Raw genomic sequence first — 144,179 nt, forward strand, 5'->3', positions numbered from 1 at the left:
CTACTTCTACCCCTGCCCCTGCCGCTGCCAACCCCTTCCCATGTCCCTACCCCTACCCCTGCCCCTGCCTACCCCTTCCCCTGTCCCTACCCCAACCCCTGCCCCTGCCTACCCCTTCCCCTGTCCCTACTTCTACTCCTGCCCCTGCCCCTGCCTACCCCTTCCCCTGTCCCTACTTCTACCCCTGTCAATGCCCCTGCCTACCCCTTCCCCTGTCCCTAGCCCTACCCCTGCTCCTGCCCCTATTGTAAAGAAAGGATAGGTTTAATGCCTATCAATCACAGGGGAATCGTTAAAGCAAATAATCAGCTTCAATCAAGTCCCAGTCTTCTCCTGGAATGTCCTCTGCAACAGTCTAGTTACAGCCTTGTCTGAATAATTGTACTGATGGGCGAGCAGAGGCAAGGGGAAAAACTGAATCCACCTGTCTGACCTGCAAGTGTGTGTGTGTGTGTGTGTGTGTGTGTGTGTGTGTGTGTGTGTGTGTGTGTGTGTGTGTAACTGACATGGAAATCTCTTAACAACCATTTCCTGAGACTACAACACACAAGCATCGATTTTCACATTCAGGTCACTATTTTAGCTGTAGGTGGTAACAGACTGCGTTAGACGCTGCCCGAAGTCACGATCAGCCCGAGAAAACGACCTGCCAGAGCACCGAAATACATTTTACGCTTTGTAACTATGTCTAGCTACAGTAATTAAGGAACTAAATGAACCTCCCACCCCTCTTCCACACACACACACACACACACACACACACACACACACACACACACACACATACATGGCCAGTGGCTTAATCTATTCGCTGCAACGGACCACCTTAAAGTACAGTATATATTCAAACCATAACCAGACGATTGTATATGGCGGAGAAAAGTCCTAGCATCAAAAAGGATATATTGGTAGATTATAGAAAGCTACTGACAGAAATTTCATATATATATAATCTCTGCTTGATAAGTGCGGCTCCCAGTTCGCAAACATAGTGGGATGTGTGCTGATTAGTTTACAAGGCTCCCTTAAACGTATCAATCGTCAAATTTTTCTGCATACTACGCGTTAAAATTCTCTTTTATTATGGTTTTACAAATTATACTAATATTATGAAGGCGCTTAAAACATACAAGGAAACACTAGGGTGTAATCTAGCACGGCATAACACGGTTTTATTCTGCTTTGTTACTCATGCAAACTGATATCGATATTATAAAGGCTGAAATAATATACAAGTGAATAACGTGTACTGTGCAAAATACATCTCTAAGGCCACGAGAACACAATGGACAGACGCTCTAGGTAACGAATAAAGCAGTCACCACCTGCGGGTGTGACTGGTAAGGTGAAGTGTGCAAAAAGTTGAACGACCAGTATGTTTATCTGCTCTTGTTCTTCGTGTTCCTGTCGTTTGGTGTTTACAGATTGCATATGTTTTAAAAAATAAATTCATACAGATGAGAAATTAAGTTACTAGCGAGGAAAAATGAAAATGAAGTATCGAGTTTCTGTAAATTTCGTTGGAAAATGCACTAAACTCTGCTACAATAGGTACTTCCGCAAATGAGGCTGGAGGAGGTTATGTATTTACCTGTTTGTCTGCTAGATTGTCTGTCCACACGATATATCCAAAAGTTCTCTATGAATTTCAATTAAATTTTGTGGAAGTGTGGGCCATGGGCCAAGGAAGAATTTATTAAATTCTGGGGCAGATCCGAATCCGGATCCTACCGCACAATATCTCCAAAAGTTCTCAGTGAATTTCAATAAAACTTTGTGGAAGGGTGGACCATGGGCCAAGAAAGAACTGATTAAATTTGGGGCGGAAACTTATGAATCCCGCACAATATCCCCAAAAGTTCGCAATGAATTTCGATAAAACATTGTGGAAGAGTGAACCATGGGTCAAGGAACAACTCATTAAATTTAGGGACGGATCTGGACCCTACGTATTCCACACAATATTTGCACGGATCCGGATCCGGATCCTTTTTAATGGCAATGGCATTGGAGGAGGTATGCGCTCTCCGAATGCTTTCTTGTTAGATTTATGTTTCCGAGCGAATATATACATTTTACATATCACGTGCACTAATGATAGTTTTCCAGATATGATAGTACATGATGTTAAGCATGAACGCAGTTAGAGTGGGCGTCAAGCAAGCATAGTGACTGGCATATATATATATATATATATATATATATATATATATATATATATATATATATATATATATATATATCAGCCATTTGAGTATCCACTACAGGACCGGCCTATCCCGACCGAAGTCGGGACGATACAGCCAATGTATCTCTACCTAGTGGCTTAGGCTGTCTGGTAGAGATTGTATGTACGGTGAGAAGTGCTTGTAAGTGTACTGGTAGTGTTGTAGTGGCTTTGGATGTGTGTGTAGTCTGTGAACCTGGTGTAGTCGGTCCGCGCAAGCCGACTGGGTGCAAGCATACTTTATAGTAAAGCGACACTGGTTCAACCACAGCACCCCTTGTGTCCGCCAAAGTAGTACGTGGCTGGGTGAACACTCCCAAAGTTTATTACCCTGGCGGGGCGCGAACCCTGGCTCACCCGTGTACGAAACGCACACTCTACCACTGTACCACAGAGGCTCTGTGTGTGTGTGTGTGTGTGTGTGTGTGTGTGTGTGTGTGTGTGTGTGTGTGTGAGCTAGCAGAGCAACACACTAATACTTTAAAAAGTTATATTTGCAAGTGAATTTGAATATACAAAATGTGTTTTCAGTATACATTTGAGCCATATTTTCGCTGTCATAGGAGACTTCACCTCTCTAATCGATTTATTCAGCATATTATTCAGTAATACAATCTTGTATGTTATCTGTATTTTTTTCCTCTACATGGTCGGCATCATTATCATACAAGACGATTTTAAAGTGCAATATTATATTAGCAAAATAATTCGCCGAGCAAGACGTAGCCTACTGCGATTCCGTAAAATCTTTTCAGCCATCAAGAATTCGGCCTTATGAGATTAGCGAGAGTGACCGTGAGACATGTATACTGACCTGATATATAGGTAGCAACTAAAAGACAAGCATCTTAATTAATGTATAGAGCAGTGGTTCCCAAACGCCCTTATACTTTTCACGAAATATTCATCGGACTACATGAACATTTATTTTAGAATTTTGTATTATATACTTTAGTTCTGCTGTGGCTTACCTAGGAATGTATTTATTCGTGTGTCTGCAAAGTAGACTGGATAAAACATTATAATCTTATTTATCAAGTCAAGAGTAGTTACTGGCACATTACGTACTAGCTAGGTAATAACAAAAAAAAAAATAGTAAAATACTATAGAAGTATATAAATATAAATAAAAAAAAGACTCTTACAATGTGTTTAAATCGCAAAACTGCCTTACGATAAATGACTGTGATGGAAGATTGGTGTATGGTAATGTTCTGGGATGGGAGCTCTGAGTCAGTGTGTTATCAGCGACAAGTAGCTACAACGTACGTAAGGAGAGGAATGGTGGACAGAGAATGGCTGTGATAATTGTTTTATTTCGGTTTTGCAAGGATGTGTGGTAAGCTTTTTCATATAAGGTTTCTCTTGTGCTACATAAACTCGGATTTTCTTTCTTACTTTCTTTTTTTTGTTTATCTTGATTTTTGCACATGACTTCACGCCCCTCCTTCCCCTGATTTTACTTCACAGCCTCAAGGGGGGCGCACTCTCCAGTTTGGAAACCACTGATCCTCAAGCCGAAGAACTGTGAGAAACAGTGCCAAATTTTAAGGCCATTAGATAGGAGTAGTGGAGTGCAATGACACCTTTATGTATATTTATTGCTACTATCAGACAAGTATATTTGTTTTAGGGGAATGTGTTGCGTAGTGAAGTTAGACTGGGGAATCGAAGAGGTGGTCGTGCGGTTATAGGCAAAATTGATGCACTTTTTGTTGTGTTGGGTGGAGGGCGTGTGGTGTGATGTGGGCGTCGGTGAAGACGTGTGGGCGTGCATGACCTTGTGTCCCCCTTGTCCTCTACTGTGTTAGCCTTTCCTGCTGCACCCCATCCTCCCTGCCCCTCTGCCTCCCACCCTTGCCACACCCCACCCACCAACCCTGTCTCACTGCCTGCCACCCTTATCTCATCCCACCCACCCTGCTCCAACCGCCTGCCATCCTTGTCTCACCCCACCCACCCCGCCTCACTGTCTGCCACCTTTGTCTTACTCCACCCACCTTGTCCCCCTCTCATTCACCATCCTTCACCTTGCCTCATTCACATTCATCAACATCCACCTTATCCACTTTCTTTCATCTTGTTTCTTTCTCTCCCACTCGATCCCACCCCACCTCATTCTCTCATTCCCTCTCATTCTGTTCCTCCCTTACTTCAGTATCTTCCACTCAGCCTCACCTTGCCTCATTCCCTGCCGTCTTTGTCTCCCTACTGTGCCTCTCACTCACGTAAATTCACTGTCTCTGCTTCACTCCCGCCTTATCCCACTCTCTCCCACCTCACCTCGCATCCATTCACTATCTCCCATACTGCCTCTCTCTCTCTCTCTCTCTCTCTCTCTCTCTCTCTCTCTCTCTCTTCCACCCTGTCGTATTCCTTTCCATTCTGCCTTGGTCGAGTTCCAAACTGCCTCACCCTCCCTCACCCTGCAGGACCAGGGGGAAATAACCGAAGGGAAGGAAAAAGTGCCACAGGAAAATTGGAAATGAGGTTAGTGGAAGAAGCAGCAGAAAGGAAATCAGCCTAAAATACAGTAACACAGAAAAGGAACATGAAGATAAAATGATACAGAACAATGTGGAGCAATTAGAGAGCCAAACATTTTCTTTGCCCTGTGACCCTGACTCTCGACCACTAGCGCTCAATATCGAACTACTTTATTCTTGTCTGATCCTTAATACTTCCACTCACTTTAATCCACATATGTTCAAAACTGTTTAAGCTGACCTTGCAATGTGACCTTGACGTTTGACTTTTCTTTTGACCTTGACCTTTGGCTCACTGATCTCAAAATCGTCCCCCTACCCCTGCCTTTCCCTGAACCCTTCCACCAAATCTGACTGAAATCGGACAGAAAATGTTTAAGTTGACCTTGCAACGTGACACTGACCTTTGACCTATTTTTCAAATAAATTTAAAAAAAAAGCTCAATCCCTTGTCTAACCATCAACTCTTCCGCCAAGTTTGGTCCAGACTACATGAAAACTGTTTTAGTTACTGTATATTGTTCACACACAGACGCTAAGGTTTAGCTTTAACCTTTAACTGTGATCTTGACCCTTGACTGGTTGTTCTGAAAACTGAGCTGCTGCATTTTTTAAATTTATCCTCAACCCTTCCACCACGTTTGGTCTAAACTGGATAAGAACTACTTAAGCTGATATTGCTAAGCCAAGCTTTGACCTAGTCCTGTAACCTTGACCGATGACATATTGTTTCTAAACAAAACTTGGTCCGCTCATGGGAAGACCTTCAACCCTTCCACCGAGTTTGGTTGAAATCCATTAAAAAAAAAAAAATGAGTTATTTTGTTCACCCTGGCCCACGCATGCAAAAAAAAAGACACAAGTCTATAAAAATGTAACACCCTCTCTCGCTTCGCATGCGCTGGTGTAAATTACACATGAAAAGGCTATAAAAAGAGACAAATTAATCCTTCAGTATATGAACATGCCGTACATAGGATATTGTTGTGAAGGCGTCAAGCGTATCGCACGTCACCTACCAGCCCGTCTCATGGGTCCATACTTGGTCTAACAAATGACTTAATGTTGTGTTTGCTTCACCTTTGGCATAAAAGGGCTTAAAGCTGTGCGATAAAAAGAAAAAAAATAAATAAAGGAGAGAAAAGGACAAGTGGCAAGGCTAATGCATGAGGACCTATGTCGAGTTTTCCACACACACACACCGCTTTTGATTCCTTTACCGTCACACAATCTGGCGTAGTTCCAATCGCCCATCCTCTATACCGAATGTCTGAGAATGACACCTACCAAGATAATACCGTACGTATTATCTCTCGTGAAATTTATCAGCTGAGTTGCTACAATTCCGCACCTTCATTAACCGCCTGGTATGGTGATGCGTTTTTTTTTTTCTTTATCCTTGCCCTATCTAGAAATATGTATTCAGCTCAGGAGAGACTTTTCGAACTAAACAAATTAAATGGAGTCATTATTAATCCGTTTTCTGTTCGGGTGCTTTCTTAATATGAGTAAAATCGTTGGGGGTAGTAAAGTCGAACTAAAAATGACGTCCTCGGGCTGAAGGAGAGACGCTGTCCTTCATGGTGACAGCTACTCAAAAACTAGCCAATTAACTCGTCACTGGTAGGTCAGTATTTACCGCCAGTATTTACATCACACACGTATATTATAGTATTTGATTTACAATTTTTTTTCTCCGACAAGGAGGATATGTTTTCACACCTGTTTGTTTGTTATCAGGATTACTCAAAAGCTGAAGGAGAGACTTGGACCAAATTTGGTGAGTAGATAGCCCATGTCCCAGGGAACAATCGATTAACTTTTGGGACCGATCCAGATCGTATTACAGAATCTGGATCCGGAAAACGCTTTTTGCGAAACCCTAATCGATGATGAGAAACCCTAACCCATTAAGATGCGCTCCACTGAGTGTCCCTCTAGCTTATAAATGCAGATGCTAAAGTTAAAACTATACAGATGGATATGTTTGATATTTACAGGATCCTGTTCATTTATCAATATGTTATTTGTAAATCGTGTTCACCACATGAGAGAATTATTATATTTATATCGAATTTCTGAATCTCTCTCTCTCTCTCTCTCTCTCTCTCTCTCTCTCTCTCTCTCCCGTTTTCAACAGCCCCACCATATAAATATAAATATATGTAGAGAGAGAGAGAGAGAGAGAAATTATCATCCCCGAATCATATATCACTACTGGAGCGCTGAGTTACCACTTTGGGATGTAAGAATGATAATTTGTGCTTAAAGGGAATTGTCATAAATCACTTGCTCGTTGGTGAAAGCAACTGAACGTCTTTACTGTACACATCTTCCATTAAATAATAATAATAATAATAATAATAATAATAATGATGATGATGATGATGATGATGATGATGATAACAATAATAATCTATCTATCTATCTATATACCTAGGCTGCTTCCCCCAAGGAAAGGGAGGTAGCCGAGACAGGACGACTCACTCTCCATTTACTCATCCATTCAAACACATTCATTTGCATCTTAGCCCCAAAGGGGAGAACGGACAGATCCTCACCGCATCACACCGCACAAGGGTCAACTGCGCAATGCAATCAGTGACATCCGCAGCAGGGCCCGACAGTAGAACTGGTTTACCCCTGCCACATCATAACAGACCCATCCCCTTACCCGCACCTGACCTGACTAGCTGATCAGACCAAATGCGGGAGAATATCCCCTCAGGGCTGCGTCATCACTTATTCATTCACAATTTCTCTCCATTTATTTCTGTCACGCACAGCCACTCTTCCTTGCTCAACAGACATCCCTCTCGCATCCAGCGCTCTCTTCACACTGTCCATCCATCCTATTCGTGGTCTTCCTCTCAGCCTTACACCTCTCACATCAGATCTAGTTATCTTTTTCACCAATCGTTCATTATCCATTCTCTCCATATGCCCAAACCATTGCAACACCCTCTGCTCAACTCTACCAGCCATCTCCCGAACAACTCCAGTTCTCCTTCGCACTTCATCATTTCGCACTCGATCCATACGCGTCACTCCACACATACTCCTCAGACATCTCATCTCCATTACATTCAAACTTTTCCTCTCTGCTACACCCACATTCCATGTTTCAGCCCCATATAATGCAGTCGGTACCACAACACCCTCATACAGCCTTCTCTTTACATCCATTCTAAGCGAACGACATTTAAACACTTTTTTCATTCCTCCCAGCACCTTTCCTACTTCATTTATTCTAAACTTCACTTCTGCATCTATTCTTCCATCCACAGCAACATGTGACCCTAGATATTTAAAACAATCTACCTCCTCAAGCAACTCACCATTCAAAACTATATTCATCCCCCTACCATCTATCAACCTCGTACACTTCATCACTTTACTCTTATTTTCATTTACTTTCAATTTCCTCCTTTCACACACCCTTCCAAACTCCTCTACCAACTGTCTCAATCTCTCCTCTGAATCAGTCACCAGTGCAGTATCATCTGCAAACAGCAGCTGCTTCAGATTCCACTCTCCTCCATCAACATTTACCAGACTCAGACCACCTAAAACTCTTGCATTCACCTCCCTTACAACACCATCCATGTAAATATTAAACAACCAAGGCGACATCACACATCCCTGTCGCAGCCCCACTCTCACGGGAAACCAATCACTCACAGCATTTCCCACTCTTACACACGCTCTACTTTTTACATAAAAGCTTTTCACCCCTTTTAGTAACCTACCATCAAGTCCATACAATCTTAAAACAGTCCACAAAGCCTCCCTATCAATTCTATCATACGCTTTCTCTAAATCCATAAATGCCCAAAACACATCCTTGCCTTTCGCTAAATACTTTTCACACACTTGTCTCACAGCAAACACCTGATCAATGCATCCCCTCCCTCTCCTAAAGCCACACTGCTCATCACTAATCACTCCCTCTGTACCCTCTCTAACTCTCATAATTAACACTCTACCATACACTTTACCTACAACACTCAACAGACTTATACCCCTAAAGCTAGTACATTCATACTTATCACCCTTGCCTTTATACAACGGGACCACACAAGCACTTGCCCAGTCAATTGGCACCATACCTTTCTCAAAGCACACATTCAACAATCTTACTAACCAGTCAACAATAGTCACTCCACCACCCTTCAGGCATTCCACAGCACACCCATCCATACCTGCAGCTTTCCCTGTTTTCATATCCTTTACTGCCTTCTCCACTTCTTCCTTCGTGATCAAAGAATCATTCAACTCTCCCAACACATTTATTCCTTGCACCCTTCCATCCGCCACAATCTCAGCCATCCTTTCCTCCTCTACATTTAACAATCTTTCAAAATACTCTGCCCATCTCTTCCTTACTGCATCCATCTCAATTAACATCCTTCCATCCTCTGCTTTTACTCGTTCTTCCTTCCCAGACTCTCCCTTTCGCACCCTTTTCACCTCCTTCCAAAACATTTTCTTATTCTGTTGAAAATTCTCTGTCAGCCGCCTACCCCACCTCTCATCTGCTGCCACTTTAGCATCACGCACAACCCTTCTCGCTCTATTCCTCTTTTCCTTATACCTTTCATATGACATCTCATCCTTCCTCTGCAGCCACACTTCATATGCCCGTCTCTTCTCAGCCACAGCCATACTTACTTCCTCGCACCACCATTCACTTCCTTTTCTTACACCACCACCCACACGTCTCACACCACACACCTCTTCTGCATGCCCCACCACAGCACTCTTAAACAACTGCCATTCCTCCTCCACGCTGCCATTTTCCCGATCTTTCACTGCGTTCCACTCATCTTTCAATTTCTCCTGATACTCTATCTTTTTCTCTCTTTTATCCAACTCACTCACTTTCAAAACCTCCCTGCCACACCTAACCCTCCTAGCTCTCACCCATCTCTTACCTACTCTTAACTTTCCCTCCACCAGGTAGTGGTCAGACATACCTCCACCCTCCCCTCTCAGAACTCTCACATCCAACAATCTTCCTATTACATTCCTAGACACAACCACATAGTCCATCAAGGCTCTATCAACAACCCTTCCACCCTCCTGTCTCACCCACGTATACTTATAAATATCTTTCTTCTCAAACAGCGTATTCCCAATCACCATCTCTCGCTCAACACACATCGCTATCATTCGTTCCCCATTTTCATTTCTTCCAGGCACACCATGCATATCAACTACGCCTTCAACTGCTACATTTCCCACTCTAGCATTCAGATCTCCCATCATTACCACATTCACATTCGCTCCAAAACTCTGCAGACACTCACCAATAATAATAATAATAATAATAATAATAATAAAGCATCATCATCATCATCATCTAATCCTACGTTGCCCCATGAGTAGCGTAGGAACCAGGGGCTGGGCAAGTTGGTCCTGACATTTAAGATGGGAGTGACCAGCTTCACTCATCCATGAGTGGCATTACGTATATGGTTACCACCCAGCGTAGTAAATGATTTCCTGGTGTACAGGAAACCATTTGACTTGTCACTCAGTGTAGGGCCACCCACAGGCAGAAAGAAGAGGAAAGAATGAAGGAAAAAACGACAGAAGAGGGAGTGTAAAGTCACCCGTAGGTAGAAGGACGAGGAAAGAATGAAGGAAAGAAAGACAGAAGAGGATGGAAGGAAGGAAGGATGGAGGAGAGGAAAGGGCTGAAACCCGAGGGCAGCACTACTATAATAATAATAATAAAGCTGCAACTATTAAATCCTTTACTATCTATCTATCTATCTGTCTATTGCCAGACGCCCCAATCCCGTTTGGGGTGGCCACAAACAAATCGCCTCCAAGTCGCCCTGTCCCCCGCCATTTCACTGCCCTGCTCCCAACTCACACCCCCTCTCTCATATACCTCTCCACCCCATCCCTCCATCTCATCCTCGGCCTCCCCCTCCCTCTTCCCCCCTCCACCTCACTCACATACACTCTCTTCGTCAGTCTTTCACCCTCCATCCTCTCCACATGGCCAAACCACCTCAGTGTGTTCCTCATAACGCTTCCTATCACATCCACATCCACACCACAACGCTCCTTTATATCCTCATTCGTCAGCCTGTCTCTCCACGTGACTCCACAGGCTCCTCTTAAATAACTCATTTCCACTGCTCTCACTCTTGACTTGTGTCCTTCCAACAATGTCCAAGCTTCACTTCCGTACGTTAGAGTTGGTATCACAATACTGTCATGTAGTAACTTTTTCACTTCCATGCTCACTTCCCTGTTTCTTATCACTGCTTTCAAGGAACCAGCAACCTTTCTTCCCTGCTGTACCCTTTCAAGCACTTCACCCTCCAAACCTCCATCCTTACTCATCACACTACCCAAATACTTAAACGTACTCACATTTTCCAATTCTTCACCATCCAACCTCACTGTACATTCACTAATTTCACCTCTCTCAAAGACCATTACTTTACTCTTCCCTACATTCACATTTAGGTTCCGTTTCTTACACACTCTCTCAAACTCATCCACCAAGCCTTGCAGCTCCCCTTCGTCTTCACTCAACAACACAGTATCATCTGCAAACAATAGTACAGGGAGTTTCCAAACACTATCCTCTCTCACCAGGGCCACTCCAACATCCACTACCCTACCTTGTACCTCTTTTATTACCCCATCCATGTACAGATTGAACAACCATGGAGACATGACACATCCCTGTTTCAAACCAACTCTCAAAGAGAAAAATTCACTTAGTTCACCATCCACACGCACTGCAGCCTTCGCACCATCGTACATACTCTTCACAGCATTCAACAACTTCCCATCTACTCCATATATTCTTAACACTTTCCACAATCCTTGTCTATCCACCCTGTCATATCCTTTACTACGACGACGTAGTTCTTTACTATATTCCTGCCACCACCAACCATGTTCCTCAGCTTTGGAGAATCTTTTCGAACTTCAGATATTAGATATGGCGTTCATTATCCACCTCACTAAATCTCATATACGGAAATCGTCTGGAGGCAGCAATAACTTAATACAAAGAGACGCCGCAGCAGTGATATGATTAATTCACTGGTAGAATTCTAGTCATTACATGTTTTGACCTGATAAAAGAATTTCCATCCTCAAATTTGCTGCTTTGAGTTTGATATAGACCAGAAAGCTGTTCTTTATACTATTTGCTAACTGATTCTCTACGATGATCTCCATTCTGTCTCATTCTTACCGCCTTCAGTTGATTCCATTCGTTCAAGGGAAGTTCTCTTGTAATGAGGGGGTAAACAAAGGTTGCTTCTGACCCATCCACTGCGAGAGTCACATAAATTTATTAAACTATTAGGTGGTAGCAAGAATTATTGCTTTACCGTTTCAGTGCATTAACGCCTTTCATTTTTCTTTTTTATTTAATTTATGCTACGGCCAGACGATTTAAGTTGTTTCTGGGAGGTCGCTTGTAATGTAATGGTTATATCTGCATAAATACCCGAGCCCTCCTGTTCCAAAAATCTATCCTAAGCTCAATATAGTCCTATGGAGATAGCAAGAAGTGGTCAAGAGGCTGTCACTGTACTGCTGGACCTCAGGAGACGGGATGTTAAGCCTATGCCCATAGTCAGACACACTGGGAGAGAGAGAGAGAGAGAAAGGGAGAGAGAGAAAGAGAGAGAGAGAGAGAGAGAGGGAGAGAGAGAAAGAGAGAGAGAGAGACTGATCTTTACTGTCAAAAGTATAAAGACAACGTTTTATTAGGTTCCCAGTTGGAACGTTCGTCAGCCGAGCTGGGTTCTCTGGCTGGCAATATATGATTACAATTATAAAGGACAAATTTTAAAATAATATACAACTAGTCGTTGTTGAACACAATGTATGTAGAACACAGAATGAATAATAAAAGTGTATGAATGTTTTATACCAGATGACTGGCTGAAGAGAGTGATTGTACTGTATATGTGTGCAAGGGAAAGGGTGATGCCCTGGAAAGAAGTTATAGAGGCATAAAACTTTTGGACCAGATAGGCTAATGAGGGTAATGGAAAGAGTCCTAGGTGTGATTAAGGTAACAGTGAATATTGACTAAATGCAGTTTTGGATCATGCCAGGCAGAGGGACCACTGATGCCATGTTCATTGTCTGACAGCTTCAGGAAAAATAGGAAAGAAAAGGCAGCTGTACTTTGTTTTTGTTGATTTGGAAAAGGTCTTTCACAGATTCCCTAGGGAGGTGATGAAGTGAACTATGAGAAAGTTTGGGATCAAGGAGTGGCTGGTTAGAGTATGTATATAGGTGCTCGCCCCCATGTGAGAGTGAATGGAGATTTGCGCAATGAGTTCTTCGCGAATGTTGGCGTGCATCAGGGTCCAGTCATGAACCCTTCATTATTTGCCATGGTACTTGCAGCTCTCTCCCATGGGAGATGTTGTATGCTGATGTCTTGGTGTTGATTGCAGAGTATAAAAAGGAGGCGGAGGCAAGATTTAGGAAGCGGAGAGGCGGAATGGGGCATAAATGTTTGAGAGTAAATGTGGATAAATCAAAAGTGATGATATCTAGGGTTGATGACGGTACTGTCAAAGCCACGAGGGTATGGGAAGTAACTTCATTTTGCACACCGTTCGTGATAAGCGGGTGCATAAGAGATGTACAGGTAGTAGTTAGAGGCAGACTGCGATATAATGTTGATATTGTCTGGTTCGAAGAAGTTTAGGGAGCTGTTGCCTTTCTTGACACTGAGAGGAATCTCACTCCGTGCTTAGGGATCTTTGAATGCGGAATGTGTTAGGAGCGTAATGCTGTATGGTAGTGAGACCTGGGCAGTAAAGTAGGAGGATATTCTTAGGCTCAAACTTGCAAAAATGACTATGATCAGATGGAAGTGTAGTATGTCCATGAGTGCGAGGCCGAGGGAGGGGGGACAGGATGACAACTGAGGAGCTGAGAGGAAAGATAGGACTGGAATGTAGTGGCGTTGTGATGAGACGCGGGAGAGATTGAGACAGTTTGGGCATGTTGAGAGAATGGAGGATGACAGTTGGGTGCGGAAGTTCAGAAGTGTGAACGTTGGGGGTTGAGTTACGACAGGCACCGAAAAAGACCTAGGACGAGGTCGAAGAGCGTGACCTCTGGGATAAGTGATTGGAGATGGAGGCTGCCAGAGATTGAGCAGCATGGAAAGTCGCCCTCAGGTGACCAAGGCCGACGCAGGCAAGCATGTTGGCGCCTTTATAAACGGTATATATATATATATATATATATATATATATATACAGAGAGAGAGAGAGAGAGAGAGAGAGAGAGAGAGAGAGAGAGATGAACACAATAAAGTGAAGTACCGGTATCACAACTTCCGTGGAAGGACCTGATGTACCCTTTATCATTATCGGCGTCATCATCCCAAACATTCCCACCTATCCTTGCCAACCAGGTTAGGTGATATTTTTGTTTATTCTCCCTACCTAAACCCAAGTTTACTTATTTAAATGAGATTTGTTGTTATGGAGGGATTGATGAAAACTCTAGCTCCTATAATTCGTAAATATTTCCTGATTGGAATAAAAAGCCTCTGGAGAATGCAAGAATAATTTGGTACTAACACATGAATCAATCTCGAGATATACCCCCTACGTGTCAACTCCCACCTTCCTATTTTCCCCAAGGATCTATTCCTGCATGGACAAATAACCCCACACAGAATTATTTTTCTGCATCACTGAGATAGTTCGGCCATGCTGAAAGGATGGTAGATGACAACTGAATGCGGAAGGTGAGAGACTTGAACGCTGAGGGTAGGGTTGAGAGAAGCAGACCTAAGAAGACCTGGGACGAGGTCATAGAGTATGACCTCAGGGATTAAGGACTGAATAGGGAGGCTGCCAGGGATCCAGCAGCATGGGAAGCCGCTATTAGGTGACCAAGGCCGACATATGTAAGCATCCTGGAACCGTTATAAACGAAGCGAAGCGAAATTAACCTAGTTTCACCAAGAACCAATATTCGTATATGAACCCATTTTCAAATGTGGCCCTATCTTTCCCATGGACTTACTTTTACCTATTGGACCTATTTTCCTACTTTGGTTCATTTCTCTTATATATATTCCCATAAACCTATTTTCCCATATGGACGTATTCCTAACAAAAACCTATTCATGAACCCCATGCAATAATCGTTGTGGACCTGCTTGTATTTTTCCATTACCCACTCACCTACCCACCCACCACTCTCCTCCCCACCAACCCACATGCCAGCGCTGCCCACACGCCCCATGCACCTCACCCTACCCACTCACTCTGCTCGTCTTGCCAACCCACTTCTGATCACCCTGCCTACCCACCCACTCTGCTCACCTTGCCTGCCCCATCCACTCACCCTCCTACCTATCCATCTGCTCAACAACCTAACCACCGGCCACCAAACTCAACCAACATGACAATCTGCAAGTTTGAACACACACACACACACACACACACACACACACACACACACACACACACACACACACACACACACACACACACAACACAGAAGCACAGCTACTTTTATAACAGACATCTGAGTGAAGGGTTAAACAGAGTGGGTGAAGTATACTCTAGAGAAAGGCAGAGAATGCACTAAAGTAGGAGAACTAGTAAACAGCACACACCACACAACCATTCACTGACCACTGAACCCTTCTAACTCCCAATTAGACCTCTTCGCAAAGCTGTCTGTGTAAAATGTATCTTGCACGAGTCGTGAGACTCCTAATGTATGAAAACGGTGTGTGCGTAGGATGCTATTGCTGGCGTTGCTATTTTTAACTTTCTTTCTATTATGTGTGCATACAGTTTTGAAGTAAATTATCGTTATATTCATACAAGCCACCATAAAGTTCCATCTTCAGCAGGTGTTTTACACAAGTCATGCCACATCACCGTCCCACCCAACTATTTTCATACCTTCCCCATTATTCTAACTTTCATGGTCCCACCCGACACCAGTTTCTTTTTGTCTACATATTCCTACTGGAGAAAATGTTCTTCATACAACACCAATCCTCACAAGGTGTACTCTCCATCCCCCCATGTCCCACCTTCCACCATCTTGGCCCATCTCATTCTTCCTGCCCCTTCCTATCCTCCCTCTATTCCGTTTATTTATTTTTTACTCTCTCTGCTCTAACTTGCACTTTAACAATCTACTTGCAACACTCATCTACACAACATAAAACTTGTATATCCCTCAACTTCCCCACGACCTGCTCACACTTCTTTACCAACTCTGTCCATCCACTCTCCCACCCCTCTAACTCAGTAAATATCACAAAACATGGTTAACTTCACCATCAGCTGACCTACAGTGTCCATGTACAGAGAATGCTTAATCCGTCATGGTATATCTGTTACTACCATCTCAGTCCATCCAGCTCATTTGTCTACACCCACCCCACCAAAATGTAAATCACCATTCCAGAGCACATTTCACGAACAGTCTGAATTTTGGTAAACATCTTCAAAGACATGGCCCGAAACGAAAACACCCCATCCTAACCACTCCTTTCCACTCATCTCACTTATCTTGTTCTGTGGTAGCTATCACAGCAGTGACTTCCTCATCTTGCAGAAGATTTACAGTACACTGCTTATGCTGACAGCATTGCATATGCTTTCCCATTGTGACCTGCCACCCATGACCATCCGCCTCATCCTGCTAACCACACCCATTGCTGATGGATCTGAATCAACAATTCTCATATTCTACTGCACTGTGCACCAAAGCACAGGCCTCTCTCTGGAAGCCTTTTGAATCAGGCCAGAGCAATGAGTATCTGTAAACAAAAAGGGGGGGTGGACATTTAATGCAACACAGGGCTGATCCTTGGACCACGCATTGTAACCTTGACCTCTGACCGAAGTCTCAATATCAAATAATTTCATCCTAGCATGAGTTTCGACTCTTCCACTAAGTTTGGTCCAAACTGGATCAGAAATGTCTAAGACGACATTGCCCTTGGACTATCGTTAGGAAAATCGGTTCACTTCATCTTTGCCTGACTTTAAACCCAGCCACCTAATTAGTCCAGACCCAATCGTGTCTGAACTGAATAATGAATTGAATAATGGATTCCTAGCGCCAGGTATCAAATACCATATGGCACTAATTCAAAGCAAAGACATATGACTAGCAAGGGATCAGAAATGAGATGGGTGATGTAGAAGTGGTCTTGGCGTAGAAGTGGTCTTGGCGTAGAAGTGGTCTTGGCATAAAAGTGGTCTAGGCGTATAAGTGGTCTTGGCACAGAAGTGGTCTTCGCATAGAAGTGGTCTTGGCGTAGAAGTGGTCTTGGCATAGAAGTGGTCTAGGTGTATAAGTAGTCTAGGTGTATAAGTGGTCTTGGCACAGAAGTGGTCTTTGCATAGAAGTGGTCTTGGAGTAGAAGTGGTCTTGGCATAGTGGTGGTCTTGGCATATTGGCATAGAAGTGGTCTTGGCGTACTGGCAAAGAAGTGGTCTTGGCATATTGGCATAGAAGTGGTTTTGGCGTATTGGCGTAGAATGGGTCTTTGCGTAATGGCGTAGAAGTGGTCTTGGCGTACTGGTGAAGAAGTGGTCTTGGCATATTGGCATAGAAGTGGTTTTGGCGTATTGGCGTAGAATGGGTCTTTGCGTAATGGCGTAGAAGTGGTCTTGGCGTACTGGCGTAGAAGTGGTTTTGGTGTATTGGCGTAGAAGTGGTCTTGGCGTATTGGCGTAGAAGTGGTCTTGGTGTAGAAATGGTCTTGGCATAGAAGTGGTCTTGGTGTAGAAGTGGTCTTGGCATAGAAGTGGTCTTGACATAGAAGCGGTCATGGTGTAGAAGTGGTCTTGACATAGAAGTGGTCTCGGCGTTGGGGTGGTCTTGGCATTGAAGTGGTCATGACACTGAAGTGGTTTTGACATTGAAGTGCCTTAGCAATGAAGTGACTTAGCGATGAAGCAACTTGGTGTGGAAATGGTTTGGCGATGAAGTGGCTTGGCAATGAAGGGGATTGGTGATTAAGTGCCTCAAGTAGTCGGTTGGTTGAAAGGCTTGATCCATACGGGAGGAAGGGTCGACGTGAGTGCGAGGTCCTTAAACTATTTATGCCATGACACCAAATATCTAACAACAGAAATAGAGGAAAATAAGGGCCGGAAGAAACACGGAAATATCAAGAAGAGGTGGGACAAAAGAGGTGATGGCAATAAAAAGTGAAAGATTGGAGACAGCGAGGACCCTCTTAGTCGCCTCTTAAGACAAGCAGACATACTGGGGAAGTACTCTTTACCCTCCTCTCCTGGGTGTTAATCGTCTGCCCCCCTCCCTCATCTCTCTCTCTCTTTCTCTCTCTCTCTCTCTCTCTCTCTCTCTCTCTCTCTCTCTCTCTCTCTCTCTCGCTCTCTCTCTCTCTCTCTCACACACACACACACACACACACAGGAGCGAAATTAATACGTCCTCGCGTTGTGCGGGTGGGCGTATGAAGTCGAGCTGCAACCACTCGATTTCTGGAGGAGGCGAGGCACCTGTTTCAAGGGAGAATTCTGCAGTCGTCAATAAAGACTACCACTACCCAAGACTCACTATGCGGTCACATGTAATGTCCACCTGTGGAACTTGAACGGCAGTCTCACCCTATAAATCATCCCTGAGAACCAAAAGGACAGAGAGGATACCTGTGCAAAGTACTCTTGAGGTCATTGTTGATAGCATACCTGCCTGTTACCTTTGCATGTGGTTTCGCCTTACTAACAAGAAGTCTCAGATGGTGAACAGAGGAAAGAAGAGTAATGGGAAATATGGGAAGAGGCGGATGGATACGTTGAGGACGAGAGGTGGGCAGAGGTGGAGTGGAAAGGGAAAGTAGGGTCAAGGACGGGAATACCATGTAGAGTGAAGACGATGATTAGGTGGCCGATAATGCCTCAGCAGATACAAAAAATTTTAACTTTAAGTTAGAGTACCTCATTCGGGAAAGTACTGATTTTGAAAGACTATGAACCTGATATTTCAATAGTGCTTGGCATCTGGAAGATGGCATTAAATAAAATATTCCTAAGTGACTGTGGCATTAAACTTCTTATCGCAGATCGCACTTATTTGCTTACAACTCTTCACATAGTGCGGTCGGTATGTCTGTTTGTGTGGGCTGTTGGTTTTGGAGGAAGGGGATGATCACAGATACAGATACGGTTATTAGAGTCGTAGGGATACAAGAATTGAGGTGATATTGTGCCCTATCCCTTGCCCTCTCGTTTTTTATTCAAATCCTTACTATGATCCTCTAGCCGCGTTCCGACTACCGTTTACGCATTGCGAATCATATATAACTTCGAATAATGCTGAGAGGCCGTGTTGCTGTGACTATGAGGCGGATTAGAAAAGAAATTTTCTGTGGGATTATGGGAAAAAAAATGAAATGGAATGCATTAGGAAAAAGTAATACATATAAAGTTCATCATTCATTGCCAGACGCCATGTATGCCAAACGGGGTGGCCAACGGCTTAGAGTTAATTGTTTTACAGGGAGGGGCACGAATCCTCCACCAACCCCACTTGACACATAGGGATGCCAACAGCATCTGGTGTTCCCAGGCAGTCACCCATCCAAGTACTAGCCAGACCCAACGTATTTTATAATATCATTAAAATAGTGTTATTGCGTAGAGAAAAAAAAAAACATATAATAAGCACTGGTGTGCAGTTTCCCTGTTATTGCATACCGAGATCAAATGCCCAAGCGAGTGTCTGGATTAAAGTCGGAACCCTCTGAGAAAACAACTACTGAGATTTAAAATAGTACCTTATTTAACTCTAACATCATAATTATAAAACTAAGCTGAAAACTCTGTGGTATTTTGGGTTGTAGCAAATAGCAGAAAAAGAAAAAAAAAAAACTCCCCATACTATGATAAGGCAAGCTCTCAACACCACAGCTCGTCCCTGCTACAGATCAGAGTCCTGTGCTTGACAGCCATCAAGCTGAACAATATTGCTCTGCATTAGTACTTGGATGGGTGACCGCCTGGGAACACCAGATGCTGTTGGCATCCCTACGTGTCAAGTGGGGTTGGTGGAGGATTAGTGCCCCTCCCTGTAAAACAATTAACTCTAAGCCCTTGGCCACCCCGTCTGGGATACATGGCGTCTGGCAATGAATGAAAAAAATGAATTAATGCCAACTTTTCACCCCATCATCTTTCTCGACCAAAACCGCGGAGATTAGCTTTGCACCAGCACGGGACTGACCGACAGATTACAGTAACTTTTTATTTGCCTTTCAATAATAATGTTATATATGTTTTTCAGCAAATCATACTAGTTTCACTAACAATTTCTCTTAGAAAGGTTTTCTGGGGGCCAAAGAAGGGACTGTATTGGATGAAACTGACGACATTATGCAAGATAGTGGAGAGTATTCCATTACCTGCATCAGTGCTGGAGACAATGACATTGGTAGACGCAGGAGTAAGGCACTGTTACAACAGAATAAAGAAATGTTAGACAAAGTTAGCGGAAAGATGGGAGCCCTGTTGTTCACCGAGTTCTGCCGAGTGCCGAGAAGAGGCGTCAGTAGGGAGTGGATGTCCAGAGCACTGAGACTTTAAATGTCGCCTGGACAAACAGTGCAAGGATTATGCAATACCATTCGCTGAAAACTGGGACAGGTTCTTCGGTCGCATTGCCAAGTACAGAAGAGATGGAATACATTGTAGTAGGCAAGGGTTTCTCATTTAGGTTGGTCAGTAGATAGGGAATTGTAGGAGTCTTTTCGGAGTTAGTGTTAGGTGTACACTAAGATGTAGCAAATTTTATTAGTGATCTTTAATATCAGGCTTAGATAAATACAACGCAATGTGCAAAAACAAGAAGAAAAATAAAGTTAGAGGTAGGTGGTGGCGACCATCAACCACTCACTTGATGTAGTGCTGCCTGCTTCTTCCTTATCCTTTATCATTCTATTTCTGTGCCTGCCCTCCTCTCTTCCTATTTCTCCCATCTGTCCTGTCACTTTTTGTTGCTTTTCTTTCCTTTATAAGTGGCTTTACATTGGGTGACAAGCCAAATGGTTTCCTGTAAGCCAAGAAACCATTTACAACGCTGGGTGGTAACCATATAACCAAACCATACGTGCTCCCTACGTGTCAGCAAGTGGGCTGGTGGAGGGTTAGTGCCCCTCCCCGTAAAACAAATATCTCAAAGTCAAATGGCCACCCCTTACGGGATTATGGCGTCTGGCAACAGATAGATAGATAAAGTACACCCACTTTTGCACCTCAAATACAAACAGACGATGATGGCATAGAAAACTGTTTTACTAGTAAAGAAAATAATTTTCCACGTAGAATAAAAACTAACTAAAGAAGTACTTACCAGTGCAATAACTTACTGTAAGTGATAGTAATTTCCAAGAGTATTATATAAACAGAAGGAGCTTACGTAGCAAAATGAACGAATTGAAAGCTAAAATAATAAGAGAAAATAGATATTGCCAATCCAAGTGAAACGTGGATAAATACAGAATCGCAAATTTTTGGCGAAGTATTATATCCAGAGGTACAGGACAACCAATGAGCTTTATAACAGGGCTCAATGGGTATAGCCTAACACTTTTCGGTCTAACCGTCTCGGAAGAAAGGGGGACAGGGTAGCCATTTACGTACAATATTAATTAAATTGTTACAATAAAAAAATATATATATATTGTTAAAGAGCGGGATTTGCCAGTCAGGTAGTCGAGAAGTTTCTCACTGATTCCTGATGTTACAGTGGTTCCGATGCGAGTCAGAGTTGCCAGTTTGCCCGCTGTTTGTGAGCGTAGTTGTTTCGTAAGTTATACATTAATTTTTGTGCCCTTTTTCTCGACAACGTTTTATTAATGTGATTGTTTGTTAAATTATGTAATTTAATTTAACTCTGTATGTTAAATAATATACAGTGTTATGTAAGGTAAGAAAACTCTGGCATGTTTTGATGTCTCCTAGTTGGTAACTGTTTTAACTGTTGCCCTGTCGAGTGTGTGCTAGAAGTTTCTCGAGTAATGTAAGGCTATATAAGGATGGGGAAGAGGACACACACACCACAAAGCCAGTCAGGAGGCAGGACGTGTGTGCTGGGCAATCCCCAGTTCCTGTCCTCCCCACTTACTGTTTTTAATCAGCCCATACACCACTGACCGGGCTAATGTATGGCCCGGCCTGCACTATATGTGCAGGGAATCTTTCAACAACAACACACACACCACAAAGCCAGTCAGGAGACAGGACGTGTGTGCTGGGCAATCCCCAGGTCCTGTCCTCCCCACTTACTATTTTTTAATCGGCCCATACCCCACTGACCGGGCTAATGTATGGCCCGGCCTGCACTATATGTGCAGGAAATCTACGAACGAACGAACTAGAACAAGTTCAGTCAGTTTTCAGTTCAGTTTCAGTGTGGTGCAATGTCAGTGAAGTTTGTATATTTTCTGTACTTGTGAAAACAGTGAAGTGTTATTGGCAATCAGTGGAGTGTTATTGAAGTTTGTATATTATCAGTAGCCTGCTTTTGTGAAAATAATGAAGGGTTCTCAAGCATTAAGTGTAATTGCAGTTAGTAAAGTTTGTATAGCTGCAGTGCTTGTGAAAACAACAAAGTGAAGTTGGAGAGCATTCAGTTAAAATTATTTGGAAAATAAAGACACTGAACTAAAGAAGCCAGTGTTTATTTACAACGCCTGAGCTGATCCTGTGTACTGTACACCTAAAGGCTGACCTTAGGAAGAACAACCCACTGGGCAACGTCCTTTCCATACTGAACTACCGCTATTGGAGCCTGTGGCAGTGTGGGACGGGGTCGTAACACTGGTGTCAGGAGTGGGATTATTAAGGGACAGACACAAGGGCAAGCAAGGCAAGAGGAGGCATCGCTGGCTGCAATTATGAAGCTATTGCAAGCACAAAGTCTACAACTACAAGCACAGAATGAAGGACAGAAAGAACTCAAAGAACAATTACAAACACAAAGTGTACAATTACAGGCACAGAATGAAGGACAGAAAGAACTCAAAGAACAATTACAAGCAGTAAGTGTACAATTACAGGCACAGAATGAAGGACAGAAAGAACTCAAAGGACAATTGCAAGCAGAGAGTGAACAACTAGAGGCACACCGTGAAGAACAAAAAGAATGATGTGAACAACTTCATGAGGCATTACAGGAGCAACAGAGAGAAGTACACCTGAGGGTGCAAGGAAAGCTAGATGCATTCATGGGGGAAATGAAGGAAGAACAGCAACAGCTTAAGGAAGAAGTAGATGCCAAGCTAGAGCAGCAGAAGTATCGTTTTCGTTTTCGTTTTTCTAGGCTCCAACATGCTTGCATGCGTCGGCCTTGGTCACCTAATGGCGGCTCTCCATGCTGTTCGATCTATGGCAGCCTCCCTGTTCATCCTCTTAACCCTGAGGTCACACTTAATGACCTCGTTCCACGTCTTTCTCGGTCTACCCCTCGCAACTCCACCCCCAGTTTTAACACTTCTCACCTTCTGCACCCAATTATCATCCCCCATTCTCTCCACATGCCCAAAACATCTCAATCTACTTCTCCTCATCACAACACTAATACATTCCAGTCCCATCCTACCTCTCAACTCTTCCATCGTAAACCCAGCCCCCCCAGGCCTTGCACGAAGGGACACACTGAACATCCACCTAATCATTGTCATATCTGTACGTTTGAGCCTGTGAATATCCTCCTCCTTTACTGCCCAGGTCTCACTACCATACAGCATCACATTCCTAACATATGCTGCATACAAAGACCCCTTAGCACGTAGGGAGAGTCCTCTCAATGTAAGGCGAGGCAACAGCTACCTGTACTTCTTCCATCCACTTCTCACCCTAGCCAGAGCTAGCTCCAGCCCCACCTCCAGAACATAACATGTCTCCTAAACAACAAAACTCTTCCACACACTCGAGAGACTCGCCAGCAAGTTCAATCCTTTCACGCCTGACAATCTCCACCTGCTCTCCCCGACACGCCGCACACACAAAACCAGCATTATCTCACAGTCTACCTCTAATACCACTACATCTCTTGTGCACCCATTTATCACAAACAATGCACAAGATGGAATTACTTCCCACGCCCTTGTGGCAAATTGCACATGGCCACTCTCCCTCTTCCTTGACTGTACTTCCACCAACCCTAGATATCATCACTCTTGTTTTATCTGCATTTACCCTTAAGCCCTTGTGCCCCATACCATCTCTCCACTTCCTAAATCTTTCCTCCGCTTCCCTTTCATTCTCTGCAATAAACACCAAATCATCAGCATACAACATCTCCCACGGGAGTCCATTTCTGAAGTCACGTGGGAGGGCTTGATAAACATAATAAACAACATGGGACTCAAAACTGACCCCCTGATGCACATCAACATTCAAGGAAAACTCATCACTCAAATCTCCGTTCACTCTTACCTGGGTGCAAGCACCCACATACATGGCCATAACCACCCTAACCAGCCACTCCTCCAACCCAAGCTTTCTCATTGCCCACTTCACTACCTCTCCAGGGACTCTGTCAAAGGCCTTTTCCAAATCAACAAAAACAAAATACATATCCCTTTTCTTTCCAATATATTTTTCCTGAAGCTGTCGAACAATGAATATGGCATCAGTGGTCCCCCTGCCTGGCATAAACCCAAACTGCATCTCATCAATATTCACTCTTTCTTTAATCATACCTCCTAGAACTCTCTCTCCATTACCTTCATTATCTGATCTAAAAGCTTTATACCTCTATAATTTCCTCTTTCCAGGGCATCAACTTTTCTCTTTGAGCACATTTACAATCACACTCTTCAGCCAATCACCTGGGACAACACACTCATATTTATCAGGTCAGTGACTAACCTCACCCCTGTATCTCCTGAGGCCTTCAACATTTCAGCAGTCAACCCAGACACACCTGCTGCCTTCCCCACCTGCATCCTGCCTATTGTCTCACTTACAGTAGCAGCGTCAATCAAGGGCCAAGGGCCAAACACTGGATCTGCTGGCCCAAACCTTCCCAGTCCCAGTCAAACTCCTCATTCAGCAACCGGCTATAATGCTCACTCCATGCATCTTTAATATACCCACTGTTCACCACTACCCTTCCTTCATTATTCTTCACACACTGCTCACCTATAATAGCCCGATTATCCCTCTTCATCTGATTTGCCACCTCAAATATCATATTTTTCCTTTCCACATGATTTAGGTTATCAAGTAAAGGTCTCTGTGACTCAGACTTCGCCCTGTATACCTCTCTTCTAGCCCTACGCTTGGCAACCAAGTATTCCTCCTTGTTACCACCCTTCTTTCATTCTCGGAAAAGCCTTCTTTTCTCCTTAACTGAAGCTTCTACACCCTCATCCCACCAGCAAGTTACTTTATGTCTTGGTGGGCCTCTTGTCCAACCACATATTTCATCAGTAACTCTCAAGAGGTTGTTCTTGAGGGCTCTGTACTGTTCATTAACGCCTCTGTCTACGGTTCCCTGTTCAGCTACCACTCTCCTTATCTGGCTATAGAAGGCATCCCTTACTGCTTGGTTTTCCAGCTTCCATAGTTTCCTCCTAGGTACATAAGTCCTCCTTTTCGTCACTTGTTCTTAAAGCACGATGTCACAAATCAATAGTTTGTGCTGCTGCACACACACCTCGCTTCCTATAACTTTAACATCCCTCACTAACCTCCTATCAGCCCTCCTGACCAGAATATAATCTATCTGACTGCTATTTCCCCCAGCATGTAGACAACCAGTTGAAGACAGTGACGAAATAGTGACGAAGTGCAAACAGCATGTGGACAACCAGCTGAAGATTAGTGAGGAAATAGTTATGGGGTGCAGACAGCATGTAGATAACCAGCTGAAGCATACAGTCGACCATGTAAAGATAAATTATTGAGAAAATTGAGGTTGTAGAGAAATATTGCACTGCTGAGCCTCAGGTTAGTGTACAGGGAGCATATGAAAGGAATGGGCAGTGTATGGTGAATCTTGACGGATCCCAGGCATCTAACGGTAGCAATGCAGGGTTGAATAATCAGAATGCAGAAGTTTTAAGTCCTGGCCTTAATTATGATGCTCCAGTTTTTAGGCCTCAAACCAGTGAAGTGCATGGCTGTAATGGGCGTCCAATTAAAAAGAAACCTCAGGAATTTGGTGGTAAAGTATCCTGGGAAGCTTACCGTGCACAGTTTGAGTTACTTGCTGATCAGAATGGTTGGGATGATAGGCAGAGGGCAGTGCAGCTTGCTTCTAGCCTTAAGAGTGCCACAATGGAAATTCTGTGCCAAATGTCAGTGATAGAGAGCAGTTATCAGTCTCTAGTATAAGTGCTGAAGTGCAGATATGGAACCATGTACCAGACTGAGGTTTACAGAGAAAGATTCCGGAGCCATTTACGGGCTCGAGGAGAATCCCTACACCAGTTTGCTCATGACCTGGGGAGTATGGCATACAAGGCGTACCCTGGAGCAGCACCTAACCTGTTGGCTATTCTTTTGAGGGATCAGTTCATCGATGCTCTTGATAGTGCAGAGTTGAAAATGCAAGTGAAACAGGCACAACCCAGAAGCATGCAAGAAGCACTAGTCAAGGCTCTAGTATTTGAGTCCAACGTCAGGTCCAGTATATCAACTTTTCAGGCAGGTCGTAGTGCAAGATTCAAGGCAAGAAGGGCACAGGTATGGGAAGTGGAAAATTTTGAAGAATGGTGCTGGTACTGTGAAAAGCCAGGACACTGGAAAGTGGATTGCAACAAGTGGAAGAGAGAACAGAAGATCAGAGGAGTTGCTGGTTCTGTGGGAAGCTGGGACACAAGAAGGTGTATTGTTATAAATGGAAGAAAGCACAAGAACTGAACAGTGCAGTGCAAGGAAATCCCCGACTGTGACAAAAGGGTGTTGGACATGTGGTGAGGTGGGACATTTCAGCTATGAGTGTCCAAATAAGGATGAGGGTAAAGTGAAGGCTGGTGACGACAGGCAACAACCAGCCAGTTGTTTCCAAGAAGCCCCACCACTGAGGAAATGTAGGAGAACCTTGATGAATAGGGTGCGAGAAGACGGAAGAACAGTTGGCAAGCAGTTCAGTTGCAATGGGACTCTTAACATGAAATGCTGCCATACTGTAGTGACAGGGCCAGTGTCGGATGCAGAAGACCTGAAGAAGATGCAGATGGAGGATGCAGATTTACAACCAGTGCTAGAGTGGCTGCAGCAGAGTACAGTGTGACCATCCTGGGAAGAAGTTTCCAGGTTAAGCCCTGCTACCAAGAGCTATTGGAGTCAGTGGAGCCTTTTTCGTTTTTTTTTTTTTTTTTTTTTACGTCTGACTCTGGGCAAAGGCTTCAGTGCCTATTCCCAAGTCCCAGTAGGTACTTTTATGACATGTCGGCGGGTCATCTGGTAGATCAGAAAAGTCTGCATTTTAACAAATTCAAATCCTTAAACGGTTCCCTGCCCCAGCCGGGATTTGAACCTAGGTTGGTAGGACTGCATGCAACCTCTCTACCAATTGCGCCACCCAATGGCCTCAGCAAGTATTGGCAACTGGTGGTTCTGAAGAAAATAAGGTCTGGTATCTTGGATGAGTCCCATAACCATATCACTAGTGGGCACCTGGAAGTGAAGAAAATTCAGTTTTTAGCAACAAAGGTTCTACTGGACTGCCATGTGTCAGGATGTTGAGGAGTGGTGTCGGGTCTGTGACGTAAGCTGTGCCAAGAAGGGACCCAAGAAACGTGGTTGCATCTCCTTTCAGCTGTGCCAAGTGGGTACACTGATGGAGTCGCAGTGAACATTGCTGGACCTCTGCAACTCACTGAATGAGGAAACTGGTATATATGTGTCATCATGGACTACTTTACAAAGTGGCCAGAAGCCTATGTTATCCCTGACCAAGAGGCTGCGACTGTTGCTCCAGTATTGGTTGACCAGTTCTTCTGTCATTTTGGGATGCCACAGGAGCTACATTCAGACCGGGGTAGAAACTTCGAGTCTGCTCTGTTCCATGTGCGCTGCAAGTTATTGGGGATCAAGAAGACCAAGACGACCCCATTAAGGCCACAGTCAGATGGGATGGTGGAGAAATTCAATTGTACCCTGGGACAAGAACTGGCCAAGTACTGCATAGAGGGACAAACAGAATGGGACCAAAAATTACCTGCATTGCTGACGGCATAACGGTCTGCATCCCATGAGTCTACTGGCTACACCCCGGCAAAACTGATGCTGGGCCACGAGTTACGCTTACATGTTGACTTGTTAATGGGAAGACCACCTGGTGAAGAGCTGCCTACAGACACCTCCAGCTATGCGAAGCATGATCAGGAAAGGGTGGCTGAGGTACATCATCAGATGCAAGGAGCCCTCATGTTTTCAGGAGAGATGATGAAGTGCAAGTATGATGCCAAGACAAAGGAGGTGAGCTTCAAGGATGGTGACCAAGTTTGGTTATACAATCCTCAGCGAAAGAAGGGACAGTCACCAAAGTTGCAGAGCCCATGGGACGGGCCTTACGCTTTGTTGGACCACCTATCACACGTAAGATATCGGATTCGGGGAGGCAGGAAGTCTCGCCCAAAGGTGGTACACGTGAATCGTCTGTGGCAGTATCATGGGCCAGGACAGTACAGCTGGGACATCTCCGAGGAATCGTGCTCTCCCGCAGCCGAGGATGTTGAGGAGGACCAAGGAGCTGAAGTGCAAGAGGATGGTGAGAGTTTCCCGAGGAAAGAAGTGGATAAGGAAAAGGACCAAGACCTTCCAGGAGGAGTGGACTGTGTGGAGAAGCAAGGATGTCGTCGGAAGCAGCATAGAAGACCTGATAAGTTGACGGATTAGTTTGTGTATAGTTAGATGTTTCATTAGGATTACTGTTTGTGTTTGTATATATTGTGTAGTTTTGTCGGGACGACAAAAAACGAGGGAGGGGGTAGTGTTACGAAGCAGGATTTGCCAGTTAGGTAGTCGAGAAGTTTCTCACTGATTCCCGATATTTACCGTGGTTCCGGTGCAAGTCAGAGCTGCCAGTTTGCCTGCTGTTTGTGAGCGTAGTTGTTTCGTAAGTTAGACATTAATTTTTGTGCTCTTTTTCTCCATCCATCCATCCATCATCCAATCCTACGTTGCTCCATGAATAGCGTGCTCTTTTTCTCAATAATATTTTATGATTGTTTGTTAAATTATGTAATTCAATGTAAATTTGTATGCTAAATAATTTGCAGTGTTATATATAAAATACACACCTCCGCCGCCGCCAGACCAACCACCCCGCCACCCCCAACTCCACTGCCGACTCCCAGCCCCACCACCACCCCAGGAGGACACAATGGCAGGCCAGGGCGGGGTAAGACTGACCAGGAGCGAGAAGGGCGCCGGGGCGCCCCTACCTTGAATCCCTCTTCCATGGAACCGACCCAACAACAACCATGCAGGAAGAAGAGACGACCCTTCGAGCAGGGCAGCCTTCACCAGGTTCGGGGTGGAACTGCTCCAGAAACAGTCCCAAACAACACCGCGGATACGGCCATCGTACGTACTGGGGAGGGATTGGCCATCGTACGCCCCTCAGTTGTTTCCCCTTGTAACACCGTCACAACGGCCATTGTACGTGTGGAGGAAGGAGTGGCCATCGTACGCCCTTCAGTTACAGACCCATCTGGAGACAGCCTTGGTGCAGCAGCTATTGAGCGCACACCAACAGGCAAAGGAAGAAGCGAAACCGCAAACACGGCCATCGTATGTGTCGGGGAGGGAGCGGCCACCATTCGCCCCTCATCCACTTTCTCCTCCTCCTACGGGAGTAACATCGCCACAACGGCCATCATACGTGTGGGGGAAGGAGCAGCCACCATACGCCCTTCAGTTACTTCCTGTCGGGCAGGCAGAGCCGCGGTAACGGCCATCGTACGTACCGGGGGGGGAAAGCAGCCATCGTACACCCCTCATCTGCCTCATCCTCCTTCGGGAGCAGCACTGCCACAACGGCCATCGTACGTGTGGGGGAAGGAGCGGCCACCATACGCACTTCAGCTGCTGCCCTTAGGAGCTGTGGAACCACCAACACGGCCATCATACGTGTGGGGGAAGGAGCGGCCATCGTACACCCTTCATCCATAGTTCCTAGGGTTCTTCCAGAGGGGAAGGTCCCTTGTGTGGGCAGCCCACTGCCTCTCAGGTGCGCGGGACGCCCTTCTCTCTCTCCCTCCAGGTGTGGTTCCCCGGAGGTGCTGCCGTTCCTAGAGTGGTGGTGTGGGCCTGTCCCAGTCCTGCAGCCAACCCCTGGACGACCCCGGCCCCTGACGGATGCCCCGCGGAAGAGGTGCCACAGTTCACTCCTGATGGCGCCCTGCCCTGCAGGCAACCTCAGCACCCGGACCCCCAGGGCCAGTCAGCAGAACCCGGAGCAGGGCCGTCCGGGCCCCACTCCCCCACGGACCTCCGTCAGGAGTAGGAGGTGGCAGGCCCAACTCCTGGAGTTGTTTGGCCCCAGCCCCAAGGGCCACCTATCAGGTCGAGGCCCACAGACATGAGGGCCTCCCTGCACCCCACCGACGAGGCCCCAACACGAGGGCCACCTATCAGGTCAAGGCACCCAGACGGAAGGGCCTCCCTGCACCCCCCCTGTTGAAGCAGGCCTGGGCGACGACGCCCCTGCGGATGGTCCATTGCCTCCTACAGGAGGGCTCCCCAGTAGGGCCCCCTCCCACGCCCGGGCGCCACCTCTGTTAGCCCAGGGACCCGGGCTTTAGTGGCAACTTCAACGCATCTCGTACGTCGCGCATAAATATAAACCCCAGAGACAGTGATAAAAGTGACAGTGAAACAGTGAAGGAAATAATATAAAGTAACACACTATATAAGTGAACACCAAGGCAGAAAACAAGGGTCAGTGAACGTGTATAGTAAGGTGTCTGGATGTAAGGAAACTCCAATAGTGGCAAAAGAACGAGAAATCCAGTACAACAGTGTCGCCGCGGCTAAGTGACAATTCCTGGTGCTGTGCCGCGCGCTATAACAAGTGTATGGAAATAAAAGCCAACCTGACCCTTTGTTCCAACCATATTTGTGCATCCGGTCCAGAACACTAAATAACAATTATACACTGCTCATAATACCGATGCCATGTTCTAGTAATTATCAACACACACACACACACACACACACACACACACACACATATATATATATATATATATATATATATATATATTATATATGAATTCTGCCTTTGACATCCCCAGTATCCCTGCTTGTCGTAAAAGGCGACTAAAAGGGTTGGCGGAGGGTTAGTGCCCCTCCCCGGAAAACAACTAACTAAAAAAACAAACAAGAAGCCTCGGACAAGGACTGACCAAACGATGACGACCCAGGACCGGACAAAGGACTTGGTAATGAGTACATGGAATGTAAGAGGAGCGAATGATGAGGTGAAGGAGAGAGAGATTGTCCAGGTGCTTGAGGGTGCGAAAGTGGATGTATGTGGAATAACTGAAACAAAATGGAGAGGAGAAAGTGTGAGAGAATGGGAGTATGGATGGGGTATATGTGCAGGAGTAGATGAGAATGAGAGGGCAAAGGAAGGAGTGTGTATAGTTGTGAGTAAAAGATGGAAGAAGAGCATAAGACAGTATGGATCAGTTGGGTCAAGGATTGTGTGGGTAAAGTTGAAAGTTGGAATACAAATGTGGGCGATTGTGTGTGTGTATGCGCCAACGCAAGATCGTGCTAGAAGAGTGAGAGAAGAGTTCTGGACAAATGTGGAAATGTGCATGGAAAAGTTTGGAAGGAATGAGAGAGTGTTTTTGATTGGTGATATGAATGGTAAAGTTGGGAATGTGAAGGTGGATGGAATAGTTGGTGAGTGGGGTGTGCCTGCCGAGATAGATGAGAATGGGAGTGCGTTAGTGGACATTTGTGCTGGGAGGGGGTTGGTGATAGCCAATACCCTCTTCAGGCATAAAATGATCCACAGGTATACATGGCGAGTGATGAGAAGGGTGGGTGGTGAACTGAATGAAAGGAAGGCAATGATTGATTATGTGTGTGGATGAAAGGATGCGAAGATGTGTAAAGGATGCAAGAGTGTATAGAGGTTGGGGGAGTGGACTTTCTGACCACTACTTGGTGGTGGCCAGAATTAGGATGCAAGTGAGATGGAGGAATAGAAGAAGGGAAAGACGAGAGGAAGGAGTAGTTGCAAGGAGAGTGGAAAGGTTACAAGAGGATGAGAAAAAGGCAGAGTATAAGAGAGAAGTGGAGGAAGGATTGGGCAAATATGAATTGGAGCAGATGGGAGACGTGGAAGGTGTGTGTAAGTTATTTACAGATAGAAATATGTGCAGCATGTGATGTGGTGTGTGGAAGGAAGAGAAGGCGGAGGGGGGTACAAGGAACAGCGTGGTGGACTGAAGAGGTGAAACAGGCTGTGGCACAAAAGAAGAAAGCATACAATGAATGGGTGAGAAATAGGGGCGTGGAAGAAGTTGAGAGGCGGAAGAGAGAGTTATATGTGGAAAGGAAGAGAGAAGTGAAAAGATTAGTAAGAGAGAGTAAGAAGAGAGTGGATGAGGAATTTGGAAGGAATTTGAGTGTAAAGTGGAGGGACTGTAAGAAAATGTTCTGGAGAGAAGTGAAAAGAGTAAGACAGGGTGGAAGTGAAGTTAGCAGGGGAGTGAAAGATAAAAATGGTAGATTACTAGTGGAGAAGGGAGAAAAAGTGAGCAGATGGAGAGAACACTTTAAGGAATTGTTGAACGTAGAGGATGGAAGTAATGCAAGTATAAGTGGCTGGGGAATGGCTGGGAGAAGGAGGGAGGTGAGAAGACAGGAAGAAATCAGTAGGATAGAAGTTGTGGAAGCAATGAAGAAAGTTAAATCGGGGAAAGCCCCAGGAATTGATGGAGTGTGTGGTGAAATGCTGAAGCATGGGGGAGAGATAGTAGTAGAATGGATGTGGAAGATGTGCAGATTGGCCTGGGAGGAAGGTAGAGTCCCGGAGGATTGGAAGTCAGGTATAATTATTCCCTTGTACAAAGGAAAAGGGGAAAAAGAAGTGTGTGGTAATCATAGGGGCATTTGTCTTCTTAGTATAATAGGAAAAGTGTATGGTAGGATACTTATAGACAGAGTTAGAGAAAGAACAGAGAAATTAGTTGGAGAAGAACAGGGAGGCTTTAGGAAGGGAAGAGGTTGTGTAGATCAGATATTCATTCTTAGATCTTTAGTGGAAAAGTTTCTAGAGAAGGGAAAGAAGTTGTATGCGGCTTTCATGGATTTGGAGAAAGCATATGACAGGGTGGATAGACAAGGATTGTGGAAAGTGTTAAGAATATATGGAGTAGATGGGAAGTTGTTGAATGCTGTGAAGAGTATGTACGATGGTGCGAAGGCTGCAGTGCGTGTGGATGGTGAACTAAGTGAATTTTTCTCTTTGAAAGTTGGTTTGAAACAAGGATGTGTCATGTCTCCATGGTTGTTCAATCTGTACATGGATGGGGTAATAAAAGAGGTACAAGGTAGGGTAGTGGATGTTGGAGTGGCCATGGTGAGAGAGGATAGAGTTTGGAAACTCCCTGTACTGTTGTTTGCAGATGATACTGTGTTGTTGAGTGAAGACGAAGGGGAGCTGCAAGGCTTGGTGGATGAGTTTGAGAGAGTGTGTAAGAAACGGAACCTAAAGGTGAATGTAGGGAAGAGTAAAGTGATGGTCTTTGAGAGAGGTGAAGTTAGTGAATGTACAGCAAGGTTAGATGGTGAGGAATTGGAAAATGTGAGTACGTTTAAGTATTTGGGTAGTGTGATGAGTAAGGATGGAGGTTTGGAGTGTGAAGTGCTTGAAAGGGTACAGCAGGGAAGAAAGGTTGCTGGTTCCTTGAAAGCAGTGATAAGAAACAGGGAAGTGAGCATGGAAGTGAAAAAGTTACTACATGACAGTATTGTGATACCAACTCTAACGTACGGAAGTGAAGCTTGGACATTGTTGGAAGGACACAAGTCAAGAGTGAGAGCAGTGGAAATGAGTTATTTAAGAGGAGCCTGTGGAGTCACGTGGAGAGACAGGCTGACGAATGAGGATATAAAGGAGCGTTGTGGTGTGGATGTGGATGTGATAGGAAGCGTTATGAGGAACACACTGAGGTGGTTTGGCCATGTGGAGAGGATGGAGGGCGAAAGACTGACGAAGAGAGTGTATGTGAGTGAGGTGGAGGGGGGAAGAGGGAGGGGGAGGCCGAGGATGAGATGGAGGGATGGGGTGGAGAGGTATATGAGAGAGGGGGGTGTGAGTTGGGAGCAGGGCAGTGAAATGGCGGGGGACAGGGCGACTTGGAGGCGATTTGTTTGTGGCCACCCCAAACGGGATTGAGGCGTCTGGCAATAGATAGATAGATAGACATCCTTGTGTGTATTTGTGTACATTGTGTGTTAGCAAACCGACTCTGTCTTCCTGTCCATGCCATATCCAGTGTCTCTGTTTTTATATTGTAAGGTGTATTGAACTAGTATAATAGATGTGTTAAGGTATACTGCCGAGTTTTTATGCCCTGTTCCTCTGTTGGTGCTTTACTGCCGGTCCGGAAAGAGGACCTCGCTCAGTCGCGGGCGTTTTTAGGACGAGAGGTCGGACTAAAAACACCCCGCATAACAATATAAGGTAAGAAAACTCTGGCATGTTTTGATGTCTCCTTGTTGGTAACTTATTTAACTGCTGCCCCGTCAAGTGTGTGCTAGAAGTTGCTCGAGTAATGTAAGGCTATATAACGATGGGGAAGAGACTAAGACGAGTTCAGTCAGTTTTCAGTTCAGTTGGAGTGTAGTGGGGTGTCAGTGAAGTTTGTATATTTTCGGTACTTGTGAAAATAGTGAAGTGTTATTGGCAAACAGTGAAGTGTTACTGATGTTTGTATATCACCAGTACTTGTGAAAATAGTTAAGTGTCTTCAAGCATTAAGTGCAACTGCAATTGGTAAAGTTTGTATAGCTCCAGTGCTTGTGAGAATAGTGAAGCGAAGTTGGAAAGCATTCAGTGAAATTATTTGGAAAACAAAGACAATGAACTTAAGAAGCCAGTGTATATTTACGACGCCTGAGCTGATCCTGTGTACTGTACACCTCAAGGCTGACCCTACGAAGAACAACTCACTGGGCAACGTCCTTCCTGTACTGAACTACCGCTGTTGGAACATGTGGTAGTGTGGGACGGGGACGTAACAATATTGAAGTCAGTACGGCTACTGAAAGTGTTTGGGTTGAAATTAGTAATAAGTATAACAAGGTGAAATTAGTCTAAAAAGTTACATACACACAGACCTCCGAAATTAAGAAGAGAAGATATCAAATACCTTTAGTAGGAGATTAGAAAGCAGCACCATCCAGCTTGGGGTACTTTAGCCTGAAGTGACAAGGACAGATTGGCAGAATCGGACAGGGGATGACACAACGCGGGTACGCGACGCGGATATAATATGTAAACATAGGAAGGTATCGGGCGAAGGGATGATGCTTTCTAAGGCCCAACGTTGAGTTGGAGTATTCGTGGTTCCTGTGAAGGCCTATTGGATAGTAGTTCATCAGTGTTTTAGTAATGGCAGAACCAACTGTAAAGTTCATATTCAAGAAGAGAACTGCTCGACCCGCAGGAGGGATTAGAAAAAGACCTGGGAGTGACAACAGTAAGTATTCTCTAAGTTATCCCATTTAGTATCATAGGACGAATAGTCTAGTATTAGTGGTAAAGGTAAAAGTGGGAGTAGATTTTGTGAGATGTTTAGCTGTAATGCGTATCTCTGTAACATAGGTTGTTGAGCCTGTGATGGGTTAATTACCCATTATCTTGGGATAGAAGGTCAGGTTACCAGAGTTACCCCCAACAAGGTATTGCCTTTGGAACGCTACTTACCAACCCACAAGGGTTTGATTGACAGTTTAGTCAAAAGTTGACTACTGCCCCCCCCAGGATTTGAACCCAAATGCAAATAGGTCAGCAGCTTCAGTCACTAGTGCTAACCACTTAGCCACTGTAGGTAGCTACTGGAATCATATTAGGAAAAAATAACTCAAAGCCTCGGACAAGGACTGACCAAACGATGACGACCAAGGACCGGACAAAGGACATTGCAATTGGAACCTGGAATGTAAGGGGAGCGAATGATGAGGTGAAAGAGAGAGAGATTGTCCAGGTGCTTGAGGATGCAAAAGTGGATGTATGTGGAATAACTGAAACAAAATGGAGAGGAGAAAGTGTGAGAGAATGGGAGTATGGATGGGGTATATGTGCAGTAGGTGAGAATGAGAGGGCAAAGGAAGGAGTATGTATAGTTGTGAGTAAAAGATGGAAGAGGAGCATAAGACAGTATGGATCAGTTGGGTCAAGGATTGTGTGGATAAAGTTGAAAGTTGGAATACAAATGTGGGCGATTGTGTGTGTGTATGCGCCAACGCAAGATCATGCTAGGAGAGTGAGAGAAGAGTTCTGGACAAATGTAGAAGTGTGCATGGAAAAGTTTGGAAGCAATGAGAGAGTGTTTTTGATTGGTGATATGAATGGTAAAGTTGGGAATGTGAAGGTGGATGGAATAGTTGGTGAGTGGGGTGTGCCTGCTGAGATAGATGAGAATGGGAGTGCGTTAGTGGACATTTGTGCTGGGAGGGGGTTGGTGATAGCCAATACCCTCTTCAGGCATAAAATGATTCACAGGTATACATGGCGAGTGATGAGAAGGGTGGGTGGTGAACTGAATGAAAGGAAGGCAATGATTGATTATGTGTGTGTGGATGAAAGGATGCGAAGATGTGTAATGGATGCAAGAATGTATAGAGGTTGGGGGAGTGGACTTTCTGACCACTACTTGGTGATGGCCAGAATTAAAGTTCAAATAAGTTGGAGGAATAGAAGAAGGGAAAGACGAGAGGAAGGAGTAGTTGCAAGGAGAGTGGAAAGGTTACAAGAGGATGAGAAAAAGGCAGAGTATAAGAGAGAAGTGGAGGAAGGATTGGGCAAATATGAATTGGAGCAGATGGGAGATGTGGAAGGTGTGTGTAGAATATTTACAGAAGAAATATGTGCAGCATGTGATGTGGTGTGTGGAAGGAAGAGAAGACGGAGGGGGGTGCAAGGAACAGCGTGGTGGACTGAAGAGGTGAAACAGGCTGTGGCACAAAAGAAGAAAGCATACAATGAATGGATGAGAAATAGGGGAGTGGAAGAGGTTGAGAGGCGGAAGAGAGAGTTATATGTAGAAAGGAAGAGAGAGGTGAAAAGATTAGTAAGAGAGAGTAAGAAGAGAGTGGATGAGGAATTTGGAAGAAATTTGAGTGTAAATTGGAGGGACTGTAAGAAAATGTTCTGGAGAGAGGTGAAAAGAGTAAGACAGGGTGGAAGTGAAGTTAGCAGGGGATTGAAAGATAAAAATGGTAGATTACTAGTGGAGAAGGGAGAAAAAGTGAGCAGATGGAGAGAACACTTTAAGGAATTGTTGAACGTAGAGGATGGAAGTAATGCGAGTATAAGTGGCTGGGGAATGGCTAGGAGAAGGAGGGAGGTGAGAAGACAGGAAGAAATCAGTAGGATAGAAGTTGTGGAAGCAATGAAGAAAGTTAAATCAGGGAAAGCCCCAGGAATTGATGGAGTGTGTGGTGAAATGCTGAAGCATGGGGGAGAGATAGTAGTAGAATGGATGTGGAAGATGTGCAGATTGGCCTGGGAGGAAGGTAGAGTCCCGGAGGATTGGAAGTCAGGTATAATTATTCCCTTGTACAAAGGAAAAGGGGAAAAAGAATTGTGTGGTAACCATAGGGGCATTTGTCTTCTTAGTATAATAGGAAAAGTGTATGGTAGGATACTTATTGACAGAGTTAGAGAAAGAACAGAGAAATTAGTTGGAGAAGAACAGGGAGGCTTTAGGAAGGGAAGAGGTTGTGTAGATCAGATATTCATTCTCAGATCTTTAGTGGAAAAGTTTCTAGAGAAGGGAAAGAAGTTGTATGCGGCATTCATGGATTTGGAGAAAGCATATGACAGGGTGGATAGACAAGGATTGTGGAAAGTGTTAAGAATATATGGAGTAGATGGAAAGTGTTGAATGCTGTGAAGAGTATGTACGATGGTGCGAAGGCTGCAGTGCGTGTGGATGGTGAACTAAGTGAATTTTTCTCTTTGAAGGTTGGGTTAAAACAGGGATGTGTCATGTCTCCATGGTTGTTCAATCTGTACATGGATGGGGTAATAAAAGAGGTTCAAGGTAGGGTAGTGGATGTTGGAGTGGCCATGGTGAGAGAGGATAGTGTTTGGAAACTCCCTGTACTGTTGTTTGCAGATGATACTGTGTTGTTGAGTGAAGACGAAGAGGAGCTGCAAGGCTTGGTTGATGAGTTTGAGAGAGTGTGTAAGAAACGGAATCTAAAGGTGAATGTAGGGAAGAGTAAAGTGATGGTCTTTGAGAGAGGTGAAGTCAGTGAATGTACAGCGAGGTTGGATGGTGAGGAATTGGAAAATGTGAGTACGTTTAAGTACTTGGGCAGTGTGATGAGTAAGGATGGAGGTTTGGAGGGTGAAGTGCTTGAAAGGGTACAGCAGGGAAGAAAGGTTGCTGGTTCCTTGAAAGCAGTGATAAGAAACAGGGAAGTGAGCATGGAAGTGAAAAAGTTACTACATGACAGTATTGTGATACCAACTCTAACGTATGGAAGTGAAGCTTGGACGTTGTTGGAAGGACACAAGTCAAGAGTGAGAGCAGTGGAAATGAGTTATTTAAGAGGAGCCTGTGGAGTCACATGGAGAGACAGGCTGACGAATGAGGATATAAAGGAGCGTTGTGGTGTTGATGTGGATGTGATAGGAAGCGTTATGAGGAACACACTGAGGTGGTTTGGCCATGTGGAGAGGATGGAGGGTGAAAGACTTACGAAGAGAGTGTATGTGAGTGAGGTGGAGGGGGAAAGAGGGAGGGGGAGGCCGAGGATGAGATGGAGGGATGGGGTGGAGAGGTATATGAGAGAGGGGGGTGTGAGCTGGGAGCAGGGGAGTGAAATGGCGGGGGACAGGGCAACTTGGAGGCGATTTGTTTGTGGCCACCCCAAACGGGATTGAGGCGTCTGGCAATAGATAGATAGATAGATAGAACTAAAATTTAGGCACAGAGGCAGGTGAAACAAATGGCAGACATTAAGTTTCAGCCAGAACATTACACACAAAAAAGATAATTCTTTACCAGTTGGGCATGCCAGTTCCACCTGTATTAAAAATTCATTACCTCAACTAATTTTGGTAAATATGCAACACAGCTAGTTAACTGCAAAATTGTGACTGCAGGAAGTGATTGGGAAAAGACAAAGTCTACCTGTTTTTTTGTATTTAAGGAAGTGACCTGGTCGCTCACATCATGTGCTTATCAACAATCTTTCCGACTGCCCACGTTGTTTACCAACCATCGCTCCGACTGGGTGCGTCAGTGTATCAAACATACTCAAAGGCAAAAGAAAACTATTAAGTGTCAAGGATGTGGAAAACTTAGTGATTTAGCCTAACAACTTAACCTAATCTAACTTGGCCTAAGCTCACCAGGAGGCTTTGCCCCCCCATACTTTTAACCTGCCCTAACCTGATCTAATCCATTCTAACCAAACCTAACTCCCCCCAAAATTAGGATTGCCACGAAATATTACGTTGAAGATCCAAAACCCATCAGGGCAAAATTCAACTCAGTAAGAACCTGAACTTCAAAAAAAAAAAAAAAAAAAAAAAAAGAAGGAAGCTACCTTGATATGCAGGAGGATAAAGAGCAGCTGCAGCCAGAAGGAACTCAAGGAATGTCACTTCTTGCAGTTTGTTATGTCCTTGATAAGCAATTGGCCATGTATTAAAGGAAGCAGTTGATGTAAACTACTGCAAATAACACAGTTCCACCAAAGTAATCGTATATCATGGACGCACCATTTGAAAATTGCGCCAAAAGTAAAACATGCATTCACAGCGTTTGACATCCAGTGATGGATATGGCAATGTCAGCAGAATATTTACAAAATCAAAATCCTAAATAACAGCCATTAGAGGTAAGTTTTAGAAAATACCCTATAGGTATAGCAATCCAGGAGGTTTGCCAGTTACCCTGTGAAAGACTCATTTCAATAGAAAATATGTAAAGGCCATGCCCATTTAGTAAAAAATTAATAAAACATTTATGTATTATTAGTATTATTTTGTTTACATTTTTAGGCAAATTTAGAGAGATTTGTCACTACTTTTCCAGTACCGGTAATCTTTAAGGATACAGTACCATCTTATTTTGAAGTTTTCTTCTGTTTTTTCGTTACCTTAGCTCTTCATAGGAATATTTTCTGATTGCATTTTCAAGTTGTGGGGTAGATGTGGATGTGGTTGAGAAGATTAGGAGAAATACACTGAGGTGGTTTGGACATGTGGAGAGAATGGAGAATGAAAGACTGACTAAGAGGGTGTATGTAGGTGAGGTGGAGGGAGGGAGAGGGAGGGGTAGACCGAGGATGAGGTGGAGGGATGGAGTTGAGAGGTATATGAGGGAGGGGGGGTGAGTTGGGGGGAGGGTAGTCAAATGGTGGGTGACAGAGTGACTTGGAGGCGTTTTGTCTGCGGCCACCCTTTGCGGGATTAGGGCGTCGGGCTATAGATAGATAGATAGATTTTCAAGTTTCTGGGCTGTTTTATTTGTTTTGAAATTGGTGAAGTGTTTAAAAAAGCATTGTTTGTTTACAGACAGATGCCATCTTGTGGTGTGGAAAGACAGATAGACGCCATCTTAGAATGCCATTTTTGAATTACCCTTATCAGTGCCTGTTTATCCAAACCTAACCTGAATTTTCGTAACACCCTCACCTAGTCTAGTTTATACCAACCTAACCAAACTTATCCTAATCTAGCCTCTCCCATATGTACAGTAATCATATTTTCCTTGTTTATTGATGGACCGTCTTCATACTCAGAAATGCACATCTGTACACCTTTATATAGTCAATCACTTCAAAGGTAGCCTAGGTAAAAAATTTTATTAGTTTTTAAGAGGTGGTCCTTTGTCTCCTTCAGGATTACCTTTTCACTGCAGAGCAATAGAATCCCTCTCCTCTCTTCTTATTTAGTAAGTATTTAACCCGCCGCGTGCCGGCTATTTTTAGCCCTATGGGTCACCCCAGTGCCGGCCATTTTTCAACTTTTTTTTTTTTTTTTTTTCTAAAATGATAGATTTTGATGTGGAAACAACGAATTTTGCCATTAAAATGCTCACCAAGGCTCGGAAATGAGTTTTATTGAGTCCTGCCTACTCATGTACAGGTATAGCCACTCCCTCATGCTCACCACGTACGTGAGAGAAAGCCGTTTTCTATGTAAGGTATACGCAGGTATTTATGCCGGGAAGGTATAGCAATGTTCAGTACACTTTTCTGATTACTTATTACTTCAGCATCTATCACAATTTGCATGTCTTTCTCACATGAATGCATTATCTTACACTTACTTGAAGATAGGTACAACCTGACTTCATTACGTACAGTCCTGGCACTTACAAGAAGGTATTTACAACTTGACCACTATATAGCCCTTACACTTACAAGAAAATATTTACAACTTACACTTATGGTACATGAAAATATTTACAAAATGCCTTCACTATGTACAGCACTGGGTGAAGCATACAGGCAGAATGAGGCAGAGCGAGTGAGTGTATGGCCTTGACAGCCTGGGGGATGGTAGAGGAACAGTTACCTTACATGCCTGCCAATTTTTACCTGCGAATCTTGAAAAATGTGGTCACAGTGAAGTTTCTTATTTTAAACCGTTTTAAAACGGCACTGGCACTGGCCACGGAATTATGTCAGACCGTTTTAAAATGGCACTGGCACACGGCGGGTTAATGAAGCATTTGCACCAGAAAGGTCACAGAGAAGACCGCCTCTATGTCAGTGTTTACTTTATGGGCTCCTCTGTTTCAGCATTTTACTCTTTTTCCTTCTGCTTGTTTTTGTCCAGTGTGGATTGATTTCATGTTGCATAGTATTTTGAGAAAGCGACAGCTAAATTTTATACATACTAAAACTTTAAAATTAGTATTCAAAGTATGTTAGTGCTAAAAGATAGAAAACTGTAAAACTAAAAAGACAAGATTATACAGTATTTAAAACTTTTGAGATGGTATTGGCTACAGTTATTTTTCAGAAATCTAACCTGAAAAGATATCGTATAGCCTATATGAGAAAGCTGTATACTTTTGTCCTTTGGACCAGACCTTGGCATTCTTTTAAAACCTTCAGTTCAGTTATTATTATTATTATTACTATTAATTATTATTATTATTAGCAATAGCATTAGCATTATTATTATCATTATTAATATTTCTAATTCATGCCTTCTTCATGTGTAAAGAATGGGAATCACTTGGCAAGGCCAGAAAAATCCTAGACCACCACTGGCTGGACTCAAACCCTCGCCTTTGCCTTTTCAGGGTGGCGCACAAACTGTTTCACCATGGTAACAGCTGGATCTCTTGTCTTGCCAGTTGGAAGGGCTACAGTCTCTGAGCATTGCTGCATCTCTGCTACACATAAGATTTTGTTTGGAGAAATTTTTTAATGTTACGGGGTTAGGTGTTGCCTTTGTTACCCCTTCGCAACAAAACATCTTTCCTAAGCCGAAGAAAATCATTTAGAGGTACCGGTAGCATTAGTAAACCAGCAGAGTACAGTATATACATCACCCATTTGAAGGGATTAATGATAATTTATGTTCTCTTTGTAGGCAGCAGTGAAGATGAGACCAGGGTTGTGAAAAAAGATAAGAAAGTAGACCTAAGCAACCCTCTGGTGCAACGTAGCAAGAATAGGGGCCGGGCGAGAGAGGAAGATCACAGCTCCAGCGATGACAGTGATGAAGGACTCAGGTTGGTAGACTGTAGGGTTCAGTTTGGTGTTCAATACTGCACATAGTCACCAGTTTGCCAGCATTTGCTGATGACTGGTGTTGTATGTGATATATTTGTATATGATAGGAATACTGTATAATGAGAAGGAATAATGCTCTCTGATGTTTGGAGAGATTAAGAAGTATAGGTGACAGGATGCAGTGCTGACAGAGCATTGTCAGTGAATTTCTCCTCTTGTTAGTACATACCAGTATATACATACCATAGTTATAATACCTGTGCTGTATATATATATATATATATATATATATATATATATATATATATATATATATATATATATATAAATAGGTGGGGGCACTCACCATCCACTCACTTGATGTAGTGCTGCTCTCTGGTGTCTGCCCTTTCCTCTCCTCCATCCTTCTTTCCATCCATCCTCTTCTGTCTTTCCTTCATTCTTTCCTCTTTCTTCTGCCTGCAGCTGACTTTACACTCCCTCTTGTGTCTTTCTTTCCTTCATTCTTTCCTCTTCCTTCTGCCTCTGGGTGACTCTACACTGAATGACAAGCCAAATGGTTTCCCGTACACCAGGAAACCATTTACTTCGCTGGGTGGTAACCATAGAACCAAATTTTGGCGCCTGGTGGTTTGTGGGTAATGACGGTGCTCCAATCGGATTGAGCCGGTGAAGGCTTATATCCAAGGGGTGGTTGGGATTTATTGCTCACGTAATGCCACCCAGGGATGAGTGAGGCTGGTCACTCTCATCTTAAATGCCAGGACCAACTTGCCTAGCCCCTGGTTCCTACGCTCCTGATGGGGCAACGTAGGATTAGAAGATGGATATATATATATATATATATATATATATATATATATATATATATATATATATATATTTTATATATATATATATATATATATATATATATATATATATATATATACTGTATCTATCCATCTATCTATCTGTTTGTCTATCTATATCTATCTATCTATAGCCTGACACCCTAATCCCGCAAAGGGTGGTCGCAGACAAAACACGTCCAAGTCGCTCTGTCACCCACCATTTGACTATCCTCCCCCCAACTCACTCCCCCCTCCCTCATATACCTCTCAACTCCATCCCTCCACCTCATCCTCGGTCTTCCCCTCCCTCTCCCTCCCTCCACCTCACCTACAGACACCCTTTTAATCAGCCTTTTATTCTCCATTCTCTCCACGTCCAAACCACCTCAGTGTATTCTCCTAATCTTCTCCACCACATCCACATCCACCCCACAACATTCCTTCACTTCTTCATTCGTCAACCTGTCCCTCCATGTCACTCCACATGCTCCTCTCAAGCAACTCATTTCCACTGCTCTCACTCTTGACTTGTTCCCCTCCTGCAAGGTCTCTGCCTCACTTCCATACATCAGGGTAGGGATCACAATACTATCATGCAGTGACTTCTTAACTTCCATACTCACCTCCCTGTTTCTCATCACTGCTTTCAGTGAACCAACAACCTTCCTTTCCTGCTGTACCCTTTCAAGCACTTCATCCCCCAAAGTTCCATCCTTACTCATCACACAACCCAAGTACTTGAATGCACTCACATTCTCCATATCCTCACCATCCAACCTCACTGTACATTCTGTGACTTCATTCTTCTCAAACACCATAACTTTACTCTTGTTTACATTAACTTTCAGATTCCTCTTCCTACACACTGTCCCAAATTCATTCACCAAACCTTGCAACTCCCATTCATCTTCACTCAACAATACTGTATCATCAGCAAACAGCAGCACTGGAATCTTCCATATCTCACCCTCATTCATTAGAGCCACCTCCACATCCACTGCCCTACCTTGCACCTCCTTTACAACCCCATCCATGTATATATTAAACAGCCATGGAGACATCACACAACCCTGTTTCAGTCCCACATTGAGATCAAAGAACTCACTCAGCTCACCATCCACTCGCATCATACATACTCTTCACAGCACTCAACAGTTTCCCCTCCACTCCATATATTCATAATACCTTCCACATACCATGCCTATCTATTCTGTCATCAGCTTTCCCCAAGTCCATGAAGGCAGCATACACTTTCTTTCCCTTCTCTAGATACTTCTCCACTAAACATCTTAGAACAAATATCTGATCTACACACCCTTTTCCCTTCCTAAATCCCCCTTGTTCTTCTCCAACTAGCTCCTCTGTCATATGCCTAACCCTATCAGTGAGTATTCTGCCATATATTTTTCCAGTCACACTAAGAAGGCAAATACCCCTATGGTTACCACATACTTCTCTCTCCTTTTTTTCTTTGTATAAAGGAACAATTATACCTGATTTCCAGTCCTCTGGAACCCTTCCCTCTTCCCAAGCCAATCACACACTCCATCAATTCCTGGGGCCTTTCCCATCTTGAACTTCATTGCTTCCATTACTTCCTCCCCACTGATCTCTTCCTCCCTCCTCTCATCTCTTCTTCTCCTAGCCATTCCCCAACCACTTATACTCGCACTGCTCTCACTCTCTACATTCAACAAATCCTCAAAGTGCTTCTTCCATCTCCTCAATTTCTCTCTCTTCTCCACCAACAATCTATTATTCCTATCTTTCACTCCCCTACTATTTCCCCTTTCACACTGCCTCACTTTCTTTACCTCCTTCCAGAACAATTTCTTACTCTCCCTCAATTTCACACTCAGATTCCTCCCAAACTCTTCATCCACTTTCTTCTTACTCTCCGTCACCAGTCTCTTCACCTCCCTTCTCCTTCTCACATATACCTCTCTCTCTCATCTTCTTCCGTACCTCTACTCGCTAGCCATTCACTATATGCCTTCTTCTTTTGTTCCACAGCTCGTTTCACCTCATCATTCCACCATGCTGTCCCTTGCACACCCCTGAATCTACTCCATACTCCACAGACCACCTCACGCGCTGCGCCTCTCTCTTCCGTGAATATCTTACATACGTCTTCCACCCCTTCCATCTGCTCTAACTCATACCTTCCCAATCTTTCTTCCACTGTGCTCTTTTACTCTGCCATTTTCTCACTATCTTGCAACTTCTCCACTCTTCTCACAGGAGCTGTTTCCTCCTGTCTTCCCCCTCATCTCTTCAACCATTTTCTTTGCAGCTTTACCTTGGCCATCACTAAGTGATGGTCCGAGATTCCATTCCCCCATCCTTTCCACGCTCTTGCATCCAACACTTGTCTTCTCATTTGCTCATCCACACACACAAAATCTATCATTGCCTTTCGCTCAACAAGTTCACCGTCCATCCCCCTCATTACTCTCCATGTATACCTGTGGATCATCTTATGCCAAAAGTTTGTGTTAGCTATTGCCAACCCCTTACCAGCACACATGTCCACCAAAGCACTACCATTCCCATCTACTTCAGCTGGCACACCCCACTGACCAACCACTCCATCCACTCGTACATTCCCAACTTTGCCATTCATGTCTCTAATCAAAAACACTCTCTCGCTGCTCTCAGATTTGTCCATACATGCTTCTGCACTTGCCTAGAACTCATCTTTCACTCTTGCCATTTGGTCCTCTGTCGGCACATATGCACATACAGTCACCCATGCTTGTATACCTACTTTTCATCCTCACCCATACAATCCTCACACCAACTGTTCCCTACTCTCTTATATTCTCCTTCCACTTCTTGCTTATCATCAGACATACTCCCTTTCTTGCCCTCTCATTTTCATTAACTCCCGCATATATTCCTAAACCGTATTCTCATTCTCTCACCATTTCACCTTACCATTTAGTTTCAGTCAATCCACATATATCCACTTTTGCGTCCTCAAGCACCTTACAATCTCTCTCTCTTTCATTTCATCATTCATTCCTCTCACATTCCATGTCCCCATCCTGAGAATGTCCTTTGTCTGTTCCTTAGTTGTCAACATATGGTCCGTTTTGGTCTGAGGTGCTTTATTTGCTTGTTTAGTTAGTTCTTTTTATGGGGTGGGGCACTAACCCACCACCAACCCTTTTAGTCGCCTCTTACGAGAAGCAGGGATACTGAGGGAGTATTCTCGAAACCCCCCTACCCCCAGGAGGAGGCTGTATAATGTATATATACATATATATATCTATCTATCTATCTATTGCCAGACACCATATATACATATATATATATATATATATATATATATATATATATATCTATCTATCTGCTGCCAGACGCCATAATCCCGTGCAGGGTGGCCATTTGACTCTGAGTTATTTGTTTTACAGGGAAGGGCACTAACCCTCCACCAACCCACTTGACACGTAGGGAGCACGTATGGTTTGGTTATATGGTTACCACCCAGTGTTGTACTGTAAATGGTTTCTTGGCTTGCAGGAAACCATTTGGCTTGTCACTCAATGTATAGCCACCTATAACAGAAAGAAAAGCATTAAGTAGTGACAGGAAAGATGGGAGAAATAGGAAGAGAGGAGGGCAGGCACAGAAAAAGAATTATATATATATATATATATATATAATTTCCACTCTACTATGTCTTACACAAATATCAGGTACTATTGTGAACACTAATTTTGATTCGCTTCCTCAGATGAATAAAAAGAAAATGTACAGTGACTTTCAAAACATGGTGACACAGTCACTGGAACCAACTAACAGTTCAGAATATTGTGTAAGAGTTTCATTATTGTTCAGTTGAAAGTGGGATGATATTCTTGACCGCAGTAGTACATGATCCAGTTTGATTTGCATTATTTTATGCATCTTTCATCTTTGATCTGTTAGAGCACCATGCTTGAGAATTGATCATTTTCTTTATTATGTGTTGACCTGTGTTTGATAAAAGTATATGAAAAGGTATGTACTGGTACTGTACTATATAGTGCTTTTCTGCAAAAACTACTGTATATACTGTATTTTATGTGGTACACCATATGGTATTTGTTAATCTATGTGTACTGGTATTCCTGTAAGGTGAAGGAACCAGCTGTGACTTATACAGTATATACATTATAAACATTAACATTCTCTGCCAGAATCTCCTTAACCCCTACACCGCGGGCTTGTTTACCAATTACTTGCGTGTGCCGCGGGGTTATTTGGGCTCCGACAGACTCTCAAAAAATATTTGCCAAAAATCAGTTATTAGTCCTAGAATAATAAAATTACATATGCTTATGGCACATACCTTCAGCTTTCTCCTGGAATGATTGTTGAGCCTTCGTCGGTTACCGTAGGACTTGTGGAGACCTCTGAAGTAGGGTAACGAAGTCTCCACTTTACACTTCCCAACAACCCGTAATATGATTACCACAGCCAGATACAAACACTATAAACACTATTCTACAATTTTCAAGTAGTTTGGGATCCATACTCAAAAAAAAAAACACTGTGAAAGCAATGGAAATTACGAGCGCGTCTGATCGTCGCACTGGCACTAGTTCGCTCATGGTAGTCTGTCATTTATTATTCATAAAACCCCTCACACTTTATATTTCTATTACTATATAACACTTATATATATCTACAGTCTTTATCCATAAGTTTCCTTCAGTAGTATTAGTTTATTGTCACTGTAGGGATTCAATTTCTTTCAGTAAAATACGTAGCATTCACTTTCTCGTCCTGTACAGTATACTGGCATTGAGAGTGAATGTCACTTTCATCTTCACTCTCATAACTCATAGCATTCAGACATGCTAGAGTGAAACTCACTTTCATTACTCCTAGGGTATATACTCATATTCTTATAATACTACTCATTTACATTTCTATTTACGATCTCTATTTTATTTACGTTATTTACATTTCTATTTTATTTACAGTGTTATGCACTGTCACTTGAAATAACTTATAAAACTGTTTTCCATTGTTCACGTATATTTACATTCATTACTTTCACTTGCTGTTTACACATTATTTACACATTATTTACAATTCCACTTGCACTGTTTTACTCAATAGAAAGATCGTAGTCACTCTTATCAATTGTCAGCCCTTTACCTCTTTCCACACGAGGTTTAGTAGGGGGTAAAGGTCACAGAGCCATTTGCATGGGGGTGAAAAAAGGCCTTGAAGTCAGCAAGATGAAACATACTTCCTCTCACTTCGGAAGATGACAGTACACTGATAACACAGGGGCAGCCTAGAGGCCTGCTTTAGGGGTTATTCAGAGTTACCAATATTACTTCTTGAAACAGCTAAATCTAGCACTGATATGATTGGCAGGAAATCTAGACAATACATTATAAATTTGGTAGTTCCAGGTGAATGTAAATATCATTTAGGGTTCTCCCTTCCCTTCTTACAGGTATATTTATTACGAAAATAGATTAGAGGCCTACTTAGGAGATATATAATCAGAGCTACCAATGTTAAATCTTGAAACAGCTTTGTGTAGCACTGATATGATTGGCAGGAAATCTAGACAATACATTATAAATTAGGTAGTTCCAGGTGAATGTAAATATCACTTAGGCCTCTCCCTTCTCTCCTTACATGTATATTTATTACTTAAAATAGATTATACGGCATATTTCAAGTGGAAAAAAACAGCGAAAATTAGCGAACGAGTGCACGTGAGGTGTTGTCAGGTGATAATTAGCCAATTCCAGGTGTATGGCACTCTCACTTACCTGATTTCTTTCTTGTATATATTATTTGGTATAAGAATACGACATAGGGCTTATTTCAATGGATGAAATCAGTGAAAAATTCCAGGGAAGATTTACTTAGCGTAGCATGGCCGGGCAGGCGAGAGGATAGGGTAATGGAGGGGGGGTAGGGAGGGGAGTCAAGAACAGGGAGAAATGGCTAAATTGTCAACAATGGATGGGAGTACAGATGAGATTAGGAGTGCTGACTAGTGTTGGACATTGTCAGTACTGATAGATGATACAAGCCCCCACTTGAATGCCCGGGTGAATTCAAAATAACACAGAATCACAAAAGCGACGCCCCGCGGTATGATCCCTTGCTCCCAAGCGTCACGAAAGTGACGCCCCGCGGTTAAGGGGTTAAATTGCTTTATGACGGGCACTATTCCCATATCAATGCTTTTAAGTAATAGTATTACTGAGCTACCCACTGAATTCCACATCCTAAATTACAGTATATTAACTACCAAATACTTTTCCTGGGTTGCTAATAATTTGAACAAACTATGAAACAGGAAACTAGCTAGCAAGCAAGTGCACCAAATTTCTGACATTTATGGCGAAGGAAAGCAACGACATTGGCCTCTGAGTTGCATGTGAGCAATAAACTCCAACTGTGCCTCAGATAGAAACCCTAACAGGCTCAGTCTTGTTGGAGCACCTTAACCCTTGGTATGAGACTTACCCGATATCAGTCAACTCTGGGGGCATATGTCCTGCCTTAGTTGACCGGAGTTTTTAAAAATGCACAACAAAGTTCCTCGAAGGAGCAGCATCACACAGCTTTTATGGGATATTAGGCTTTCTGTCCTCTTTCATCTGTACCCCCTAGGTTGGCCCCAGAACAGTAATTACAGCTACTGCAAATTGACTTAGGACCTCCCCCCACAAGGTATTAAAAAACACAGAAATAATAGTATATCACAATGTTTGTTCATGAAATGCCATTCATTAATATGAAATCGTGTTTCCCTTGTTTTTCAGGACCAGTCGGATGCATTTTGGCATGGAATCACTTAGATCTCTAAAGTAATCTAAGGACATTTCTTTGCACCAAACATTGTCAGTTCAGTCTTGAGGTTGTCCAGCTTGGGTGTCTTCTTCTCTGCCATGATTTTCTTCATCTTTGCCCAGCAGTTTTCTATCGGATTTAGATCCGGACTGTTGCCAGGCCAGTCAAAGACTTCATTCCGCATATCCTGAAGCCATTTTGTCACCTTTCTTGACTTGTGACATGGAGCTGAATTATGCATGAAAAAGTCGCGCCCGTGAATAACAAAAAAGTTTAACAAATGATCTTTTAGAACTTTAATGTACCAGCCACCATTCATCATCAAGTTCTTAGGAAGAAAGTAGAGGCCTCCCCTTCCCATTTCACCCGAGAAACATCCCCATACCATTACTGGTTGTGGGTGCTTAACAGTCAGCACCACGTAAGCAGGGTCATATCGACTACGGGATGCAGGGCGACGAACCTTGGCAGAACGCACCTGGAACACTTGAAATGTGCTTTTAACGGAAAAATAACTTTTCTCCACTCATCCGATGTCCAGTTTGCATACTTCTTGGCAAATTGAATGCACTGCTTCTTCATGTGCTCTGTGAGAAGCAGTTTCTTGGCTGCTGTGTGGCTTGGCAAACCCAGCTCCTTCTGCAAGAAGTGTTGGATAGTTTGAATTGAGATGTCTTGTGACAGCTGGGGATGCATTGTCTTCAATTCTGATGCTGTCAGTTGAGGATTCTTGATTACTTCCCTCTTCAGAAGTTTATTTTGTACCTCTAGAAGTCATCCTCTTCTTTCCACCGGCATGCTTATGCTCTGGTATGACATCAGGTGGCAGGCCAGTGCTGCAGCAAGAATCTTCATGACTTTCACCTTTGCGTGTCCAGTACGTTCACAAATCGTGTTGATAGGGACATTATCCTGCCTCCATGCAATAATATGGACCCTCTCATCCCCTGAGCAGTACTCTCCAGGCATGACAACTCGACTCTAGGAAAATAACAGGGCAAACAGTAATGCGTACGAAAAAAGAGGGAGGTGCAAACTCGGAGCGACGGGAACATATATTCCCAGTCTCGCTTCTGGGCAAGCACTGACGTGCTGAGTGTTTCATCATCTCCTGCCAACACCAGAGGAGTTGCCAGTTACTTCTTGCCCTAAAAATTCACTTGGTAGAGGTGGAAACACAAAGCAAAGACAGACAACTCTCCCATAGCAATTCTGTGTGTAGGTCCTAAGTCAGTTTGCGGTGGGTGTACAGTGAACAGAATTCATGTACTTCCTGATCCATTTACTATGGCATTAGCATGCAAGGAACACTCAAACCTGTCTCAAAAAAATATTTCTTGATAATAAAGTGCTTGGGTGACTGTCCTTTCCCGTCTTCCTTCCTCTTCTGTCTTTCTTTCCTTCATTCTTTCCTCTTTCTTCTGTCTATGGGTGATTCTGCACTGAGTGACAAGCCAAATGGTTTCCTGTACACCCATTTACTGCACTATGTGCTAACCATATAATCACATTATGGCACCTGGTGGTTTAGTGGATAATAAAGCTCTCCAGTTGGATTGAACCTATGCAGGTTTTTATCCAAGGGGTGGTTGGGGTCTATTGCTTATGTTATGCCAGCCATGGATGAGTGAGGCTGGTCACTCTTATCTTAAATGTCAGGACCAACTTGCCTAGCCTTGGGCTGCTGTGCTTCTCATGGGACAACACAGGATTAGATGATGATGATAAAATCAAACTGATTGAAGTTTTGCAGGAGTGAGTCTTGCTCATCTTTTTTTTTTTTTTTGGAAAAAAAAGGAATCACAGGCCATGAGCCTGCAAAATTGTTCACTCCGTGACAGAAAACAAAAGCAAGATAACAGAGAGCCAAATTCAAGATCCATTCATTTCGGGATGCCTGGACACACTGCCTTTGAAAGACTGGAGATCATAATCAGTTGGAAATACAGACAGAGGAAGACAGTTCCAGAGTTGACCTGTTGCATACATGAAGGACTGGGAGTAACGGTGAACTCATGCATTAGAGAGTTGGACAGAAAAGGGAAGAGAGTTTGTTGCTAGACGGGTGCTACACACCTTCCGTAGTGATGGACGCATGCAACCAGACAGTTTTGAGGAGTCAGTGACCATTGGAGTATTGATAAAAAGAAATAAAAATGTGACAGTGCGGTGAAGAGACAGAGGTTGAAGGCAGCCAGTAAGAGGGGGAGAGTTAATGAGACAAAACATCTTTGACTCCACGTTGTTGAGAAGAGCTGTATGTGAGGAGCCTCTCCACACATGAAAGTTGTATACTACACAGGGGCAAATAAAACCCATGTATAAAGTCAGTAACTGGGCAGAGGTAAAGAAGGTATGGAGTTGGCTTAGCACACCAGTTTCCGGCCAACTGAGAAATTTCCGACCACAATAACTCCATAACAATGATGAGCAAAAATATATCATGGGTAGGTACATAATACCAATTCCAAGACAGTGATGTACATTTCAAGTCATTTTGCAATGGTCATTAAATTGGTCATATTGCTGCAGCACAGAGCCTGTTTTCAACCCTATGCCACAATCCATGGGTTAACCCACTAGACCACTAGGCATCATTTGGCTGCAGTGTATGGTTACCACCTAGTATAGCTAATAGTTTCTTGGTTTGTGAGATTGGCTTGTTACTCACTGTAGTCCTCCCCCAAAGACAGCACAACATTAATTTAGAGGGTGGTGGGCACCCCAACTTTCCACACAGTTGGTGATATTTATTTACTAGTTACAGGCCAACAGCATTTGAGCCAACAGTTTGAGCCCTACACTGTGTTAACATTCCTGTAATACCCATAGCCCATGATTTTAGGTAACAGAATGATGGTTATTATTGATGCTGGGAGGTACTACCATGAGAATGAAGTGCAACTACAAACTTGGCAACTAGCCACATAGTTATTATCCTTAGGGAGGGAACATCCAGCCACATATACAGCCACTTGAGGATCTTTCTTTTGAGTGTTTGTACAAAGGGTCAGAGTCCAAGCTGAGACTCTCACATTGTTAGAAGACTATTGGGGAATAAATTGCTGTTTTGGTACGTGGTTTAGTTTTCGGTCCATAGAAAACATCAGCTGTGCTGTGGTCATCCCCTACATGGGGATTTCTTAAGAGGAAGCATGGCATCATTTTTATGTTATGTTGAGGTTTTATTATGTGAATGAGACAGTACTTGCTACTAAATCTCATATCTGTCTGACAGTAAACTGAGTTTGGTAGAAAGTAAAAAGGTGCTCAGTCATGCATGGCTAACTTTTCAAAGACATGCACCTTACGGGCATCATTATGTGTCTGACAAGCTTTACGACCATATTACCATTATTGTTTAGTTTGGTGCTAGTGCTGTAACCGATATGATTCACCAAACCGATATATCTCCAATATTTGCATTTTCTCCGATACAGAATCTGTCTATCTATCTATCTATTGCCAGATGCCTCAATCCCGTTCGGGGTGGCCACAAACAAATCGCCCCCACGTCGCCCTGTCGCCTGCCATTTCACTGCCCCGCTCCCAATTCACTCCCCCCTCTCTCATATACCTCTCCACCCCATCCCTCCATCTCATCCTCGGCCTCCCCCTCCCTCTTCCTCCCTCCACCTCACTCACATACACTCTCTTCGTTAGTCTTTCACCCTCCATCCTCTCCACATGGCCAAACCACCTCAGTGTATTCCTCCTATCGCTTCCTATCACATCCACACCACAACGCTCCTTTTTATCCTCATTTGTCAACCTGTCTCTCCATGTGACTCCACAGGCTCCTCTTAAATAACTCATTTTCACTGCACTCACTCTTGACTTGTGTCCTTCCAGCAACGTCCAAGCTTCACTTCCATACGTTAAAGTTGGTATCACAATACTGTCATGTACTGTATTAACTTTTTCACTTCCATGCTCACTTCTCTGTTTCTTATCACTGCTTTCAAGGAACCAGCAACCTTTCTTCCCTGCTGTACCCTTTCAAGGACTTCACCCTCCAAACCTCCATCCTTACTCATCACACTACCCAAGTACTTAAACGTACTCACATTTTCCAATTCCTTACCATCCAACCTCGCTGTACATTCACTGACTTCACCTCTCTCAAAGACCATCATTTTACTCTTCCCTACATTCAACTTTAGATTCCGTTCCTTACACACACTCCCAAACTCATCCACCAAGCCTTGCAGCTCTCCTTGGTCTTCACTCAACAACACAGCATCATCTGCAAACAACAGTACAGGGAGTTTCCAAACACTACCCTCTCTCACCAGGGCCACTCCAACATCCACTACCCTATCTTGTACCTCTTTTATTACCCCATCCATGTACAGATTGAACAACCATGGAGACATGACATCCCTGTTTCAACCCAACCTTCAAAGAGAAAAATTCACTCAGTTCACCATCCACATGCACTGCAGCCTTAGCACCATCATACATACTCTTTGCAGCATTCAACAACTTCCCATCTACTCCATATATAATACTTTCCACAATCCATCTCTATCCACCCTGTCATACGCTTTCTCGAAATCCATGAAAGCCGCATACAACTTCTTCCCCTTCTCTAGAAACTTTTCCACTAATAATCTAAGGATGAATGTCTGATCTACACAACCTCTTCCCTTCCTAAAGCCTCCCTGTTCTTCTCCAAATAATTCTTCTGTTCTTTCTCTAACTCTGTCAGTAAGTATCCTACCATACACTTTTCCTATTATACTAAGAAGACAATTGCCCCTATGATTACCACACACATCTTTTTCCCCCTTTCCTTTGTACAAGGGAATAATTATACCTGACTTCCAATCCTCCGGAACTCTACCTTCCTCCCAGGCCAATCTGCACATTTTCCACATCCATTCTACTACTATCTCTCCCCCATACTTCAGCATTTCACCACACACTCCATCAATTCCTGGGGCTTTCCCCATTTTAACTTTCTTCATTGCTTCCACAACTTCTATCCTACTGATTTCTTCCTGTCTTCTCACCTCCCTCCTCCTCCCAGCCATTCCCCAGCCACTTATACTTGCATTACTTCCATCCTCTATGTTAAACAATTCCTTAAAGTGTTCTCTCCATCTGCTAACTTCACTTCCACCCTGTCTTACTCTTTTCACCTCTTTCCAGAACATTTTCTTACAGTCCCTCCACTTTACACTCAAGTTCCTTCCAAATTCCTCATCCGCTCTTTCTCTTAATAATCTTTTCACCTCTCTCTTTCTATTTACATATAACTCTCTCTTCCATCTCTCAACTTCTTCCATGCCCCTATTTCTCATCCATTCATTGTATGCTTTCTTCTTTTGTGCCACAGCCTGTCTCACCTCTTCATTCCACCACGCTGTTCCTTGCACACCCTTCCGTCTTCTCTTCATCTCACACACCACATCACTTGCTGCACATATTTCTTCTGTAAATATCCTGCACACACCTTCCACGTCCCCCATCTGCTCCAATTCATATTTGCCCAAATGTTCCTCCACTTCTCTCTTATACTCTGCCTTTTTCCCATCCTTTTGTAACCTTTCCACTCCCCTTACAAATACTCCTTCTTCCCGTCCTTCCCTTCTTCTATTTCTCCATCCTAATTGGACCTTGCTTCTGGCCACCACCAAGTAGTGGTCAGAAAGTCCACTCCCCCAACCTCTATAAGCTCTTGCATCCATTACACATTTTTGCATCCTTTCATCCACACACACATAATCAATCATTGCCTTCCTTTCATTCAATTCACCACCCACCCATCTCATGACTCACCATGTATACCTGTGGATCATTTTGTGCTTGAAGAGGGTATTGGCTATCACCAACCCCCTGCCAGCACAAATGTCTGCTAACGCACTGCCATTCTCGCCTATCTCAGCAGGCACACCCCACTCACCAACTATTCCATCCACCTTCACATTCCCTGCTTTACCATTCGTATCACCGATCAAAAACACTCTCTCATTCCTTCCAAACTTTTCCATGTACACTTCCACATTTGTCCAGAACTCTTCTCTCACTCTGATTGCACGATCTTGCGTTGGCACATACACACACAAAATCGCCCACATTTGTATTCCAACTTTCAGTCTTACCCACACAATCCTTGACCCAACTGATCCATTCTCTCTTATGCTCTTCTTCCATCTTTTACTCACAACTATACATACTCCTTCTTTTGCCCTCTCATTCTCACGTACTCCTGCACATATACCCCATCCATACTCCCATTCTCTCACACTCTCACCACTCCATTTCGTTTCAGTTATTCCGCTTACATCAACTTTCGCACCCTCAAGCACCTGGACAATCTCTCTCTCTTTCACCTCATCATTTGCTCCCCTTACATTCCATGTTTCGATTACCCGGTACCATGTCCTTTGTCCGGTCCTTGGTCATCATCTTTTAGTCAGTCCTTGTCCGAGGCTTATTGTTTGTCTTTTTAGTTGTTTTCCGGGGAGGGGCACTAACCCTCCGCCAACCCTTTTAGTCGCCTTTTACGACAAGCAGGGATACTGGGGGAGTATTCTTGAAACCCCCTCCCCTACCCCCAGAATCGATACTGATATTTACTGTTAATATCGGGGTATCAGATATGGGCAGAAGAAACTTTAAAATCACTTTTATTGAGGATTTCATCCATTGGTTTGCCAGATTCTCTTTGAAAGTATGTTGTTACCCTGACACTGTTTAGCAGCTTAATAGTCATACTCAGAATCATTAAAGCTTCATAATAAAAAGTGGGCAACTGGGAAAGGAGAGGGGGGAAGAAAAAAAAAAAAAAATGAAGGCCAAAAGCAGCAAGTTGAAAGTGAGGTATACTGTTTACTGGTGGTGTCAGTGTCATGGCCATGTGGGTTTATGTACTTATTTAGTGTACTGTACATACACTGTTGAAATACGTGCGAGATGCTTGCACATGTTTGTTATTGTATTCTTTATTTAGTCATAATATTTAGTCACTTTTCTCACTTTAGTCTAATGAGACGAGAGGATAAATGAGATCTATCAACTACTTTGAAGCTCAGCATATACAGTGGAGCAATCCATTAGTTTATGGAAAAACGCTACATATAGATCTTGCCTAGGCTTCTTTATTAGTATGCAATTTTTACAAGGTTTGCAGTTTGGTACTTTTGTGTGCAGTGTGTCTGGAGAGTGATGAGGATAGGGAACTGACAGTGGATTGAGCTGGTTGGTAGAGTTTTGTATGGAAGAGTGTATGACAAGGGTTTGGCACCCTTGTTCTTTCAGATTGATGTGAGTGTTGTCAGACTGATTCTAGCTACTAGGTGATGTGAGGAGCTCCATGGAATAACTATGAATGTGCCAAAATCAGAAGAAAGAAAACAGGACAGAATATGCAAGCTCGGACACATGGTGCCTTCAGAGTTCCTCCATGGAGTGCCTCGTTAATTTTATGTCACTGCTTTGTGAAGGAGCTTTGAAGGTGCCATATTAAAAAAAAAAAAAAAATACAATATTGTTGTCAAACCTCCAGTTTCTCAATTTATAGAGTTTGACACATTTTGTATTCCTGTGAGGTGGAGTCAGGATTCTGAGAGCATGTATGGTAAGTGAGTTGGGTAGACTTTAGTTAGTTCCCCCCCCCCCCTTTTTTTTTTTTTTTTTTTTTTTTTTTTTTAAGACTACCTCACCTCATCCAAGGATGGGAATGCGGTATGGATGATAATAATAGTTAATAGTAATCATCATCCAATCCTGTGTTGCCCCACGAGGAGCACAGCCTCACTCATCCCTGAGTGGCATTACATGAATAAATCCCAACCACCCCCTGGATATAATAATAATAGTCATAATAATAATAATAATAATAATAATAATGATGATAATGATATTAATAATTATAATAATAATGCAGGCAACCCCTGGTATCTAAATGATAGATATCTGAATTTTTGCATATCTTGCTTGACTTTTTTTTTTTTTTTTTTTTTTTTTTTTAACCTAAACTCTTTATCCCAATCAGCATTCCCATTTATCCAAATTCCCAGTACAAAAAATATCAGTACAGAATATTTTTTTAAACTATACAAACTGCAACATGCAAATAAATACCCAGCCAACCCTAGAAAGTGTGCTTGTACTATATTTTTACACCAAATCATTTAACCAAGTCAGTATTCTTGTGTGTGTGGAAATAACCCTCTGTGACCACCAGACATAACCCCCATGTAATCCATCTGTCATCGAGTGTTATCTTAATTCTGTTGCTGCTGTTAGTTCATAGTTATGACTGGATATGTAATGTACATGGTGACTAAAGTCACAAGAGAGAGAGAGTTTTGACCACTTGACAACCCCATATAACCCATGTGCTATTGAGTTTTATTCAAACTTCCTTGGAGGTGTTGTAATGTTGCAAGTTCATAATTTTGACAGAGTACATACTTGGGGACGACTAAAATCACAGATGATAACCCCGCATAATATGGCCACTTGACATAACCCCGTATAACTCATTTGTTATTTAGTACTTTATTATCTGAATTCACTTACAGGTGTTGTGCTTCTTTAAGTGTGTAATTATGATAGGTTATGCACTGGGGAGTGACTTCAGTCATACATGATATTCCTGTATTATATGGCCACTGGATATAACCTCATATAATCCAGGTTTTATTGACTGTTTTCAGAATTCTGTTGTTGGTGTTGAGCAGCTGTCTTTGAACCTGCTTCCATTCATCCCTGCTGTGCCAACCCCTGCACTTCATCCTCAAAAGTTCCATCTTTGCTCATCACACCATCTGAAAATTTAAAGGCACCCACATGCTCCTTTTCCTCACCATTCAGCCTTACTATCCACTCCATGACTTCCTTCCTGTCAGTGACCATAACATTACTGTTTACTACATACATTCCATTTGATACTCCAACTTCTTCCCAAACACATTAACCAAGCCTCACAACTACTATGGTACTGTACTTGCCTGGGTGACCGAAGCCACTCCCGGGTTCTCAGGCCCTGTGGGGAGGGTGACATCCACTGTGTCATCTGACGTAAGAGACACTTCCCCACAGACCCAGATTTCGCACCATTCACTTACAACCAGCCGAAGCACATCATTAGCAACCTTAAGCACTCATCTGCCTGTGGACCAGACAACATAAGCAACATACACCTTAAACACCTTGGACCACAAGACATACAAGCACTCACCAACATATCAAACTACAGCTACTCACACAACATAATACCTAACATCTGGAAGCATGGCACTATCATCACTATCCCCAAACCCAACAAAGACTCCACGTTACCTTCCTCACACCGCCCCATCACACTCCGCTGCACTCCCTCCAGAGTCACTGAACGACTGGTACTACAACTAGTTACCCATCACACCCCCCTAGCCCCATCCCAACATGGTTTTAGGCTTCTACACTCCACAAACACTCTTGTTACAGACCTTACACAGAGAGTTTTTGATGGCATGAATTCAGCTAGGCCACCACACAGAACACTCCTAGTCACATTAGACATAAGCGAAGCTTTTGATGCCATCCCCTGCCACAACCTCACAAACAAAATATTCAACACAAACGTGCATAGTAACAAAAAGATTGCTGGCAAACTACTTAGCAGGCAGATGTGCATATGTAACATTTGCCAGTCAGTCTTCGCACATCAGAAACTTCACAAATGGCGTCCCCCAAAGGATCTGTTTTGTTCCCTACGCTCTTTAACCCATACATGCATGACATACCCACACCCCAGATACACATAGCTTCATATGCAGACGACATAATACTTAAATGTACACATCCAAACGCAAACACAGCCACACACCTCGTCCAACCTTACCACATTACACTACACGAATGGTTCACCACAAACAGGCTCAAAATAGCCCCAGCCAAATCTACAGTGAGACTTCTCACAAACTGGACAGCAGAACATAGTCACATTCCACAGCTCACCATAAACAACTCTCCTCTACCACACACACACACACACACACACACACACACACACACACACACACACACACACACACACACACACACACACACACACACACACACACACACACACACACACACACACACACACACACACACACAAAATCCTTGGTGTAACATGCAATACATCAATGTCTTTTTTTTTATGCGAGGAAGAAGGAACCAAAGGCTGAGCCTGCATTAACGTTCCTTCCAAGAAAGAAACAAAAATAATACAAAAGAGAGCCAAATTCAAGATCCATTCATTTCGAGATGCCTGGACACACTGCGTTTGAAAGACGGGAGATCATAGGAAGTAGGAAATACAGACAGAGGGAAACAGTTCCAGAGTTGCCCTGTTGCATAAATGAAGGACTGAGAGTAACTGTTAACTCTTGCATTAGAGAGTTGGACAGCAGAGGGATGAGAGGTTGTTGCTAGAAGGGTGCTACGCGCCCGTTGTAGAGGTGGAGGGATGCAAGCAGACAGTTCAGAGGAGCAGTGACCATTGAAGTAGCAATAGAAAAGAGATAAAGAGGCAACAGTGCGGTGAAGAGACAAAGGTTAAAGGGAGTCAGTAAGAGAAGGAGAGTTGATTAGATGAATAACCTTTGACTCCACCTTATTGAGAAGAGCTGTATGTGGGGAGCCTCCCCACACATGAGAGTTGTACTCTAAACAGGGGCGAATAAAACCCCTGTATAAAGTCAACAACTGTGCAGGAGTAAAGAAGGCACAGAGTCGGCTTAGCACACCCAATCTTTTGGAAGCAGACTTCACAAGAGATGCAATATGATCTTTCCAAGATAAGTCCCGTGTGAATGAAACACCAAGCATGTTCAAGGATGATGCAGGATTGAGCTGGATATTATTAAACATTAGTTGGTATTCCTGTAGATGATTTTGATAGGTGTAAAAGCTGAGTCTTTGATGTATTAAAAACAACAAGATTATTTTTACCCCAGTCAGAGATACGAGCCAAGTCAGACATTAGGTGTGCCATAGCCTCATCCCTTGTTTGTTGAAGTAACTGCTGAGATGGACGTTGCGGGAACCGAATGGAAAGGTGAAGGATGGAATCATCAGCGTACGAGTGGATAGGGTTAGATGAACAGCTTAGAGGATCATTGATGAATAAAAGGAAGAGAGTTGGTGATAGGATAGAGCCATAAGGAACACCACTGTTAATAAATCTAGGAGAAGAACGATGGCCGTCTACAACAGCAGCTATAGAACGACCAGAAAGGAAGCTATAGATGAAGGCACAGATAGAAGGATAGAAACCGTAGGAGGGCAGTTTGGAAATTAAAGATTTATGCCAGACTCGATCGAAAGCCTTTGAGATGTCAAGTGCAATGGCAAAGCTTTCTCCAAAGTCCTGAAGGGAGGACGACCAGGAGTCTGAAAGGTAAGCGAGAAGTTCGCCAGTGGAGCGTCCCTGACGGAACCCATACTGACGATCAGAAAGAAGGTTGTAATAGGAAAGATGCTTTAAAATTTTTCTGTTAAGAATGGACTCAAAAACTTTAGAAACACAGGATGTTAAAGCAATTGGGCGATAGTTAGAGGGTTGGGAATGGTCACCCGTCTTTGGGACTGGCTGAATGAGAGCAAACTTCCAGCAAGAAGGAAAGGTACAAGTAGAAAGACAAAGGTGAAAGAGTTCACCTAGGCAGGGTTTAAGCACAGAAGCATAGTTCTTGAGGACAACAGGAGGGACCCCATCAGGCCCATTAAACAACACATCACAAACATTAAAGATAGCACCAAAACTCAATGCTTTGAGGTCACTTGCCCATACAGCATTTGGACACGGCAAAGAAACCACCACCACAGTATACAAACAATATATACATTCAGTGATGCATTATGCAAGTCCTGCTTGGGCTATTAAACTCACTAAAACACACTACAACACTCTACAGACAATGCATAACAAGGCCCTAAAAATAATTACAGGCTGCACAGCTACTACACCCACAGACCACCTACACCAAGAAACCAAAGTCCTCAAAGTCAAGGATCATCTAGACATGAGAGGCACCCAGATTCCCACCACAGCCTCCACAAACCCACGCCATCCACTACACTACACGGCAGCACATCCACACACACACCAAAGAACATCAAAACAACACCCGGCACGCAATGTTATACACATATACTTTCATCTCTCCCCCCTCGCCTGCCTCAGATCAACTTCGAGAAGCATATCCATACTCAAATCACTCGCCGCTCCATTCAGTCACTTAAAGACAACACATGCTGCATGCATGGCCTCGTGATATCCACCCTTTTGAATCCTATCTCCCTCGTGAGGACAGGGTCCACCTGGCCAGGCTGAGATGTGGCCATCATCCAGCCCTCTTATCAGAAGAGGCTGGATGACTCCATCGCTGATGCCTGTCCAGGATGCAACGTGGCACCCCCATACTATTAAGCACATTATGGAAGACTGCATTGCACACAATCAGCTACACCAACAACACAACATACACTTCTTGAGAGCTCTGTGGGAAAGCCCGGTCTCAACTGTGTCCTTCCCTAGGGACTCAGGGCTGTTCGGCCAGACTGCCCATGGAACTACTACTACTACTACTACTACTACTACTACTACTACTGCTGCTACTGCTGCTACTACTACTACTACTGCTACTACTACTACTACTACTACTACTACTACTACCACCACTACTGTTACTACTACTACTACCACTACTGTTACTACTACTTCTACTACTACTACTACTACTACTGTACTCATCTTCACTTAACAATACAGTATCATCAGTATATAGCACAGACAATATCTGAACCCTACCCTCTCACCAAAGACACTCAATTGGCCACTGTTGTTCTTTGTTTTCCTTTCCTGTATTTCATCACCCATTGGGACATGAAACAATATTTCAGTCCAACAGTCAAACAAAAAAAAAAGCTTAGTTTTTCCCCCACATGCACTGCTGTCGTTGCATAAGATACCTGTACTTAGTTTTCCATCTTTTCAAATCTCATTTCATCAGGACTTCACACTGTGAGTCACCTCTTTCAGCAGCTGTGGTTTTACTGTTATGAATACCATTTTGCCTTCTATGGATGCCATTAAGTTACTTTTCTTACCAGAAGACAGTTTTGTTCATTTGAGCAGTTGAGGGAAATTCTGGTAGTTATTGGATTTAAAAAACGAAAAATAGAAATGATCAAATTATCTTCACTTGAATAAAGCAATCATGGTTTTGGCTAAAATAAAATGTGCAAGTGCTTCTTTGGGGACAAATTTGTTTACTAGAGGACAAGAGTGCAAATATTCTTGTTGATGAGCACAGTAGACCCTTCATTAATGTGGTTTATTTTGACAATAAAAATCACTGACTGTGTAAACAGAAACATTGCTATAAGAACCATTATTGTATGGCTGGTGCAAGGGAATGAAATCCCCTCTTTTTCCCAGCACCCCTGTTTCCACCCACATGTGCACAAAAAAAAGTGATCATCATTAGACTTAAGAAATAGTGCATGAACAAGAATATAATGGTAACAAGGGGCCAGCAAGTTGAATTTTAATTCACTGTTAGATGGTAAAGTGGTGGTTGCTTTGGGAAGGGATGTATCCGAGGCTGAGGGGCCAGAACAGGGGGACAGAGCGTGTCTCTAACCCCTCGAAGGCCGACACTAGGCCTAAAAGCCCTCAGACTCACTCCCCCCAAGATTGTCAGAGGCTTGTCTTGTTAATTGTTTCGAATTTAGGTTGAGAGGTATATGAGGGAGGGGGGGGTGAGTTGGGGGGAGGGGAGTCAAATGGTGGGTGACAGAGTGACTTGGAGGCGTTTTGTCTGCGGCCACCCTTTGCGGGATTAGGGCGTCGGGCTATAGATAGATATAGATAGATAGAATAATGGAATGCCAGTCAGTAACCTTTCCATGTAAATGGAATCAGAACTGTAACCAGGATTGGGATAGAGATTGATATTGGCATGTAAAGTTTTGTATTTCATGCAGTTGAAGGGTGTGTAAGCAGAGGGTGTACTTCACAGTACAGCAGGGGTGTCATTTGGAGGGGGCAGGGAGGGGCGCTCACCCCCCCCCCAAGCTTTCTGAGGTGGCCTCCAAATCAAGTAAATTAATGAAAAAATTACTGTATATAAGGTTAACACCGAGAAATTAAAAGTAATTTGTATTTAGCCTCAATACGATTTGAGTGAAATATATCGTGTGTGTGTGTGTGTGTGTAATAATCACAATAATTTATTAGGTATATTAAAGGATGTCTGTAAATATGTTCCTAGCCTGCTGTTCAGTTACAGTAACTTCAGCATCAAGCTGCCCTTTTTATTGTATTCTGGCTATCATTAAAAGCTTTTATTCATCTTAGGAAGTAGGTACCTGTCTTTTTGTGGACATAATGAGGGTGATGAGCCATTGAATTCAGGAAATTTTGTTGCAATTCTTCACCTGATTGCTGAATCAAATCCCTCTCTAAAACAAAAGTTACATCGACAATATGGCCATTACACAAGTCTTCAGTACCAGAATGAGTTGATATCAGTTGTTGGAAGGTATATATAAGACACAACTTGTGCTGAATCTCAAGAATCCAAGTACTTTTCAGTTATGGTTGATGAAACAAAAGACTTGTCAAAAAAAGAACGGATGGCTATTCTTGTGCGGTACTTTAATGAGGGTATTGTGAAGGAACATGTCATTGGAACCTATCACATGGAAAAGGTTGATGCTGCAAGTTTAGCTGATTTCACATATAAGGAGATAGGACAATCTGTTTCAGTGTGGTCTAACTGTATGGCTCAGTGTTATGATGATGCTAGTGTAATGAGTGAATGCTTGAGTGGGGTTCAAGCAAGACTAAGGGATAAAATTCACTAAGCAGTATACATACATTGCCATGCACACAGGCTGAATTTAGTACTGGGCGACTGCATAAAGAATACCAGTGGCCCCTCTTCATTTTTTTTTCAGTTATTAACACACCTTACACATTTATTACTAACAGTAACACAAGGAACCAACTTTTCATAGAGGCACAGAAAGCAGAAGATCTTCAGGTTTTGACACTAGAAAGACCTGCTGTAGTTGGATGGTCTTACTATTGTAAGTCAGTATCAGAGGTTAAGCTTCGCTATGGAAGTTTGCTATCAGTGCTTCATACAGTTTCAGAGGGTTCTGATTCAGAAGCTGCAAAAGAAGCAATTGGACTGTACAAAAAGTTAGAGTCTTTCAGGTTCATAATGGATCAGCCTATTATTGAACAAGGCCTTAGAGTTATCAATAGTTTGTCAGATCAGCTTCAAGTGAAGGAAGCCTTACTATCTGAAGCTTGCTCTCTCATACAGTAAACTATTAAAGAATTGCAGGTCTTGAGAATTGACGAGGCTTTCTCTGATGTTTTTGACAAAGCTAAAGATTTTGCTTTAACATATGTGATTGATACGAACTTGGAAGATTCAGATCAGTTGGGCATACCTAAGAGAATTCAGAAGATATCATCAAGACTAAAGAGCTTCTTAACTGATTCAGCGCTTGGGAGAAGTGATGTGAATACTTGTATTACTCCAAAGACTGAAATCAAAAGAACCTATTTAGATAGACAGATTTCTCCCAGGGCTTGATATTTGCATCACCCAAAAATGTCCTTAATAGAAGCAATGAATGCATTTGATTGCAATTCCAGAGACTTCCTAGAATATGAGAAGCTTTCTATTATAGTACAGTCTTACAAATTCTTATAGTTTCCCAAATATCTGTTGCAAAAAGACATTTTCTAAGTAAGAATGACTAGCCAAAGCATCTGTTTGAATTATATGATGAACTCAAACCATTAGATTGTGCATATTCAGAAATTGTGAAAATTATCAAAATTCTTATCGCTATTCTAGTAACTACTGCAGGCAATGAACGACTTTTTTCAGTACTTGGCTTGGTCAAGACATATCTAAGAACCTCAGTGAGAATTGATTGCTAAGTGACTTGCTACTTATGGCCTCAGAAAAAGTAACTTGTTAAAAATCTTAACTTTAACACCCTGGTTGATAACTTTGCAAGCAGAGATCATGGAGATATCCACTGTTGCAGTAGTTTATTCATTTTTCAGTGCAATAAATATACGTAATTTAGTTTTCAATTTCCTCTGATGAATTCTGAAATTAATATACTATTCTTACCTGAGCCTCTTCCAAATTTAAAAACCATCATTTTATTTCTCCCACCTCGTAGTGTAGAGCTTACTTTTTCACATTACTTTATACGGTTCATAGTATTTTAGGGGCTAGTAAGCTAAATGCTTTCCATTTTTAAGTCATTTACAAGTTTATAACTTTTCATTCTCAGTTTTATATTCATTATCTTTTCATTAGGCAATAAGAATGAAGTCAGTTTAAGCTTTCACCGGTACAAATATTTTAATTGCTATTTGGTCTATTATCCAAGGTCATTAGCATATAATGCAGTGATACGTACTGTTATGAAGGGTGATTTGCCAGTTAGGTAGTCTCGTACCTTCGAGACGTTTCTCATACCTTAAGTTCCGGTACGAGTCATCAGAGTTGCCAGTTTGCCTGTTGTTTGTGAGCGTAGTTATTTCGTAAGTTAAACGTTCATTTATTTTTATGCTCTTTTTCTTTATAATGTTTTATTTAAGTGATTGCTTATTAATTATGTAATTTAAGTTCGTATAGTAGATGATTTAGTGTTACGTAATGTGAGACAACTCCGCATGTTTTGATGTGTCTGAGTTGGCAACTGTTGCCCATCAAGAGTATACTCGTAAAATGAAGACGTTTCTCGAACAATGCAAGTTTATATAAGGCTGGGGGAGAGATTAGTTAGTCAGTCAGTCAGTTTGGAGTTGAGTCGGATGTCAAGTCAGTTTCAGTGAAGTGCAGTCGGTTTTGGTGTCAGTGAAGATTGTATATTTTTGGTACTTGTGAAAACAGTGGCAAACAGTGATGGGTTATTGAAGTTTGTATATCATTGAAACTTGAGAAAACAGTGAAGTGTCAAGCATTAATTGCAATAACTGTGAAGTGTTGTTAAGCATTAAGTGTAATAGCAGTTAGTAAAGTGTGTATAGCTCCAGTGCTTGTGAGAACAGTGAAGTTGGAAAACATTAAGTGGAATTATTTGGCAAATAAAGACAGTGAACTTTAAGGAGCCAGTGTTTATTTTCACGTCAGCTGCCTGTGTGTACTGCACACCTAAAGGCTGACCATAAGAAGAACAACTCACTGGGCAACATCCTTCCTGTACTGTACTACTACTGTTGGAGCCTGTGGCAGTGTGGGGTGGGGACGTAACACTGGTGTCAGGAGTGTGGGCTCGTTATTTAGGGCTGCAGTGAGTCTAATCTTCGACATGAAGCAAGTAGGTGTCCAGACAAGAGGCCAAGCTAGGCAGGAAGAGGCATCGCTGGGTGGAATTATGAAACTGTTACAAGCACGTTTGCAGACACAGAACGAAGGACAGAAACAACACCAAGCACAGTTACAGGCCCAAAGTGAAGAGCTCAGGAACGAATTTAAAGAACAGTTACAAGCACAAAGTGCCCAACTGCAGGCACAGAATGAAGGACTGAAAGAACAACTACAAGCACAGAGTGAACTAGAGGCACAACATGAAGAACAAAAAGAACAATTACTGGCACAAAAGCAAGAAATCAAAGAACAATTGCAGGCACAGAACGAAGAACAGAAAGAACGATATGAACAGCTTCAGGAGGCATTACAGGAGCAACAGAGGGAACTACAACTGAGGATACAAGGACAGCTAGATGAATTCATGGGGGAAGTGAAGGAAAAACAGGAACAATTGAAGGAGGAGGTATACGCTGAGCTACGGCAGCAGAAGTATGAGGTAAGCAATAATGTGACTGAGTGCAAACAGCATGTAGACGACCAGTTGAAGTCAATTAGTGATGAAATAGTGACAGAGTGCAAACAGCATGTGGACAACCAGCTGAAGATTAGTGAGGGAATAATGATGGAGTGTAGGCAGCGTGTAGATAACCAGTTGAAGCATGTAGTCGACCATGTGAAAATAATTAGTGAGAAAATTGAGGCTGTAGAGAAATATTGCACTGCTGAGCCTCAGGTTAGTGTACAGGGAGCATAGGAAAGGAATGGACAGCATATGGTGAATCTTGATGGATCCCAAGCATCTAAAGGTAGCATTACAGGGTTGAATAATCAGAATGTAGGAGATTTAAGTCCTGGCCTTAATTATGATGCCCCTGTTTTTAGGCCCCAAACCAGTGAAGTGCATGGCTATAATGGGGGTCCAATTAAAACAAAACCTCAAGAATTTGATGATAGAGTATCTTGGGTAGCTTTCCATGCACAGTTTGAGTTACTTGCGGATCAGAGTGTTTGGGATGATAAGAAGAAGGCTGCAGAAGACCCACCACTGAAGAAATGCAAGAGAACCTTGATGAATAGTGTGCAAGAAGACAGAAGGACAGATGACATGCAGCATAGTAGGAATGGGAATTGTAGGAAGAAATGCTGCTGTACTGTAGTGACGGGGCCTGTGTCGGACGGAGAAGACCTGGGGAGGATGCAGATGGAGGGTGCAGATTTGCAACCAGCGCTGGAGTGGCTGCAGCGGAGCGCAGTGCGACCATCATGGGGAGGAGTTTCCAGGTTGGACCCTGCGACCAAGAGCTGCTGGAGTCAGTGGGACCTTCTTCGTTGCAACGGACTACTGGAGCGTCAGTGGGAGACGCCCAATGGCCTCAGCGAGTGTTGGCAACTGGTGGTTCTGAAGAAGATGAGGTCTGAGATCTTGGATGAGTCCCATAACCAGATCACTAGTGGGCACCTGGGAGTGGAGACTATTCTATGCCGGCTGCAACACAAGTTCTACTGGATTGGCATGTGTCAGGATGTTGAAGAGTGGTGTCGGACCTGTGATGTGTGTTGTGTCAAGAAGAGGACCAAGACCTTCCAGGAGGAGTGGACTGTGTGGAGGAGCAAGGACATCGTCAGAAGCGGCATAGAAGAAGACCTGATAAGTTGAAGGATTATTTTGTTTATAGTTAGATATTTCATTAGAATTAACCCCTAGGGTACGCAATTCTCCAGCTTCGACTGCCCCCCAGGATGCAAAAACAGGCCTATTTTTCAACTTTCTCAAAGGTTAAAAGTTTTATGCCCGATTTATAGAGCTTTAATTTACACACCTGAAAACACAAACCCCACCCTCCTAAACCCAATAGTTACCGAGCTATAACCTGTCAAAGTTGATAATAGTTACCTGTCACGGCCCCGGCGAGAAAGAAAATGCACCGCCCGCACCTGTTCTCTTCACAAAAATACGTACAATAATCACCAAAATCAATTTTTTTTGGTGTGTACAGATGTTATAAACCATTGCAATGTGCTTAGAAAAAAAATAAAATGGTGACAAACCCCCCCCCAATAAATATGATAAATAGTGAAAATTATCCTCCCCTCCTCTCCCCTCCCCATACCTCCAATCTCCTCCCTCCCCTTCTCTTCCCTCCCCTCCTCTTTCCTCCCTTCCCCTCACCTAACTTCCCCTCCCCACTGAGCTGTCAAATCTAGCTAGGGAAAGTGGTCATGAACCCCCTAATAAAGATATGATAAATAGTAAAAATTATCCTCCCCTCCTCTCCCCTCCCCATACCTCCAATCCCCTCCCTCCCCTTCCCTTCCTTCCCCTCCCCTCCTCTTTCCTCCCTTCCCTTCACTCCCCTCGCCTAGTCTCCCCTCCCACCTTTTCCCTCCCTCCTCCACTCCCCTCCAAGCTGTCAAATCTAGCTAGTTTTTGTTTTGTTTCTTTTCGTTTTTGAAGGCTCCAACATGTTTGCATGCATTGTCATAAAATAAAATTTCTTTTTCGAGTGGGTTTCGAATAAAGACAGCTAAAATAATTGTAGTGTGCATATCTGTATGTAAAGACACGAATAATTTACAGGTAATGATTCAAGAACACGCGCCATAAGAGCTTAAAAAGTACGCAATATTCGAGGCTGGGGAGGTAAAGATACTGCATGCTAGGGGTGGGGGTGAGGGTAGGGGATTGGAGTGGGGGGTTGGGGTGGTGGTGGGAGATGGTGAGGCCAGGAGGGGGAGTATGGGGATAGAGGGACGGGAGGAGACCACCACAAGACACAAAGGAAGGGCCCCAGTGGAGTACAGGGACATGGAGGGAGAGTAGGGATGAAATACCCTCCCCCGGTCATGGAGGGATCCACATGGGAGGGGGGGAATGCATGAGGAGGGTGTGGGAGTGGTGGTGGTGGTGGTGGTGGTGGTAAGAGCGGTGGGAGGTAGGGTAGCAACAAGATAGTGGGGTACAGGGATGTGGCGAGAGGGAGGTGGGGGTACACCCCCCACCGAATGGGTACGGGCCTGGGTCCCCCTTCTGGTGTGTCCAACACTTAGTTCTGATTGGTTAGAAGCTATCTACATAACAGTTGGTTAGAAGCCATCTGCGTCACAGTTGGGGTGGAGCCAGCTGCCGCCAGTTTTTTGTGGATGTTGCATGATCGGTGTTGCTCGTCCTTTTAAGAATTTGTGCAAAAAGCCCGATCAATGAGATTAGTACTTTAGAGATTAAGGTTTATGTTTGTATAGGATATATTGGATAGTTTTGTCGGGACAACAAAGAACTAGGGAGGGGGTAGTGTTATGAAGGGTGATTTGCCAGTTAGGTAGTCTCGTACCTTCGAGACGTTTCTTGTACCGTAAGTTCCGGTATGAGTCATCAGAGTTGCCAGTTTGCCTGTTGTTTGTGAGCGTAGTTATTTCGTAAGTTAAACATTCATTTATTTTTATGCTCTTTTTCTTTATAATGTTTTATTTAAGTGATTGCTTGTTAAATTATGTAATTTAAGTTCGTATGGTAGGTGATTTAGAGTGTTATGTAATGTGAGACAACTCCGCATGTTTTGATAGGGGGCACGGTAGCACAGTGGTAGCGCGCTGGACTTGTAATCGGGGGATTGCAAGTTCGAGCCTCGCCCGGGCTGCCGTGCCGGGAGGGGTAGCTCCCTCCTGTAACCCTAGCGGGGCTATGTAGTCCAATACAGGGCTTAGCTCGGGGGAACTCCATTTCTCCCATTTTTTCCACATGTTTTGATGTGTCTGAGTTGGCAACTGTTGCCCGTAAAGAGTATACTCATAAAATGTAGACGTTTCTCGAACAGTACAAGTTTATATAAGGCTGGGGAAGAGATTAGTTAGTCAGTCAATCAGTTTGGAGTTCAGTCGGGTGTCATCAGTTTGAGTGAAGTGCAGTCGGTTTTGGTGTCAGTAAAGATTGTATATTTTTGGTACTTGTGAAAACAGTGGCAAACAGTGACAGGTTATTGAAGTTTGTATATCATTGGAACTTGAGAAAACAGTGAAGTGTCAAGCATTAAGTGCAATAACTGTGAAGTGTTGTTAAGCATTAAGTGTAATAGCAGTTAGTAAAGTGTGTATAGCTCCAGTGCTTGTGAGAACAGTGAAGTTGGAAAACATTAAGTGGAATTATTTGGCAAATAAAGACAGTGAACTTTAAGGAGCCAGTGTTTATTTTCACGTCAGCTTCCTGTGTGTACTGCACACCTAAAGGCTGACCATAAGAAGAACAACTCACTGGGCAACATCCTTCCTGTACTGTACTACTACTGTTGGAGCCTGTGGCAGTGTGGGGTGAGGATGTAACAGTACTTTACCATGCACTTTAAATTACGTATTCAATTTCACACAGAAATACTGCTAATACTAGAATATCCGTTAGTGTGTGTGTGTCAGGAAGTAATTGGTTTAATAAATAATTATATACAGTACTATATATATATATATATATATATATATATATATATACCGTAAAACACCGTAACTTCGGACATTTTGCGAAAAAATGTAAATAATTCAAGTTTATTCGAAGAGAGTGCGATATTTGCAAAAAAATAATGATATGGGTAGGTAGGGTAATCTCTAAGATTATTATGTGTAAGTCATATTAAACTAGCTTGAATATGAGTGGATGAAAAAAATTTATGACTCAAATGGAAAAAAAAATCGACAGTTTCTAACCTTGCAAAACTTTGTTCACACAGAACAAACAGTTTCATTTGTAAGAACGTGATTAGTACGATTATATGTGGAAAAGTGTTGTAAGTACTGGGCAGTAAACTATTTTAAAATATATACATGCATAATCTTGCTATGACTGTTTTAATGAATATCTCTATTTTTCAGAAAAAAATTTCTAAATTCGGACAGGCATATTACTGGAAAAATACAGACTATAGGTGTTTGTTTGCATGCCTGTGTGTGTGTGTGTGTGTGTGTGTATGTATGTGTGTTTGTTTAAGACCAAAGTGTGTAGCTCATTAATACATTCCATAGTGCCTTCATAACATGTGCCTGTGTGTGCGTGTGTCTGTTGATTTGTGTGCGTGTTAGTGGGCTTGTGGGTGTCATCAGAACCAGTAAGAAGTGTTTAACATCATATTATGTTATTTCAGTATGCATTTGTTGAGTCAGTGAGGTAGCTACTTGATAATTAAGTGAAGTTTTGTTTAGGAAAAAAAGATCAGTTCCCCTTACAGTTTGGAATGTATGCAATGCATTTTTATATATTTTTTTCGTCTGAAAAAGTTTCTGAAGAGTTCTTTGTTTTATTTATGGCCAGAATACCTCATTACAATGTGATATGATGCACCTTAATGTGATCTCAAATTATGAGCTCAAGAAAGAAGACATTTTTGGATACAGTGGGGCACCAATTTTCGCGCCTAATTGGGTCCAAAAATAATGCGCGAAAGTGGAATTAGCGAAAGTTGGGGCATTGTCTTTATGGCAAAAAGGCTAATTGGTTCCCGGTTATCCTAAAGTAACATCAGATTTTCATTTTCACTTGCAATACAGTACATCAAATCACTATTGTACATTGCATTGTGAGATACAAACAATAAAAACTGTACAGTACACATTATATGAGGAGAAACATACCACAGAGACCAGGTTGAGGTGTTTAATGGATGTTGGGGGTAAGTATCCGAGGCGCGTGGCGGGCTTATTTAGCCACGCCAGACGTATTGGCGCCACCTCTTGCTGCCTCGCTACCACTCTCTCTCTCTGCCTTCTCAGATGCAAATTGATGCAACACTTCCACTCTGTGCTGAATTTCCCTTTGTGCTAGGTTCTCTTGAACAAATCCATCGAAATCTTCATCCAGGTTAAGCTCCTCTATGGCACTGTCAGTAGGGATAGCACCGACTTTGAATGTCCCGGCCACTTTTTATCACCACCACTGCCTCCCGGCCCTCCCCCCACACCACCAGGCTCTCCCCCCACACCACCAGGCCCTTTCCCCACACTACCAGGTATAGTAGAGGCCATTGAACCGTGAGAATCCAACACAATGGAGCTAGCACGCTCGTACACAATGGCGGGAATGGGTGGACAGAGTGTTGACATGACGTCATTCAAGATGGCGGTGGGTTGCGGGCGGGCGGTGCAGGAAATTCAAAGTTCAAAATATTGTCCCAAACCCAAAATTTGTGCGCGAAAATCGATTTTTTTCAAGCGAAAGTGGAAGTTAGGGAATATTTGGTGCATGCCGCGAAAGTGGATTCCGCGAATCCTGCTGTGGCGAAAGTTGGTGCACTACTGTATTTCTCTTTATATTTGTATAACTTGGGCATGAGTGCACAATATTTTTTTTTTTAACATTTTTAAAAACTTCTAAAGTGTCTAAAGTTTGGCCAGTGTGTCCAGATTCAGGTGCTATTAACCTTTCTCATGTTTAAAGGGCAAATACCTGGATGTCCGAAGTTTGGAAGAGCTGTCCGAAGTTAGGAAATTTGTTCCTAACTTCGGACACTTGAAAATGAAGAAAATACACACAAGTTTAGCTTGGCTTTTTTTTTTTTTTATTATATGGATTCAGTAGGTACTGTCCCTGGCTACTACATGACACCAACAGGGATAAAATTGCACCATTTTACACAGAGTTATACATTAAAACACATGAATAGTGTCCGAAGTTAGGGTGTTTTACGGTATATATATATACAGTATATATATATATATATATATATATATATATATATATATATATATATACGCAATCCTCGTTAACCGCGGCAATGTGGGTCTGGACCACTGCCGTGGATTACAAATTCCGCGGTTTATAAATAATAACTCTTATGTGAAAAATTAATTAGGGTCTGGACTTTGGCCAACCACCCCCCAAAGCACCCTCCCCACACCTATCTAGGCACCATCAAACACAAACATACAAATTTAGGAATATTCAGTGCATGTATTTAATAGAAATAAGCAAGGTTAAGGGATCTCACCTTAATCCTATGACGATATTGCTTAAGTGAATGAAGTGGGGTGGTGTTGGGAAGAACTTAGAACCTCTCAGCATGAGGTGGGGGTGCTCCCTCATGCTGTTCTCCCTTCTCCAGCTCCTCAGCCTTGCTCAAGAAGCCCTCAAAGTCTGCCTGGTTTTGTTTTGGTTTCTCCCTGGTTTTGTAGATCTTCTTTATGGTCACCTCATTCCTCCCATATTCTTTCGCCAGGCTTGCAAACTTTTTTCCCTTCTCAACACGACAAATGAGCTCCAAACGTTGACTGTACGACAATGGCGGCTGCTTCTTGATGTCACAGGGCTTAGAGTGCTTCTTTGGGGGTTTGGGAGGGGCCATGGAAGGTAGGAGGTGGGAGGAAGGTGCACAAAAATAGGCAGGTAGCCCTCGTACCGCACGGTGATGCTCTGTACTGTGCGGGTTGGCAGGCAGAACAACAACAACATGGCGGCATTAGTATGCACACTTGCCACCAGGGACAGGTGGTGATTGGTTGTTGGGTCGCGGTTATCAAACTGAATGCCGCGGTTTACGATTCTCCTTGGAAAAGGCCCACTTCGGTGCCTAGATCCGCGATTTTCGTGACTTAACAGCGGTTTAAGGGTGCTGGCAGTCTGACAGCCACTTTGCCGCAGATTACGAATCCGTGGTTTATAAACACGCGATTTACGAGGATTGAGTGTATATGTATTTATATATATATGTATATATATAAACAGTAATCCCTCCAATATCCGACGTAATAGAGCCATAGGCAGGTCCGGATAGTGGTCCTGTCCGGATATTGGGCCCCAGCTTATGGACTTGTACTTATGGACCCTAACTCAGAGAAACACCTATACAACTCCCTCTGGACATGCATTGCACCTATTTAAGACCCAAATCACACCAATAAGGGACATAAAAGACTGAAATAAATGCAAAAGAACCATAAAATGAGGTGTAAGAGGTGAGTTTATACAATATTAAACATTCTGGGTACTTACAAGTCCCTGGCTCCTGGACTGGTTTGAACCACCAGTATGCAGTCCACAGTTAATCTTCTGCAGTCTAAATTCTAATTTCTTAACACTGCACAACACTGTAAATTCCTGTGTGTTCTAGTGGCGAGGTATTGCAGTTTATTCACTGTTTATTCACAAAAAACAAGCACCTGTGGCTTGCACTGCTATGAGCATCTGCTCTCAATCGGAGTTAGATTGTGACTGTTGATGATGGCGGGGTAACAGAGTTGCCAAATCTCAATGGCCACATTACCAATCTCCTCAACTTTCATTACCAAATTCATAAAGCCAACATTTATTCTTCACTAATTATATATACTGTACAAGTGGAAATACATGTAATAACTCTCCTTATAATTAACACCATGTTGATTATTTTCACGCTATGTAGGGTAGCAGATTAATCAGAGAAAGCAAACAATCCACCATCTCCATCCTGTGTATCCTCATACATGTGAAAAATCCATTTGGTAATGCATTATTCTGATTCGTTTTCGTTTTCGTTTTTCGTTTTCGTTTTTCGTTTTCGTTTTCGTTTTTAAAGGCTCCAACATGCTTGCATGTGTCGGCCATGGTCACCTAATGGCGGCTCTCCATGCTGCACGATCCATTGCAGCCTCCCTGTTCAGTCCCTTAACCCTAAGGTCACACTTAATGACCTCGTCCCATGTCTTTCTCGGTCTACCCCTCATAACCCCACCCCCAATATTAACACTTCTCACCTTCCTCACCCAACTATCATCCCCCATCCTCTCCACATGTCCAAACCACCTCAATCTACCTCTCCTCATCACAACCCCAATACACTCCAGTCCCATCCTACCTCTCAACTCTTCCATTGTAAACCCAGCCCCTCCAGGCCTTGGACGCAGGGACGCACTGCACATCCACCTAATCATTGTCATTTCTGTACGTCTGAGCCGGCGAATGTCTTCCTCCTTCACTGCCCAGGTCTCACTGCCATACAGCATTACACTCCTAACACACGCTGCATACAAAGACCCCTTAGCACGTAGGGAGAGCCCCCTCAGTGTCAGGAGAGGCAAGAGCTCCCTGAACTTCTTCCAACCACTTCTCACCCTAGCCACAGAGCTAGCTCCAGCCCCACCTCCAGCACACAACATGTCTCCTAAATAACAAAACTCTTCCACACACTCAAGAGATTCACCAGCAAGTTCAATTCTTTCACGTCTGACGATCTCCACCTGCTCACCCCGGCACGCCGTACACATAAAATCAGCATTATCTCGCAGTCTACCTCTGATACCACTACATCTCTTATGCACCCATTTATCACACACACCGCACATGATGGAATTACTTCCCACGCCCTTGTGGCAAACTGCACATGGCCACTCTCCCTCGTCTTTGACAGTACCGCCACCAACCCTAGATATCATCACTTTTGTTTTATCTGCATTTACCCTTAAACCCTTTTGCCCCATACCATCTCTCCACTTCCTAAACCTTTCCTCCGCCTCCCTTTCATTCTCTGCAATCAACACCAAATCATCAGCATACAACAAATCCACGGGAGTCCGTTTCTAAAGTCACGTGAAAGGGCTTCAAGTACCATGATAAACAACATGGGACTCAAGACTGACCCCTGATGCACACCAACATCATGGAAAACTCATCACTCAAATCTCCATTCACTCTCACCTAGGTGTGAGCACCCACATACATGGCCATAACCACCTAACCAGCCACTCCTCCAAGCCAAGCTTTCTCATTGCCCACTTCACCACCTCTCTAGGGACTCTGTCAAAGGCCTTTTCCAAATCAACAAAAACAAAATAAAGATCCCTTCTCCTACCAATATGTTTTTCCTGAAGCTGTCGAACAATGAATATGGCATCAGTGGTCCCCCTACCTGGCATAAACCCAAACTGCATCTCATCAATATTCACTCTTTCTCTAATCATACCTTCTAAAACTCTCTCCATTACCTTCATTATCTGATCTAAAAGCTTTATACCTCTATAATTCCCTCTTTCCAGGGCATCACCCTTCCCTTTATACACATTTACAATTACACTCTTCAGCCAATCATCTGGGACAACACACTCATAAATAATCCTATTTATCAGGTCAGTGACTAAACTCACCCCTATATCGCCTGAGGCCTTCAACATTTCGGCAGTCAACCCAGACACACCTGCTGCCTTCCCCACCCTCATCCTGCCTATTGCCTCACTCACAGTAGCAGTATCAATCAAAGGCCAAGGGCCAGACACTGGATCTGCTGGCTCCAAACCTTCCCTGTCCCAGTCAAACTCCTCATTCAGCAACTGGTTATAATGCTCTCTCCATGCATCTTTAATATCCTCACTGTTCACCACTACCCTTCCTTCATCATTCTTCACACACTGCTCACCTATGATATCCCGATTATCCCTCTTCACCTGACCTGCCACCCTAAATATATTTTTCCTTTCCCCATGATTTAGGTTATCAAGTAATTGTCTCTGTGACTCAGACTTTGCCCTGTATTCCTCTCTCCTAGCCCTACGCTTGGCAGCCAAATATTCCTCTTTGCTACCACCCTTCTTCCATTCCCGGAAAAGCCTTCTTTTCTCCTTAATTGCAGCTTCTACACCCTCATCCCACCACCAAGTTACTTTATGTCTTGGTGGTCCTCTTGTCCAGCCGCAAGTTACATCAGTAACTCTCAAGAAATTGTTCTTGAGGGCTCTGTACTGTTCATTAACGCCTCTGTCTACAGCTCCCTGTTCAGCCACCACTCTCCTCAACTCGCTATAGAAGGCATCCCTTACTACTTGGTTTTTCAGCTTCCATATTTTCCTCCTAGGTACATAAGTCCTCTTTTTCATCATTTGTTCTTTAAGCACCATATCACAAATCAATAGTTTGTGCTGCTGCACACACTCCTCACTTCCTATAACTTTAACATCCCTTGCTAACCTCCTATCGGCCCTCCTAACCAGAAAATAATCTATCTGACGATTACCAAACGAATTTTTCATTGCCAAATTGGCCCACATTTGGTAATGAAAAATACCAAATGGCAACCCTGACAGGGGAGGGGGGAGGGGGGAGGAAGGAAGGGGTGAAGGGACCATGGTGTAACAGCTGTTCGGCGCCAGGCGGCAATTTCAAATTACGGGTGGGAAAAAAGTCAGATTTTTCTCGAATTTTTTGTGGTTTTTGGCCCATTTTGGGAATATTGGATCCCAGGACGATTATATCCGGTTAGTGGGGATGTTCGGATATTGGGCGTTTGGATATTAGAGGGATTACTATATATATATATATATATATATATTTGTCGTAGGTGGGGGCACTCACCATCCACTCACTCGATGTAGTGCTGCTCTCGAGTGTTGGCCCTTTCCTCTCCATCCTTATTTCCTTCCATTCTCTTCTGTCTTTCTTTCCTTCATTCTTTCCTTCATTCTTTCCTTGTCCTTTTGCCTACGGGTGACTTTACACTCCCTCTTCTGTCTTTCCTTCCTTCATTCTTTCCACTTCCTTCAGCCTGTGGATGACTCTACACTGAGTGACAAGCCAGATGGTTTCCTGTGCACCAGGAAACCATTTACTACGCTGGGTGGTAACCATATAACCAAATTTTGGCACCTGGTGGTGTAGTGGGTAATTATTGCACTCCAGTCAGATTGAGCCGGTGAAGGTTTATATCCAAGGGGTGGTTGGGGTTGATTGCTCATATAATGCCACGCAGGGATGAGTGAGGTTGGTCACTCTCATCTTAAATGTCAGGACCAGCTGCCTAGCCCCGGGCTCCTACACTTCTCATGGGGCAATGTAGGATTGGATGATGGATGGATTTATATATATATATATATATATATATATATATACATATATATATATATATATAATATCATATATATATATTTGTCTACTGCTTTAATTCCCTGACCATAGCTTTGCATGTGGCTTCAAAATGCTCGCTTGCCACCCCACCCACGTGGGGAGGTGGGAGTAGGAGGGGCCTCCTAAATGGCCTATGCCCCCCTCAAGGAAAATTGAAATGACGCCCCTGCAGTGCAGTACTTTACTCTTCATTCATTCAGACAACTAAATCTTATTCCATTCATCAATCAGCAACAGTTTTTTTCTTGCAGTATTGATTTTACCCTTCAGATAAAGAGATCATTATTTCTATCTATCTGTCTATTGCCAGACGCCTCAATCCCGTTTGGGGTGGCCACAAACAAATCGCCTCATTATTTGAACATTGTTATTTCAGAGTTATTCACTGAATGGCATTAAAACTTGTATGAAGATTCTGATTGTCTCTCTGTTATATAGAGTAGATATTTTTGTAATTAGCCAGTCAGTCATTTTAGGCAGGCATTGTAGTATTGCTGTATTTACTCTTTTTGTATATTACCAGGTCATCTTACAAATCAAGACGTACAGGAGATAGAGAAGGACCAAGAGATATGGGTGCTACCTCCACCATTCAGTTTGAGACAGAGAAAGATAGAGATGCTCAGGCTATTTTTGAGAGATCACTTCAAGTCAACAAGGTATGGGCATCAGTAGTCTCATACAAGCTTATTAAAACTTATTATTATGAATTTATAATATACTGTACCTTACAGTCACTTAGCTTATGTCTGTTGTTGGTGGTAGGTAGGGACATCCACCATCCACTCATTTGAAATAGTGCTACCTTTAGGTGACTTCATGTTGAGGCTTCTTGTAACACAGGGAAACTTCTGGTATTTATTATGTTGGTTGGCAACTACATACTGTAACCAAAGGACACTAGCAGTCTAGTCATTGATGGAGCTCTAACTGGATGAGATCCATAATGATATACATCTAAGTAATGTCTGTCTGTCTATCTATCTATTGCCAGATGCCTTAATCCCATATGGGGTGGCCACAAACAAAGCACCTCCACGTTGCCATCCCCTGCCATTTCACTGTCCTGCTCCCAGCTCACACCCCCCTCTCCCATATACCTCTCCACTCTATCCCTCCATCTCATCCTTGGCCTCCCCCTCCCTCTCTCCCCCTCCACCTCACTCGCATACACATTCCTCATCAGTCTTTCACTCTCCATCCTCTCCACATGGCCAAACCACCTCAGTGTGTTTTTAAGTAATGGTTGAGGTTTATTGCTCACATAATGGCACTTAGGGGAAAGTGAGACTGGTCACCCTTACCTTAAATGTCAGAACCGAGCACCGATATTTCAGACCCTGATGCTGCTGGTGGAGCAAAATGAATTGGATGATGGCTGGAACTTTTATCATTCTAGGTGTTCTCTACAGTTTGAATCCTGGTACTAGATTTGCTCCTCATAAATGTATCTAATATACTATAACAGTAGCTGTGTGTGTTTGTGTGTGTGTGTGTGTGTGTGTGTGTGTGTGTGTTTGTGTGTGTGTGTGTGTGTTTGTGTGTGTGTGTGTGTGTGTGTGTGTGTGTGTTTGTATTTTGGGCAGCCAAAACTACACATTCACATCCTACCAAAATTGGCACAAAAACTGCAAAAAGTTCGGTAATGTGAAAAAACTTGGTCCCATCACAATTGAAAAACTTTTACTATATTTAACCCCCAGGCACTGGTCCACGTCATATGACGTGTTGGTAGAGGCCTACGGTCCATGTCATATGACGTTTTAATTTTTCACGAGCGTGTTTGAACTTCGTATCGTGCCATATGGACACAGAGTATTGTCCCGGAATGGCCGGTGCGCGGGGTCATGCTGGCTGGCCAGGGTAGGGGGCAGGGTGGGGGTGGGGGAGGGGTGGGAGGGCAGCCCAGCAAGGAGGAGGGCTGTGGTGGAGGGTGGTGGGAGGCCTGCATAGGGAGAGTGTGGCCTTGGAACCAGTTGATACTGGTTTGGGGTAGGGGTATGGGTCGGGAGGGGTGGGGTCGGGTGAGTTTGTCGGGATTGCAACTAGGGGGCCATGAGGGGTGTGGGGGAGAGTGTATGGGTGCTTGAGTACACTTGTACTGACCATAGCCAGCCTTTAGGGAGTATCACATTGTCAAGAAGTACTAAAAAACAGTGAAATAGTGTGTAAATAATTGTGAATACCTAAACAGACATAAGTTTGTTAGAAAATAAATATCATGGAAAACATAGAATAAGCCAATTTTTACCAGTTACTTTCTTGTGTTTTTTTGCTATTTTAGTTGTAATATTGTATTGATATGGGATTGTGAATTAGTGAAAGAGAGGCACACTCAACACTTATTTTGGCACGAGATATCATCCCTTCTTTCTCCACTACCACACCACCACGACCTTGAAAATGCTCAACCCAGCCGCCACGCACCTCCTCTCTCACACCACACAACCACCTCCAAATCGCCAACAGAGAGTAAGTATGTGCTTTTTAATGTGTTTTTTGTCATTTGTGATTGATTTGTAATTAGAAAATATATATTTTGGGGAAAATCGATTTTCCTGAAAATAATCCGGTTCTGGAACGTGGATAGGGAAACCCATGCCCGGCGCCTAAGGGTTAATGAGCGATCACATTTTGACCAAAAAACGCCGCTCCTGGCGCCCGGCATAGGATCTCCGTAGAATTTCTTGCCCATGGGTACAACTAAAATAATTATACTATAGCAGTAGCCGTGTGTCTGTGTGTGTATTTCGGACTTGCGTTCAAACAACTTGGGTTCCATTCCTGAAGCTGCAAATAACACGATCAGTTGGTTAGCTGCAGAAAATCCAAGTGACAGCATTACACTAGAACAGCACATAAACACAAAAGCCCTCCACAGGAGCAAGTGCGAGGGGCCTGAAGGGCCCACGATCATTTGTTGATCAGCTATAGAGAACCTAGTATCAAGATGAGAGAGAATCAGCAGCTGGTTCGGCATACATATTGGGACAGCAGAATCTCATGCAATACAAAGCATCTCTCTCCAAACAATAGAGGGAAATAGTATGCAGCCACCAGTAATGTACATATTAGGATGTATTGGCTGAAAGAGTTGAAGGTATAATGTATGATGTTGTGGGCTGAAAGATGAGAAACATACAGTACTAAGGTGACTGGTGATACAGTACATCCCCCTAGTACGCAAAATCCTAGTACACAAAACCCCTAGTGCATGAGGATCTATTTTTAATATTTTCCTAACCAGAGTACGTGAGTCACACCCACATGACGTGAGGCGGCAGGAGAAAACGCCCAAAACAGGTGTTTTCCAATGTGAACCCCGAGAGCAACACCTGCCTCTCCACTAAGTGCCACCTCTCCACCCGTTGAATTCAGTGGCCACCACAAATTCAGGAACCTGAGGAAGCAGTGTCTTCTTCTGCAGAGCCAATTCCTGTGGAGGAACTAGAGGATAAGATGATGTCAGTGGTGTCATCAATAGACTTTGAAGGATTCATGGAGGAAGTGAGTGAGGTGGCTCGTGAAAGTGTTGATGAGGTTGGTGAGGCAGGTGGTGCGGCTGACAGTGCATCGGGTGGTGTGGCGGGTGGTGCAGGGGGTGCACACTAAGTGCCTCACCCTGCCTCAGAACCCCTTCTTACATTCATCAAGCCTTTTGTCTTCTTTGATTAAGGTGAGCAGCCATATTCGTGTTATTTCAGTTATATCTTAGGTACAGTACTGTACTGTATATGTCTTAGATATTTTCCCTCAAACAGATAAAAAAGGTCACTGATAGAGGGGGGGTGCCGCCCATATGTTAATTTTCCCATTAGTTTATGTATTCTTAGTACGCGAAATCCTATTATGCGAGCACGACTGCTGCCCATATAGGCGTGTACGAGGGGGGTGTACTGTATTGTAAGATAAAAGTCTTCAGCTACAAGGGAGAGAAGAACAGAATAATCTATATTTGAAAGTGTTGGCAGTTTAAGAAGAGTGATTGAGAAAGCAAGAGATGTGTACTTACAGAGCAACCGGGAAACATTAGTCATGGCCACCTCTTGTGGGCGAGTTTCTGGGAGGGACTAAAATATTGGTAAGGTAGATTGATAGACAGTCTTCAGATATAAATTTTGTCAATACTAAAGCTTTTGTACACATAATGATACACTTTCACATTCATGAACCATGTTCATGAATAGCCATCAAAAGCAAAAGTTAGAATTATTTATGATTTTTCTTAAGTAATTAATAACAAATTAGTCCAGTGATTAGTGCAGGCCATATCAGGTACTGTTACTGTCACTGCTTTGCACAGTGGCAGTGACATAGCCTGTGAGGTGAGTCCTAGGTTTGCTGTTAACCCTTTAAACGCGGATCGTCGCGTTTGCGACGCTCGGCAAATAGGACATAACGGCGGAGCGTCGCGTTTGCGATTCTAGTAAATTTTGAATAACCGCGGGCAGGCAGGCTCCAGCTGGTATTGTCTATCAGTACCACCACCCTTTAGCTACTTTTAGCACACCTGACCTTTGTACCACTGACCTCCGTTGTTGCCAAGTATCGCGTTTTTCCCCCGTCCCCCCCCCCACCACGGCCCCTGCCAGCCTGGCTGTGATACATGGCAGCGCTCTGAGTGCTCAGAACTGTAAATCTACGCTCTCCTCTCACAAGCAGTTTATGCTAATAGGAAACGCTTGTTTCCCCAGTTGTAACACTAGCTTTTTTTCTCACGGTTTGCCCCTGTTTAGCGTCAGTTTACCGCAGGCTTTCAAAGTGACATTATGGCGAGTTCTAGCTCTTCCGAGTCAGTGCAAGCGGCCGACAGGAACGAGAATAAAGTGACGGGCGTAAGGCAGAATAAAAAGCACGCCGTGGTGATCTTTTGGGAAGTAATATGATTGAAAATAATGTAGTATACATGTTTTTAGCTGTGAAAATGGAAATGTTTGTTGAGTGACGGGAAGACCGCCGCCGCACTGCATGTCGGCCGTACGCTCCGTTGATTTTAGCCTTATTTTCAGTGCTTATTGTACAAATACGGATTCCTAACTACCTTTACGTTGTAGTATAAAGTTTACTGTGACAGAATGAGGCTGTGGTAGAGGGGAAACCGGGTTGCTGGAGGTGTGGAAGTGAAGATTTTGTTACCCAACTTTGCAAGTCTCCACAAGTCCTTGGGTAGTCCACGAAGGCTCAACACCTGTCTCTGGAGAAAGCTGAATGTAAGTACTATCTGCCATACCAAGTATAATGTTCTAGGGTTAATCACTGATTTTTGGCGAATATTTTCCTACAGGTACGCAGACCGCGATACAACCCCGCCACTCGGGGGGGGCGCGACTGTACACGGCCGCGTTTAAGGGGTTAAGCAAAGCACAACTGTCTGTTTCGTCATTTGTAATTGGAAAAGTTACTGTAATTGCAAGTACCCCTGCCCCTTTCTGTAAGAGGTAGGGTAGCCTGTCCTCACCTTCAATTGGTGCTCACCATTAGTACATTGAGTATCTGTTCAAGTGGAACCAATGGGTAGGGTGATACATAACATCTAGCAGTTATGCTTCATTTACTTTTGTTCATTTTTTCTTTTTATGTATATCCTTTCTTTCTGGTGTCTTAATTTTAACATTATTGCTGCCTGGGATTACCCAAGTAACCCATTGAGCTAGATCTGGCTGATGAGATTCAATGCCTGTGATGCAGAAATTTTGTTGCAAAATCAGCCAGTGCTCTGAACTGTTGGCATTGTGGTAATTGGCATCATATCTGTAATCCTCCTGAGGAGGAGGATTACAGATACAGTACATCCCCACAGTACACAAGTTCCAAGTACGTGATCCCCCTTTTACACAAGGACTTATTTTTTTTTTAAATTTTAGTGTATTTTTTATTACTACATGGATTGAACTCCTTGTAAGCAGGATGGGCAGCGAAGAGTGGCCCAAATCTGGGGTTACCCTGAGTACACGACATTGCCCCCCAAAAAAGTGATAACAGTTGCCTACGCTTCGCCCACCTTGAGCAGGAGATAGCAGCAGAAAAGGCAGCAGCACCAGTGATGGAGAGTGAAGATTTGACCATGATGGAGATCAGTGGGGTACTGTGTGCCCTTGATAAATTCAAGGAAGAATTCAAGGACATTGAACGCTCTTAGTTGTGAGTGGAGGAGGTGATGTCTTCACTGGACAGAACCATCCGCTACTACGCCGACAAGCACAGCCAGGAAGTAAACAGATGGAAGCAAACACTCATCACCCGTTTCCTTCGGCTTGAACAAAGTGAGGGATCGCTCCCTTCAGCATCAGAAGAGCGATATCCTGAGGAGGATCAAGAGGCTGATTTGATGTCTGAGGTGTCAGAAATAGACTTTGAAGGGTTTATGAATGAAGTAAGTGCATTAGGTAGTGAAAGTGTTGAAAGTGCAGGTGACGAAAGTAGTGAGGAAAGTGGTGTGTCAGGTGGTGTGGTGGGTGATGCAGGAGATGCACGCTAGGTGCCTCATCCTGCCTCGGATCCTCTTCTTACCTCCATCACGCCTGTTGTCCTCTTGGGTAAAGGTGAGCAGCCATATTCTTGTTGGTTTAGTTAAGCCATATCCTTGATGACTTACCTAGTAAAACCATAATCTTGTTGGTTTACATTATCTTAGGCAATATGTCTTAGATAGTTTCCCTGTATAGTACAATAGTTAGGTTTGAAAGGCATCTCAAGGGTTGCCCAAGAAGGGGGGTGCCTCCCATATGTAATTTCTCCCATAACTTTATGTATTCACTACACTAATTCCTAGAATGCGACGTCCTCTGCCGCCCATATTGGTGCTACTAGGGGGATGTACTGTATACCATATGTCAAAAAGGTGACCTGGAATCTGGTGGTTCTGTGTTAGTTGTGATGTGGGCACTGCCGGAGCAGGTATGGAGACTGAGATTACGGACAAGATCGAGTTGCTTTTCAGAGGTGCCCTTGACAGTTTTATAGGGGAAATATTGCTCTCCATCTACTCAGTCGATGTAACACTGCTCTCAGGTGACTTCCCTTTCCTCTCTTCCATCTTTCTTTCCTTCCTTCCTCTTCTGTCTTTTTACCTTAATTCTTTGCTCTTCCCTATGCCTACGAGCAACTCTTCACTCCCTCCTCTGTCTTGTTTCCTTCATTCTTTTTTCCTTCTGCCTATCAGTGACTCTACACTGAGTGACAAGCCAAATGGTTTCCTGTACACCAGGAAACCATTTACTATGCTGGTTGGTAACCATATACCCAAGTTAAGGAGCCTGGTGGTTAGTGAGTAATTAAGGCACTCCAGTTGGATTGAGCCTGTGCAGGTTTATATCCAAGGGGTGGTTAGGGTTTATTGCTCACATGGTACCACTTGGGGATGAGTGAAGTTGGCCACTCTCATCTTAACCCTTTAAACGCGGAGCGTCGCTTTTGCGACGATCGCCAAAAAGGACATAACGGCGGATCGTCGCGTTTGCGATTCGAGTTAATTTTGAATAAACGCGGGCAAGGATGTTCCAGCTGGTATTGTCTATCAGTACCGCCACCCTTTAGCTACAATTAGCATACTTGACCTTTGTACTACTGACCTCCGTTGTTGCCAAGTATCGCGTTTTTCCACCCTCCCCACCCACCATGGCCCGGCCAGCCTGGCTGTGATATATGGCAGTGCTCTGACTGTTCAGAACTGTAAATCTGCACTCTCCTCTCACAAGCAGTTTATGCTAATAGGAAACGCTTGTTTCCACAGTTGTCACACTAGCTTTTTTTCGCGCGGTTTGCCCCTGTTTAGCGTCAGTTTACCGCAGGCTTTCAAAGTGACATTATGGCGAGTTCTAGCTCTTCCGAGTCAGTGCGAGCGGCTGACAGGAACAAGAATAAAGTGACGGGCATAAGGCAGAATAAAAGCGCGCCGCGGTGGTCTTTTGGGAAGTACTATGATTGAAAATAATGTAGTATACGTGTTTTTAGCTGTGAAAATGGAAATGTTTGTTGAGTGACGGGAAGACTGCTGCCGCGCTGCATGTCTGCCGTACACTCCGTTGATTTTAGCCTTATTTTCAGTGCTTATTGTACAAATACGGATTCCAAACTACCTGTACGTTGTAGTATAAAGTTTACTGTGACAGAATGAGGCTGTGGTAGAGGGGAAACCGGGTTGCTGGAGGTGTGAAAGTGAAGATTTTGTTACCCAACTTTGCAAGTCTCCACAAGTCCTTGGGTAGTCCACGAAGGCTCAAAACCTGTCTCTGGAGAAAGCTGAATGTAAGTACTATCTGCCCTACCAAGTATAATGTTCTAGGGTTAATCTCTGATTTTTGGCTAATATTTTCCTACAGGTACTCAGACCACGATCCTACCCCGCCACCCGGGGGGGGGTCGGCTGTCCATGGCCGCGTTTTTGGGGTTAAATGTCAGGACCAACTGGCCTAGTCCCAGGTTCCTACATCCTCATGGGGCAACACGGGATTAGATGATGATGATGATGATGATAATAAATATCTTTGAGACTGAAAGCTTTGGAAGATAGGATCAGTGTTACTTAGGCAACTCCCCATGAACCCTTGAAATCATTTGCTGACATCTTGAAACGCTAATTAAAAGAGCTGCTGAAGGAAAGGGATGATCCCATTAGCAGTTTGGGTTATGACAGGACAGAACATAACCAACAAGTACTGATGCTGAAACCAAAGGATGGCACCGAGAATGATAAGGCTAGGTTGTCTGCAGCTACTGGAGATGTGGAGAGGGCACTTAAGTCATTTCAAGTTAATAGCTATAAGGAGACAAGATTATGGGCCCTTCATGTTAAGCTAACCACAGAAGGAGCTAAGGCAGATGTTTATGCAGCAGAGAAGTCATATTTCAGTTCTGATATTATTTGCTGAGTTTCTGAGCCAAAGAAAATTCTGTCAAAGATGACCGTGACAGGCCCTTTTCCTTCCCTGGAAGTCATTGGCATCATTTCAAGCACTTGAGGTAAGAACAGCAAAATTAAAATGCTCGTGGAAAGTGGTTCTACCCTCAACCTTCTCTTTATAAGAACTAAGAGTGATACTAAAAGTGCCATCTTACAGATTTCTCCTGAAGTGCACTTTTCCATTGTAGAACAGGGAAATTATATCTGTTTAGGTTTTACAAGATGCCATACTTCAACAGATTTTGGGTTATGCAGTGTCACCATTGTCAGGGTCTTGGTCACACCTCAGAGAAGTGTACTAGAAAGAACGATGAACCCAAATATGTTTTTTGTGCTGGACCCCATAAATCTAAAGACTGAGGTAACAAAGACTCTCCCAGATTCGAGAGAGAGAGAGAGAGAGGGGGGGGGGGACAAAAATAACATTTTCGTTTGACACATAGGATATTTTTGAGTGGGTATGCTTATGTAAGTATGTATTGACCAACTGATCAGCAGAATGAAGGGAAGCAGTTTCATCTGATTCCTTTATTTAGTGGAATTTCCTCAAATTCCATTCTTTCATTGCTTTATTTTATATTTATAACCTTTGGATAAAACAACAAACTCAAAGACAAACAACCACCCCTTATGGGATCATGGTGTCTGGCTGTAGGTAAATAGATATGACAAGTAATGGCATAAGAGAGGGGGATAAAAGTAACAGAAGGAGGAAAGGAAAGAGAGAGGAAAAATGACAAAGAGAAATGTACAGGAGGAAAGTAGGAAAATGGTTGAGAGAAGAAGAGAATAGAGACAGGTAACAGGTTGTGGTCTGTTATGGTGAGATTTTCCCACTTATGCCTTTCACAAACATCAGAGTATTGTATTATGTTCTATATACAGTGAACAGTACTACTGTATAATATATTCCAGTGATATCATCATCATCATCATCATCATCATCAAATCCAGTGTTACCCCATGAGGAGCGTAGGAGTCTAGGGCTAGGCAAGTTGGTCCTAACATTTAAGATGAGAGTGACCAGCCTCACTCATCCCTGAGTGGCATTCCGTGAGCAACAAACCCCAGTCAACTCTTGGATATAAACCTGCACCGGCGCAATCCAATTGGAGCGCTTTAATTGCCCACTAAACCACCAGATGCTCTACTTTGGTTATATGGTTACCACCCAGTGTAGTAAATGGTTTCTTGGTGTACAGGAAATCACTTGGCTTGTCACTCAATGTAGAGTCATCGGTAGACAGAAGGAAGAGGAAAAAATGAAGGAAAGAAAGACAGAACGGAAAGGATGGAAAGACAGAAGGAAGAGAGGAAAGGGCAGGCACCTGAGAGCAGCACTACATAGAGTGAGTGGATGGTGAGTGCCCCTACCAACCACTATAGTGATATAATCATATAAATTATTTCAAAATAAACATATTTCAATATAAAAATATTGATGAGATGCAGTTTGGATTTATGCCAGGTAGGGGGACCACTGATGTCATATTCATTGTTCGACAGCTTCAGGAAAAATATATTGGTAAGAAAAGGGATCTGTATTTTGTTTTTGTTGATTTGGAAAAGGCCTTTGACAGAGTCCTTAGAGAGGTGGTGAAGTGGGCAGTGAGAAAGCTTGGCTTGGAGGAGTGGCTGGTTAGGGTTGTTATGGCTATGTATGTGGATGCTCGCACCCAGATAAGAGTGAATGGAGATTTGAGTGATGAGTTTTCCGTGAATGCTGGTGTGCATCAGGGGTCAGTTTTGAGTCCCATCTTGTTTGTCATGGTAATTGAAGCTCTCTCACGTGACTTCAGAAACGGACTCCCGTGGGAGATGTTGTATGCTGATGATTTGGTGTTGATTGCAGAGACCGAAAGGGAGGCGGAGGAAAGATTTAGGAAGTGGAGAGATGGTATGGGGCACAAAGGCTTAAGGGTAAATGCAGATAAAACAAAAGTGATGATATCTAGGGTTGGTGGCGTTACTGTCAAAGACGAGGGAGAGTGGCCATGTGCAGTTTGCCACAAGGGCGTGGGAAGTAATTCCATCTTGTGCGGTGTTTGTGATAAATCGGTGCACAAGAGATGTAGTGGTATCAGAGGTAGACTGCGAGATAATGCTGATTTTATGTGTACAGCGTGTTGGGGAGAGCAGGTGGAGATTGTCAGGCGTGAAAAGATTGAACTTGCTGGTGAATCTCTTGAGTGTGTGGAAGAATTTTGTTGTTTGGGAGACATGTTATGTGCTGGAGGTGGGGCTGGAGCTAGCTCTGTGGCTAGAGTGAGAAATGGTTGGAAGAAGTTCAGGGAGCTCTTGCCTCTCCTGACATTGAGAGGACTCTCCCTACATGCTAAGGGGTCTTTGTATGCAGCATGTGTTAGGAGTGTAATGCTGTATGGTAGTGAGACCTGGGCAGTAAAGGAGGAGGATATTTGCAGGCTCAGATGTACAGAAATGACAATGATTAGGTGGATGTGTAGTGTGTCCCTGCGTGCAAGGTCTAGGGGGGCTGGGTTTACGATGGAAGAGTTGAGAGGTAGGATGGGACTGGAGTGTATTGGTGTTGTGATGAGGGGAGGTAGATTGAGATGGTTTGGGCATGTGGAGAGGATGGGGGATGATAATTGGGTGCAGAAGGTGAGAAGTGTTAATATTGGGGGTGGGGTTATGAGAGGTAGACCGAGAAAGACATGGGATGAGGTCATTAAGTGTGACCTCAGGGTTAAGGGACTGAACAGGGAGGCTGCAGCAGATCATGCAGCATGGAGAGCTGCCATTAGGTGACCAAGGCTGATGCATGCAAGCATGTTGAAGCCTTTAAAAGCGAAACGAAACGAAACAGTGTGTATGTAGTGTGCATGGTATTGTTTATTTATTATTCTTTAGGCTAATTTGGCAGCATTCAGAACTAACAGAGTCTATTCTGCTGGACTGCCCTTCCCCCAATGTGTCCATTAGAACTAAGGTTTACTGTACATGTTTCGTGAATGTTCCGTACCTGACATCGTAGAGAAGAATAATCCAAGTACATAACAGACTCCACATGGATGGCATTTTTTCCCCTGGTCATCTTTTCATGGTGTTCAGTACATGTAGATATTATAAGGGGTTATGGATGTTACAAAATAGATACAAGGTAGAGCAGTAGATGTTGGAGCCACCCTAATATGAGAGGGCAGTGTTTGGAAACTCCCTGTACTCTTGTCTGCAGAAGATACTGTAATGTTAAGTGAAGACGAAGGGGAACTGCAGACTTGGTGAATGAATTTGGGAGTGTGTGTATGAAATGGAATCTAAAGGTGAATGTAGGGAAGAGTAAAGGTATGGTCTTTGAGAGAAGTGGAGTCACTGAATGTACAGTGAGGCTGGATGAGGAGGAAATGGAAAATATGAGTGCATTTAAGTACTTGGGTAGTGCGATGAGTAAGATTGGAAGGTTAGAGGGTGAAGTGCTTGAAAGGGTACAGCAGGGAAGAAAGGTTGCTGGTTCTCTGAGAGCAGTGATAAGGAACAGGGAAGTGAGCGTGGAAGTAAAAAAGTCACTGCATGACAGTATTGTAGTACCAGTTCTAACACATGGAAGTGAATCTTGGACCTTGTTGGAAGGACACAATTCAAGAGTGAGAACAGTGGAAATGAGTTATTTGAGAGGAGCATGTGGAGTTACATGGAGAGAGGGACTGACAAATGAGAAAGTGAAGGAGCGCTGTGGTATGGATGTGGATGTGATGGAAAGCGTTAGGAGGAATACATTGAGGTGGTTTGGCCATGTAGAGAGGATGGAGAGCGAGAGACTAATAAAGAGAGTGTATGCGAGTGAGATGGAGGGGGGGAGAGGGAGGGGCAGACCGAATATGAGATGAAAGGATGGAGTGGAGAGATATATGAGAGAGGAGGGTGTGAGCTGGGAGCAAGGCAGTGAAGTGGCATTGGACAGGACTACATGGAGATGATTTGTTTGTGGCCACCCCATATGGGATTGAGGCGTCTGGCAATAGAAATAGATGGAACTCTCATATAGCTAGGTTTTGGTAAACAGCAACCATGTAAGATATTATTTGCCTTGAAATTGTCACCTCATTGTTGATACTGTATTTGTACCGTATAATTTATGAATTCTTGTTTGGCTGGTTTGCTTATTTTAGCATTAACTGTAAATATGTATTTCACATTAAAAGTAGTTTGTCCATGTGGAGAGAACACAGACGGAGAAATTGCTAAGGAGTGTGTGTGTAAGTGAGGGGGAGGGAGAGACAGTGAGGTGGAGGAATGGTGTAGAGAGGTGTCTGAATAAGGGTGGTGTGAGGAGAGGAAGGGCAACTTGATAGCTGAGGGCAAGGTGACATGGAGGCTATTTGTTTGTGCCCAGTCCTTTCGAAGTTAAGTTAACTGGGTAAAGATAGATTACAGTGATCTTTGTCATTTCATGACATGTAATAGATATCGCAGAGGTTACATAGTGGGTGATTAAGGCGCTTCAATCGGATTGGGTCTGTGCAGGCTTACATCCAAGGGATGGTTGGGGTTTATTGCTCACATATTCCACTCAGAGATGAGTGAGGCTGGTCACTCTCATTTTAAATGTCAAGACCAACTTGCCTAGCCTCATGTTCCCATGCTCCTCATGGAGCAACACAGGATTGGATGATGAATGAATGCATGCATAGTATTGATGCACTTGAAGCCCATTAACAGGAAGTATTTACAGGAAACTCGAGGGCAAGCTGATGACAAGGTGTACCGAGGCCTGAATAACTATACTCAGTTCTATGAGAAGAAGGACACAGCACAGGGCAACGCAGCCAGTGGGAGTGTGCGAAAGGGCCCCATGCGAGCACCAGATCACCTTCGTGCCACAGTCAGATGGGACTACCAGCCTGACCTCTGTAAAGACTATAAAGAGACTGGTTTCTGTGGATTTGGAGGTCAGTACTGTAATTGTTAATACACTTTAAAGAAATGTACTGTACTTATTTTATACTGCAACCAAGCCTTTATATGGTATATAACCCTTCAAGGACATAGGAGGGTTTAAGACTAGGCTACTGTAGTCCAGATCTTTTATTCCATAGAAAATCATCCAGCATCCTGGCAACATGTAACAATATAGAAAAACCTATGACCACCATGACATGTGGAGGATACGTTAATGAGGGTATACAGTACATGTACAACAACAATTTTCTGGCATGGGATAGTATGACACCTCTTTTAGTCTTTACAATATTACGAGAGGGCACTTGAAATTCCCACACCTAACAGACTAGTTTACTGGACAGTTGCAGGTAGTGGTGCATGCACTGCATGTCTTGGTAGTGATCCCTGTAATATTTGCGCTACTTGTCTCATTTTACTTACATTTAACCTTAGCTATGGCTTCTAAGAAAGATGCAAGTGTTAATGGTTGTGTAAAGCATAAACACCAGTCTATTCCAGTATAGTCAAACGTCCTTGATTGTGGTTAATTGGTCCGGCAAACTACCACAGTGATGAAACTCCTGCAGTAACCAAGTAAAGCAATAAATGAAAGTAAATGTTAATTGTTTCAAGTCTCATAAGTTTATAGTCAGTCCTTTGCCTAATATCCGAATACCCATAAAATGACTGGAGGGACAGGACCAGCAGTGTTTACATCAATTCTGCTCCTCTCAGTTGCGAACCATACAACCCTTTTCTTCCTAACTAACATTGTGAGCCAACATTGTTATTGATGTATTTTTTCATTGATCAGAAACTTCTTACAGTTAACCATTCCCAATCATCAGTTTTGTTCTTGTTAGTTCTAGTTCTTTTAGTTAAGCTTATCCATAAATACTATATCATCACTTGCATTAGTTTATAATTACTACCATAGCCAAATCAAAAGGGTTTTCGCATCACTGTTATCTACTGAGACACTTGATAATTAATGAGTGTGGAGTGCATGAAGTGTTATTACGTTTCGAGGTTGTTTTCAAATGGACGCAAGTCGCCACGAGGCACACGGTTACCATGGCTACTGATACATAGCTACTAGGTGACCTACCGCACTGGCCGTCTGTATCTTCACATATATTTTCATTCACCTCTATGGTAACAGTGGTGTATTAACAGGCATTTGGAGGGAATAAATGCAGTAAGATATTTTTATTATGCTAAAAAAAATAAAAGCAGGAGAAGCTAGGACTGTTGAAAAAACTGGACAGTGGTGTTCCCATGCAGTATGCATGTGACACACATGGTATTGGTTCACCAACTGCTTGTGATATAGAGAAGCAAAGGGGAATTTATAGTGAAATTCTATGCAGACAGTGATTCAAGGAAGCAAGTGAACATAGAAAAACCATAAAAGATGGTAAGAATACTGAGCATGCTCGGGTGATGTTGGAATAGTTTCGACAGCATCAGATGACAGGGACTTGTCAGGTAGCTTGATAAAAAAATCAGGCTTAGTTGTTCCACGAAGAACTTAGATGAGAACATGATTGTCATTACACTGAAGGATAATGGATCAGAGGTGTAATGTTTGATTATTATACATTATCAACACATGTTCCTCACATGTCAGCAAGTGAGTTGGCAGGGGGTTTTGCTCCTCCCCAGAACACAACTAACTAGAAATGCAAACGAGAAGCCTTGGACTGGGATAGACAAACAGTTGACGACCAGGGACAGGACAAAGAACATGGTTCAGATTGCAACATGGAATGCAAGGGATGCGAATGGTAAGGGAAAGAGAGATTGTCCAGGTGCTTGAAGGTGCAAGAATGGACATATGTGGATTAGCTGAGACTAAATGGAGAGGTGAGAGAGTGGGAGTATAGCTGGGATATATGTGTGGAAGTCGGTGAGAAGGAGAGGGCAAAAGGGGGAGTATGTATTGTTATGTGCAAGAAATGGAAGAAGAATATGAGAGTATGGATCAGTTATATGTGAAGAGGAAGAGAGAGGTGAAAAGATTAGTAAGAGAGAGTAAGAAGAGAGTGGATGAGGAATTTGGAAGAAATTTGAGTGTAAGGAGGAGGGAATGTAATAAAATGTTCTAGATAAAGGTACACAGAGTTAGACAGAGTGCCAAGGAAGTTAGTTGGGGAGTGAAAGATAAAAATGGTAGATTACTATAGTAGCCGCAGCGAGAAATGAACGCTGTGGTGGGGCAGGCGGGATGACCTGGGATTCCCCCATTGTTGCCATATCCACATGTCACCGACCATAGAGGTAGGATGTCACCGACCATCGGCCACCGCTGCAGCCCCGCTCCATGATCCTTACCCTGTGTCTCTGGCTTTTTCTTTCTCTCTCGGTTTCTATATAAACTGGTGTATTTCCGAAACTAATTATGAAATTATTATGACTTTTGTTCCACACCACCACTGAGGTAAAAATCAAGGAGAGTTTTCTGTATAAAGGTTTCCCCCCCCTCCTAAATGTGGCATATGAGCGGGGGAGTGCGGCCTTGCCGATACCTCCGCCTGACCTATAATTATACACTCGCCAGAACTGACCTGCCCTCAGACAAGGGGGGGGAAACCTTTATACAGAAAACTCTCCTTGATTTTTACCTCAGTGGTGGTGTGGAACAAAAGTCATAATAATTTCATAATTAGTTTCGGAAATACACCAGTTTATATAGAAACCGAGAGAGAAAGAGAAAGCCAGAGACACAGGGTAAGGATCATGGAGCGGGGCTGCAGCGGTGGCCGATGGTCGGTGACATCCTACCTCTATGGTCGGTGACATGTGGATATGGCAACAATGGGGGAATCCCAGGTCATCCCGCCTGCCCCACCACAGCGTTCATTTCTCGCTGCGGCTACTATAGTGGAGAAAGGAGAAAAAGTGAGCAGATGGAGGGAACACTTTAAGGAATTGTTAAACATGGAGACTGAAAGTGATGCGAGTGTACGTGACTATGGCTGGGAGACGGAGGGATGTGAGATGAGGGGAAGGAATCAGTAGGATGGAAGTTGTGGAAGCAATGAAAAAAGTTAAAATGGGGAAAGCCCCAGGAATTGGTGGAGTGTGTGGTGAAATGCTGAAGCATAGGGGAGAGATAGTAGTAGAATGGATGTTGAAGATGTGCAGATTGGCCTGAGAGGAAGGTAGAGTCCCGGAGGATTGGAAGTCAGGTATAATTGTTCCTTTGTACAAACGAAAAGGGGAAAAAGAAGTATGTGGTAATCATAGGGGCATTTGTCTTCTTAGTGTAATAGGAGAAGTATATGGTAGGATACTTACTGACAGAGTTAGGGAAATAATAGAGGAATTAGTTGGAGAAGAACAGGGAGGCTTTAGGAAGGGAAGAGGTTATGTAGAGCAGATATTCATTTTTAGATATTTAGTGGAAAAGTTTCTAGAGAAGGGAAAGAAGTTGTATGCAGCCTTCATGGATTTGCAGAAAGCATATGACAGGGTGGATAGACACGGATTGTGGAAAGTATTAAGAATATATGGAGTAGATGGGAAGTTGAGAAGAGTATATATGAGGGTGTTAAGGTTGCAGTGCGTGTGGATAGTGAATTGAGTGAATTTATCTATTTGAAGGTTGGATTGAAACAGGGATGTGTCATGTCTCCATGGTTGTTCAATCTGTATATGGATGGGGTTATAAAAGAGAAGTAAGGTAGGGCAGTGGATGTTGGAGTGGCCCTAGTGAGAGAGGGCAGTGTTTGGAAACTCCCTGTACTGTTGTTTGCAGATGATACTGTGTTATTAATTGAAGGCGAAGGGGAGCTGCAAGGCTTGGTGGATGAGTTTGGGAGAGTGTGTAAGAAACAGAATCTAAAGGTGAATGTAGGGAAGAGTAAAGTGATGGTCTTCGAGAAAAGTGAAGTTAGTGAATGCACAGTGAGGTTGGATGAGGAGGAAATGGAAAATTTGAGTGCATGTAAGTACTTGGGTAGTGTGATGAGTAAGGATGGAAGTTTGGAGGATGAAGTGCTTGAAAGGGTACATCAAGGATGGAAGGTTGCTGGTTCCTTGAAAGCAGTGATAAGAAACAGGGAAGTGAGCATGGAAGTGAAAAAGTTATTACATGACAGTATTGTGATACCAACTCTAACGTATGGAAGTGAAGCTTGGACCTTGTTGGAGGGACTGAAGTCAAGAGAGCAGTGGAAATGAGTTATTTGAGAGGAGCATGTGGAGTCACATGGAGAGACAGACTGACAGATGATGAAGTGAAGGAGGATTGTGGTGTGGATGTGGATATGATAGGAGGCGTTAGGAGAAACACATTGAGGTGGTTTGGCCATGTGGAGAGGATGGAGAGTGAGAGACTGATGAGGAGAGTGTATGTGAGTTTGGTGGAGGGAGGGAGAGGGAGGGGGCGGCCATGGATGAAATGGAGGGATGGAATGGAGAGGTATATGAGAGAGGGGGATGTGAGCTTGAAGCAGGGCAGTGAAATGGCAGGGGACAGGGTGAAATGGAGGTGATTTGTTTGTGGCCACCCCTTATGGGATTAAGGCATCTGGCAATAGATAGATAGGTAGATGGATCAGTTGGTTCAAGGATTGTGTGGGTAAGATTGAAAGTAGGATTACAAATGTGGATGATTGTATGTGTGCATGTGCTAACACAAAATTGTGCAAGCAGAGTGAAAGAAGAGTTCTGGGCAGATGTAGAAGCATGCGTGGAAAAGTTTGAGAGAAATGAGAGTTTTTTATTTGTTTCATTTCATTTTTGAAGGCTCCAGTATGCGTCAGCCTTGGTCACCTAATGGTGGCTCTCCAAGCTGCTCGATCTCTGGCAGCTTCGTTATTCAGTCTCCTATCCCTGAGGTCACACTCAATGACCTCGTCCCAGGTCCTTTTAGTTCTTCCTCTTTTTAGTTCTTCTTCTCGCGACCATACCTCTAACATTAGCACTTCTCACTTTCTACACCCAGTTATCATCTCCCAGCTTCTCCACATGCCCAAACCATCTCAGTCTACCTCTCCTCATCACAACACCAAAACACTCCAGTCCCATCCTACCTCTCAACTCTTCCATCATAAACCTAGCCCCCCCAGCCCTAGTACTCAAGGATGCACTGCACAGCCATCTAATCATTGTCATTTCTGTATGTTTCAGCCTGCGAATATCTTCTTCCATTACTACCCAGGTCTTACCACCATGCAGCATTACACCTTTAACACATGCCACATACTGACATCCATTAGCACATATGGGGAGCCTTCTCAATGTCAGGAGAGGCAACAGCTTCATGAACTTCTTCTAACTGCTCCTCATCCTAGCCACAGAGCTAGCTCCAGCCCCACCTGCAGCACATAACATGTCTCCCAGATAGCAAAACTCTTCCACGCCTTCAAGAGACTCCCCAGCAAGATCAATCCTTTCACGCTTGACAATCTCCACATGCTCTCCGCGACACAGCACACACATGAAATCAGCATTATCTCTCGGTCTACCTCTAATACCACTTAACCTCTTATGCACCCACTTATCACAAACACTGCACAAGATGGAGTTGCTTCCTACGCCCGTGTGGCAAATCGTACATGACGTCTCTCCCTCTTCTTTGACTACCGTCACCAGCCCTAGATACCATCACTTTTGTGTTATCTGCATTTAAGCCCTTGTGCCCCATACCATCTCTCCACTTCCTAACTCTTTCCTCTGCCTCCCTTTCATTCTCTGAAATCAATGCCAAATCATGAGCATACAACATCTCTCACAGGAGTCCCTTTCTGAAGTCACGTGAGAGGGCTTCATGTACCATGATAAACAACAAAGGGCTCAACACTGACCCCTGATGCACACCAACATTCACGGAAAACTCGTCACTCAAATCTCCATTCACCCTTACCTGGGTGTGAGCACCCGCATACATAGCCATGACCACCCTAACCAGCCATTCCAACTGCCCCCTTCACCACCTCGCTAGGGACTCTGTCAGAGGCCTTGTCCAAATCAACAAGAACCAAGTACAGATCCAGTTTCGTTCCTATATATTTTTCCTGAAGCTGTCGAACAATGAATATGGCGTCATTGGTCCCTTTGCCTCGCATAAACCCAAACTGCATCTCATCAATATTCACTTTCTTTCATCGTACCTTCTAGAATGCTGTCCATTACCTTCCTTATCTGGTCCAAAAGCTTTATGCCACTATAATTTTCTCTTTCTAGGGCATCACCCATCCCCTTATATTGTACTCATTTGCAATTACACTCTTCAGCCAATCATCTGGGGCAACACACTCACATATAATCAGATTTATGAAGTCTGTAACTAACCCCACTCCTATATCTCCCAAGGCTTTCAGCATTTCAGGAGTCAATCCAGACACACCTGCTGCCTCCCCACCTGGATCCTGCCTATCATCCTGCTCGCAGTAGCAGCATCAATCAAGGGCCAAGGACCAAACTCTGGATCTGCTGGCTCTGAACCCACCCCTGAATCACATCTTTTTTACGTTTCTCGCCGGAATTGTGCTAAGTCTGTTCTTCGCTTTGCTAAAAATATTTCATCCATACTAAATGCTCTCAACTCTCCAACTCGAATTCTTCCTGCTCCTTCTGGCACCTTGCCAAAAACCTTTCTAACAACTTTACCTCATCATCCTTCCCTCCTCTTTTCTACTGTGATGATTCTGTAGCTATTTCTTCTACTGATAAAGCAGATCTCTTTGCTCAGACTTTCTCCTCCAATTCCACATTAGTCGATTCCGGTGCTTTTCCTCCATCACTTCCCCCCTTTGACTTCCTCATGGCTGACATTAAAATTTCTTCAGCTGATGTATTTTCTGCCATCACAGGCCTCAATACTAACAAGGCATATGGGCCTGATGGAGGCCCTCCTGTTGTCCTCAAGAACTATGCTTCTGTGCTTACACCCTGCCTAGGCAAACTCTTTCGTCTTTGTCTATCAACTTGTACCTTGCCTTCTTGCTGGAAGTTTGCTCTCATTCAGGCAGTCCTATAGAAGGGTGACCATTCCTGACCCTCTAGCTATTGTCCAATTGCTTTAACATCCTGTATCTCAAAATTTTTCAAGTCAGTTCTTAACCCTCTAACCACGGGCATGTCGGAGGCGGTCTGTGCACCTCACGCAGGAATATTCGCGCTCCGACTGACTTTTTAAAAATATTTTGCCCAAAATCAGTTATTAGTCCTAGAATATTATAATTACATATGCCTATGGCACATACCTTTAGCTTTCTCATGGGATGTTTGTTGAGCTTTCGTCGACCACCGTAGGACTTCTGGAGACTTCTAAAGTTGGATAACAAAGTCTCCACTTTACACTTCCCGACACCTCGTAATATGATTACCACAGCCTGTATTATCACTAGAAACACTATTCTATGATTTTCAAGTAGTTTGGAATCCATACTCCAAGAAAAAAAAGCAAACACTGTGAAAGCAATGTAAATTACGAGCGCGTACCAGCTTCCCACTCGCACTTGTTCCCCGCTGGTATTCTGTCATTTATTATTCATAAGCACACTCACACTTTATATTCCTAGTACTTTATTACACTTATATATATATATATATATATATATATACAGTATTTATCCATAAGTGAGAGACGGCAGTGTTTGGAAACTCCGTGTACTGTTATTTGCAGATGATACTGTGTTGTTGAGTGAAGACGAAGGGGAGCTGCAAGGCTTGGTGTATGAGTTTGGGAGAGTGTGTAAGAAACAGAATCTAAAGGTGAATGTAGGGAAGAGTAAAGTGATGGTCTTTGAGAGAGATGAAGTCAGTGAATGTACAGCGAGGTTGGATGGTGAGGAATTGGAAAATGTGAGTACGTTTAAGTACTTGGGTAGTGTGATGAGTAAGGTTGGAAGTTTGGAGGGTGAAGTGCTTGAAAGGGTACAGCAGGGAAGAAAGGTTGCTGGTTCCTTGAAAGCAGTGATAAGAAACAGGGAGGTGAGCATGGAAGTGAAAAAGTTATTACATGACAGTATTGTGATACCAACTCTAACGAATGGAAGTGAAGCTTGGACATTACTGGAAGGACACAAGTCAAGAGTGAGAGCAGTGGAAATGAGTTATTTAAGAGGAGCCTGTGGAGTCACATGGAGAGACAGGCTGACAAATGAGGATATAAAGGAGCGTTGTGGTGTGGATGTGAATGTGATAGGAAGCGTTAGGAGGAATACACTGGAGGTGGTTTGGCTATGTGGAGAGGATGGAGGGTGAGAGACTGACGAGGAGAGTGTATGTGAGTGAGGTGGAGGAGGGAAGAGGGAGGGGGAGGCTGAGGATGAGATGGAGAGATGGGGTGGAGAGGTATATGAGAGAGGGGTGTGTGAGTTGGGAGCAGGACAGTGAAATGGCGGGGGACAGGGCGACCTGGAGGCGATTTGTTTGTGGCCACCCCGAATGGGATTGAGGCGTCTGGCAATAGATAGATAGATAGATCCATAAGTTTCCATCAGTAATAGTAGTTTATTTTCACTCCAGGCATTCACTTTCTCGTTCAGTAAACTAGTGCAGAGAGCAAAGCTTTCAATATCACTGTCATTACTCCAAGTATTTGTACTCATATTCTTATATTAGTAATTATTTACATTTCTGTTTTATTTACACTGCTATACACTGTCAGTTCCAGTAACTAAGGGCTCCTTTCCCTTGGAACCAGGATGAACTTGGGACACTGAAGCACTCGTACTGGGAGTTTATCACCATTTCCTCCATTGGTTCATCACACGATTCACCAGAAAGATTGCAGTCACTGTCCATCATTATCGTGGATAAATTAGTCAGTTCACGTTCCACAGCAGAGTCACTTAGTCCTTTACCCCTTCCCACACTAGGTTTAGCAGGGATACATCTTACCCTATCCACTCTTATGCTGATGACTACACCCTTCACCATTCCATTCAGTTCCCGCAACATCCATCTCAGCAGTTACTTCAACAAACAAGGGATGAGGCTATGGCACACCTAATGTCTGACTTGGCTCGTATCTCTGACTGGGGTTAAAATAATCTGGTTGGTTTTAATGCATCAAAGACTCAGTTTTTACACCCATCAACCTGACAAAATCTTCCACAGGTACAGTATACCCACTAATGTTTAATAATATTCAGCTTAATCCTGCATCATCCTGGAACGTGCTTGGGGTTTCATTTACTCGTGACTTATCTTGGAAAGATCATATTGCATCTCTTGTAAAATCTGCTTCCAAGAGATTAGGTGTGCTAAGCCGACTTCGTTCCTTTTTTACCCCTGCACAATTGTTGACTCTATACAGGGGTTTTATCTGCCCCTGTGTGGAGTACAACTCTCATGTGTGGGGAGGCTCCCCACATACAGCTCTTCTCAATAGAGTGGAGTCAAAGGCTTTTCGTCTCATTAACTCTTCTCTTACTGACTCCCTTCAACCTCTGTCTCATTGTCGCACTGTTGCATCTTTATCTCTTTTATGTCGCTACTTCAATGGTCACTGCTCCTCTGAACTGTCTGCATGCATTGCTCCACCTCTACGACGAGTGCGTAGCACCAATGTAGCAGCAAACTCTCATCCCTTTTCTGTCCAACTCTCTAATGCAAGAGTTAACCGCTACTCCCAGTCTTTCATTTATGCAACAGGTCAGCTGTGGAACTGTCTCCTTCTGTCTGTATTTCCTGCTTCCTATGATCTCCAGTCTTTCAAACGCAGTGTGTCCAGGCATCTCAAAATGATCGGATCTTGAATTTGGCTCTTTCTTGTATTTTGTTTTTCTCGGAAGGAACAAGAATTTCGGGCTCGCGGTCTTTGGTTCCTTCTTCCCCGCATTAAAAAAAAAAGAAAAAAAAAGAGGTCACAGGGCCCTCTAGAAGCGGTGGAAATGGAGTGGCGCGAGTGCGACGTTATTTCATCTCAAGAGACATGACTGAACTGAATGACGAGGCGGATATGGGGCCGCCAAGGGTTGACAACATCAGCGTGGTGACAGCTGCTAGTTTTTATGCTGTGAAATGATTGGCAGGAAATCTAGACAATACATAATAAATTAGATAGTTCCAGGTGAATGTAAATATCACTTAGGTTTCTCCCTTCCTTTCTTATATATATTTTTATTATGAGAACAGGTCATACAGCATATTTCATGGGGAAATAAACAGGGAAAATTAGCGAACGAGCGCACGTGGGGTGTTGCCAGGTGATAATTAGCCAATTCCAGATGTATGGCACTATCAATTACCCTTTTTCTTTTTTATATACAGTATATTATTTTGTATAAGAATAGGGAATAGGGCTCATTCCAATGGATGAAATGAGTGGAAAAATCCAGGCAAGATTTGCCTAGCGCGGCGCAGCTGGGGCAGGCGGGAGGAGAGGGTAATGGAGGGGAGGTAGGGAGGGGAGTCAAGAACAGGAAGAAATGGCTAAATTGTCAACAATGGATGGGAGTACAGATGACAGTAGCAGCACTGACTATTGTTAGACACTGGCAGTACTGACAGATGATACAAGCAACCACTTGAAAGACCGGGCAAATTCAAAATAACACAGAATCACCAAAGTGATGCCCCGCGGTGTGATCCATTGCACCTGACCGTCACGAAAGTGAGGCCTCGCAGTTAAGGGGTTAATAGAAAAATTTTAAGGCATCTTTCCTATCACAACCTTCTTTCTGATTGTCAGTATGGGTTCCATCAGGGACGCTTCACTGGCGATCTTTTCACCTACCTTTCATACTCCTGGTCATCCTACTTTCGGGACTTTGGCGAAAGCTTTGCCATTGCACTTGACATCTCAAAGGCTTTCGATCGAGTCTGGCAAAAATCTTTTATTTCCTAACTGCCCTCTTATGGTTTCTATCCTTCTATCTGTGCCTTCATCTGTAGCTTTCTTTCTGGTCGTTCTATAGCTGCTATTGTAGACGACCATCGTTCTTCTCCTAGATCCATCAACAGTGGTGTTCCTCTGGGCTCTGTCCTATCACCAACTCTCTTCCTTTTATTCATCAATGACCTTCTGAGCTGTACATCTAACCCTGTCCACTCATACGCTGATAACTACACCTTTCACCTTTCAATTCGGTTCCCGCAACGTCCATCTCAGCAGTTTCTTCAACAAACAAGGGATGAGGGTATGGCACACCTAATGTCTGACTTGGCTCGTATCTCTGACTGGGGTAAAAATAATCTTCTTTTTTTAATGCATCAAAGACTTGGTTCTTATACCTATCAGCCCAACAAAATCTTCCACAGGTGTACCCACTAATGTTTAATAATATTCAGCTTAATCCTGCATCATCTTTGAACATGCTTGGGGTTTCATTTACTCATGACTTATCTTGGAAAGATCATATTACATCTTTTGTAAAATATGCTTCCAAGAGATTAGGTGTGCTAAGCCGACTCCATTCCTTCTTTACCCCTGCACAATTGTTGACTCTATACAGGAGTTTTATCCACCCCTGTTTGGAGTACAACTCTCATGTGTGGGAAGCTTCCCCACTTACAGCTCTTCTCAACAGGGTGGAGTCAAAGGCTTTTCGTCTGATTAACTCTACTCTTCTTACTGACTTCCTTCAACCTCTGTCTCTTCACCGCACTGTTTCATCTTTATCTCTTTTCTGTCGCAACTTCAGTGGTCACTGCTCCTCTGAACTGTCTGCTTGCATTCCTCCACCTCTACGACAGACGTGTAGCACCTGTCTACCAGCTAATTCTCATCCCTTTTCTGTCCAACTCTCTAATGCAAGAGTTAACCGTTACTCCCAGTCCTTCTTTTATGCAGCAGGTCAACTCTGGAGCAGTCTCCCTCTGTCTGTATTTCCTGCTTCGTATGATCTCCAGTCTTTCAAATGCAGCATGTCCAGGCATCTCAAAATGATCGGATCTTGAATTTGGCTCTCTCTTGTATTTTGTTTTTCTCTTGGAGGGAACAGTTATTGCGGGCTCATGGCCTTTTGTTCCTTCTTCCTTGCATAAAAAAAAAAAAGAAAAAAGAAAAAAAAAGAAAGATAGAAACCTTAAGAGAGGATTTCGATACATTAGAATATGCGACAGGCTTGCTTGAAAGCCTCTAATATATGTAGTACAGTAACAAAGGTTTCACTGAATTGCCTGAAGGAGGGTAACAGAAATCTGAGAGACAATTCTTATATTTATATTGTTGAAGGCCTTAAACATGCATCCATGTGTAAGCCTTTTATCACCTGTTGGTGGCAATTAACAATGATACCAGATGCCTTGTAGCTCCATCATCTCTGGTGTGGCATCTGCAGGTAGCATGGGCAGGTTTAATAGTCATGTGCCATTATTGTTGTGGACCCTATCTAGGGTTTTTTGTTTGAATAAGTAGCTTTACTTATCCTAGGCCAGCTAAAGTCCATGGTTAATGAGTCTAACTTCTTTGAGTACCCCAGTCAATGCCGATGTGCAAGACCAACTGTTGGGCCCTGGCCCCACACCACTCCCATGGTGGTATATTACAGTATATGAATGATGGTAACCATCCACTGTCTGTGTGTATAGTGCCTGGGAGAAATAAAAGTTCCATGCTAGAAAGGTAATATGTGAGAGAGCTAATATTTGTGGAGGGAAATGGATGGGGGTTATTTGAACAAGAGAGAGAGAGAGAGAGAGAGAGAGTGTGTGTGTGCACATGCATGCATGCTTGCATGTGCACATGTGAGAGAGAGCGAGAAGATGTTTTGTGTGTTTTTCACTTTAACGTCTTCACAAATAGAGGTCCTTCATGAGCTTCAAAATCATCTGGTGATACCAAGAACTGAAATAAAATAAAGTACAGCCTTATTATACAGCACCTTGCTATATGATAAATTGATACAACAGTAATTAAGAATATACCCTGTCCTGGTACAACTTTAAAAAATTAATTGTGATTTCACTCCAACGATATTTTCCATGGCCGTCGCCGAAAATCTTGTGCGGACGCGGTGACGCACACAAGCCAAAATGACTGCCCATTGTTTACATTGATTGTGATTGTTGCCTTTCATTCTATTTTGTGCATGAAAGGCCACTGAAACATCATTGTTACTGCCAAACAACAGTGCAAGTGCATAACAAATAGTGCAGTGTGCAATATTAAGTTAAGTAATACTTTTTTGTGTGTGAAAAACTGAAAGTTGTGACTTGGAAATCGTGTCAACCTTACATAACCATCATCTCATTTCCAGGCCTCTACACAGCTGACTGAGCAAAGATGCCCACCTAGTGTTTACATTGGCTGTGATCATTGCCTTTCATTATATTTTGTGTGAAAGGCCACTGAAACACCATTTTATGGCAAATAATAGTGCAAGTGCTTAACAAATAGTGCAGTATGCAATATTAAATGATGTGATACTTTTTTATGTGTGAAGAACTGAAACTTGTGACATGGAAATCGTGTCAACCTTACGTAACTGTCATCCCCTTTCTAGGCCTCTACACAGCTAACTGAGTGAAGATGCCCACCCAGTGTTTATACTGGCTGTGATCATTGTGTTTTGTTTTAATTTGTGCATAAAAGACCACTGGACCACCATTGTTATTGCCAAATAAGAGTGCAAGTGCATAACAAATAGTGCAATGTGCAGTATTACGTGAAGTGATAACGTATCTTTTGTGTGGAGTGGTCATCCAGGCACTCCAACTGTCCCTCATCCCAGGGAAGGGGGTGGGGGAGGGGGCACCCTTGATGATGACACATACCAGCATAGGACAGACTTAAGGTGCATGGCAGAGTTTCTTTTAGGTAATTTTATGGTTTGCGGTCGACGTCACCCTCACTAACCCCATTGAACCCATGTTATATCCACCACGTTATGTAATAATTTGTTATGCAGTAGGTCTTCACTTGATGCAACCCCATCACATAATGAAGCTTCTCTGCAAATGATAAGTTTAATGAAAGGGTTAATGGGCTAATTTTAATTCCTCCTTTCAGGGGGGTTCTTGAGCTGAAACAAGTAATCTGGTGGTAGTTGAAAAAAATATGAAGTTTTCTTGTTTTGAAGAAATTAATAGTTTGGTTAAATTGGTGTACTTTTGTTTGAATTAGTGAGTTTTATTATACAGTAGGTACGCACAGTACGCAAGCTCACAGTATGTGAATCGCATAGTACAGGAGGACCTATTTTTTTATCGAATTTCAGTGTATTTTTTAATAGTACGCGAATTGAACTCATAATAGGTGAGAAGGCAGCAAAGAGTGGCCCAAATCCAGGGTTACCCCGAGCATGCAAGATTGCCACACCAAGACGCACCAACGGTTGCCTCTTCACCCGTTACCTGCAGCCTCAAGAAAGTGAGGAATCACTCCCTTCAACATCAGAAGAGCCATTTCCTGGGGAGGATCAAGAGGATGATGCGATGTCTGAAGTGTCAGAAATAGACTTTGAAGGGTCAAAGTGAGTGCATTAGCTAGTGAATGTGTCGAAAATGCTGGTGACAAGAGTGGTGAGGAAGGTGGTGTGGCAGGTGGTGCAGGAGGTGCATGCTAGGTGCCTCACCTTGCCTCGAATCCCCTTCTTACGTCCATCAAGCCTGTTGTCCTCTTGGGTTAAGGTGAGCAGCCACATCCTTGTTGATTTAGTAAAGCCCTAATGTTGTTGGCTTACTTTATCTTAGGTAATATGTCTTAGATAGTTTCCCTGTGCAGTACAATACTTAGGTCTGAAAGAAGTCTCATGGGTTACTGATGAAGGGGGGTGTCACCCATATGTAATTTTTCCCATAAGTTTATGTATTCACAGTATGCGAAATCTTAGTATGTGACCTCCTCTGCCGCCCATAAATTCGCGTACTGTGGGTACCTACTGTTTATGATGTGTAAACCTCTGATGCTGTTCTGCAGTACAATGAGTAACTTTTCTGGCTTGTGTATGCTGTATAGTGAGTGTTTTCCAACTTGATTATAGTGTAGTTTTGCAGCCTATTGGTTATTTTTGTTGTTTAGTACATATGTTTCACAATACAGTATTAGCCTTTTTAAATCAGATTCCCATAATATCTTAGTGTATTATTACCATGCATAATCCTTAGGAGGAAAAAAGGTCAGGATGATGATGTTGAATTATTGTTCACTACACACAGATAGCTGTAAATTTCTTCATGACCGCACTGATTACAAGCTTGGGTGGCAGCTGGAGTTGGAGGCAGGAAACCAGCGTGGTGGTGATGCTGATTCTGATGAAAACTGGGAGATTCCGAGTGATGATGAGCACCTCCCCTTCAAGTGCTTCATCTGCAGACAGTCCTTCACTGATCCAGTTGTAACTAAATGCAAACACTATTTCTGTGAAAAGTGTGCTCTAGAACACTTCAAGAAAAACAAACGCTGTTATGTTTGTGGTGAGAATACAGGTGGTATCTTTAGTCCAGCAACTGAAATCACAGCAAGGTTAAATCGTAATGATTCAGGTGATAGTGACTAAGTACCTTAATGAACATTTATAGTTAGTACAAGATGGAGAAAGCAGATCTCACATCAGTCTAATCTGCCCTTCCTGTTTGAAGTTCATGCCACTATAATATGGTCACCTTGTCTATAATGCAAGATTTCACACCATATAAAGCCAAGTGTAACCCATTTTGAGCTGGACCAGTATCAGTGCTGGAGTGAAAGAGGGATGTAATTGGTTTATGATGTCTCCATGGCCGGTTCATCGTGAATAGATGGTATACAGGATGGGTTGTAAAGGAGATTAAAACTCAAGTTATGGAGAGAAGTATGAAAATGGTAATGAATGGTAGAGGGTGAAGTACAGTGTCTCAAATCTGATTTGGTAGTAGTGATAGCAGAGTAACCCCAGTCTGTCTGGTCAGGCAGACTCATCATCCACAGATAAGCAGTTGCCCCTGCAGGGTCCTGCACTGAACCATTGTTCCCTTGTAGTGGACAGTAACTCACCATAATGAGGCATAAGGAAGTGTATGGAGGTTTGGTTCCCAGGTGGACACTACATTTGGGTTTCCCACCCAGTTAACAATCACTATGGGTTTCCCACCCAGTTCATGAGCACTTTAGTAGACTCCACATCACCCTGTTATCTGGTTATTTGGTTACCACCCAGCATTGTAAATGGTTTCCTGGTTTGCAGGAAGCCAGTAATCTTGTTACTCATATCTGATGTAGGCAGATGGTGTTGCATTGCCTGTTGATAGTGAGCAAGAGCTTTATATTTTGGAATGGAGTTCTGAGGATGTATGTGAGAATTATGTTTTGAAAATAAATGTCAATAAGAGTAAAGTATTGTTTGCTGAGCAGGAAGATAGCTCAGTGTAATGTGCCAGTTAAAGATGAGAGACTTGAATTGGTGAGGGAATTTCATTACCATGTTGCTGTAATTAAAAAAAAAAAAAAAAAAAAAAAAATGATACTGTAAATGTGCAGAGGAAGTGGGAAGTAGAGTGGCACAGGGAAAGAAGGTGGCTGGTGTTGTGATTGCTTTTATGCTAAGCAGAGGTCGAGCAAGGAGGAAGCAAGGAAACTGCCTACAGGGAAGGGGAAGGCATGTATTATACAAAAAGTTTGGAAACTATTGTATTAACCCATTCATTGCCATGTATGCAGTTGGAAATTTTGTTCAGGTAAATCCACATCATTTTGTCACCTTAGGGAGTCTCCTGTGATTCATAGGAAACTTGAAATAGCTTTCAACCAACTGACTACTAGTATTACATCATCTGAACAGAATCATCTTGTAGCCTGAATTAAATAACTTTGTATGTCCATAAAAAGCGAAAGGGTTAATTTACCAAAAGTTGTTTTATCTTAGTCATTAGTAAGGTAATACTGTTTCTCATGCTTCACTTAGGGTGGGGAGATCTAGAAAAGGATCCTTACTGTCTTTGAGAACAGGTATCAGAACAAAATGCTAGGTACGACATCCACATCCCTATTAGTCCCATATTCTTGTGAAGTGAGAAGGTTTTTAGCATCTCTTTCTTAGCAGTTTATCATGAATATTTCATCTCAGTATTATGTTCTTTGCTATTTATATCTTTTTAATATATAGTAGAGTGCACAAATAACATAGAAGAGTACATTAACATACCTGATTACCATCATCCTGCCCTCTTTTCCCAGCCAAAATTGAGGTAAGGCAGGATGAAATAAAATGGTAAGAAAGAGGTGCTAGGGAGCCTTGTTAAACCTTAGAGCCAGGGACATTATTTCATTTTATCTCTTCCATTATCTAATGATTTTATTCAGCTTAGACTAGACTTAAAACTGCATGAGTATGATATGGCCTTTATTGTCCCCTTCACCTAAGGGACATCTGACCTAGGTTGAATAAAATTATCTGGTGGTAGGAGCATTATAATAAATTTAATTGCCACCAGACTTGAAAGATTATTTAACGGGATTATGACTCTTAAAGCTGCAGGGTCACTGCATCTGTACACCAGTACAAAGTGGGAGTTTTTCCAGTCCCTCACTTTAGCTCCTTTTAATTGCTTTTATAACATCTAGGAGATAAGGGGGGAGTATCATTTCTCCCTTATCCTCTTGGGACTCATATTTTGTAGTCTGAAAATAAAGATAAAACTTAAAGTTCTGGGCTTTTCACATCTTCACTGTAATGGTGATGTCCATCCATCCATCCAGTCCTATGTCGCCCCATGAGGAGCGTTTTAACCCGGGGCTAGGCAAGTTGGACCTGACATTTAAGATGAGAGTGAAATAATAATAATGTAGGTTGTGTCATACTGTAGCTGATGGGTTGTGTATTCTGTTTAGTGTCCAAGCAATAGTACTATATAATGTGATCTACAATTTCCACATCTCCTTAACCCCTCAAGACGAATGCGGCACGATCGTGCTTTTATGTAATTTGACAAGCAAGCCTATCCCGCTCGATCGCAAAAGACACACAAAAAACTGGGGGAGGGTAACTCTGCCCCTTTGGTGATGTATATGGGATCAGACCAATGAGAGCTAGAGTGTCTGGGGTGGTATGGCATGATTGGCCCCCTAAGGTTGGGGAGAAGGAACCCCCCCTCCCACCACCATCACTTTACCTCCCTCAGCCCCACTGCATAATCTCCACATTGTCCCCTTCCAACCAACCATACCCCAACATAATGCCTACAGCGGTGTGTGTGCATAGCAACCTTTCTCCCCTATCCCCCCATCCTCCTCCCCCCTCCAGCCATACACACTCCACTTCCACATTTTGCCTGGCTTGTTTTGTTGCTATGGGCATATGCCACACTGACAGCTTGTCCTACCAATTATAAAGGGGGTTTTTTACATTAGTTATATATATATACCTAATTATTTATTGTAAATAATGCATTTTCTGTGCATTTTCTGTTTTCAACCGTGAGGGATTGGTAACTTTTTTGCATCTTTGATGGGTGCTTGTGCGATAACTATATGGTCAATCTGGCTGAAACATACATTTTCAGGTGTGTAAATTCAGTCTCTTGAAATGTGGAAGAAAAATTTTTAACTTGGTGAAAGTCGAAAAATCGACCCTGTATTGCGGCTGGAGGGACAGACCTGCTGAGCAAATTGCGTACTTAAGGGGTTAAAATGGGGAACTGTAACAAGAGTTCAGCACTAGAATATGATGCTGTTAAAAAAAAAGAAAAAAGTTCCAGAAAGGATGTAGAAGAATGGTATTGTCTTATTTGCCATTGAGCTGCAGGACATAAACTGCAGAATTGCCACATCTCTGCCAAGCTAAGGTAATTCAATTACAGTATAGTGTTTTTAACAATATTTGTGACATTGAAGAGGGTTACCTCTTCATAATTTCTTTCTAGAAGATCAGCCACGGCATCACTCTTGAAGACAGTTTCATGCTGTTTTTGTTTTTTCTCCAATGCAGAAAAGAATCAGCAAAGGTTACAAGCCTGCAATATACCCCCTCCCATGAGGTTGAAAAAAGGTCAAAGTGGAACTATAGTATGTTAATATGAAATAACCAGACATATGAATATGGCAATACTTTGATGGCAGGTGCTGGAATGGGACACCTTGCAGTGACACCATTATAGCTGGTTAGCTTCGCTGCCTGAATATTTAAACATCCCTCAGCTCCCTATCTGTCCCCTGAAAGGAGGATGGTGAACTGCAGGAGGAGAGCAGCCTCAGTCTGCAGTCCACTGGGTTCACATTCAAATGAGCATGAGGTTAAAAACAACCACTACTAATGCTGCTGCTGCTGCTGTTGCTGTTGTCCTCTTATACATATTAGTATAGTCAATGGCAGACAATTTTTACAATGCTCAGTGCTGGAGGCTGGGCTGGAACTAGCTTTGAGGCTAGGGTAGGGAGTGGTTGGAGAAAGTTCAGGGAGCTGTTGCTTCTCAACATTGAGAGAGCGCTCCCTCCGTTTTATGTGATATTTGTATATGGCATGTATTAGTGTAATGCAGCATGGTAGGGAGACCTGGGCAGTAAAGGAAGAGGACATTCTTAAGCTCAGACATACAGAAATGACAATGATTAGATGGATGTATAATGCACCCTTGAATACGAGGCCTAGGGGGTCTAGGACCACTATTAGAGAGTTGAGAAGAAGGATGGAACTTGAATGTATTGGTGCTGTGATGAGGAGGGGTAGATTTAGATGATTTGGACATGCAAAGAGGATGGAGGATGACCGTTGGGTGTGGAAGATGAGAGGTGTAAACTCTGGTGGCAGGGTTGCAAGGTGCAGACCAAAAAAAGACCTGGGATGTGTGACCTCAGGGATAAGGGACTTAATAGGGAGCCTGTCAGAGACTGAGCAGCATAGAGAGCCACATTAGGTGACCCAGGCAGACACATGCAAGCAACTTAGCATGTTGGAGTCTTTATAAACAATGTGGTACAATAGGTAATTTCAGTCATAGAAACTCACCATAGCCAGGCAATTAAAAGAAAGTCATAGACAAAAGGAAAGGAAGACTCTCCTGCAACTGATCAGTGCGGCAGGTGTTCCTCAGTATGCAGTCTGGCAGTGTTGAAGGTGCTGAGTACTGTAGTTTCTGCTAGATGCTGTGCATCATAACCATGAGTTTGTGAACATCTTTCTGCTGGCTGGAAGGTGTTACATGAAGCATTTTGTGATGGCAATGTGAGGCACAACAAAAGAATGAAGATAATAATACTCTCTGATGTTCTAAGAGGAATGACAAATATGGAGTGCTGGACATACTGCTGGAAGAGGATCATCAGTGAACTTTTGCTCATGATTATGTGACTGGGAACAAAAGATAGCATAATATTTCACTACAGTACATCTACAATTTTCTTTTGCAAGATAATATTCCCAAGCTAAGAGTAGCTTATTTATGTTTCTTTGCCCACACTCTTGATTTAATGTGTCAGGGAGGAGAGTGACAGATGTCCTAAGTGTGAAACACACACATTAGAATAGTAGGCAAACTTTTGTCTCTGAGCTGTAATCTACAGAGAGGTAAACTAAGAACCCTTTAGTGTAGAGAGCTTCCTATGGAAGAAGGCTAATGAAAACAGCATTGTGTCAGCACACTCATCTCCAAGAAAATTTTGCGTGAGTAGCAGTTTAACCTTTCTTAGATAGGTCATGAGAGACACTGAGAATGTTGAAATATTGTTGTGGCCGGTGGACTACTACAAGCTGACCATTTAAGCCATGTGCTCCCAGAAAAATCATTGAAAAGCTTTTCTGTGATGTGAAAGTGAGATGTAATGGTAAGTGTGATGTGTAACACTATATTACAGTAAAGTGCTAATATGTGATATTGAAGGAAAGGAGAACATTGTTCAGGAGGCTGTACCAAGCAGAAAGATGAATGAATTATGTTTTTGATGCGTTAAACAAAAAGAAGGGCGGGGGGGGACTGCCTCCTTTTTCCACAGTCTGAAGAAATAGCAAGAGTTACTTGTGACATTGCTTCATTGTATGAGATTTGGAGTGACTGCCATGATGGACACTGTAATGCTAGGTGGAAAAGGTCCGACTCCTCGGTCCTAGAACACCTAATGTGTAGCGGGGTCCTCTTTCGAGACTGGGGCTTAGTGCAATAAAGAGAGGTAGGACACAAAAACTCCAGGCAATAACCTTTACACGTATATTACCACAGTCAGACACAGGACAAAAACAGCAGATAATACAACACAGTATATGGTAGAGAATAAAGCCTTAACTAGATAATCAGTATCTCGCAGGACTGATGCTAACACTCTAGGCTTAGTGCACAGGTGTACTTGGACCACAGGGTCACGGTGCGCGTGGGAGAGTAGGAGTGGGTCTTACACGGGGGGGGGGGGTGACTGGTGGAGGGTCAGATTAAAGTTATAGTAATACTGGGAGGGAACTGACGTTACGGATTCTGTCTTAGTATTTTCTGGTAGCAAGGGGATTTTGATAATTGATTATATTACTAGTCCAGGTTCTTCCATATGCACTGACTGCTGAGAGGAGATTTGTTAAGGGAGGGTGGAAGACACTGAGAGTTTCATTATGTTTATGGTAATACGAGCGGGAGGATATTACTAACACTCTCTCTTCACTATTTCCTGGTAGCAAGGGACGTTTGGTTATTTTACTAAGGAGAATCTCCCATGCTAGGAGTCTTACTGATTTTATATAAAGGCGACACTCATGAGTCTGATTCACCAGAACTTAGTCTCTGCACTCGTCCTTATTAATCCACCACGTGATATCACGTATTCTCCTGTTATCTTCTCCTGAACACTTGCCCTGTTATTCAACATATACCAAGTCACTGTATCACTGTTACACTAATTTTGGGGCAACATCACACTTAACATAAGTCACTTCTCACTTCTATGGTGGGGGCGGCGGGGAGACATGCCGGCGACAACTCTGCCGGAACAGGGGCACCACCAGGGGAGGGCGTGCCGAGAGGGCACGGGATGTCTCGCAGGGGCGTCCTCTCTCGTCCAGGGCTGCAGGTGGCGAAGGGGCCCGTATTCTCCGGGCTGGGAACAGGGGTGTGGCCCTTAGGACTGGGGCCAAACAGGTCCAGGAATCTCTGGCTCAGGTCTCGGTTGGAGGTGGAGGTCTTCCACCGCCGGGGCGTGGGGAGATCGCGCTCGGGCATCCTGGGGAGGGCCTGGAGTACCCTAGGACTGCGGCCTCCAGAGTCAAGGGGCGCCGTCAGGGAGGGGCTGCAGCACCAACCTGAATTAGGGTCCGTCAGGTGAGTCTTCTCCAGAGCCAGGCGTAGGGAGCAGAGGCCGGGGGAGGTCGTAGGGCCTCTCTGGGGTCCTTCTGCGTTGGAAGTCCGGACACTCGTCTCACGCTGGGGCGGTGACACTGCTCTTACCTCTTTCTGGCCATGGGGCCCGGCTATTGGCGGTGGCTGCCCAAGGGTGCGACTATGAGGCGCCAAGGCCCGGCTATTGGCCGTGGCCTGAGTGGGGGATCAGCGCGCCTCTGGACACCTTTGGAGCGGCTATCAGCCGTCTGATGAAGGCGGGAGCGGCCCCAGTCCGTCTCCTGCAGGAGGGAGGGGGAGCGGCTATAGGCCGACTCGGGGGCAGCACCTTCAGAGTCTGCCATCTGACGAAGGCAGGAGCGGCCTCTTGCCATCTCCTTCTGCCAGAGGGAAGAGGGGCTATCGGCCGACATGGGGGCAGCACCTTCGGAGCGGCTATCAGCTGTCTGACAAAGGCGGGAGCGGCCACTTGCTGTCTCCTTCTGCCGGAGGGAAGGGCGGCTATCGGCCGACTCGGGGGCAGCACCTTCGGAGCGGCTATCAGCCGTCTGGCAAAGGCGGGAGCGGCCACTTGCCATCTCCTTCTTCTGGAGGGAGGAGCGGCTAACGGCCATCTCTTGTAGGAGGGGGTGTAGGGCGGCTATCGGCCGTCCCAGGAAGGACACCTTCTGATGAAGGCAGGAGCGGCTATCGGCCGTCTCCTGATTACCCTCAGGTCGGTGAGACACCGATTCCCTTACAAGGGGCAGGCGGCTACCAGCCGTCCCTAAAGAGAAGGCACCTTCGGAGAGGCTATGGGTGCACTCCTGTAGAGGGCGAGGGCGGCTATAAGCCGTCTCCTGAGGGGTGCTGTTTGGAGCTGGATAGACAACTCCACCCTGATCTGATCTGGCGGTCCCTCTCCCCGAAGGTAGTGTTGACTTCCTGCTAGGGCGACGGTGAGGAGGCTGAGTGTTATAGGGGTGCACGGCCCGGGCTGACTTGTGCCGTTGTCGCACTGCATCCTGTGGTTCGGCTGCGGCTACTCCGTGGGGTCTGGGTGGGGGTGTCAGTGAGTTTCCGGGGGCACTATGCTGTAGCTCGCGCATGTTACCTGTCGGGGAGTTTCTGGGGGCACTATGCTGTAGCTCAAGCATTTTGGACACCATAAAGGTGGAAATGTAAGTGGGAAATTATGAGCAATATGAGTGTACAGGGCTAGATGTACAGCTCAGATAACTACTGATGAATATTAGAGGGGTACCAAGCTCTTGTCACCTGCCTTTCTGTACATCATTCATTCAGCTTGATCCTCTGTCAGTTTCCAAGCCTAACTTCCATACCTACCCTTCTTGCACACTCATTTGCCATATCTGTTCACTTCCCTTGTGGCGTATCATGCCTCCTCCCACCTCCAAATTCACTTACCTATACCCCCTTCATTACCCTGTCTGATGCTGACGAGGAGCCTACACGTGGTGGCGTTGTGTACCCTGGGTGAAGTGGCTACAGCATCCACCAGGGAGCCTAGCCTCCTCATGTTTCCATGCCTTGCATTGTGAGAGGGGACCTGGTCTGACCCTGACCAGGCATTGCCTACCACAGAGGGGCACCAGATCCCTGCATGGTGTATATGTTGTGCTGTGCTTGTGGGCTTACCTGTGGTCGACAGATCTGACTGGTAGGACATACAGGAGTTGAGCAGCAACAACAACCTTGATTACATCTGTTCTTTCCATAAAACATAAAAATACACTCCTCTGTCCATGTATATATATAAGGAAGTTATATAAAAGGGGAAGTAAGCCTGTCTGTCTCTTTGTCCTCTGTGGAAATCGAGGGGGATGCTTATGGAACTTCCTAAATAGTTCAGACTGATGTAACTATATGATGAATTTAAATGTGTACTTTAGTTGCTTGGGGGAGGTGGTGTTCCAGTCGGTAGAGAGGTGGCCTGCAGTCCTTATGGACCCCGGTTCAAATCCCTGCTGGGCCAGGGAACAGTTTATGGATTTGAATTTCATAAAAAGTAGACTTTACTGATCTACCAGAAGACCCGCTGACATATCTTGTACAACCCCGCTAGTACCAGTACACCAGTCCTGTGTGAGACAGCCGTAGCATGTATTTTATATGGACAGTGAGTGTTCATGCCAAAACGGTGACATGTGGCGATGTAGGAAGACTACTGGGCCTTGGGGATAGGCCCTGATGCCTTTGCTTAGAATCGGACTCAAAAAAAAAAAAAAAAAAAAAAAAAGTGGCACCCTGATGACCAAGATTAGAACCAATTAATAACCATCATTATGGTGGAAACATGGTAGCCAGTTACCAAAGTTTTTTTTTTTCCCCCTTTTACTTTACAGTATAACCATATCATTATTAGCTACAACAGGTTGGATGGATGGATGGATTGGTGGGGTGGGCAGAGCAGGTGGGGTGGGTGGGCAGGATTGGTGGGTGGGTGGGTAGTAGGAAACTACAGTAGGTTCATGGTAGGAACAGGTCCATGGGGAATATATTCCTGGAGAAATGGGCCCAAGGAGGAACACAGGTTCATTGGGTAAAATGGGACCCTGAGGGTCATCTCCCACAAGGGGAGTGGCCATCCAGGGTCCCAGCCCATACAGGTAATCACGATGATGGAGTTTTACCCAGGCAACGAGATTATCCCGGTGGATGGGTGGGTAGTGGGACACTACAGTAGGTTCATGGTAGGAATAGATCCTTGGGGAATATTCCTGGAGAAATGGGCCCAAGGAGGAACACAGGTTCACTGGGTAAAATGGGACCCCGAGGGTCATCTTCCACAAGGAAGGTGGCCATCCAGGGTCCCAAGCAATACTGGTATTCACGATGATAGGGTTTTACCCGCTCATTGACGGTTATCCCTACTAGTATGCCCTATTTTCATCAAGTTTCCTTACTCATCTTTCACAAATCGCATTATTTTCATCAAATTTCCTTACATCACAGCTTTCACAAATAGCATTATTCCCTATCCTAACGCAGTCTTTCACATTCCTGAATACAGTAATCCCATTTGCACTGCTGTCATTCTTGACTTGTTGCTCTCTTGCTATACCAATCTTAAACCTTTGTGTTAATGTGGGCACTAAAACATTTTCACGACAGTATGCCAACAGTAGTCTCAAGGTCCACTGGACCTTGAGTAGGCTAAGTTGTTAAACTGTGTCTTTAATGTTCGTACAATAAAGACCATTTGAAGAAATGGTACAACTTTTCCTACATAGTACAGGTGCTCATAATATGCGGTAATAATCCTTTGAACGCACAACTTTGTGCCAGTGAAAGATGCAGTTTATGTAAAGCACCTTATACAGCATTACTCCTTTCTTAAAAAAAAAAAAAAAAAAAAAAAAAAAAAGTGAAATCCCAGACACCTTGGGCAACACCACGGGATCCGTCCATGTTTTTGCAGCCTAACATCGGAAAATTTCGTTCACCTGAGGAAAATCCTAGCAGTCAAAAGCTTCAAGATTTGTTTCGAATCACTCATTCCCTGTTGCTGGTGTTATGCAGCGTATTCTGGGTTCAACTTCTTGAACTCAGGATACGGGCATGGACTTGGGTTCTATTGTTCAGGACCGTGACAGATCACGCAACCAAGGAACAGGGTTCAAACACAAGGCTAACCAGTCTTACACGTGTATTACCTTATAAGCATACAGTGGACTTCCACAATACAGAACACAGTACAACACTATATATGAGGCACAAGTATTACAGAGTTTATATTACAGGTAGGTGCAGGTGGCGGCCAGGTGTGGGAGGGGGGCCGTCAGGGGTGCGCTCTCAAGAGAGGCGCTGGTCTCGGGCTGCACACTCAGATGTCCGGTGTAGGCTGGAGGGCGGCGTGTGGGAGGCCCTTTCCTGATGGGGGCCTTAGGGGTGTGGTGGCTCTCGGTACTGGGGCCAAATAGGGCTAGTAGGCACGCGGTTCGGCGCCTGCCCTTGGCTGTGGTGGGAGTCCTGTTAGAGGGTCAGGGCTGGTCTGGGGCCGGGGTCTGCGTGCTGCAGCCTCGCCAGGAAGGGGAGGCCGTCAGGGGTCGTCTGTGGCTGCTCGCTCTCGGGGGGTCCGACAGCTGCTGGAGGCATCGGAGGCTCAGCTGCAGGGACAGTACACCCAAGCTCACGACAGGTCCGCTCCAGACACTCTCCAACAGGAGTCCTGTAGGGGAGCAATCTCTACCCTTTGTAGTACAGAGGGAGCGTGAGGGGCGTCTCGCTCGGCCTCTGGAGGGGCGGGCCGAGCCAGGGACGTCGCCCTCGCAGGGAGCCTCCGGGGTAATGGGGAAGGGACGACTGGTGGTCTCTCCCTTGGCTTTGCAGGTCCAATGGACTCTGCTGGAACTCCACTCCGGGGCAGAAAAAGGGGGTCCAGTGGATTCTCCTTCCACCTGGTAGGTCTGGTGGACTCTACCCAGGCTCCCTCCCAAGGCAGTGGAAGAAGGAGGTCCGGTGAACTTTCCCTCCACCCAACAGGTCTGGTGGACTCCGCTGGGGCACCACCCGTCCTGGGGACAGCAGGAGGAGGAAGTCCGACGGACTTTCTGGCTTCTGCGGCAGATCCGGTGGACTCTATACCACTGTCATGCTGCTGGGGGAAAGTAGCAGCTGAGGGGTATCCGGTGGATTCCTCCTCTGTGGCAGGCCCGGTGGACTCTACCACGGCTCTGCTCACTTCCCTGGGACTGCAGGTGGGGGAAGTCCGGTGGACATTCCGGAGCCCCTGCTCCCGAAGGTGGGTGGCAGCAGGAGGTCCGGTGGACTCCCCCTCTACAGCAGGTCCGGTGGACTCTACTGCGCCGCTGCTCCCCCTGGGGTGTGTAGGTCTAACTGGACCGGTGGTCTCTCCTCCTCGTGTGACGGCAGATCCTGTGGACTCTACCACCGAGGGCCTACGTGGAACTGTATACAAACAAGTTCCCCCCCCGAGTCTGGTGAGTGCTGTCCTTGTCGGAGGATAATGCACCTGGACGATGCACTTCCCGTGGGTCTAGCTGGGTGGATGAGGGGCATACGGTAGCTGGGGACGTGGGCCGGTGTAGCTCGGGGCCCTGTGAGCCTCCCTGTGGCCTCCTCTTGGGATTGGTGTCGCCTCCCCGTGGCCTCCTCTTGGGATTGGTGTCGCCTCCCCGTGGCCTCCTCTTGGGATTGGTGTCGCCTCCCCGTGGCCTCCTCTTGGGATTGGTGTCGCCTCCCCGTGGCCTCCTCTTGGGATTGGTGTCGCCTCCCCGTGGCCTCCTCTTGGGGTGGGTGTGCCGGGGTCGCTCCGTCGGGTGGGTATTTCAGCTGGTGCAATACATGTACAGCGCGGAATCTAGGAGGATACGAGACGATCGACGTTGTTCAGTCGAAATAAACCCTATTGTTAGCAGCCAAAACATTAAACACCAGATCGAAGTGCGAAAGGCAATGTCGTAATACATTATCATTCTCTCCGACAAGGAAAGTATGTTTTCTCCCCTGTTTGTGTGTTTGCTGTTTGTTAGCAGGATTACTTAAAAACTTTATATATATATATATATATATATATATATATATATATATATATATATATATATATATATATATATATATATATATATTTGAACCAAATTTGGTGGGTAGATAGCCCATGTCCCAGGGAGCAATCGATTAACTTTTGGGACCGATCCCAATCGTATTACAGATTCTAGATCCGGGAAACATTTTTTTGTGAAACCCTAATCAGTGATGAGAAATCCTAACCCACTATGAAGTGTGGTTTGGAAATTATTTTGCCCTTGTCGGAGAAATGACTCCACTGAGTGCCCCTCTATAGTAGCCGCAGCGAGAAATGAACGCTGTGGTGGGGCAGCCGGTCATCCGGGGATTCCCCCACCGTAGCCATATCCTCATGTCACCGACCATAGAGGTAGGATGTCACCGACCATCGGCCACCGCTGCAGCCCCGCTCCATGATCCTTACCCTGTGTCTCTGGCTTTCTCTTTGTCTCTCGGTTTCTATTTAAACTGCTGTATTTCCGAAACTAATTATGAAATTATTATGACTTTTGTTCCACACCACCACTGAGGTAAAAATCAAGGAGAGTTTTCTGTATAAAGGTTTCCCCCCCCTTGTCTGAGGGCAGGTCAGTTCTGGCGAGTGTATAATTATAGGTCAGGCGGAGGTATCGGCAAGGCCGCACTCCCCCGCTCATATGCCACATTTAGGAGGGGGGGGAAACCTTTATACAGAAAACTCTCCTTGATTTTTACCTCAAAGGTGGTGTGGAACAAAAGTCATAATAATTTCATAATTAGTTTCGGAAATACAGCAGTTTATATAGAAACCGAGAGAGAAACAGAAAGCCAGAGACACAGGGTAAGGATCATGGAGCGGGGCTGCAGCGGTGGCCGATGGTCGGTGACATGTAAATATGGCTACAGTGGGGGAATCCCAGGTCATCCCGGCTGCCCCACCACAGCGTTCATTTCTCGCTGCGGCTACTATAGTTAGAATTTGTGTAGGCGTAATATGTGACTGCCAGGGTGAGCATACTGGGCAATTATAACTGCCCAGAGACCCCTCACAAAGGGGGCTCCATATTTGGCTGTCATAATAATGAAATATATATTTAATACTTTGTTTTGTTTTATTCTTTCAGTTAACATCACGTACAGTTAAGTAAAAATGTTTTAGGACCTGAACTTTTCTGTGGAAAGCCTACTGATATTATAATATCAGGATACGAAAATCGTAAGTTATGCTGGAGGACCCCATGTGACTCCTGACCAGGGGCCCCCAAAGTATAAGTCCCTCAATGGCTAGTGCAACGCCCTTTTCATTATAATCTTATCTTCATTAGATTTTATTCAGCTTAGGCAAGTGTCTCGTACGTAGTGAAGGAATTAATGGCCACTACTTTTAGATCCCACGAATTTTAAGTCTTAGCCTCAGCAATACAATACTGCGGTGGCATGAGTACTCGTAAAATCAGAGATGGTGTCCAACTGAAAGGTGTTTTTCACATTACCTTGGCTACCGTTAGCAGCAAAATTAAGTTAGAAGGCAAACTATATTTCTCGTCAGGCATTCCAGTAAATGCTAATAAATATCCTCCAATTATTAATTGCTTCTTTACCGGTGGGCGTGTGTATGTTAATAATGGCTGCAGTAGAGCTCAGTGCTGCAGATACGTATAACCCAGGGTTTCATTCACATATTCTCCTACACCGCCTCTTAAACTTATCCATAATACTGCCGATTTCACTCACTTTCAAAGTATGCAGATAAGTGTATTCTAGAGTGAAATTATTTCTTTGCTTTTGATAGAATGATATGAAATTTTACAATAACTTCCTCTTTCGTGAAAAGTTATATGAATTTGAATTTCCCGCACCGGCATCATTCTCGTCTGCTATGGAGGTAGCAGACGACACGCAAATGAAATATGAATTAGAATGTTATGACTGCAGAGATAACTACAGAGTTGCTCACTGCTTTTTTTCTTTTGGATATAATAATAAGGTAAACTAATGTATACCATCTGATAACAGGTTCTATTTTCGTCACTGCGATGTTCAGCTTCACAGTCAATGTTTTGATGGAAGTTCAGTAAGGATCGCTGACCCTAAAGTATTTGTGAATATTGTCATGACATTTTGGGAGACACACATAGCCTGAGCTGTATTTGACTCTGTCAACCTGCAGTATTACATTTGAAAAATAAGTGACTGACACTGAGAGTAGGAGGGCGTAGAGAGGTGGCCAAAAGTGTGTGTTGCGCTAAGTTCTCAAGTATTCCACTACTTCACACACCAGCCAGTACAGTGTACAGGTATGTCACGTCTACAGCTGTTACAGGATATTTGGCATGGATGCAGTTGACCAGTTTCGTACTTTATTATGTGGGTTCATGTAAATCATTCCAAATTATAGAGCATGCCATATTATGTTAATTTAACTTTTAAAGCATGAAGCACCTTTTCTTATCGTATTACAGTATCTTTAATTAAGCACTGTTCACATAGCCTTTCAGACAGTTTTGTATTTAAGAGAGTAAAAATTACCCCTGGAATGCCACTAGTACTGGCAAAACTGAATTTCACAACTACAAAATCCGTTTATGCCGTAATTAAAATGCGGTAGGTACAGTACTGTATTCTGTTGGTATTTCGTAGTCTGTGAAGCATATTGTCACAGAACGAGAGATTTTACTTGTTGATTTAAAGTTATTTAAAGTGTGGGTGATTCAAAGGGTGATAAGCTATATTAGTATTTATCTTTCATTGAATAACTAATTTTCTCTCTGTAAGCAACGTTGGGTCTGGTTAGTACTTGGATGGGTGACCGCCTGGGAACACCAGATGCTGTTGGCATCCCTACGTGTCAAGTGGGGTTGGTGGAGGATTAGTGCCCCTCCCTGTAAAACAATTAACTCTAAGCCCTTGACCACCCCGTTTGGGATATGTGGCGTCTGGCAATGGATGGATGGAGGTTAAGGAATGAGGGTGAGATTTGGAAGATTCCGGTGTTGCTGTTTGTTGATGATATAGTATTGTTGAGTGAAGATGAATGGTAGTTGCAAGGTTTGGTGAATGAATTTGGGACAGTGTGTAGTAGGAGGAAGCTGAAAGTTAACGTAAACAAAAGTAAAGTTATGGTGTTTGAGAGGAATGAAGTCATAGAATGTACAGTAAGGTGGATGGTGAGGATATGGAGAATGTGAGTGCATTCAAGTACTTTGGTAGTGTGATGAGTAAGGATGGAACTTTGGGGGATGAAGTGCGTGAAAGGGTACAGCAGGGAAGGAAGGTTGTTGGTTCACTGAAAGCAGTGATGAGGAATAGGGAGGTGAGTATGGAAGTTAAGAAGTCACTGCATGATAGTATTGTGATCCCTACCCTGACGTATGGAAGCGAGGCGTGGACCCTGCAAGAGGGAAACAAGTCAAGAGTGAGAACAGTAGAAATGAGTTACATGAGAGGAGCATGTGGAGTGACATGGAGGGACAGGTTGACGAATGAAGAAGTGAAGGAATGTTGTGGGGTGGATGTGGATGTGGTTGAGAAGATTAGGAGAAATACACTGAGGTAGTTCGGACATGTGGAGAGAATGGAGAATGAGAGACTGACTAAGAGGGTGTATGTAGGTGAGGTGGAGGGAGGGAGAGGGAGGGGTAGACCGAGGATGAGGTGGAGGGATGGAGTTGAGAGGTATATGAGGGAGGGAGGGGTGAGCTGGGGGGAGGGTAGTCAAATGGTGGGTGACAGAGCGACTTGGGGGTGTTTTGTCTGCAGCCACCCTTTGCGGGATTAGGGCGTCGGGCTATAGCCTAGATAGATAGATAGATAGGTTAAGGAATCATAGTGAAATTCAATGAAGGCACCAAGTCCTGTAAAACTTTTATTTTTTTCCTGTGTGAAATATAACCTGATTGTTACAGCACTGTAATTTGTTTTTAAAATGGTATTTTTAAAAGATGCAGATTTGTAATTTTCAGGTATTGTATAGTACAAACTCTCATCAGAAATGCCAGGTTCCAAAGGCTTTATGGAAAATGAAGTATTTTGGAAAGTGGAATCATAGTGTAAACTATGAGAAAATCATTTAATAAACAGTCAAAATTACTGTACTGTGAAGAATAAATATACTGAAATACCTTACATTAGTAATATATCATCTGTTATGGTGGTAGGTGGTGGCGACCATCATCCACTCACTTGATGTAGTGCTGCCTGTATCTTCCTTGACCATTATCACCCTTTTCTGTGTCTGTCCTCTCTCTTCCTATTTCTCCCATCTTTCTTGTCAGTTCTTATTACTCTCCTTTCCAGGTGGCTTTACACTGAGTGACAAGCCAAATGGTTTCCTGTAAGTCAGGAAACCATTAACAGCAATAGGCAGTAACCATATAACCAACCTACATGTGTTCCGTACATACAGTTATCAACAAGTGAGTTGCTGGAGGGTTAGTGCCCTTCCCTGTAAAACAACTAACTCAGAGACAAACGACCACTCCTTATGGGATTACTGGTATGATGTCTGGCTATAGATACAGCTAGATAGACTTGTATACACATGTTTGCAAAAGAACTTTGTCATCAGATGATCAGTGATTTTGTGAGGACATGTCATATCAACTCTCCTCTATAGCTTGAAAAAATATTTTGTAAAGTTGTGGTGGTGACTGTCTTCCACTTGCTTGTTGTAGTGTTGCCTACTTCTTCCTTCGCCAATATCATTGTTTTTCTGTGTCTGCCGTCCTCTCTACCTATATCTCCCAGCTTTCCTGTCACTTTTTATTACTCTTCTTTCCTTTTTAGGTGGCTTTACATTGAGTGAAAAGCCAGATGGTTTCCTGTAATCCAGGAAACCATTTACAACGCTGGGTGGTAACCACATAATCAACCCACATATGTTCTGTATGTGTCAGCAAGTGGGTTGGTGGAGGGTTAGTGTCCCCTCCCTGTTAAATCACTGGCTCAGAGACAAACGGCCACGCCTTATGGAAGTATGGCATCTGGCTATAGATTGACAGATAGAGGATTTGGGATTTTGTAGTGTACTTAATTGAAGAACTCATCTGTTTTTCGTACAGGCAAAGAATAATGAGACCAATCCTAAACCTGAAACAGTATTGTTTGGTCCAGACCCTGGTATCATAATATCTACAGAATTTGGGTGTCGTAAATTTAATACATGTCATGAACTTAAGCATCTGTGGTTGGGAGCTCTCCAAGTTTTTATCTGATAATAATATCCTACACCTCCTCATGCCTTAATAGCATCCTGGAGTAGGAATTGGACTTTGTTTAGTTTGAGATTGAAGGATATGGCTTTCACAGTTGTTCTTGTAGCTTATCCGCAGTCTGCCTGACCAAACAGATCCATCAACTACAGATAAGCACCTGCCACTATAGTGTTGCCCCATAGGTTTCCAACATTGGTGATGTGTCTGCATCTCCTTGTGGCATGTGTTGTCCATTATGCATGTTAAGCTGCCATTAGGTGACCAAGGCCGATGCATGTAAACATGTTGGATCCTTTATAAACGAAATGAAACGAATATTGTTTGGGTCTCTTGTACAAGCAGGGTATACACTATATGTGGCTTTTGTGATTCCACCCAACCTGATTCTAGTGTAAGCTGATAACCTAGGAGGGCAGTGTAATGTCCTGATCTAAGTCAGGTCAAGTAAACTCAGTCAACTCGTTAAGTATACCTCTGATGGGTGGACGCTAGGAGGGGATCTTGTAGTAAAGTGTTCTGACTGAGATGTTGTATTTTCCTGCATGTGAAACCAGTAAAACGCTTTTGTCAGCAAGGTATGAGCATGGCCATTTAAATTCAAAAGCATTGAACTGTTGCCTTACAATCCAAGGATCTATCTATTCTGTCTATTGCCAGATGCCTCAATCCCATTCGGGGTGGCCACAAACAAATCGCCTCCATGTCGCCCTGTCCCTCGCCATTTCACTGCCCTGCTCCCAACTCACACACCCCTCTCTCATATACCTCTCCACCCCATCCCTCCATCTCATCCTCGGCCTCCCCCTCCCTTTCCCCCCCTCCACCTCACTCGCATACGCTCTCTTCGTCAGTCTTTCACCCTCCATCCTCCCCACATGGCCAAACCACCTCAGTGTATTCCTCCTAACGCTTCCTATCACATCCACATCCACACCACAATGCTTCTTTATATCCTCATTTGCCAGCCTGTCTCTCCATGTGACACCACAGGCTCCTCTTAAATAACACAATTCCACTGCTCTCACTCTTGACTTGTGTCCTTCCAACAACGTCCAAGCTTCACTTCCATACGTTAGAGTTGGTATCACAATATTGTCATGCAGTAACTTTTTCACTTCCATGTTCACTTCCCTGTTTCTTATCACTGCTTTCAAGGAACCAGCAACCTTTCTTCCCTGCTGTACCCTTTCAAGCACTTCATCCTCCAAGCCTCCATCCTCACTCATCACATTACCCAAGTACTTGAACGTACGCACATTTTCCAATTCCTCACCATCCAACCTCGCTGTACATTCACTGACTTCACCTCTCTCAAAGACCATCACTTTACTCTTCCTTGCATTCACCTTTAGATTCTGTTTCTTACACACTCTCCCAAACGCATCCACCAAGCCCCGCAGCTCTCCCTTGTCTTCACTCAACAACACAGTATCATCTGCAAACAACAGTACAGGGAGTTTCCAAACACTACCCTCTCTCACCAGGGACACTCCAACATCCACTACCCTATATGGCTATCTGCCTACCAAGTTTCATGCCTTTATGACAAACTATCTGGCCTGTGGTCCTCTTTTGAGAATTTTCGACATGCTGCACTTGGCACGTGTCACGTGCCACATGCACCACCTGGGTGTGATGAAACTTGACAGAAATAAACCTTAAAGAAATGGGCTATTGTATGGTGCAAACCACGCAGTGATTGGCCCTGTGGTTGTTGAGATATAAACTTCTCAATAGCGTTATGGTCAGGCTGGGCCGGGTTGTGCCACTTATATGTGAGAAAATGCCACTACTTGACGTGTTACTCGTGAGGGCCTTGCTGTTGCTCATAATGAGTTCTGTGTATGTGTTTCTTTTTTGCTGATGTTGGAATGTCTGGAGCTAGGATGATGATGAAATCAGTTAATGTGTATACAGTATGTGTTTTGTGTCAAGGTGTGTTGTGTTGTTTTGTAACATAATAAGGATGTTGTGTGTTAGCTCAGTTGCTGTGCATAATTGTCACCATTATGCTAAGGAACTACAGTAATCCCTGTAAGACCCAGACGCCCAAGTCCCGGACACCCCAAGTCCCGGACATTTTGGGCTCGGGTCCATGAACGCCAAAAAAAAATATATATATACAATATAAAAGTGAGTTTTATGTCAGGTACGGTACCCCTTTTTTGGATAAGGGCTAAGGCATTGCCCCTGGGTAGAGGACTTTGGTTTGGAGCGTGTAGCATTTTATGACCGGATGCCCTTCCTGATGTCTACCAATGACAATATATATATATATATATATATATATATATAGATAGATAGATATATATATATATATATATATATATATATAGCCTATACATACATACATAATGTTTTCATCCCTGCTTTGAATTTGCCATACGGTGACAAACAGCTGTGTTTTGGCGCGTAGTTCCACCGATGTCTGCTAGTGCGCCCCTGCATGTTCCCCATTTCCCGCCTACCTACTGTCGTGACTGCATGCTCGTTGCTATGGCTGCCCACGTGCTCGCTTTTGTGGTTGTGCCCTACCTGCTGCAGGCCCTGCTGTTCCTCTGCTGCCTCTGACTTGAGTGTGTGACAATGGCCCCGCCACCTGAGAAGAGGAAACGAGTGATTCTGACTCTGGAGAAGAAGAGGGAGGTACTGGAGAAGGCGGACGCAGGATGGTTGACTTCCTACATCCTCTGTGAATTCAACCTGGCCCGCTCTACCTTGTTCGATATCAAGAAATCCCAGGACAAACACACCCAGCACATGGCAGACTTCACATCGAAGACCAAACGCAAAATGTAGAGGAAGATTATGCACCCTCTCAGATTTGCAGAGGTCGACCGCTCCATGGTGATTTGGTATCGTCAGCAGTGTGCTGCTGGTGTGCTGGTGCGTGGTACGGAGCTACACAGCACCCCAGACTTCAAGGCATCCAAAGGGTTGCTCTTCGCTTTCAAACTACGACATGGGCTTACCAACCGTAAGGCCCATGGCGAAGCTTTGGATGCCACCGAGGATGGAGTAGAAGAGTCTCAGCAGAAGGTGAAGGGCTTGATCGACAGGGAGGGCCTCACTCTCGGTCAAGTCTACAACACTGATGAAACACGTCTCTCTTATCGCTCGCTGCCCACAAACACCCTAGCAGAGGAGACGGAGAAGCGTGTACATGGACACAAGCTCTCCAAGCAACGGATATCTGCTTTGTGTTGTGCCAGTGCTAACGGCATGCACTGGATCAAGCACGTTATTGTTGGCCGTGTGCCTTCGGGGGTTGGTGGATGTCCTTCCTGTTGCTTGGTACCATTTTGTGAAGGCTTGGTTCACAGCCAAGATTTTTAAAGACTGGTTTCACCAGCACTTCATCAAGGAGGTCATCCATTATCAGACAAACACACTGGGAATCCCACACAACCAGGTAAAGGCTCTCCTTCTTCTGGACAATGCACCTGTGCATCCATCCGACAAGGAGTTGGTGGCTGAGAATGGCCGCATTAGGTGCTTGTTCTTGCCACCTAATACTACTGCTCTCATCCAGCCAATGGACTGAGTGATTGTGGCTATGAAGAGGTTGTACCGTCGGAAGTTTCTGGACGAGGTGATGCTTGTTCTCGAGGATGAAGATGAGCTCAGGGAGGGATGAGACACGGGAGGCCAGCAGACTGTGGAAAATCTTCGCTGCTACAACCTCAAGTCATCCATCTACAACCGGGCTAGTGCATGGAGGGAGGTCCCTGTCAAGACTGTGGAAAGTGGTTGGTCTCGTCTGCTTCTCGGAGCCAATGTGGTGCATGACTTTCTAGGTTTTGATGTGGATGACTTCCATGCACGTCTTCGTGCGGCTGGCGATGAGGTGGATGTGGATGAAGTGCGTGAATGGTTGGATGACGATGAGGGCGATCCTGGGTATCAGATCATGTCTGATATCAAGATCGCATCTTCAGTTGCAGGTACAAGTACCCAGCTGGAAGATTCCGACGAGGACAGCAAAAATAATGCGGACTCTTCTCAGTGCACCACTACTCCAGCCATCCCCAAGCTGAGCACACTCCGGGGGCAAGTCAAGTTCATTCTGGACTACCTTGAACACCTGGCCTGCAACAGGGAGATAGGGCCCCTGGGACTTGTGGAGGAAGTGCGTGCTGTTAGGCAGCGCATCAGCAGTCGCCAGAATCGCTGTTCCTTACGTCAACCAACCATTTGACACCTTCTTCAGGCCTGTGACCCCGGCTGTGCCCAGCCCTGGCTCCACACCACTGCCTCACCAAGACCTGCTTTCCACTTCTGAGCCACAGCCCAGGACATTTGCCACAGTGGAGTCTCCACTGGACTTGAGTTTGCGGCTATCTTCAGAGTTGTCTGCAGTAGGTAGCCCATCACCATGTCACAGCAACGTTCCCCTTGGCCACCTGCAACACCTACTGTCTTGCTCTGACAGTGTATAAACAGCAAAAACTTGCCACTAGACCACATGGGAATTTACAGTGTTGTGCAGTGTTAAGAACAGAATTTGCAGTGTTAAGAAATTAGAATTCGGAGTGCAAAGGATTACGTGCAGAGTGAAACACTGGTGTGTTGAAACTGGCATGGCACAAGTACAAAAAGAATATGCAGTGTCAAGAAATTAAAATTCAGATTGCAAAGGGTTAGGTTCAGAGTGCAACACTGGTGTGTTTCAAGTGCAGCACAAGTAAGAACAGAAAGTGCAATGTTAAGAAATTAGAATTCAGAGTACAAAGGATTATGTGCAGAGTGCAACACTGGCTTGTTTCAAGTGCAGCGCAAATAAGAACAGAATGTGCAGTGTTAAGATATTAGAATTCAGAGTGTAAAGGATTAAGTGCAGCGCAGCACTGGATTTCTGTACATGCTTCAAGTGCACCTTCACCACTGTCAGAGCCGGAGAAGAGGCGGGGTAATCTTCGCAATGGCCACGGATGTGTCGTAAGTACCTTGTACACTGCTAAATATTTTCCATACTCGCTTCTAATTTCTCATTCTCTGGTCTCTTTTCATTTATTTTATGATTTCTGTCCCTTATTTGTGTGCATAGGGTCTTAAATAGGTGCTGTGCATGTCTGGTAGGGAGTTATTTAGGTGTCTTTCAAAGTTAGTTTAGGTTGGGGTCCATAAGTACCTGTCCAGGGGCATTTTTCCCAAGTCCCAGACAAAATCTAGTCCCGGATATGCCTTTGGCTCTATTGCGTCGGATCTTGGAGGGATTACTGTACTTGCTTTTGACAGTGTTCAGCAGTTTCCCGTCCACTCCATAAATACCATACAGTAAGGTAACTGCATAACATTTGATGCATTAATTCTGAGTATCGTGGAAGCTACAAGCGTGATTTACCACAATTTATTGCCATAAGTTATAGAACCATAGGTATGTGTAGGAGGAAATTATACTGAGAAAAACAGAGTTGCTGCACAAAATAATAGCTTCACTGGTATATGGGAAAACACGATGGCATAATTGACTCTTGCCTTGGGGCTCTCGTTTCGGTCTGTATAATGTTTTTTATCAGCGGCATTTCAACCTTTAAACCGACATCAGACACTGTTGAGAACAGAACATTGTGAGGTACTGTATTAGAAAATCATCGAGTGCTGAGAACAGAACATTTTGAAATATTCATACAAAGAATATTGTTACATATGAGTGTGTTGTCCCAGATGACTGTCTGAAGAATGTACTGTAATTGTAAATATGCACAAGGGGAAGGGTGATGTCCTGGAAAGAGGAGATTATAGAGGCATAAAGCTTTTGGATTAGATAATGAAGGTAATGGAGAGTGTCCTAGAAGGTATGAGCAGGGAAAGAGTCAGTATTGATGAGATGCAGTTTGGGCTTATGCCAGACAGAGGGACCACTGATGCCATATTCATTGTCCAACAGCTTCGGGGAAAAAAATGGAGAATGCCTTTGACAGTCCCAAGGAAGGTGGTGAAGTGGGCAATGAGAAAGCTTGGGATTGAGGAGTGGCTGGTTAGAGTGGATATGGCTATGTATGTGGGTGCTCGCACGCAGGTGAGGGTAAATGGAGATTTGAGTGATGAGTTTTCCGTAAATGTTGGCAAGCATCAAGGATTGGTCTTGAGTCCTTTATTGTTTGTCATGGTGCCTGAAGCTCTCTCGCATGACTTCAGAAATGGACTCCCATGGGAGATGTTGTATGCTGATGACTTGGTGCTGATCGCAAAAAATGGGAGGGAGGCGGAGGAAAGATTTATGGAGTGGAGGGACAGAATGGGGCACAAGGGTTTCGGAGTAAATGCGGATAAAACAAAAGTGATGATATCTAGGGCTGGTGGTGGTACTGTCAAAGCAGAAGGAGAGTGGCCATGTGTGGTCTGCCACAAGGGTGTGGGAAGTAGTTAGCTCCATCTTGTGCAGTATTTGTGGTAAATGGATACACGAGAGATGTAGTGGTATTAGAGGTAGACTGTGAGAGAATGCTGATTTTGTGTGTGCATTGTGTCGAGGAGAGCTTATAGAGATTGTGAGGCATAAAAGGATTGAACATTTCGAGTGTGTAGAAAAGTTTTGTTATTTGGGGGGCATGTTGGAGGTGGGGTAAGAACTAGCTCTGTGGCTAGGGTAAAGAGTAGTTGGAGGAAGATCAGGGAGCTGTTGCCTCTCTTGACATTGAGAGGGCTCTTCCTCCATGCTAAAGGATCTTTGTATATGACCTGTGTTAGGAGTGTAATGCTGTATGGTACCGTAGTGAGACCTGTGCAATAAAAGAAGAGGATGTTCATAGACTCAGACGTATAGAAATGACAATGATTACGCGGATGTGTAGTGTGTCCTCGAATGTGAGGCCTGGGGGGGGGGGGGGCAAGGTTTACGGTTGAAGAGTTGAGAGGAAGGATGGTACTGGAGTGTATTGGTGCTGTGAGAGTTAAGAGGAAGGATGGGACTGGAGTGTATTGGTGCTGTGATGAGTAGGGGCAGATTGAGATGGTTTGGCCATGTTGAGAGGATGGAAGTTGATAGCGGAGTGAAAGTGATAAGTATGAATTTCAGGGGTAAAGTTACGAGAAGCAGACCGAAAAATATCTGCAAAGAAGTCATAGAGTTTGACGTCAGGAATAAGGGGTTGAAAAGGGAGTCTGCCAGAGACTGAGAGCATGGAGAGCCACCACTGGGTGACCAAGGCTGATACATGCAAGCATGTTGGAGTGTTTTATAAATGATACAGATAATCTTCTCATTTCATAACCTTCAAAATGAGATCGGTTTTGGCTTCTCAATGTAAAAAAATAGGTGCCACCAACCACGTATCCCCCATTTATCATGTTGTACGTACAGTACACCCTTGATATAACAAACTAATTGCCACCAAACCCACGACATTAAAGTCGACAGTTCATTAAAGCTGAACATCGTGCTGTTTGGTAATTTCCCAGGCGTCGTGGCTTTTACCAAACAAATATTGTTAAATATAGAGCATCATTTGGCTGGACATTCATACACAGTACGATAACATACAGCTAGGTCTAAATGGCTCTTCTTCTCAGTTAATGCTCAGTTTACGGCTCCTCTGACGATGTTGGTCACCCAGAGACTGATGCAGCATTCTGCATGATATGGAGGAGTGTGTGTGTGTGTGTGTGTGTGTGTGTGCGTGTGCGTGTGTGTGTGTGTATAGGGACGTCACAGTGATCGGTGTTTCCCCCACATCCATTCTTTTACTGAATGAAAATTCGTTAAATGAACGTAATGTTCGACCAGCTCAAGATGGTTGTTAAAACTGAGATATGTTAAAAGAAGGTTCTGTATATTTAGGATTTACCATCATCCACTCACTTGATGTAGTGCTGCCTACTTCTTCCTTATCCTTTATCATTCTTTTTCTGTGCCTGCCCACCTCTCTTCCTATATCTCCCATCTTTCCTGTCACTTCTTATTGCTCTTCATTCCTTTACAGGTGGCTTTACATTGAGTGACAAGCCAAATGGTTTCCTGTAAGCCAAGAAACCATTTACAACGCTGGGTGGTAACCACATAACCAACCCATATGTGCTCCCTACGTGTCAGAAAGTGGGTTGGTGGAGGGTTAGTGCCCCTCCCCATAAAACCAATAACTCAAAGTCAAATGGCCACCCCTTAAGGGATTATGGCATCTGGCAATAGATAGATAGATAGATAGACTATTATCATGACTCTTAATGCATTTAGTTGTAGGATGAACACCTATTAATTCGCTCCTTTTTGGTGGGTTAATAAAGAAAAATGGAGTGGTCATTACTGAGAGATTAATTTTCAAATCTGTAAGTGCTTTTCTCCAGACCGTATAGACGGTTGGCCCATCTTCCATGGAATGCCCTATAAGTTTTTGGCCAATAGTCACCCACCCAATGAAGTAAAAAAAACTAGTTTCCGACTCCCCTTAACTGATAGTTATTTAACTGCAGTGTGCTTCACTTGTTGCATACTGCAAAAAAAAAGGTCAAGAAGTCAGTTTCCAATTCACTTAAGCTGGTAGGTGTTTCATTTCACTGCACTTCACTTGTTGCCTGAGCTCTCCAGCACTACACTACTATTCCATCTTTGACACTAGCACACCCGACAGTGACTGAGTTCAAAGGTAATCTCGGAACAAACAAATGACTGTAAGCTTCCCTGTTGGCTATCGAATAAGCTAAACTAGTGATTGTGCATCAACCAGTGAGGCTTTGTATGTGATCACAATGATCATATAAGTGAAAATTGTATGGTATAATGCAGAAAGATTCTAGCTTCTCAGTCATCATACAGGCAATTGATCATAAAATGAGGGTTTGCAGTATTCATAGGCAAGAAAATCATTCATATTTAATTTCCAAAAAGAAAACATTTGAAACATCTCCAGAGCCATGTATTGGTTTTTTGCAGTGAACTGTAGGTGATAGTACAGAAAGTTCTGATGTAACGGGAAGTGGTGTGTGATTGTGTTATTGTACTACTGTATATTATCCAGGTATAGTTTTGTCTTTAGGGACAAATAACAGAGGAATTAGTTGGAGAAGAACAGGGAGGCTTTAGGAAGGGAAGAGATTGTATAGATCAGATATTCATTCTTAGATCTTCAGTGGAAAAGTTTCTAGAGAAGGGAAAGAAGTTGTATGCGGCCTTCATGGATTTGGAGAAAGCATATGACAGGATGGATAGACGAGGAATGTGGAAAGTATTAAGAATATGTGGAGTAGATGGGAAGTTGTTGAATGCTGTGAAGAGTATGTATGATGGTGCTAAGGCTGCGGTGTGTGTAGATTGTGAACTGAGTGAATTTTTCTCTTTGAAGGTTGGGTTGAAACAGGGATGTCATGTCTCCATGGTTGTTCAATGTGTACATGGATGGAGTAATGTAAGAGATACAAGGTAGGGCAGTGGATGTTGGAGTGGCCCAAGTGAGAGGGGGTAGTGTTTGGAAACTCCCTGCACTGTTGTTTGCAGATGATACTGTGTTGTTGAGTGAAGACGAAGGGGAGCTGCAAGGCTTGGTGGATGAATTTGGGAGAGTGTGTAAGAAATGGAATCTAAAGGTGAATGTAGGGAAGAGTAAAGTGATGGTCTTTGAGAGAGGTGAAGTCAGTGAATGTACAATGAGGTTGGATGGTGAGGAAATGGAAAATGTGAGTACGTCTAAGTACTTGGGGAGTGTGATGAGTAAGGATGGAAGTTTGGGGGGTGAAGTGCTTGAAAGGGTACAACAAGGAATAAAGGTTGCTGGTTCCTTGAAAGCAGTGATAAGAAACAGGGAAGTGAGCATGGAAATGAAAAAGTTACTACATGACAGTATTATGATACCAACTCTAATGCATGGAAGTGACATTTGGACGTTGTTGGAAGGACACAAGTCAAGAGTGAGAGCAGTGGAAATGGGTTATTTAAAAGGAGCCTGTGGAGTCACATGGAGAGACAGACTGACAAATGAGGATATAAAGGAGTGTTGTGGTGTGGATGTGGATGTGGTATGAAACGTTAGGAGGAACACACTGAGGTGGTTTGGTCATGTGGGGAGGATGGAGGATGAGAGACTGATGAGGAGAGTATATGTGATTGAGGTGGAGGGGGGGACAGGGAGGGGGCAGCCAAGGATGAGATGGAGGGATGGAGTGGAGAGGTATATGAGAGAGGGGGGTGTGAGTTGGGAGCAGGGCAATGAAATGGCGGAGAACAGGGCAACGTGGAGGCAATTTGTTTGTGGCCACTCCGTACGGGATTAAGGTGTCTGGCAGTTGATAGATAGGTAGTTTTATCTTTAATGCAAGATGTTTAATAAGAAATAAGATTATATGAAGATCTGATTAGCTTAATATCAGTCAACGATTTATGGCTTAACCATATTTTCCACTGTCTTTTCCAGTCTTGTTTTTACTGAGTAGTATTCTCATTGTATTCTGTGTAAATACCAAAAGGTTGTTAACAAGGTATGTTAATGTTTTTTTTTTTTTTTTCATGGGTTGGACACTACTGAATTAGGGACATAAAAAAAAAAATGGAATGTAAATTATGCTAATCAGCTATCAGTCCATGATAGGTGATGGGGACCTGCATCCACTCACTTGTTGTAGTGCTGCCTTCTTCCTCCTTAGATGACTGTACACTGAGTGACAAGCCTAATTGTTTCTTGTAATGTAGGAAATCATTTTCAATGCTGGGTGGTAACCATATAACCAGATAATGAAGTAATGGAAAAGTTTTTGGAAAAGGGAAAGAAGCTGTATGCAACCTTCGTGGATTTGGAGAAGGCATATGACAGAGTGGTTAGACAAGAAATGTGGAGAATATATAGAATATATGGAGTAAATATTGAATGCTGTGAAGATTATGTATGAGGTGCTAAGGCTGCAATGTGTGTGGATGGTGAACTGAGTGAACTTTTCTGTTTGAATGTTGGATTGAAACAGGGATGTGTTATGTCTCCATGGTTGTTTAATCTGTAGCTATATGGATGAGGTTATACAAGAGATACAAGGTAGAGCGGTGGATATTGGAGCAGCCATAATGAGAGAGGGCAGCATTTGGAAACTCCTGTTCTGTTGTTTGCAGATGATAGTGTATTGTTATGTGAAGATGAAGGGGAACTCCAAGGCATGGTAAGTGAGTTTGAGAGTGTGTAAGAAACAGATCATAAAGGTTAACGTAGGGAAGATTAAAGTTATGGTCTTTGAGAGAAGTGATGTCACTGAATGCACAGTGAGGTTGGATGATAGTGCATTTAAGTACTTGGGTAGTGTGATGATGAAGGATGGATGTTTGGAGGATGAAGTGCTTGAAAGGGCACAACATTGAAGAAAGGTTGCTTGTTCTTTGAAAACAGTGATAAGAAATAGCAAAGTGAGCATGGAACTAAAAAACTTACTGCTTGATAGTATTGTGATACCAACACTAACATAAGGAAGTGAAGCTTGGACCATGTTGGAAAGACACATGTCAAGTGAGAGCAGTGGAAATGAGCTATCTGAGAGGAGCGTGTGGAGTAACATGAAGCGATAAGCTGGCAGATGAGGAAGTGAAGGAGCGTTGTGGTGTGGATGTTGTGGAAAGCATTAGGAGAAATATACTGAGGTGGTTTGGCCATGTGGAGAGGATGGAGAGTGAGAAACTGACGAGGAGAGTGTGAGTGAAGTGGGGGTGGAGAGGGAGGGTGAGGCCGAGGATGAGATGGAGGGCTGGAGTGGAAAGGTACATTAGAAAGGGGGGTGTGAGTGGGGGGGAGGGCAGCATGGAGGCAATTTTTTTCTGGCCACCTCTTATGGGATTGAGGTGTCTGGCAATAGATAGATAGAGATGAGGTAATATTGAGCCCACTATGGTGCCCCTGTTAAGTGGGTGAAGAGATGCCAACATGGCATCCATCCAGAAACCAAACCTTTACATTCTTCCATGTGCCTTGCAGTGGTAAGATGCTGTCCATCACAAAGGAATAACGGTTCACCGCATGGGATGACCTTGCTGGGATGAATGTATATCTGCACTTGATGGGTCTGCTTAGCCAGATAGATAGGGATTAGCTACTCTGCTACTACTGACTACCTTTGATCAGTATGATGGCTGACATCCTAGTGAGCTGTGCAGGCTTTTGCAGCCTCAGCCATTATAAAACTGCCTTGGGTTTTTTGCACTGCCACAGAGCAGTATCAGCAACCATGTCTTTGAGGGTTTTCATCTCAGATGGTCTCATTGGCCTCACTGATGTTCTGTAAGTGCTGGTTGGCATTCTTTTAGATAGAGTCCAATCTTATCAGCATTAAAGACTTGTATCAGTTTGTAATTACCAACCTCTTTCTTTCATTTTGGGCAGGAACTTATATGGAAGTTAGTGGTGGCTTCATTGCCCATTATGCTGACTGTTTCAATTGTATCACTTCAAGAGATGAATGAAGCATTCCATGCTTGCTCAAAAAATAAGCAGCAGCAGCAGCCAGGTAATGCTGTACTTGTCTTCGTACACATATATTAAGCCATGGGACCTTTCTTTTTATTATTGGCTGTGAAAGGGTTACATGTCTTTGTATTTCACATTCAGTTGCCAGTCTGCCTGGCTGAGCATCTCCATTGACCACACGTATGCAACTGCCCCTGTGGAGTCATCTTACACCATTGATGTTGTGTCTGTCTTAGTGTGGCATATGCTGTGCAGTGCTCCATTATCTGTTATGTTCTGTGGGCCTGTTCTACAAGCAGGTCACGTGTCATCTGTGATTCCACCCTGCCCAGGTCTAAGCTGGTAGCTAAGGAGGGCTAAGGACACTTGATCATTTCTGTTTAAGGATGTCTGAGATGGGTGAGTGTCGGGAGGGGCGGCGTGGAGTATAGTGTTCTGATCGAGTTTTAACATTGCCTTGTTTGTGAAGTGAGGTTGTAGGCGTTTCTTCTTTGAAGGTACGACATTATAAAAGAGGGTTGGTAATGCTTGTGTGGCGATTGTTTTATGTGCATCGATGTGTATAGTTGTGTTACCAGGTATGGGGCTTTGTCATGAAATGAAAAGGGTTGTTGTGAGTTGACATGGGTTACTGCTTAGAACTGTGTGCCTCTCATATCTAGATATTCTCTGACAGGGAGGAACTTTGTTCCAAAATGTAGCTGAGCTGGGGGAGTGGTTTTGGTGCAGCCTGTGATGATGTTTGAGGTATTGTTGTGTATGGTCTGTAAGGTGTTGTATTGTGAGTTAGATGGGATGGAGCCCCATGCTGAGGATGCATAAGACATTCTCTCTCTCTCTGGGGAGCGCGGTAGCTCGGTGGTAGGGTGTCAGGCTTGTAATTGTGAGGTTGCGTGTTTGCGCCCAGCCATGTGGCCGTCGTGCTGGGAGGGGTAGCGCTCTCCTGTAACCCTAGCAGGGCTATATGATCTGATGAGGTCTAGCTCGGGGATTAATTAAAAAAAAAAAAAAAAAAATCTCTCTCTCTCTCTCTCTCTCTCTCTCTCTGTGTCTGTCTGTCTGTCTCTGTCTCTGTCTGTCTGTCTCTGTCTCTGTCTCTGTCTGTCTGTCTGTCTCTCTCTCTCTTTTTCTCATACGCACATAGAGTTTTGTTTTGTTTCGTTTATAAAGACTTCAGCATGCTTCCGTGCATCAGCTTTGGTCACCTAATGGCAGCTGTCTACACTGCTTGATCTCTGGCAGCCTCCCTATAGTTTCCTTATCCCTGAAGTTACACAATGACCTCATTACAGGTCTTTTTCAGTCTACCTCTCACAGCCTACCCTCTACATTCACATTTCTCACTTTCTGCACCCAGTTGTCATTCTCTGTCCTCTCCACATGCCCAAATAATCTCAATCTACCACTCCTCATCACAACACCGATACACTTCAGTCTCATCCTTCCTCTTGACTCTTCAGTTGTAAACCTAGCCCCCAGGCCTTGCATTCAAGGACACGCTACACATCCATCTGATCTCTTTATCTGTAGCCAGATGATATACAGTAAAAGTCCTCTCATTCTGCAGCTGGTCTTACAGTATTTCCGGTCTTTCGGTGGTTTTCATAAATAGTCCCTTTACGAAAGTTCTCTGCTCTTCCAGCACATGAGCTGAGCCGATCGGCACCCGCGATGGGGTTGCCAGCTCGTCACTGGTACCCATGTGTCTATAGTTGCCAATTTGGCACTGTTGGTGCTAGATCTAGCATTTTTCTTAATAATTTAGCACCAACAAATATTAGATTTTCTTCTGTATCTAGCCCGTTTTGATGTCCAATTTAGCACAGAAATTTGAACAGTTCACCTGTAGTTTAGTGCATTTTAAAGTTGAGCTTAGCACTTTTGAAGATTTCTACTTGCCAACACTGCATGTGCAGTCAGCCATCAAGACTCTTGAGTGTCTGGCTTTGTGGGCAGGACCTTTTGAAAGTATGGAATCTTTGTCGTGATATTTTACGATGTACAGTCGCTCAAAAAAGTATCCTCCCACCATATGAGCGCAGAACTTCAGAATGTGTCGGGCAAGTGAAGCAGTGTTGGTATTGTTGGCAATCCTGGCTCTCTCAGATATCACGATAGATTCGGTACCTCTTATCAAGATCCAAAGTTTGAGTCGAGGATTTCAGATATCCGATACAGAGTCTATAGTGTTCTGTTCTACTCATACAGGCTATACATCGGAAATACATGAATAATCCCATTTCATATATCTGAGTTAATTCCCTTATTGCATTTCACAAGGGTTTAATGTTTCCATGCGACACTTTAACTCGTACACCGCTGCGCCGTAAGTAAACCAGGGCTACTAACAGATCTCACTCTCATTTAATATTTTCCATATTTTTTCGTCCGTTGTGTCTGATTGACTCACGGCACCTTTGGGAGGATACTTTTATGAGCGACTGTACATATGTAAATACTGTACACCTAGATTAAGGTAAGTTCATGTGTATTGTATTATTAAATACATAAAATAGTTAAGTTGCTTATTAAATATTTAGTGCTTAGGGTTGTCCAATATTATCATACTTGCTAGTCACTGTGATTGCATTGGGTTGACTGACCATGATTGCTAGAAACTTTCTGGCAGGTTTTCCCGGTCATTCGGCAGTTTCTGCTCTTTCGACACCTGCTTGGTCCTGATGATGCCGAATGAGAGGACTTTTACTGTAATCACATAAGGGGTGGCCATTTGTCTTTGAGTTAGATATATTACAGGGAGGGGCACTAACACTTTGCCAACCCACTTTTTCATACGTAGGGAATACACATGGCTTGGTTATGTGGTTACCACCCAGCATCGTAAATGGTTTCCTGGCTTACAGGAAACTATTAGGCTTGTCACTTAGTGTAAAGCCACCTGAAAAGGAAAGAAGAGTAGTAAAAAGTGACAGGAGAGATGGGAGAAACAGGAAGAGAGGTGGGCAGACACAGATAAAGAATGATAAAGGTGAAGGAAGAAGTAGGCAGCACTACATAGGGGGGTGGATGGTGGTTGCCATCACCTACCACAAATCCATCTAATCATTGTCATTTTGGTACATTTGAACCTACAAATATCATCTTCCAGTACTGCCCAGGTCTCACTACCGTACAGCATTACACTTCTAATGCATGCCACATACAAAGACCCCTTAGCATGGAGGGAGAGCCCTCTTAGCGTCAGGAGTGGCAACAGCTCCCTGATCTTCCTCCAACCACTTCTTACCCTAGCCACAGAGCTAGCTCCAGCCCCATCTCCAGCACATAACATGTCCCCCAAATAACAAAACTCATTCACGCACTCAAGAGACTCATAGCAAGATCAATCCTTTCACATCTGACATACTCTTCCTGCAGGGTAGGTGATTTTTCTTATTTATTCAATTTATTTGATTTTTGTTTTTTCTGTGTATTGTGTAGCTAATACTGTATTTCAAAAGCAGTATACTGAAAACTGTCTATCCACTGATGGTTCAGGCTGAAGGCCACTGCCCAGATGCATACCTGTTCAAGTCCTGTCTGTACACTATTGGTTAAGGCTGAGTTGCCAGTGGTAATCAAGACAGCATATTCCAAAGCTGAATATATTACCACACAGAGAAATCTTAAGCTGATACCATTGTGACATGGCCTTAAGTGACCAAGCATAGCCTACCTAGCCTTATGGCTTTGGTTTTTGATTTATGGCTCATTATTTTAGATGCACAAGTAATTTCATTTCTTAATTACACAAATGTAAAAATATTCTTTGTGTCATACAGAGTAGCAATTTTTAATGGCACCATTCTCCAAAATCTGTTAACTTAATGCTTAAGTATCTGCATAAATAAATGCCAACAGAAAGTTATACACAACTTTTATAACCCTTCAGATTTTATTTTTGTGGTAGGTGGTGGCGACCATCATCCACTCACTTGATGTAGTGCTGCCTACTTCCTTATCTTTTATCATTCTTTTTCTGTGCCTGCCCTGCTCTCTTCCTATTTCTCCTATCTTTCCTGTCACTTCTTATTCCTTTTCTTTCCTTTACAGGTGGCTTTACATTGAGTGACAAGCCAAATGGCTTCCTGTAAGCCAAGAAACCATTTACAACGCTGGGTGGTAACCATATAACCAAAACATACGTGCTCCCTACGTGTCAACAAGTGGGTTGGTGGAGGGTTGGTGCCCCTCCCTGTAAAACAACTAACTCAGTGTCAAATGGCCACCCTTTACGAGATTATGGTGTCTGGCAATAGATAGATAGATAGATAGATAGATAGATAGATTTTATTTTTGTTAACTTTTACTGTAGATAATTTTTTTTATTTATTTATTTTTTTTTTTTGCCAAAAAAACAGCGATTTAATCACATGATTAAGTCAGTTTGATTTAATCACTGCCAACCTTGTCTCCCCGACACACCGCACACATGATATCAGCATTATCTCATGTCTTCCTCCAATATTACAACATCTCTCATGCTCCCACTTATTACCAGCACAACACAAGATGGAGTTGCTTCCCACACCCTTGTAGCAAACCGCACATTGCCACCAGCCTTCTGCTTTGACAGTACCACCTCTAGCCTTGGATGTCATCACTTGTTTTTTCTGCATTTACTGTCAAACCCTTGTTCTCCATTCCATCTCGCCACTTCTCTAATCTTTTCTCCCCCTGCCTTAGATTTAGGAAGTGGGAATGCGGAATGGGACACAAGGGTTTGAGAGTAAATGTGGATAAAACAAAAATGATGATATCTAGGAGGATATTGTGAGACTGGAATGAACTTATGAGAGGTTGAAGCCAGATGATGACATCCTTAGATGAGCTTAGAAGGTGGTTGGGTATGGTTGGCATTGGGATGAAAACAGAAAAGAGACGACTGAGATGGTTTGGACATGTAAGGCTTGACTCAGTGAGTTGGATGAGGAGGTATAGAAGCTTTGAGGTGCCAGGTTGTTGACAGAAAGGTAGACTGGGAAAGACTTGGGATGAGGTGAAATGTGCCAGCCCTACAACTTGAGGTATCACTAGAGAGCTGTCATGGGACAGAGCAGGATGGAGGAGTGTTATCTCTTGAACCTGCCTGACCCATGTTACTGTATTTGGAAAACATTTGGAGAGTTGAGAATGATAGCACTGATGAAAAAGGTAAATTACTGTACAGGTCTTCTGTGAAACCATTGACTTCTGTCTATCTATCTATTGCCAGACACCTTAATCCCATAAGGGGTGGCCACAAACAAGTCGTCTCCATGTTGCCCTGTCTCCTTCCGTTTCACTGCCTTGCTCCTAGCTCATACCCCCCTCTCTCATATACCTCTCCACTCCATCCCTCCATCTCATCCTTGGCCTCCACCTCACTCACATACACTCTCCTCGTCAGTCTCTTGCTCTTCATCCACTCCACATGGCCAAACCACCTCATTGTGTTTCTCCTAACACTAGCCATTGACTTACATACCAAAAAATAAGTTCGTTGGAACTGCACCTTACGTGATTTATTGATTTTCCAGATGTAAGTCAAGAATGGTAGATTATATTTGCATGAGAATAAAGAAGTTAGCAATTAGGCAGTCTTACAAAACCATGGTGCACCTTAGCAGAATTTGTGTTAAGAGGAGGTTGTAGTCCCCTATACAGTACCGTAGTTAGTGAGGCATCAG

General features: G+C 43.7%; 1 protein-coding gene across 1 annotated transcript; it reads left to right on the top strand.

Moving 5' to 3' along the window:
- Positions 1-35,227: 35,227 nt before the first annotated feature.
- On the top strand, positions 35,228-109,628 carry mdlc (RING finger protein mdlc). The gene is made up of 5 exons (XM_080281053.1): positions 35,228-35,419; positions 42,511-42,652; positions 80,007-80,142; positions 93,079-93,295; positions 108,348-109,628. Exons 1-5 carry the CDS (start codon positions 35,332-35,334, stop codon positions 108,686-108,688), a joined length of 924 nt encoding a protein of 307 aa, XP_080137179.1. The 5' UTR covers positions 35,228-35,331; the 3' UTR covers positions 108,689-109,628.
- The last annotated feature ends 34,551 nt before the right edge of the window (positions 109,629-144,179 follow it).

Source organism: Coenobita brevimanus, chromosome 87 (assembly GCF_032717465.1).
Source record: "Coenobita brevimanus isolate Jiangsu-jjx chromosome 87, ASM3271746v2, whole genome shotgun sequence".
Classification (NCBI taxonomy): Eukaryota; Metazoa; Arthropoda; class Malacostraca; order Decapoda; family Coenobitidae; genus Coenobita; species Coenobita brevimanus.

Coding starts and splice junctions, on each gene's coding strand:
- mdlc (XM_080281053.1), top strand. CDS start 35,332: ATGGCAGAACCAACTGTAAAGTTCATATTCAAGAAGAGAACTGCTCGA. Junction 35,420..42,510: donor AAGACCTGGGAGTGACAACA/GTAAGTATTCTC, acceptor TTCTCTTTGTAG/GCAGCAGTGAAGATGAGACC. Junction 93,296..108,347: donor TGGTTTCTGTGGATTTGGAG/GTCAGTACTGTA, acceptor CACTACACACAG/ATAGCTGTAAATTTCTTCAT.